Consider the following 144179-nt stretch of genomic DNA (forward strand, 5'->3'; position numbering starts at 1 on the left):
CCTTGGCCACCTCGCGGATGAACCATCCCGTTCTTTCGCGATTCGATCGATTGTGGCGATTGAGGGTGGCGCTTCAAATGAACAGAGGCGTCATTTTTAACGTCGCGGTGAAGGTAACGGCCTCGAGTGGATGTGTTCACGTGTGGGTCACGGGTACCCATTACACACAGACAGACGCGGGCCCCTTCCAAAGGCATCGATTCTTGCGCAATCCCCAAGGGGCCGTCCATAAATGACGTCACGCACCTAGGGCGGGGGGGGGGGGTCAGACATTTGTGACGATGTGTGACGAGGGGGGGGGTTGAGAAATGTGACGTCACGTAAAAATGCAGAGCTTTAAATAAATATAGACAACACGTTCTACTTAATTCAATAGACGTTTTAATAAATGTTTTCTCCTGCAACATCAGAGTGCAGCGCCACATTAAATACGCACTACAATGACAATAGTTTAAAGCGATTTGAAGCATGTTTTATTTCGAGGGGGGGGTTCTGACTTTTTGTGACGCCGTGTGACGAGGGGGGGGTCAAAAATCGTCCAAAATCGTGTCACGTCATTTATGGACGCCCCCCAAGTCGATGCGTCACTGCGATCCCATACACTGTGGTAATCATGAGCCATATAGTCCACATGCAGCCGAGACATGGGGCGCACGCTCCGCTGGAGGCGAATTACTCGGTTAACCGACGGGGCGAGTGACCGCGCCCTGTGAGCGACCTCACTCACCAACCTCCAGCGCCGTCTTCTGCGGGGCCCGCCATCCTAACATTGCGAGGTTCCCAATCGCTTTCTCGAGTCAAAATTGGCATGACAACAAAAAAATAATAATAATGATAATGAGCAGTTACGTTTATCAATCCACCGCTGGATGAAGACATCCCCACGCCGTCTCTGTCGCGGTTTTCCTTTCAGCCATACTTCACCACTCCGGTTGAGGACGGGGAGTCATTCATATGCGACTCGCCAATGACTCGAACTCTGGCGGCCGTGTTCACAGCGCAGCGCCCTCATCCACCATCGCGACAACGCGGCTGCACATTTGTGCCGACGTTGCAGCTTGCCGGTCACTGCGTGGAAGGAGACCGTTCCAATCGGAATCACATCACCCACCCCGGAGGGTGGGGGGGGCGTGGGGGGAGGGGGGTGGTCTCGAGAATGGACGCGTGACCTTGCAGCTCACGTGGGAACGAGACTCAACTTCGTCTCCCCCCCCCACTCTGCTCGCGACCGGGACGCGTCCCTTCTCTCGTCTCTCTCTCTGCAGGCGGAGGAGCGCCGCCTGCCAGCCGAACTTAGCCGGAGTCGCCTCCGTCGCCTTCACCGCCTCCGCGCGGCGCTCCGCACGCGCTCGCCCTGTCCCCTTGCCAACCCTCGTTCACCAGCGGGGTCAACTTTGACGAAGCGAGCATTTGCGTCGACGATTAGCTGCTCACCTGTTCACGCGCCGCGATGGGATGACGTTCACCTCGGCGGAGTTAGGGGCCGTCTCTAAATGACGTCACGCACCTGGTGGGGGGGGGGTCAGACATTTGTGACGATGTGTGACGAGGGGGGGTGTTTGACAAATGTGACGTCACATCAAAATGCACTTTAAAAAAAATATAGAAAACACGTTCTACTTAATTAAATAGACTTTTTTAATAAATGTTTTCTCCTACAACATCAGAGTGCAGCGCCACATTAAATACGCACTACAATGACAATAGTTCAAAGCGATTTGAAGCATGTTATATTTGGGGGAGGGCAGAGCTTTTTGACGTCATATTTGAAGGGGGGTCTGACTTTTTGTGACGCCGTGTGACGAGGGGGGGGGGTCAAAAATCGTCCAAAATTGCGTGACGTCATTTATGGACGGCCCCTAAGGCGCTCAATAAAAAGCTAAGTCGAGACAAGATCACGGGGGGGGTTTGTTTTATGTCACCGTTCTGCTCGGAGCTGACTGGACCCGACCTGCCGGGGCGTCTCCTGCACTCCGCGTCCTCGTGACCACCTCTCGCGGTGGCGTTTATCACGGTTGGTCGCGTACGGTGCGAAAGAAGTTCCCCACGACGCAAGCATTGCTCCGTTGTGCAGACGCCCCCTCATGGGTGCCCGACTACAGCGAGCACCACGTGAGATACAGAGCGCGTCGCGAGGAGCGTGTTAAGTAATCATCGGGCGCGTGCGGTATGTTTACACAATTAAGGTGCGTCTGAATGTATGCACATTTGGTGACTTGGCAAACCCGAGCAGATAGCCTTAACACACACTCACACATATCTAGAAATATATTGAGGTTCTCTTTAGTTTAAATCTGTGTATGCATGAACGACTGCGAAAGCGCAGTCGCTGAACACTTGTCTTGGCAACCACGGACGCAGCTAAATTCACCCTCCCCGGGGGAATTAATTTCTCACTCAATATTTTCCGGGTCGATGCCCGTTCGATTGTGGGTTAGTAGGCACGTAGCTGCAGCCACAGCGAGCATAATACTGGATGTGGCGTGCCGGGTACGAATAGATGTTCAGGGTTTCTGTCTCACCCGGACAGGCTCTGCCGGAATCAATCCCGAAACCGAACGAGGAACGATGCCATCTGCTGTGTGAAAAAAATGTTTTTATCGCTCATCGGATTCCTCCAGAATAAATAAAAAATTCTGATTCACACCTCCCTATGGATATGAAACGTCGAAGATTGTGTTAAATATTGTACTAAATTACGTCTTTACTTGATTATAAATATTTAGAAAGGGATTGGGAGGTGGGAGTGGAATGGGGGTTGAGCCTTCAGCGGCGTAGGAGGAAGAGAAGATCAGAATCACAATATGTATTTATACTGGAGGAATCCGATGAGCTATAAAGTTATTTTCACAGATTTCCAGATTAGCCCCCTCCAGCCTCGCTACTCATGGTCTGTGCCCGGGTCATCGGAGTGCTCGGTGAGGATTGGTGAGGATGGGGGGCGGGGGGCTTTTAGAAAATAATATGAAGGTGGTTGGAGCAGCTTCGAAGCATTAAGCTCGTTTACGAAGCGCGCACGAAGGAGCCCCGAGGGAGGGGGCAGGGGAGGAGAGAGGGGGGGGGGTCACCGCGGTGGAGGTTTGAAAGTCTCGGGGAGCCATGCGGCGCCGTCTCGTGACCCCCTCCCAGTTCACAGTGAGCCCTCCTGGGGTAATTCTGAAGAGAGAGAGACAACAACAACAACCGCCATTCGCCACTAAGTGGCGGTGACGTCACCACGACGCTTGTGCCAGGCCAAGTGCACCTTGAGGCCACGTGAAGTGTCGAACGCCCGCTGGCAGGAGGTCACGGGGCAGACCCAGCAGGTGCCACGGGTCGACTGACCGAGATGACCGAGATGACTGGCTGATGCACCGCATGTGCCCCCTACTGTACCAACTTGCTGTGCTTTAGCCACCCGGCGCTCCGCTCGTTGTTGTGAGCGTCGCTCCTTCCCCCTCCGTTGTTGTTGGAGGGCGACTGCCTCCAACTGCCCAGTAGCGTCCTTCACGAGCCTCCTCCACTGAGGCCGATCTTGACACCGCTGGTACCAGTCATCGGCAAGTCCACTCAGCTCCACGTCCTCCTGTACCACATCACTCCATCTCTTCTCTAGCCCGTGCCGCGCCCGTTTAGCCCCCTCGATCCGGCCGAACAAAAGCTGTTTAGGCATGCGGTGGTTGGGCATGCGGGCTACATGACCCAGCCAACGCAGCCTTGCCTGCCGGAGGAGCTCACCGATGGGACTTTGACCAGATCTTTCAAGGATTTGTGAGCTCCTCACACAATCCAGCCTGGTTAAACCCAGGATGGATCGTAGGCAGGCCAACCTAAATGTTTCCAACCGGCGACAGAGACACACACACACAGAGACACACAGACACAACACAGAGAGAGAGACAAACACATAGAGACACACACACAGAGACACACTCAGAGAGAGACACACACACACAGAGGCACACACACACAGAGAGACACACACACACAAAGAGACACACACACAGAGAGACACACAAAGATTCCCGTGTAGCCTTAACAGACTGTCAGGGCAAGTGCTGTTAGCGAGCACCTATGAAGGCCGGAACGGTACACGAGGGGGTGGGTGGCCAGCACCACGCCCGACCGCCTTTGTCTCCCTAGTGGCAATGTTTACACACTACACCAGGTACTCATTTGAGGCTGATTCGACCTAGGGGAGGCCCGGGACCGGTTCAGATAATCATCACTGGTGTTGGCCGTGAGCGGGAATCGAACCCATGTCGTCGGGTTTATAGCGCAGCGCGCTAACCGCTACACACACACACAGAGATACACACACAGAGAGACCCCCCCCACACACACACTGAGAGACACATACACACACAGAGAGACACACACACACAGAGATGGAGGGAAAAACATTACACAGCTGATGCCGGGAGCGAGTGGAGGAAGCTGCCGCGAAAGAACGGAGACTCGAGTGGTGACCCCGGTTTATGAGGGCGCCACGGTGGCTAGGGAGATGTTTACTACCTCGCCTGGTATACAGGAGTTCGTGGGTTCAATCCCAACCTGACGCCTGCTGTGTATTTGCAGGTTGGAAAGTGCAAATTATTCAATTGGCATCGCACACAAAAACTAAACGATGAACTCACAGAAGCAGCAGCAACAACATCGCCTTCCTACTGCGAAGACTTTGCCAGGACCATCCTGTCAAGGGTCTTGAGACCCAGTGAGGCTTTCCTGGGTACACAGGGATAATAAGAATAATAAGATTATTAGAAATAATAAAATACATTCACAGTGAAGTTGTTACAGATGAATGCACAGTAGATATTTCGTCACACTTGCAGCAAGCAGGCGCAAGCATTTCATGAGAAATATCGTTACATCTCGTCAATGTGTGAGTAATTCCATGTGTAGAATAAGTTTCCAAAATTAGAGTTTGTACAGACACACGGAGACACAAAGACAAAGGCACCCCGTATAGCCTTCAAATACTGTTGGGACAAGTGCTTTCAGCGAGCAAGGCACACGAGGGGGTGGGTAGCCATCACCACGCCCGACCGCCTTTGTCTCCGAAGGGGTGATGTTTAAACATCGCATCAGGTACTCAATTAAGGCTAAGTCGACCTAGGGGAGGCGCAGAACCGGTTCAGATATTCGTCCCTGGCGTTGGCCGTTAGCGGGAATCGAACTCGGGTCTCGAGGTTATGTACGCAACGCGCTAACCACTATACCACCGCTCTCTCCACTATGGACACACAAAGACAAACATCCCCCGTATAGCCTTAACAAACTGTAGGAGCAAGTGCTGTGAGCGCGCATCTATAAAGGCCGGCACGACACACGAGGAGGTGGGTGGGTGGCCAACACCACACGGAAACACACACACGTGCGACACACACACACATAGAGACACGCCGTCCGGTGCTGAACACAGCCGATGAAAGTTTAACAAATAGTTACAGCTGAAGTCAAAATTTAAACGCCACAAGGCTCCTCATCTCCTCCCTGCGGTGGCGTTCAGCTGACTCGAGCGCGCCAGAGCGGGCCGACACGGGAGCGACGCACGTGGCGCTCTTAGATCCGTGCCCCACAAAGCCGCAAAAACACGACCGCAGACTCTACCGCTCGCGCCGCCGCTTCGAACGCTTTTATTTGCACAAAACAAGCAGGGAGAGAGAGAGAGGATGACTTATGGCCACGGCATAGGCCAACAATACGAGACCAAAACAAAACACAGACGGCGGTAAAATTATGACGCGCGCGCAAAGACAAAGTTCACCCGCATAGCCGTGACCAGACTGTTGGGGCAAGCGCTGTTAGCGAGCAGGCCGGAACGGCACATGAGAAGAGGTGGGTGGCCAGCACCACGCCCGGCCGCATTTGTCTCCCCAGTGGCGATTGTTTACACACCGCACCAGGCACTCATGTGAGGCTGAGTCGACCTAGAGGAGGCCCGGGGCAGGTTGAGATCATCTCCACTGGCGTTGGCCGTGAGCCGCGAATCGTTCATCGGGTCGCCGGGATTATAGAGCAGCGCGCTCACCGCTGCACGACCGCTTTTCCCCAAATCACAACAATCGCACGCTCACGCTTGACGCTGCAATGAAGGCCCTCGCATGCAGAAATGTGGCAATGACGGTGGAGGTGACAGCCGAGATGAATTAGCATCAGCCTGGCATTGTTTTGTATTGTATTGAAGTCAGGCAGCTCCATCTCCTCGGCTGTCCCCACGATCTCGAACTCCCTTCTCACAGTCATCCGTGCTGTCGTCAATCTCTTGCCCCTGTGTTTAAGCCTCGTTCTGTACGGAGCCAACCGTGCTAATTGGAGGTGCGGGAAAGGACAACAAACTAAGCACACACAAAAAAACAGTTCTTTCTATGAAATGCACATTTCCACTGTTTCTGCGATGCCATTGCATGTAGAGGTCGTATACATCCACAGTACAGTCACACCGAGACCCTGAAACTCGCTATGCATTCGCTCACGCAGGGAGCTACCGACGAGTAAGTCCACCTTTTACTGTCCGCTATTGATTCCGCTCGTTTACCCACGCAAGCATCACCGAGTCTCAAGACTCCTTTTCGTTAGGGCCCTGCCAAGTGTTGCAGGTGGAGAGAGATGCCTCTGCTCTCCATAATCCCAATTGAGTGGTGTGCAGGTAACTGTATCGGCATTGAAATGTTTGTCCAATAACACCAGTTGCATCATGATTTTTTTTATGTCGCAATGGGATAAATCCGGAGACCCCGGGAGGAAGCCCCATGCGGAACACGGGGCGAACATCCAAACTCTACAAGAAAAGGCGCCCAAGTCTGGAATCGAACCCAGGGAGTGCTTCCTGCAAGGCACGGGTGCTACCACTGCGTCACCGCCCTTTGCGGCCCAATTGCATCTCCACTCGGCGAGCCTCGAGCAGAGCGGGAGCGGTGCGCGTGCCTCTGAATCGTGAAACCAATAATCATATAATTATTGCTGTGCAGTGAAATTATAAAATGCGACTAACGCTGCGCCGGTCAGCGCGCTGCGCTACCAAACCCTGGAACCCGGGAATCCGGGTTCGATTCCGGCTCACGGCCAACACTAGTGACCATTATCTGAACCGGTCCTGTAAAAGGTCACGTCTGAAAATACCCTGGATTGTTGTGACACTGCAACATGCATGGGACACTTAGTGCAAGTGCTGGAGGTGGTTGTGTGGGTGTGCGTGTGTTATGTGGGGAGCGGTGGTGTAGCGCTACGAACCTGGCGACTCGGGTTCGATTCCCGCTTATGGCCAACACCGGTGACGATAATTTGAACCAATCCTCTGGCCTCCCCTAGGTCGACCCAGCCTTAAATGTGTACCTGGCACGGTGTGTAAACATCGTCACTAAGGGTCAAAGGTGGCCGGCCGTGGTGCTGGCCAACAACCCCCTCGTGTGCCGTGCCGGCATTCATAGGTGCTACTCGCTAACAGCACTTGCCCCAACAGTCTGTCAGGGCTATGCAGGGGATCTTTGTCTTTGTATAGCAATGCTGCGTGTACGAGTATACACAAATTGGTGTCTATCGCGAAAGAGAGCGATGGCTGTTTCCATCTCAAAGTGTTTAATCTTTCATTCTAATAAGGATACAAAAAAATTGTGACAAGCACAATGGAAGCTGGTGTCATTTTTTAAAGTACATTTCGGTGTTCTGTGAATCTCCCAAACACGCTGGCCCTTAAGAGGAATTTGCCTTTATTCCTTGTACTGAAATAAACAAACCATTAATTAAACAGCATGCGTATAAATTATTGCCCATTAGTCTACGTCCATTGTTGCATCGTTATGTGCACAGCTCCGATTAGCACCGTTTGCTACGTACGGCGCGAAATAAATTCAACATGCATACACCACACACCTCCGATTAGCACCGTTGGCTACGTACGGCGCGAAAGAAGTTCAACATGCATGCATACACATTAGCGGGCACGAGCCTCTGCACGAACAAGCTGCCCCGTAACTTTTCTTTTGCCGACTTGTTACAGCAGCGCGTGGCCGCGAAAAGAGAGCGGGCTGTCACGGGGTCTCAGCGGTCAAATTCCTGTCAAAACGAGGAGGGCCTTTGCAGCCTCGAGTTGTGAGTTTGTGATCAGCAAACCCCCCTCGGTTAATTGGCAGGAGATGGGGCGAGGGCATCAACTGGGAGTCGGGTGCGCGCTTCGGCGGCCGTCTGGAACGTTCTTCCTTCCGATATTAAGAAGCCACTGGAGCTACGCACTTGTAAATGTAGATTGGAAACTCATTTATTTAGGACCGCGTTTGGTTTTTTGGTTAGTACGGTGCGACGGAAATTCAACGTGCACACATACGTGAGACAATCTTCACTCCAAAAAAACAAACAACTCCGAATGACGAGGTGGAGAATCAGTTGAGCGTCGGTGACCAGAAAATGGAATCTAGCCGGGGGGGGGGGGGTGGGGGGTTCAGGAGACAGATGCCGAGGTTTGTCCACCGGCTTGAGCCCTCGAGGTTTTAACGCGCCGGCCACGGTGAATGCCCCCCCACCCCCTCCTCCTCCCAACCCCGTAACCGTGTAATGCGACATAATCCCCAGCGCATTACGAATTGTGTCACCTTAATGCCACGTTATACCACTTGATGTGTTAATTGCGGGAGTGTTTTTTTTGGCGGGGGACAGGTGGGGGGACGTTATTAAAATAGGCGAATGGAAATTGCAAGATTACCTGCGGGGAGTGCGGGATTGTTGATGATCCGAGTTCTTTCATCACCTACTGGCGACGGCGGGAGGCGAAGGGGTGAGGCGAGGGGGAGAAAGAGGAGCAGGGGGCAGTGGTGGGGAAGCGTTCTTCTCCCCAATGAAGCGTCGCGGTGCGCCTTGCTGTGTCCACGAGGCATCGCAAGCGAGCCGCTCGTCGGGCGTAGTTACTGCCGCGTCGACAGGAACGTGCGCGCTTAAAATCAGCCGTCTTATTCGTTCGACGACTGCGGCCAACACAGAGTGTGTGTGTGTGTGCCACGTGCCTTTCCCGTGGTTATATTGTCCTGTGCAGATGCGGTGCACGTACAAAAAAACTAAAGTTTAAACGTCGCACGGACAGAGATCAGCCCACGTAGCCGTTCGGAATGTTGGCGCAAGTTCTGCCCTCTGCACGTGTCAAGGCTGGTACGGCTCAGCACGCGGTGAAGAGGCCAACACCACGACGCCCAGCTGCCTTTGTATCCCCAGTTATGATGTTCCAATGTCCACACGTATCGCCAGGCACTCGTTTGAGGCCGAGTAAACTTCGGGGTATATCACCGGTCGATGCTGTCAAGAAATTGCACCCAGGTCACAGGGTTCGTAGCGCCCTTCCTTCCGATATTAGAAGCCAGTGGAGAGCAATGCACTTTCAAATCTACGAAATTGAAAACTCATTTCTTTAGAATCGCTTTTTGCGTTTAGTTTGTTGTCTTTCCCCCGCGCCTCCGATTAGCGCGGTTTGCTGTGCACGGTGCGAAAGACGTTCAACATTCATACACACAAATTGCAGGGCGCTTGCGAATACTCCTCGACGAATCTTCCAGCGTCGTCTGCACGTATTCTCCTGCACCCAGACAGCCGACGCGTTTTTCCCATTGCTTCGTTAAAGCTCAACTCTCTCTGACCCACACAGCAGCAGAGGCATTATTTCTGTCTCTTAGCATGCACTCCTGCTGACCCTCGCCACTCTTCCAAAGTGGTTTATGTGGAACACCATGAACCCACTCCGCTAATGCCATCGTGCGTCTTTTGACCTCTGTGTCTCACGAGTCGCCTGTCACCACCACCGCCTGGCAGAGCGAAGCGCTGCGATGCATTCTCACAGGCAAGTCGGTCACTCCATCAAGCGTAAGCCGAATACGCAGATATCAAACTAACAATAGTCGCGTGACATTTCGAGGAAAGGCCGAATTAGATCTCTGGCGTGGGTAACCTCGCACGCACGGCACCCGCTTAAGTTTTAAGAGGGCAGCGGTCATTTGGTCGAGACTTCACGGGACGCTGGCAAATGGAGAAGGCCTCATTCTTACAAGAGAAATCATTGATTACCACTTGACATTCGTGTTTGTGTGCGTGGACACGACCAGTGTGTGTGTGTGTGTGTCACTCGTATGGAGAGAAACTGGCCGCGGATATCACTGTGTATATCACGTGATGCCAGCTCCGTGCTGCTGGGTAACACATCACTGCCATCACCACCATCGCCACCATCACCACCAGTACCATCGGACTATTGGCATCATCAGGGACGCACTGCACGACACGGACGCGCTCAGCGAGCGACACGGCCACCGCGTCCCTGGTGCTGTCGGGCGTGGGGTTCACGCCACGTGGGGTTCACTCCGCGTGAGTTCACTCCGCGTGAGTTCACGCCGCGTGAGTTCACTCCGCGCGCCCCGTGAACGTCTGGCACGGGCGAGACGGCGAGGCCATCCCGCTCTCTCTACCCTTTGTCTCCACCCCCTCCACAGTCTCCACCCCTCCCCCACCACTCTCTCCACCCTCCACGCCCCCACCGTCTCCACCCCCTCCACCACTCTCTCCACCCTCCACCCCCTCCACCGTCTCCACCCCCTCGACCGTCTCCACGACCGCCGCACGTGGCTCTGACCGCACGCGCACGCGAGACGCGCGCGTGCACGCGGGGCCCTTGCCCGGACCACCACCCTCCCCCCCAGTGCATCTCCTTGCCCGGTTCTCCTCCTCCTCCGTTAATCCCTCGCGACCGCCCCCCCCCCGACATGTGCCCTGCTCGTGACGCCCCGCGCACATGGCCGCTTGCGCGTGAACTCACCTCAGCAGCCGCCGCCCTCTTCATCCGTGCCCGTGTGCGATCCATGTGCGCGGCGCTCCAATGTCACTCCCTGCCTGGCCACTTCTTACCGCGGTGGCGAGGTGTTAACCGCCGCGGGTTCGATCTCGATCCTGAGTTTGCATGTTCTCTCTTGCCGTGGTCGCGTGGATTTTCCCCTCCACATTTAGTAACGTGCCTTTCGAGTATGTGGCTGCTGTAGAGTTCAACACGATCAGCAACATCGCGAAGCTGTCATTTATGGCCAGGTCGTTTCTGAAAAAATCCCAGCTACATAGCTCAGAGGGCTTTAGCTGGTAAAATAAAAAATAAAAGTCAAGTTTTTATAGTTTATTCGGTGTGGCACGTGTCAACAGGAGGACTTAGAACGAGCAGGAACGTAGTACACTGCAGAACAAACAGGCTCATGTTGCATTTAGGTCGTCAGCATCAGCAGCAGCAGCCGCCGCCGCGAGCAATCCATTGCTGGATGAAGACTTCCCCCACATGCCCAGCTCCAGCTCCTGTCGGATGGGGAGGGGGCCCTCGTGCTGCTGTGTGTGGGGGGAGAGGGTGGGGGGGGCACCGTAATAACAATTCTATGATAAAATACTGCATTTTAAGAGCCGCAATGCGTGTGGACACAAGACGGTGGTCCTTAATTAAAAAAAGAATAACGTCACGAAACCGTCCTGAACGAGCCGCATGCTGCCGACCCCTGCGCTCGGCAAAGTGAATTTGGGCGGTGGGGGGCGGGAGTCGAAAGGATATTTCATGGTGCAGGACCCGTCCCAGGAGCCACCGAATGCCGGGCCCCTGTACCCCAAGCTGCCACCTCCACTGCCTGAGATGCAACAATCCACCCAGCCACTGCACACAGATGTTGATACTCCGACTGATGCTCCTGCTGTTGTGGAGTGACTCATGCAGCCAGCTATGGCTGCAGGGTCTGGTGGTACATGTTGTTTACGTCGTTTATTGTGAAAATTCGGTCACAGTTCCTATGATCACTGTTTCGTCGCTTTTATGGCTTTATTTTGGTGATTTTCGAAAAGTGTATTGGTTTAGCCATGTTTGTTTGTTGTAGTACAGAGTTAGACTGATGGCCTTGATCTAAGTTGTCTTGTGGTTGTTGTTGTTTGACTTGCATCCCACTGGGATTTTTGCACACAGCGTTGGTGTACGGTGCTTTTTATGCAATATTTTGCTGTCTTGTCTTGGATTTTCTGTTTGCACATAGTCACTTTAAGATGTTTTCTTGTTCATGTTTTTGTTTTTTGTTTGTTGCGGTTGCACCCGATTCAAGAGCCGAATGGCTCACAGGGCTATACCTAATAAATAAACTTTGAACTTTGGTCTCACCGCTCCCTCATTTGGCTGCGCGCTCAGTTCTTTTCTCGCTCTCGGCCTTTGTGACTCTGAGCCAACACGAGTCCTGCCCAAGCCCGCTTCACTTTCCTTCACACGCAATATTGCGTCACAATTAGCACATCATAAATACACAAATAGACACAATAATACATGCGTAAAGACAGCACAGGAAAGGGGTCAGTTTCACGTCAAGACGTTAAATGTAGGTGCACCATTATTTAAACAGGCTAACGATGGGACTGGGTCAGATCGCATTTACTACAGGGTGTTTGAAAATGATGGACCCAATTTCAAAGCAGTATATTTCACGATGGCAACATGCTACAATAACACAAAAAGTTACAAACGGTTTAATGAGTTATCAAGTTTTTCTAACCATTGTATAAATGCTCGATGTGCCCTCCACCTGCTGTACGGACAACATCGAAATGATAGTTGAATTCGTCCCAAACGCCTCTCAAAGTGTCTTCTTCCACTGAAGTCACCGCTGCCGTGATTCTGTTTTTGAGGTCATCCAGAATAGTCGCTAATGGTGGCACAAAAACACGGTCTTTGACGTATCCCCACAAGAAAAAGTCGCAGGGTGAGGTGATGTCTGGGGATCTTGGGGGCCAGGAGTGTAGCGCCAAGTCTTGGGGGGGTCTCGTGCGACCTATCCAACGTTGAGGCAGCGCGTCTTGCGAATGACTGAGGCTAGGGGCTGTTTGTGCGCTGGGAGAGGCATCTAGCGGTAATCATTTTAAACTCTACGCCCCGCCCTCTCTATGCCCCGCCCTCTCTATGCCCCGCCCTCCTCTCTATGCCCCGCCCTCTCTATGCCCCGCCCTCTCTATGCCCCGCCCTCTCTATGCCCCGCCCTCTCTATGCCCCGCCCTTTCAAGTGGTAAGAGTTCCATTCATGGGCGGTTCGTGGTTGCAGAGATATAGCGATTTCAAATTGGGTGAATCTCTTTGAAACACCCTGTGTATATCAAATGTGTCGTTAAAACCCGCCACCACCCGACACAGCCAACTAGTAAGGGCTGTCACGTAAACAGAACGTGGCCAATTCGCCACGTGACAACCCTTACTTGCTGGCTGTGTCGGGTGGTGGCGGGTTTAACGACACATTTATATATTTACACGATCTAACCCAAAAAAAACTCTATTATGGACGATATTAGTCGCGACAACCTACAACGTGTTACACCGATAGGACTGGTGTTTACTGCCCGAGTCTCGTAGCAGAGTGTGGCCGGCTGAAGCGAATGCTTTACTGTGCTCACCGTTGCTCGGCAAGGGTCGTGTGCCGACGGGGCTAAACACGTTCGTTTCTTTTTTTTGCCGGCGAAAAATCTTTGCGCGTGGTTTTTATCACTCATCAGCGAGTCTCCCAAAACAGAGCTAGGAAGATTTCATGTTTAGGCGCACCTTGTGAATAAACTCTGAGTAAAAAACAAATAAGAACACGTATTTTTTTGTAGCCGAAACGTCGTGAGAATTATTTAATGTTTTATTTTTTATTATTTTATTATTTCCCTTCTACGCGACTTTACCGAAAGAACCAAGAAGATGAATCCCTGCAGTCACGAAAGCTTTAAATAGAAATTTAACACGTATTTTTTAAACATTTAAAACAAACTAAGGTTGCGTCCTGTGGTGCCCTAACCGTGGGGCTAACTTCGTGAATGTTGTGACGGCGCGAGTCTATGTGCTTCCTGACCGCTTAAGCGAGTTGGTTTCCACGTGACTAGACGATTTCCCCCCCCTCCCCCCATTATCTTCACTCGCCTAATCCCCTAGCAAGCGTGTACATATTTTTGCACATTTATAATTTTAAGAGCAATTTACGTATTCACTTACCATTAATCGCATTTCACTGTACGAATTCATTGTTACATTTCGTCAAATGTGTTCAATTTAAATGTTTAAAAAAAACACGTTTCATATTGTGTTCTCAAAGTGTGTCTTGGTGTAAATCAGGTTACCCTCACTGCTTTCATGCCTCTGAATGGGTGTATTCATCTTCCTGGTTAAACAAAGGATTGAACAACAACATTAACCCATTTAAAACATTCATGATAGAGAACCATTAGTCCACCCGCTAATGCACCTCAAGTAGCCTACGGGCTCCTTCTGGGAGTCTGAAGGTCACTAGAAGGAAGGCCAATCAGAAAGAGGCATGACTCCACATTCCCCCAGTCCCATACACCTGATAACGCAGCAGCAATTTCTTTAACAAGCCTCCGGATCTGAATTTTTATGAACACCGGAGGAATCAGATGAGCTATAATGCAATTTTTTTCAGAGATGTCCTGTGGGGGCACCGGGTCAGAACGCTACAAACAACAAATAATACAAAAAGACGACGGAAGTGCAAAGTATAAGAAAGGTAAGCAAATCACTAAACAACTAAAACTATTTTTGATGTAAAGCTTTCGTGACTGCAGGGATTCTTTCTTGGTTCTTTCGGTAAAGCCACGTAGAAGGGAAATAATAAAATAATAATAAAAAACGCCACTTTTTTCAAATTTTCTTGCTGTGGATTTCACACCTGATGATGATTGCTTGTGTTACAATCGAAACGTCGTGAGACTTTTATTGTTTTCTATTTTTATTATTTTATTATTTCCCTTCCACGTGACTTTAGTGAAAGAACCAAGAATAACTAAAAGTATATAATCTTTGGTTCTTTAGGCAAAGTCACGGAAGTATAAAATAAAAGAAATCACGACGTTTCGATCGCAACACAAGCGGTCGTCCTTAGGCAATTCCACTGCTGGATGATATTTTTTTCCGCCTGAGGACGACCGCTTGTGTTGCGATCGAAACGTCGTGATTTATTTTGTTTTCTACCCACGTGACTTTACAGAAAGAACCAAAGAGTATAGATTCCTGCAGTCACGAAAGCTTCAAATCAAACTATATATATTTTTACGTACCAATTAAGGCCCACAGACCTATTAGCTTTTTTTTCAACAGCGACCTGGCCACAAATGATAGCTCAATGAAGTGGCTTATCATGTGGACATTTATAGCAGCCACATAATTTAAATAATCTAAACGCCCGACTCTGTTGATGAGACCCATAAGCTCAAGCCAGTATGGAGTTTGCTTTGCTTAAAACAATGCTGCAGAATATGGTATGGAAAGCCAATAGGTTGATGGACTGAAACATATTTGTATTTGTCTAAATGTAAATTTTTTTATGCATATGGAAATAATTTGGCCGGAAAGTCTCATTAGATGGTGTTGTTTTCAATCATCTGCATACACCATCACGCTAACTCCGGTCATCCTTGCAGCGGATTTTTGCTGGCCATCAAACAAAGAGGGTCACCGCATCGCGCGCTTTCAGATGCGCTTCTGCGGCCGTCTGGAACACTCTTCCTTCCGATATTAGGAAGCCACTGGAGCTATGCACTTTTAAATCTAGATTGAAAACCCATTTATTTACAATTGATTTTTGTGTTTAATTTGCTGTACTTCTCTCGCACCTCCGATTAGCACGGTTGGTTACGTACGGCACGAAAGAAGTTCAACATATATCTGGATGTCAGTCTCTTCCAACGGGTGGATAACATCTTGAAACTCCAGTTCCTCACACAACAGAACGCGTTCTCAGCTCCCCGGTTCAAGAATGTCATCAGGTATGCGGAACTCAAAGCGGGATGCGTCGATAACGGGGCCTGAGTCATACCAGTTCAACATTGTTTTGAAGTTGGATATCTTCTTAAAACAAAACTTCCAGAAAGTTGTGGAGATCAGTGTGGAAGTGGTGAGGCTACGCTCATCCGATGCGCTGTCCACTGTGAGCGGCGGCTGTGTTTCGCTTTGATGCAAGTTAAAACACGATTATTACCTCGTTTTTTTATTTGACTAAAATCGGCCCGTGGACAAACGAGGGTCACGTGACATGACACCGCTCCCGTTGTCCTCGGCGTGCACTGTTGATGCACAGATGCTGTGCTAGGAATCGGGAGAGCGTCACTCTCCTTGAATCTTCCCTGTGAGTCCTGCTTACACGTTCGCTTTTAATTATATTTCCCCCACATGCACGAAACAACAACGACAGAATGTTAGGATATGACAACCCCACACTGAGCATTATCGGAGCATAACATCATTAACACAGTAGCAGCAGCAGATTATACACTGGTCAACACACTTTTTCTGGCATAAGGTATTCCAACGGTTTTAAGGTAATTTTGGGGTGCTGATTCCAAATCTGGCATCAGTTTTTGTCTATCACATCAGGTTTTTGAGATATCAAATATTGCATTTTCAATAAAAACTGCAGAAGAAAAATATTAAATAAATGTGGATATCTACATAAAATGATATTATAAACACACTATCCTAAAAATACAGCACCATATTTTAACACTAAAGCAGTCACTGACTCGCAACAACTTGCAATCATAAGTGACACAGTTAATTTCGGGTAAAATCAATGAAAATGGGGTATGCCGATAGCATAAAAATGAGATGTGATAGAGCAAATCTGAGATCAGATTTGGAATCAGCACCCTGAAATTAGTCTAAAACAGCTGCAAAAGTCCAGGCCAGAATTTTTTTTTTTTGTTGACCAGTGTCAGTAATCAGTGATTGTTGTTCTTCGTGAACGTGATCAGCGTCGATCGCGAGGGATCGACAGACGTCGGTCCCCTCGGATCAATGAGTCGAGGCCGGCGCTCGAAGAGCAGCAGGTGTGGAAGCTAACAAGGGAGGACCTCACCATTGGAACCTCATTTGCCAGTAAAAAATATGATAATTGTTTTTTTACCCTTCTATCTGGCAACAAAACTGACACCTTTTTTTACAAGGAGTCATGTTTGCATAGACCACAATACCTGCAGCCATAATGTAAACAAAAAACATAACTCTGATAACATATGCACTGTCCTTGAAGTTGATTGGTCCACACCCGAGACAGCTTTCCTTAGAGCCTAGTTTCACATGGGTTGGACCAGATGACGCCAAAAGGACAGTGCATATGTTATCAGAGTTATGTTTTTTGTTTGCATTATGGCTGCAGGTATTGTGGTCTATGCAAACATGACTCCTTGTAAAAAAAGTGTCAGTTTTGTTGCCAGATAGAAGGGTAAAAAAACAATTATCAAGGGATGACCTTTTTCATTTTGATCGAGACTATTTCTGTCCGCCGCTCCTTTTAAAATTCACAAGTCATTTTTTTCGGCGTCGCACTCAGAGAACGCTCCAGGTGACCGCTCGCAACAAAACTGGTGGCGCAGCCACACGAAGACCCACTCCTCCCGACAAAGCCATCGGATGTCTTCTACTCAACATCTCCTCTTTAAAGCATCTATCCTTTAATCCTCTCACCCTCCCTCCCCGTGCTATTGTCGCGATTAAATCCCAGGTGGGGAAATGTATGTTGACAACAACGTAACAAAAATACTGTGTCGCTCAGCGGCTTGCTCCAGTATGAATAACGATTCTGATTCGTAGAGGTGGGCGGATGAACTTTCATCCAGCAGCGGTTGATCTCAGCAGCTGCTGCTGCTACTGATGATGTCACGAGTGGCCAGGGGCTCGCGTGGTGCTTTCCACGTGGTGCTGCCCTGCATTCCTTACCATCGTTAATCTTCCTTCAAAAAAGAACATGTTCTTAAGCAGAAGATTAGTGCTGGATGTTTGCCAATGTGATTTGTAACTTTCATCCCTTACTCATGTATTGATAGTTCTATTTCAATGTGCAATATTATTGCGTGTTGCCTTGGTGTGGTCTGGGGCTGTTCTTGATGTCATTTGTCTCGATTGCCCAACCTTGGGAATTGGGTGTATTTATACGATTTGAACTTATACACTTTCACCTATTTTTTTTCTTCCTGATTTGATTTCCTTTCCTACACGTTGCACTCCTGAAGCGTCATAGCTCAACGTCTTTCTCCACGACGAATACAGAATTCTGATTCAATAAGGAGGAGCGGCTAGGAAGGAGGCCAACCGGCATTTATTTTTGTTCGAGGTTCGCGTCTCCGTTTCGTAAGAGCTCACGTCACGTGCCGGGTCCACGCTCGCGGCACGAGCCGCCCCCCCGCCCCCCACCCCACCCCGGCGACGCGCCGAGCACGCGGCACATCGAGCGCCGGAGGAGGGGGGAGGGGGCCCGAACTTAGATTTCGCGGCCAGGTAAACCGCTCCAATTACAGGGCTCGCGACAGCGGGATTAGCGCTCGCCCGCACTCCACGGGAAACTCCTGCGGGCGGTCGGGCGAGACGGCGGGGCCCGGCGCGTGGCGCACGTGGCCCACGTGCGCGCCTGACGGCACCGCCGTGCGTGGACACGGCGGGGCCGTACGGCGGATCCAGCACCGGTGGCCATCGCAGATTTTTTTTTTTAAAGCACACGTCCCGACAAATAAGCCGGACAGGCAGCCACTCGGGCAGGCAGGCAGGCAGGCATCCAACCAGCCGGCCCACCAGCCAACCAGTCACCAAATGTAGCACAGTTATTTACTTAACCATCCAGAAATCCAGGCAGCCACTCAGCAAGACAGCCATGCACGCACTTAACCATACACTCAACCAACCATTTAGCAAGCCGGCCACCAAACCATCCACCCAGCCATCAAGATAACCATCTACCCAACCAACCTGTTAGACAGTTATCTATCCATCCATCCACCCAGACACCAAGATAATCATCTACCCAGCCAACCAGTTAGCCAGTTATCTATTCATCCATCCACCCAGGCACCAAGATAACCATCTACCCAGCCAACCAGTTAGCCAGTGATCTATTCATCCATCCACCCAGACACCAAGACAACCCTCTACCCAGCCAACCAGTTAGCCAGTTATCTATTCATCCATCCAACCAGACATCAAGATTACCATCTACCCAGCCAACCAGTTAGCCAGTGATCTATTCATCCATCCACCCAGACACCAAGATTACCATCTACCCAGCCAGCCAGTTAGCCAGTTATCTATTCATCCATCAACCCAGACATCAAGATTACCATCTACCCAGCCAACCAGTTAGCCAGTGGTCTATTCATCCATCCACCCAGACACCAATATTACCATCTACCCAGCCAGCCAGTTAGCCAGTTATCTATTCATCCATCAACCCAGACATCAAGATTACCATCTACCCAGCCAACCAGTTAGCCAGTGGTCTATTCATCCATCCACCCAGACATCAAGATTACCATCTACCCAGCCAGCCATTCCTATATCCGTGCGTCCGCCCCTGCCAGCCACCCATGCCCACAGCCAACGCCCCATCCACCGACCCAGACAAAGGAGTTGGATGCAGGTCGTCCCACACGCATTGCACCTCGCACTCACGTGTGGCTGCCCGTGACTCGAGGAGACGTCACCGCGACACGCGCTCACTCTCGCGCTCCACGTGTCCGCCCATGAGAAACAGCAGCATCTAGGGGACACGTGACTTAAGGGCCACTTGTGGCCTCATATCTGATGGCAGCCAAAAGTATCCAATCACCTGCAGGCTGGATAATTGGCATCTCACACAAAGACGACGATTCCCTGTTTGGCGAACAGACGATTTGCGACAACGCAGTTAGTGAGCACCCATCCTATTAAGGCTGGCACTGCACACCAGTGCTGTGATTTACACACCATGGCACAGATATCATGCAGCAGGCCTGACCAAGAGCACTCCACTGGCTCGAGAGCGAGTGCCAAAGGCACATTTGGTGGTGCAGGTCCCACCGAAGCGCCCGTCCAGTGCAGGACGTGTCAGGCAGAATGTATGTTTAATTTCTTTCGCACCGTACGTAGTCAACCGTGCTAATCGGAGCTTACTGTGTTTCTGCACACACCACAGGCACGAGTTCCGTTGCATGGTAAGCTGTTAATAGGTGCCTGAACCGATGTAGTCGCTTCTCATTTAAGGATGAGTCGACCTAGGGGAGGCCCATAAAAAGTGATTATACCACTTGCTACGTTCGTAACGCATTGCACCACAAACTTCTCCGCCATCCACACACACGCACGCTCACTCCTGTTTACTCACATTGTACCGAGATTGTTTTCAAGCAGTGCAAACTCCCCGCTGTGACATGGTGCAGAAACGTGGTCATAAAAAAAGTTGAACAAAAACACTCACAAGCATGGAGAGCGTTCACGCTTCGTGAATTGCACTGAGCGACAGAAACGGGAACACGTGGAATTGAAGGCACACGCAGGTTTGAGACTCTCAGACACCTCATCATAGAAAGTCGTCAATTTTTGAATGGACACTTTTAACTCTTCTTCAGTGGCAGATATGAGACTCTTCGCTTGAACAGCCTCAAACATGGCTGCTACTTCCTTGATGGCTCTTGATCTGATCTGGAGTTCAGAATGAAAGCGATCAATGCACTTAAGCATCGCCCTCTAATTTTCTTCTTGCAGAGTGAGTCCAGCATCGTTTGCCTGCTCCCCTGCCATCATCTCCTTGAACCTGGCTCTTCTCTCGACTGCAATTCCACATTCGTCCGATTTTAAAAGCGCCTCTTCAACTGCATGCTCCGCTAGGTGACTGCGCTCCTCGTGCAGAAAAAAGTCTTAGCACCTCGAGCTTTGTCACCACCTTGTCCAGAGTTAAGCCCTCAGTCTGCAGGTACTGCTGTGTAAGATTAACCTCCTGGAGTACATCACACCAGAAGTACGGGTAGCACAGAAAGCTGAAATCACAGAGAGCAGGCAAAAGACCTTGTGCTGCTCCTCTTGTGTCCAATTTTTCACGTGGATCACAAAGAGCTTCAATCGCCGCCACAAACTTATCGAACTTTTCTTTAACTGGCGTAAGTGCAGCATGATGAGCACTCCAGCGTGTTGACATTCCAGCATGGTCAATTAACACATCCCATCGCTGGGTGGAAGCAGCAAAGAAAGAAAACATTGTCTCAAGGATTCAAAAAAATGTCACACAATGCATTTTCAGCAAAAGAGTGCTGACCGCACAAGTTAAGCGAATGGTCCACGCACCCATTAAAAATAGCATTCTTGTTTTTTCTCTTAAGAATGGCTTGTACACCTCCATGGATTCTAGCCATGGTGGCAGCATTATCGTAACCTTGAGCACAGGACATCATTATGCCCAGACCGTCACTTTCCAGTTTTTTAAGAATGTCAGAATTAAGGTCAGCAGCTTTTTTCCCCTTTAAAGGGAAAAATCCTAGAAATACCTCTTTCTATTCAACTTTCCTATTGTTGATTTTTTACATATCTGATCACTTCAGACATGTCAGGTGTGCTGTCGAACATGATCCCAAAATACTTCGCAGACTTTATGTCCATGACAAGCTTCTCCTCCGCATGATTTGCAAGGGTACTTATAAACTCATTCTAAGTTTTTGGTGCAAGATAAGAGACTTTAAGTTTACAAGCGCTCCGCTTTAACCTTATTAGGTGCTCTTTCAGCAATGGATCATATCTTGAAAGCATCTCAACCATCTCAAGAAAGTTCCCTTCATTCAATGAAGATTCATCTCCCTTGTGGTCACGGAATGCCAGATTCTGCTTGGCAAGAAACAATGTGATATCAAGCAATCTGTGCAAGATGTCCCTCCACTTTTTCTTCTCCATTTCCATCAAAGCAATAGTTTCGGCGTCAATGGTTTTGCGCAGCCTCAGTCCTGCTGCCAATGTTTGACACTTTTCAAGGCGACGCAGGTGCTCTTCGGATGTCTCATGGCTATGCACTTTCTGGCTCAGTTTGCACCACTTCTGAAACCCAGTCACAAATTTGGATGTCGTATATGCAGCACTCACGGCAAACAGTCGGCAGTAAAAACAGGACACATTCTCGCTGATGAGTGAGTAAACCATCCACGAGCGCAGAATTTTCTCGCCATTTGGCATCACCCTGTAAAACCCCTCTTTTGAAAGGTGTCCGCATGTATCAAGAAACATAGCATTTCCCCCACACTTCATGTTTTAAACTGAAGTTATCAAAGAGTTAAATAATAAAAAATGTTCTACATGTAAGTTTATTATCAATTTTAATAATATAATAACCTGTGATAAATATAGTTGTTAATTGCTTAAATTTAATATTTCTTAGATTATATGAATACTAACAACACAATTTTTTGTAAAATCTTTCTACATTGAATTACAACATTATTTAGTTACAACATTATAAGTAACTGAGCAGAAGCCTTTTTTTCTCCTTTTCCTTTAATTACTATTTCATTCTCAAAAAAGTTATTTATATAGGTTCACAAATACTAATTACCACAATATTGCAACTAAAACACCATAAAATTTGACAAAATCAGCGACTATAAAAACGCCAGCAGCGACGAAAACAACAACAGCGCGTGCTTGTGGCGCGTGCAGACGAAACCACGTGACTCGGAGCGTCACTGTAGTTGGGTAACAATGACGGCTCTGACCGGAGCGCATTCGAAGGTTCAAAAAGTAAATTAGCATAGAGGTTAAGCCTTGTAGGTATATTGATACAGCACATGTAAGCTGGGCTTACGAAAAATGTTTTTGTTGTTATAACTAACTACAGGGGAGGGGCTGGTCACCCCGTGGTGCCCTTATAAAACTCAACGTTTCACCTACTCACGCCGGCTTGTGCCCGCCCTCACAGTCGGGCATATTTGCGGAATACACCACGCCGCCGTTGACCCTGGCCATTGACCGAGCAACCCAACGTTCCTACCAGCTCCCTCCGCAGGAATGTGTTAAAGCCGTGTAATAGTTATCCTTGCTAGGGGGGGGGGGGGGGGGGGGGACACCTGCGCTGAACTCTCTCACCGAAAGATTTTCGGGTCGCCGATCGTAGATTGGAGTCGGTGGCGCGCCTGACTAAAGTAGTAGCCACTGCCAAAGTATGCGCATTGAATTTCGTTCGCACCGTACGTAGCCAACCGTGCTAGTCGGAGGAGAAGGGGCTATACTGGATGTGGTGTCACGGGTGCAAACATTGTCGGTGTCACTAACCCGGACAGAGCCCCAGTTGAAACGAACCCCTGCTGAGAGGGTTCGGTGGGCAGCGCTGAATGAGCGCAAAGGGACCCGCGGCGAAAGAGGGCAGCATTGAGAAGAGGGATTTGAGCTGCCCCAACGGGACCCGGCACCCACCGTGAACAGCGGGCGCCCTCCAGTGGACAGGGATCAGAGTAATACTCGAGTCCGTGTGGTATTCACGCCTTTCAAATCGCGCAGGGCTATGAACCGTCCGGGGGTTCTTTAGATCCGCAAATGCCATCGCAGATAGACAAAAAAAAGCACACTCCGAATTCTTAACCTCATCCATCTTCGGTGCACATCTGGTAATGCGCCAATCGAGAAGAAAAAAATCACGAGTTGATCGAACTGACATTTTTTGAGTGTCAGAGCTGGAATTTAGCCAAAATAAAAAAACAACTATTGTAACAAGGACTGTTTTCTGGGGATTTCTCTTACTTGAAACAGCAATCGTGCTGTGACGGTTCCACCTGAAGACGGAAGCTTGTGTTTGCCTCCGAAACGTCGTGATTTTAATTTAATTTTACTTTTATTAATTAAATTTTTTTACCTACGTGACTTTACCGAAAACACCTAAGAATATGAATCCTTGCAGTAACGAAAGCTTCAAATCTAGAATATTGTAACGGAGTTCTTGTCTGCTGTCACTTTTGAGGACATCGACTCGCCTCGACTCGTGACCCCTGTTCGTCTCCCGGGTGACCACCGCGGCTTGAACTTCACGATCCCCAGCGGGGTGCAGGCTCAGAGAGCCCTGCTCCCGAAGGTGGCAACAGCACAAATAAATCGCATTCCCAGAGCCCACTGACTACGTCGCTTCGCCGTGCCCACGGCGAGGGAGCCGGGCTCTGCGTCATTCCCTGCAAGTGGCCTCTTTGCTCGTTTCCGAAACGCGTGAACGCGAGCAGCCCCTGCGGACGACAGATCGCGCACGTCGCCTCAAGCCAAGTCGGGTTGCCACCGCGGGAGTGTGCCGGGGAGCACGAAGCAGTCACCTCCCCCCCCCCTAATTTCCGTCGGTCTCCCTGGCGAACCCCGGAGATTTACGCACGCGAGACTGCCGTAGCCGGAGCACAGAACCCCGGTGTGACGCACACATCTCACGAAGCGCATGGGCGCCACGGTGGCGAGGAGATGTTGATCACCTCGCCCGGTGTACAGAAGGTCGTGGGTTCGATCCCGATCCTGCTGTATATTTGGAGTTTGCGGTGTCTCCAGCTCTCATCATCACGGTGGCTAGAAGATGTTGACCACCTCGCCCGGTGTACAGGAGGTCGTGGGTTCGATTCCGACCCTGACGCCTGCTGCTGTATATTTGGAGTTTGCGGTGTCTCCAGCTCTCATCATCATCACGGTGGCTAGGAGATGTTGACCACCTCGCCCGGTGTACAGGAGGTCGTGGGTTCGATCCCGACCCTGACGCCTGCTGTATATTTGGAGTTTGCGTTGTCTTCAGCTCTAATCATCACGGTGGCTAGGAGATGTTGACCACCTCGCCCGGTGTACAGGTCATGGGTTCAATCCCGACCCTGACGCCTGCTGTATATTTCTGCTGTATATTTGGAGTTTGCGGTGTCTTCAACTCTCATCATCATCACGGTGGCTAGGAGATAACTACCTTGGCTGGTGTACAGGAGGTCGTGGGTTCGATCCCGACCCTGACGCCTGCTGCTGTATATTAGGAGTTTGCGTGTCTCTCTGCTCGTGGTCGCGTGGATTTTAATCCGGGTCCTCCGGTTGTTTCCCTTCATATTTCGAAACACGCGATTAGAACATTTCGCTGTAATACATTTCCATACTACGATAAGCCACTTCGTTGAGCGATCATGTGTGTCCATGGCGCGTCTGAAAAAAGAGCTACACAGCTCAGTGGAGCCTTACCTGGTCAAATAAAAAAAAATGTGAAAAGACACAAAGATCCCCCACACGGAGAGCAATCACCGGACAGTTTGGGCAAATGCCGTTTTCGAGATGAGGTGGTGTGGCCAGAACAAGGTGAGGTGGTGTGGTCAGAACAAGCTTGAGGTGGTGTGGTCAGAACAAGGTTGACAGCCCCCTTTGTCCCCTTGTGTGCTGGTGTTGATACACCGCACCAGGTACTCATTTAGAGGTTTTATTTTTAATTGGGTGTAATTGTGAACAACAGCCATATCCGACATTAGTACATCTAATCGGCATAACAATTAGTTCACTGTAGCTCAAAGACTCAATCCCTACAAGGCGTGTGGTAAAGTCAGGAGATGTCCCGTGCGTTGTGCGCTCCGCATGTGAAGGCCTGGAGACCGGAATCGGTGATCTCGCCGACAATGTGTTCAGGGAGGCAGTTCCATGTGCGGGCAGCTGAGTGAAGAAGAAGGGAGCTTCTGTCCAGGGAGGAATGTCCTGTGGCAACTGGGGCGTGGCTTGGGAGGGTTGTGCATAATCGGGCGGCACGGCGTCTTTCACATGGGGGTGAAGGTGGAGCCATCTCCTGTGGGAGGACCAAGCCCGGCGATCACGGGCCCAGTGATCGCTGGGAATCGAATTAATATCAGACACAAAAGACAAAGATCTCCCATGTAGCCTTTAACAGGCTGTTGGGGCAAGTTGCTGTTAGCGAGACGGTATGAAGGCCGGAACGGCACACGAGGGGATGAGTGATCAGCACCATGACCCACCGCACACATATATACACACATATGCACACACACATACACACACAAAGATAAAACAAGATAAAACGTTGCGCAATAACACGCACGAGGCGGTATCGTCGTTTGAAACACGGCGAGAATCCAACAGAACGAGACACAAAACACGTGTCCCGAATCGAGCGAATGGTAAATACGGGCTCTCGGAGACAAAATCTGTGATAACAACCAACTAGTGTTGATAGAATAAGATCTATGGGTGGAGATTGTTTGTACATTTAACATAACACCAATAAACCAGCCACCAAGTGCCGTATTTAGGTCATCAGCATTGCTTGCTCCATTCAGAATGATCGCACTCAGCATTGCGTCACCCTGCGCTGGAGAACAGCCCCCAACGGTGGTGAGTGATCGAGCCGATGAGTGAGTGTGCGCGAGGTGATGAGTGAGGGCGCTGGTGAGTGCGAGTCAGCTGGGACGGTGAGCAAGCTGGTGAGTGAGCGACAAAGCTGGCGAGCCTGTGGGTTGATGAGTGAGAATGCTGGTGAGTGCGTGAGTCAACCGGTGTGTAAGCAAGCTGGTAAGTGAGCAAGTTAGTGATTGAGTAAGCTCCAGTCCAGTGTCTCTGGGTCCTGGGCTCGCCACCCCCACACCTATCCGAATACATCTCGTCCCCTCCGGCTCCTCCATTGCACGTTTCAAGCGAGTCACGGCCACCTCCGAAAATGAATTGACGAATGAATCCGGATACAACTCGGCGCAGCTGCAGTGCAATTCCAAGAGCCAGGGCCCCCACAACCTCGGCATTGCCCCGATCGCGCGGAGACAAAAGGGGCTGCCCCGTTGCTTGGGTGTCACGGATCCCAGGTTCTGGGATTTCCTGCGCTCCGCTCTCCCTGGGTCTCTGGGACCCGAGATGGACCCCAGTTTTCAGTGAGGCCCCGGAACTGTGCCAGCCACAATGCGGGAATTGTTCTGCAAAAGGCCGCTTTTTACAAGAGGGTCACGCCGCATTGTGGCTACTTACTTCCACGTAACGTGAGGCACTCATTCAATTAGCCAAACATCCCAACCGAGGAGCCTCCTAAAATAGGCCTGAGACAGTCTCACCTGGGGTACAGTAAACCATTGCCATTGTTATTAATACTATGAGACATCTCCTTTACCAGTGGCAAAAATATAGTAATAGGTTTTTACCCTTTCAACTGGTACAAAAACTGACACCTTTATACACCTTTTGGCGTCATCTGGTCCAACACCAATGGAGACTAGGCTCTAAGAAAAGCTGTCTCGGGTGTGGACCAATCAAGTTCAAGGACAGTGCACATCATTATCATTATCAGAGTTGATTCTTTTTGTTTGCATTTTGACTGCTTGTGTTGTGGTTATTGCAAACATGATGCCTTGTATAAAGGTGTCAGTTTTTGTACCAGTTGAACGGGTAAAAACCTATTACTATTGTTATTAATCACAAACTGGAAGGCAAATCGCAATGATTGTTTTGGTCATTTTGCCAAAATGTGAATATGGCTTGAATGTTTTAATTCAAAGGCAATGTCACCCAGTTTTGGGGTACAGAGCAAAACATTTTTCCTCCTGCCAGACACTTTCAGTTTGTGGTGGACATGACAAGCACGGGACGCCGTGGAAAAGAGGTCAAGTGATGACCCGTGGGGCCAGGAGCAAAACTCGCGTGGCGTCAAGGGGTGACTTGCCCCCCCCCCCACCTGGTGGCCAAAGGTACGAGTTGTACCCTCCTTGACAACCACCACGGGATGTTTTCAACAAGTGTAAAAATTAACACAAACTTCATTAAAAAGCGGCTTAACTTTTTTCTCATTGAAAAATTTTCCATTTACGTTCCAAGTTTCATTTTAATTCATTGAGAGCAGGAACTTAATATTGTTAAGAGTTACCACGGAGGTGTAGGGGCTACATTTTGCGAAGAGCGTTACATGCTCGAGACCGTGAGCGTAACGATGTGATTAGACAAGAGCCGCCGCGATCTGTAATAGTCTGGGGGGGGGGGGACCGTGAGAGGCAAATCAAATATTGGGGCCCCACCTGAGAGATTGCCGCACCCCCCGAGAGCTGATAACAATGTCATTACTGCGCCCCCGTCATTGGCCTTCACCTCGATCCTTCGCTCACGACCCTCTCCATCGCGAACCGGCAGCCGGTGAAACAACGCTCCGGGTCAGAGGCCTGCTTCAGGCGCGAGGGGCTCCCCCAACACCACACAAATCAATTGTTGCGTTGACCTAAACCAGCAAAAGGCGATCCACAAATCATGACAGAGAGTTACAGCACAGATATATATTTATTTTATTTAGAACTGTAAGTATAAAATATCTATCTTGTTCATTTAGTACTGTGTTCGTGTGTACGCGCACGTGTTCGAACACGACGCTCGTACAAGGACATGAAACCCACGCCAAGTGGCACGCGGCGGCGGTGACCGCAGGGCCCTCTCGCCGCCGATGCCCCCACTCAGTGCCCGCACTGCGTGCCGCACGCCAAGGGAGCGCCGGTGGGATTCGTTGACAGTGATCGGGCAAGGAGGCCGGGTCCGCGCGCGCGCGCCTCTCCGTGTCCTCGAACAACCACCGACGACCTCCAGCTCCCCACGAATCGCAACAGCAAGGGGGGGGGGGGGGGCGACCAATCGGACACTCGCTCGCTAACTCAGTCACTCACGCATGCACTCTCCCTCACTCGTACACAACAAAGATCCCCCGCATTGCCTGAACAGACTGTTGGGGCAAGTGCTGCTAGCGAGCACGTATGAAGGCCGGCATGGCACACGAGGGGGTGGGTGGCCAGCACCACGCCCGGCCGCCTTCGTCTCCCCAGTGGCGATGTCTACACACCGCACCAGGTACTCTTTAGAGGCCGAGTCGACCTAGGCGAGGCCCAGGACCGGTTCAGATAATCGTCACTGGGGTCGACCGTGAGCAGGATTCGAACCCAGGTGGCCGCCGGGTTCGTAGCGCAGTGCGCTAACCGCCACGCCACCGCTCCCCCCCTCACACTCGTTCTAAATATACTCACTCTCACACACTCGCTTCCAAGCTGCACAAACTCCAGCCAAAAATCACGGTTGGGGGATAAGCAACTCCCCGGCTTCCGGCACAGCAATGCGGGCACAACAAGAGTGAAAAAGTGGTGGACAACTGCACCCCCCCGCCACCACCGGCCCCCTAACAGTCACTCTCACAGCTGCAAACACCCAGCACCGAGGCTCCGCGCAAAATCCTGGATCCCTCGCGACTCGGGGTCGAGTGACAGGACCCCGCGAGCGGAGCGAGAGGCCGTCACACGACGCTCAACCGCAAACGCGACCTGGCCCAAGGTAGTTTTCGTCATCGCCCAATTTGAAGCCTCTTCAATCCATTCTATGCCGCTCACGTTCAAAGGAGGTATGCTACTCGAAGAAATCCCGGCAAAAGACGCGAATATTAAACGCACACATCACCGGCGTAAATGACAAAAATAAGTACGAGATGTTAGAAAAATATTTCAAAGCCATTTTCTCCTCGACGAAAGATGGGCCCCAATGGACCTCGTTGCTGTCTGCGATGTAAGCTCGCGCCCTCGCCAAACGAAACCGCCGATGTTAAGTGTAATCGATGCCAGTTCACTTCATTTGAAGAACGTGCTTTTTTTGCCTTTTGTTTCCAGGCGTTAGAATTTGCACGACGAACTCGAGGCATGTCGCTGGAAGTATACGCACAGCTGAAAGGCTATGGTGTGAAACACCTGAACCGTGAAGTCGGCTTTCGGAATTGACACCGCGGGGGTAGGGAGGGGGGCAGCACGAAACGTCGCTGCTCCGAAAAAAAAATTGTGCTGAAGCTAAATCCGGTAGTCCCGACGCTATCCCACATCCTCACTCCTTCCCATTCGTGCGTGCAGCGGCGACCGGTATCAACGCGCCCATGAACAACGCACCGATTAACAACGAGCCCATGAACAACGCGCCCATGAACAATGCACCGATTAACGCGTCCACCCCACCTTTCCCTCCTCTTCCCCCAAAATAAAAAAAACCCCCGCGGTGCTAACGTGGCGGCAGCACTGCTTTACAGAGGAGCGGTAACGTTTTCATTGCGGTGTGCGGCGCACAGATATGTGTACGCATTTCAACAACCCAATAAAGCACGGGCTTTGTGGAGGAGCGAAGCCCGCTGGAATGCGCCGCGAAGGAATGCTGTGCGCCAAGACACGAGAGAGACCACCCGGCTCCCTCGTCTGCGCCCGCTCAGTGTAACAAACGCGTACGATGAAAACAGTTGATCTTGGAAATAAATAGGCGGAGAGCATCGTCACAGGAGCTGTGTATCGCGCGACGGCACAAGGCTACGATGTGATGTGCTGAAAAAGGCTTTTTGTTGTTGTTAAGTTTACGTTTTATATATATGTGTATAAAAAAAAAGGTACGGAGTTTTCATGAGCGAAAAAAATAACAATCAGAAAACAGTACTTGCCCGAACATAACGAAACATTTGCATTCGTAAAACAACGTCACGACAGTATACATTGTAAATGTTCATCGACATCGAGAGTAGAAAAGTGTGTGTATACAAATGCCCCGATGGTTCCACCTTAAGATGAATGCACAGCTAGAGATCTTTAATCACAGCATCACGCTTACCGAAGCGCACGAATAAACAACAGTACAGTATCGTGGGAAAAATAAAACCTACCAAGAAATAAAACGATGGACCCTTAAGAAAGCACAATGCTTTTCACCACAGAACAGCAATTGAGAAGAAAAAAAACCCAACAATCTGCACTGTCAGTACATCATCGTCTAACTACGCACAGGACTGGTTCTAAGTCGAAGTGTCGCCAATGAAAACGAGGCCGGCGAGGCATCGTGTGTGGCCCACAAAGTTGTTCGATTAAAATTACATTCAGCTCACCGGGTGCCAGCACGGCGCGCACACACACACGCACACACACGCACACACACGCACACACACACACGCACACACACGAGCGCGCATCACATCGGTACTCGGAGAATTCCTCACTGGCTCGAGTTCACCACGCGGGGGACCAAACGCTGCGTCTGGATGCACGAGCGTAGGCACAGGCACGGGACGCACGCGCAACGCATCATCGAGGGTCATTCAAAAGCCGAAAACCTTGTAAGGAAGGGACAGAGGATTTTGTCATCGTCTCAAGTACCACGATTCTGCACGGAAGCACACCTCAAACTGCTGGCCACAGCGCGCCACCTCGAAACGAGTTCCCCCGTCCGCCAATCGCACTACATTCACGTTTCATTTAGCTAATGCACATCACTCCCGTAACACGCGACTGGTAGACATGGAGCTATGAAGGAGGCCGTGGGGGGGCGGGGGCAGGGAACAGGGTGGATTAGCCTGGCAAAAAGAAAATAATCTGACGCCGAATCCTCCCGACCACTCGAGTAAATTGACGGCACAAGAACGTTTTGAATGACCCTCGCACAGACGCGTGTCTGCGTGTCCTATAAGAGCATCGATGAATGGTGGCGGTAACCAGAGGCACAGCAACACTGCAAGCTCCAACTCCGCTGTTGCTGCTGCTGCTGATGGCCACTGCCGTGTATGGTTCTGGGGGTCGATTTCTCTCAATAAGCAGACAAGATAGTCTTTTATGGCTCGTACACTTGTGTGTTAAATATAAAACAAACAAACCATAACTGGCTCCACTGATATGCTGTTACATGTTCCTGTAGTGCAGGACATATTCATTACATGTGCAAATGTGGCTGTGTAATTTATAAACCTTTTTCACATTCATCTAAATGACAGATATATTATATCAACTCTGCTAACAATCATTTAATATAAAGGTCACCTCGTAAGGACTTTACAATGCATTGACTTACATCACGTTAGAGGACATTACCCACACTGAAGCCTTATCATGAAGCACACCAATCCCAGATATGTGATTCTAACGGTTACAAAGTGCCGACGTACGATCCGAGTAAACGCTCGTGGCCTCTCTCGATATATTTCCATACGATGGAAAAACAAAACATGGTTCAATGGAATGTGTTAGTTTCTATAACAAAAAATTATGCACTCGCGAATAAAGTAAACACAGTGCCAGCGCACGAGCGCACAATGCCAGGCTCTTTCCGGTTGTGGCCATAGGACGTCGGCAAAGTCGCCCGAACGCGATCGATTTGCGGAGCGTATGGCCAACCTCCACACCGATGTCCATTGTCCACCCCGCCGGGGAAGCTGAACGGGCGAGCGCGCGTTCGGCAACCGATCCGCAGATGCTCGGCGCTCTTAACGCGGGCTTCGCCTTTCTGCTTCAAAGTAAAAGGCATCGGGGGCCACTCTCGGGCGGCCGTACCGCACACGGCCCGCCTGCCAAGTGGCATGAAAGCGACGCAACAGAACGGGGAAGGGACCGGCCGGCATGGTAATCGGGGCCACGCGCTGAACAGCGGCGGCGCCGCTGCTCTAGCCGCCGTCGTCGCCGCTATCGTGCGGCACCGAATTCCATCGCCGTGCTCCGACAATTCCACCTGGCTACGTGCTTGGCAGAGTTACAGCAACAGCATGCATCTGGAATTTGCAATCTGCACTGTCCACGTATCAAAAATGTCTCTAAATTGCGGATTAACCAGGTCTCTGCCATATAGGTATTCTACGTAAAATATATTAGTTTACACATTTGATGAAAATATATATTATGAAAAGTAAGACAAAACTGTACATCATTCCGTTGTTCGTGAATCGACACGCCGGGGTAATTCTGGTCAGACCGCGCACCACCCAGGGCTGCGTTTTCATTCCGCACACGTACAGCCCGAGATCTTTCCCCATTCCCATAGGCGACGAATTAACCTTAGCCACACACGTACAGAACCGAAAACTGACACGAACTTCACAAACCGATAAGGGTCGGCCCTCGGGCAATATTGAACGCTGGGTGCTCAGCGCTCTGCGGAGTTTGGCAGCTGTGTTGCGCGTGTTTAGACGGGGGGGGGGGGGGGCTCGCAAGAGACTGGCGCACGTACACTCTCCCGAATATTTCTCTTCCAAAGAAAAAAACACGTCTGCACCAAAAACTCCAGTCTTTTTTTTCCCCTCCTCCCCGTACAATGTTAGCATTTTTCAGGCAGGTCATCCCCAACTGTGAGCAGTGTGTGTAAGAATGAGGAATACGCAAAGAAAACAGCCGCACTAAACTTGTTTGCCAAGTGAATGTGGCTTCAAAAAACCAAAAAGAATGGCCACGGCTAATGTCCAGCAGGTGTCTGGCAGAGTCTATTGACATGTTCACTTAAAAACCTGTAATGGATCTTTTGTGCAAAAGGCCATTTTCAATTTGGCAACAAAATAAGTATGTTTAGTGCTTTGTCATACTCCTGGGCAAGTCACCTGTCTGTTGTCTGTGGGAGCACCGGTGTAAAGTACGTAAAGTGTCATTATTTATGATGCCACTGGTCCCAATGTCTACGGAGTCGCGATGGTGAACCGAGGCTCTCTTACAGGATACACTGGCACGCCTATTTACACTCCAACGCGCCGCCGTCTATGTACTCAAGCAAACACACACAGACGGCAGGGCGAGGGCGTATGGGACACAGGTATTTCTCAAGATTCCAAACTCTTGTGAGCGCAATTCAAATCACAGCAAAAGGACGTAAAACGTTTTTTTTTCCGCACTGCCTGCTATGAAGCTGCCCGCCCCAATGGATGCACCGGTGTGCAGTGAATCCCAGCCAATGGAAATTGTCGTGTCTGTCTCGGCTGAAAATATCACTCCCTGTGAACATTGCCACACTTTCCCGTTCCTAGAGAATTTACAAATCGCCTTGTTTGCAGGTGTGCCATGGACTGCCTAGATTAGTGCATACATTGAAAGTCACGCGTTAATTTCCCGATTTGAAGTCTACTCCCATTGGCAGGGAAGTATTTTGAAAAATAACTGCATCTTGTGGCTATTTCAGATTACTGGTCCCGACTGTCTCATGTGCCGTGTAGCGGTTTCGCCACTCCGCAACGCGGCGATTAATTTGCGTTCAGAGGCACCTCTACACAAAACGGCAAAGTCTTTAAGTGCTGCCAAGGCAAATGTGGAAAAAAAATAAAAGGAGCAAGCGTTTAGGGCAGGGCAACCCTCAAGTGGATGCCACGCACGCGACGCTTACCCGGCAACGAGTGCGATTCGATGGCTCGCCCGCTTCTCTTCGAACAGCAGCACGGTGGACTCCACCGTAAATCCACCACAAGGGCCCAGAAAAACATCGTGAACGAAGGCCAATACTATAAAGGTAACGAAACAACAAAGCGGATCCTCGCTCCCATGACCCCACAGCCCATTGGCAGTGTCGCGGTGACGATACAGCGACACTTGAGACCTGGTCCAAAAAACGGGGGGTGGGGGGGGGGAGGCGAGCGTTTGAACGTTCACGTCGCCTGGGAGTCGACTGGTTGGCTGTCTCCTGCAGGCTCACTTGTGTGATTGGCTGTCACTCACAGGTAGATACAACGATTGGCTGGCTAACGACACGTGTTAAAGCCGGCCACGTCCGATTTGAATGCGCACGAGTACCAAAGCGTCACCTTGCAAATGTGCCGACGGATTTACAACCGGACGAATGACTGACATGACCCCAGCATCATCGATAAGCGATGGATGACGGCTCCCGTTAACAACCCATTTCACGACTCTACGAATCATCGCGATTTCTACGTCGACGCTCTGCGAATATGCATTTACGCGTGCATACACACGTTAGTGCTTTACGTCCGACATTTGGCGTTTATGTTCTTTATATGAAATATAATTTTAGAGTAACGTTAAAAATATATATCATGTAAATTTTCACGTCTATGTACAACATAAATTGCTGGATTTCTTTTAGCGATGGCTTCAGGACGAGGGTGACCTTCGAACGTCTTTCGCTCGGGGAATGCCGAGGCGCGGACGGCCGTCACCGGGGCTGGCGCGCGGGTCCCAGCCGGTCACGGTCACAGCGGTGGTTTTCCAGCTCTGGGCTCGGCGAACTGGCCGGGTTGTCCCACGCACACGCGCACGAGGCCGTGACTACGGGCAGACCACGGTCGAGAGCAGCAACCGCAGAAAGAACGTGGTTAGGGGACCCGTTTCCCATTGAAACGTGCGTCATCGGCAGTGTTCCGTTATCGTAGTCGACCTCGGACAGCCGCTGGCGAGAGCGGCGGGTTAGGAGTCGCGAGCCACCCGGGTTCGGTGCTGCGAGGCGCGGAGACGTCGCGCGACACGCCGTCACCCCTGTGGGGAACTCGTTCAGTCGGCCTCCTCTTCCATAGGCTCCAGGGATCTGGAGAGTAAAACGAGCAACGATGGTGAATTAGTCGTCTTTGCAACTGCTTAAGCACAATTCCTTCCATTAGATTTGCAATTACTCATTGAATAAGCTGATGCATGATTCAGGTCATGATGCAATTATGGGAAAAATAAATTAGGTGAAGGAACAGTGTGCTCAGAAAATCCATCACCGGCGCCATCCCTCCCTTAACCGTCAAGGTCGTGGGGACACCAGCCACGCTTTGGCAATTATCTCTCTCCGCGTCCTGTGACGTTTTTTTACGACCTGCAAGACGTCCATTGCCGATCTCTCTCCCGAGACACTGGTGTTCAATTTCCAGCCGGTTTGTTGGCCGACCTCTTCCTCTTTACATTTTAGCGAAGGAAAAAAAAACATTCCCGTGGCTGTTCCAACGCCACCGACGTAAGAGTCAGCCGTGTCCAGGGGAAGGGTGTGTAGTACGGCGCTGAAGGAGAACAGAATTGGGCGCGCTGCGGGGTGGAGGGGGGGGGGAGTCACGCGTCCCCCTAATCCCAGGAGTGCGCGCCGCGTGTGTCCGTGTGCCGGCGGCGGTCACCTCCGTTCCGGCGTGCCGTTGTCGCTGCGCACGGCGACCGATAGGGAGGCCATGGCGGACACGGTCTCCACCTCCTCGCGCTCCCTGCGCTGAGCTTCGAGCGCCGAGAGGCGCACGGTGCTCACGCCACGCCGCACGCTCGCCCAGTACTTGCCTGCGCAGTGGACGGCACACCGAGGGTCCCCCGTGGGTTACGCGACGCTGACGTCTCAGATACGGCTGGGCTCGGTGATGAGGCTGCAAGTAAGTCTTTTTGCTGTCGAGTCGCTTGCGTGCAACAATCGACTGTTGAGAGGAGTCGTACGCACATGCTGTGCGAGGTCATAGCAGAAGGTAGTGCAGCAAAATCCATTGCTGCACTGCACTTCTGTGCTCCTGCGACTACACTCCACACCTTCACCAACTCACACCGAGCAGCATGGTGAAGGAGAGTACAATAACCCGCATGGCGTGGGGTAGGCCTGCATCCAGCAGTGGATTGACAAAAGGGCCGTACACGAATGGAGCAAACCAACTGCACAAAGAAGACAAAATAATGAGAAACAAAGACAAAACAGAAGAAATCGATCGTTGAACCGAATCATTAACCCTGAATCGTTTTAGTGCGCTTGGCAACGAAAGAAGTTCAACATACGTACACACATAAATCGAAACACCGGGGAGTGAATCATCGCATGTCTCGTATTTATGCACGCTCGGGCGAGAACCGTGATGCCACTAATGCCGTGACGCGAGACTGACTCACCCTGAATGTTGATGACCTTCTCCAGAGTCTCCGCCGCATTTTGATTAGGCCTCTGATCCAAAACATCCTTTGGGAGGGGATCCAGCTGCAATGGGGAAATTCCATTACCATCGTCGCAATGTCTCCCACAACAACAATATTCAATGCGTTACACAAAGCGACGCGTGTGAGAGGTGAGCTCCGTACTGCAGAGCAGCGCCGTGCTGCAATGAGTGGACGTGTAGATTGTGTCTGCGCTGGCCACAGAGGGTGGAACCACCCATTCCACAACTGGGAAATTAAAAGGATCATCCAAATGCGACTGCCGCACACCTCAGAAAACAGTAACGACTAAAACTATCTTTATTTTACCACGTAAGGCCCACTGAGCTATGTAGCTTTTTTTCAGAAGCGACCTGGCCACAAATGACAGCTCAACAAAGTGGCCGATGGTGTGGCAATTTATTGCAGCCAAATACTCGAAAAAACATGTTTCTAAATGTGGAGGGAAAAACCAGAGGACCAGGAGAGAAAACCACAGGGAGGAACATGCAAACTCCAAATATACAGGTGTCAGGGTCGGGATCGAACCCACGACCTCCTGTATACCAAGCGAAGTAGTTAACATCTCACTACTGCGGCGCCCCACGTTGTGAGTTTATCTGCTAGTCTGTGGATCTCTGCATGAGTCTATGGGTCTCTGTGCGAGTCTGTAGGTCTGTGTGTGAACTCGTGTCCACTGCGAGCGACCTCCGAGTGCACGAGTGGTCCACACTCGCTGTCCTCTAAAGCATTCGCTCATTCATCAGCGCGCATAGTCAGCGAAGGACCGATGTTCCAAACCTGTGACCTCTTGCGAGAGCATTCGCATAAACTGCTCTTGCTGCCATACACCGGTGCCTCAAATGATTAGTTTGATCCACGGATCACAGGCGGGGGGGGACCACGGGGGGCAGCGCCATTCCTTTGAGAGGTCGTAGTTCACTTCGAACACAGACCGCCTGAAGTGCGCAATTTGAGTCTCTTGAAGCCATCGTCGGCTGGATTTGCGACTTGGGACTTAGATCTATGCGGTCACTTCTCAATCCGTATCCGTACGAAAGAGGCGTCCCCAGACGTGCGCCTGATACGGTGGAGGTTACCTGGTCGCCCAGCAGGGCGTGCAGGCAAGCCTCGGTGCCGTCGCACAGCGCACCCAACTCGTGGCCCCCTTCCAGGGAGAGCACCACCCGCCCGTTGGCCACGCTCATGAGCTGGCGAACCAGATGCCCAAAGCCTGTTCCATAAACACACACGACAATTCCCCGTGTAGACATACAGACTTCTGTCAGGGGCTTTTAGCGTCTATTCCATATATACACACACCCAGCCACCTTTATCTCCCCAGTGGTGATGTTTACACACTGTACAAAGTGTTTATTTAAGGCCGAGTTGACCTAGCAGAAGCCCACTCACATACCAATACATACACAACACAAAGATCCCCCTGTATAGTCTGAACAGACTGTAGGGGCAAGTGCTGTGAGCGAGCACCTATGAAGGCCACCACAGCACATGAGAGGGTGGGTAGCCAGCACTACGCCCGACCACCTTTGTCTCCCCAGTGGCGATGTTTACACACCGCACCAGGTACTCATTTGAGGCTGAATCGACCTAAGAGAGGCCCAGGAACGGTTCAGATATTCATCACTCATATACATACAAATCTGATCACACTCAACAATCTTACAGGATTAGCGGTTCTAGACGGTTGCCAAAATCGTATGTTGGAGTTGGTTTCTTAGTCTTAGGATTCAAAAGTATTTCAGACATTGATGTGGGTCCACATTGCATACACGAGGCGGCGTACATATTAAAACTATTAATGGGATGCATTGTCAATCCACTGCTGGATAAGGGCCTCTCCTTGCTGTATGGGTCATGGGGGTAAAGGCTTTTGCTGTCTCTCTAAAGAAAATCTTCAGCCCAGGATGTACAGAGTTGGTGCCTCCTTATAGAATCGCATAGCTGCTTCTGATTTGTATTATGTATTCATGTAAAAAGCCTAGGATTAAATAGTATGCCATGTGCCTGGATATTGTCAGATCTCGGAAGCTCAGTAGAGTATTGAGCCCGGATAGTGCTTTGATGGGAAACCGCCATGCATGTAACAGGTGCTATAGGCTGCTGCGGGACTATGTTGTCATCAGGAGAGGGCGGTGCAGCAAAACACATTGAATCAGAATATCTATTGATACTGGAAGAATCTGATGAGCTATAAAGCTGTAGGGGCAGGGGATAGTAGTGCCCAGTACAAGAAAGGTTAACAGATCACCGAAATGCATACAAATAAAACTAAACCATCCCCATCCTACCAGGCAAAGCCCACCGAGGTATTCACTTATTTAAAAAAAAAACGACCGGGCCACAAATGATCGCTCAACAAAGTGGCGTATCATTTGGACATTTATAGCAGCAAAATAATTAAAATTATCTCAATGCATGTTCCTAAATGTGGAGGGGAAAACCAGAGGACTCGGAGAAAAAAATCCACGCAACCACGGGGAGAACGCGCAAATTCCAAATATAGAGGCGTGAGGGTCGGGATCGAACCCACGACCTCCTGCATACCAGGCGAAGAAGATCACGTTACACAACCGTGGTGCCCCTCGTTACATTGTGCTCCGCTCCAGCGTCTACGCTCTCCACCTTCACCAACGTGCCACCGACCAGCGGGGGTCAAACATGTCGAAATAAACCTTCACGACTGCCGCATCGCGTGGGGGAGAGCCCTCATCCAGCAGCGGATCGACGACGAAAGGGGCGGTGCGCACGGAAGATGTGCAATCGTGGAACGTCTTGCTCGCTGCGCGACGTTGACGCCGAGAGCCACGGCTCCCCGCCGAGTGGCGAGGAGGCGCTACTCACAGGAGGCGGTGAGCTTGTAACCACCGAGCTGCGGCGGGTGTCCATCCAGCGCATCGAACCCGGCCGAGACCAGCACCACATCCGGCTCAAACTCCACCGCGATGGGCATCACCACCGTCCTGCACAGGAACCGACACGAACACCGGGGGCTGCTACCGCTTCCCTTAGGCAGGGCCAAACTGTGCCCACGGAGCGCCCTCCTGTCCCCCTAAGGCCTGAGTCAAGAGCGAAAAACAAAGCAGAGCTTTGCATTCTAACGCTCTTGTTTAACGTGGAGTGGTAAGGGAGGTACGACACGCTAAAATCCGTGTCAAGCACAGTTGGGGAGGGGGGCGCGGGGACTGCTTCCACATGCCACATGCTTCTGGGGCGGGGGGAGGTGGTGGAGGGGAGGGGGGCGGAGACTGCGTGGAGGCTGCGCCAGAATTATTTTATCGGAAGGCTTAATGCCAAATATGGCTAGCCGGAAGTCGGCTACCCAGGCTTTTACCGCGTTACGTCTGCATAATACCAATTAGTGTCTCATAATTGACAACAAGTGTGAGAACTAAACCACTGCGTCAGTTTTTCGCAGCTTGCCGCGTAAGCCCTACGATGCAATTTTCGGGTAGTGCGCGGAGTTGTTCGGCATCCTCACGAAGCTCTCGACACGTGCAGTGAAACAGAGGACGGTCGAACCGAACGACATGTGGCGCTAAACACAAAATACTTGGGAGTGTCGTACACAGCTCGACCGAAAAAAAAACCTAAGCAGCAGCAGCAGCAGTAGGAATTGGTTTATGGCCTCGATAGCGCCAGCAGGAGGCAGAAGGGAGAGAGTTGTGCGGCGACGCACCGGAAGGCGGCGAGGTAGTCGGCGTCCCCCATGGGGGGGTCCAGCCCACCGGTCCACGGCACGTTCACTGTGAACCCCTCCCCCGGCCCCACGCCCACCTGCACGCGCACGCGGTGACCACAGCCCACACCCTCGATCAGCGGGGCCCAGTTGGACCGCGGCGAATCCACCAACAGGGTTTCAACCCACGCCGACCAATCGAACGCGTCGTGCAGCGGGCAGTGTGGCGGTCCGCCCTCACCTCGCTGGACGCCCCGCTGCCGGGGAAGAAGTTTCCGTTGTCATAGCGATGGAGGGAAAGATAGAGGACCCTGGGGTCGTTGTAGAACGCCTGCTGTGTGCCGTTACCATGGTGCACATCCTGTGAAGCCAAACACAGCGCACGGCACGGCGGCGGCGGGAGGGGGGAGGCAGGACACAGCTCAGTATGTCCTCGCAACGTGAACCGAACGGACAAATGCTCGGTTACAGTGAGAGGTCCATGGATAGCCAGAACGTGCGTGTGTTTTTGTTTTGTGTGCTTGTGTTAATAAGAAACGGGCTGTCTTAATGCACCAGAATTTCCCTAAAATATTGGCAGAATATAAAATGGCATTCTGCTCCACTGTCTTGTCTAGTCAGACCGATGTCCAATTCGACTGCAGACAATAAAGATCCATTGGCAAGACCATTAAGAGTATGCTTTACAGATCAATGCAGTGACCTCAAAAGCAATTATCAAGGGAGGCTAACGAGAAGACCATGCAAGGTGGCCAGAAGATCTTGCCTTCGAGTGCGGTGATTATACCAGATTCTCAAGCGTAGTGAGTTTTTTATTTCATCCTGGTCACCAGTCACACATAATTGGTTCTGCACCTAATTCGGCAAAATTCGAGTGCTGACAATTGAAAACATCCAACATTTCTCTCAGTGGCAAAGCAGGTGAGAAAGTGCTGCCCACTATTGCAAGGTCCAGAGGTTACTTGAAGGGATCTCAGAGGTAGCTGTGATATCCACTTCCGTGAGCCGTTCTCTAACACGAAGGGTTGCACTTCTGTGCGAGAGCTCCCACATGTTCAACTCATGACGTGAAAGCTGATGGCACAATCGGGATATAAAGTGGGATGGAGAAACATCCATAGGAAACAAAAAAAATCCAGCATGCAGCTAGAAAGTGCGGCCGCAAGGCAAGCTCACCAGATCGACGATGAGGATCCTGCGCACATGCAGCTCCTGCTGGAGCAACTTTGCTGCGATCGCCACCGAATTGAAGACGCAGAAACCCCTAGAGCGCAGGGTGGGGAGCGAGGGAGCGCACACGCTCAGCTCCAGAGACACACGGCCTGCACAAGTGCACCACCCTGCCGACCACACACACCCTCCTCAATCTCACCAGCAAGCACTCACCGACTCGCACGAGCATACAACACAGGAGGTGTCTGTGGTTAGGTGACCAAGAGTGCCAGCTACAGCAGGGACTGTTGTCTTTGTCGATTGCAACTGTCAATTGGGATGACACATTGCAATTGTCTAGGAATGGCATGCGCTGCAAGCACACTCCGCCGATTGCACACGTACAGCCCTTTGTCAATACCCTGACGGGCCTCACAACACCGCGCAGGTCCTGGGGATCACACACTATAACCCGGTGGTCAGTGCGCGTTGGTGAATGCGGGGAGCATAGATGTGGGGGTATAGGAGTATTGTACAACAATGGATTATGCTCCACTGCCCCCTGCTGTCCACCATGTAGCTCCAGAGCCAAAGAACATGTTTTGTGTGAGGTGGTCACCTCTTAAAAGAACAAAAAATTATCAAACCTGCCTAGCTTACTTCATCATGAGATTGGGTGCATTCTGGGTGATTCGGTCATACACACTACACACGTAACTTTCTAAAAACATTGTAACTAGTATTAGCCAAAACATAATGCTGAAAACGTATCTATAAATTACTCAATTGGGATGACATATCGTAGCATCGGACCCTATCGCACATACATGGCAGTCTTGAGTGAGGCTTTTCCCAAGCGAACAGGCATAATACCGATTTTACTAATAACAACAAAAACAATGACCAAACCACGCCACTGGCTCTTAACCATCTGGCATGTGTACTGCAACTCACATCACGGCAGACTCCTCGGCGTGATGGCCGGGCGGGCGGACGATTGCAAAGCCATTCTAGAGGACACAAGAGACACCTGCTGTTACAACACAGTCGTTTGTTGGAACGTTACGCAATGATTATTATTTTTACTATTTCAAGAATGTATTAACCAACAGGTCCAATTGGATTGCACGCAATTGACAGGGGGCATGACAACAAAATTAAATGTTATCCAATCACTTTTGCTTTCTCTCCAGTTGAGCTTTTCTTCTCTTCTGATGCCAAATCATTATGGTGATTTCACCTCCAGGTATAGGAACTCAGGCTTCGAGAACAAAACCACTTAATACTTTGGTACCGTTCCTTAATCCCTCGATTTATAAAAAAAAACTCAACGTTAACGGTGACTTATTTTTCATCCCTTTGTCAACACCGCTGAACGAAGAAGGCCTCTTGCACACTGCGGTCAAATTAGAGGAGTGCCACGGTTGCTTGTCTAGAGGCGCTGGCCGGCACCTTGAGTTGCCCCGACGCGACGTGGAAGGCGAGCGTGGTGACGGAGCCGGCCGCCATGCGTGCTGCGCTGCCCGAATGAGCGTCGCTCCAGTACGTGTCGCTGTCGACCTGCAAGGTACGTCCACGTACGGGTGAGCTGTGTGCCAAGACTTTTGAGAGTCTTCGTGAGCTGTGTGCCAAGACTCTTGACAGTCGTCGTGAGCTGTGTGCCAAGACATTTTCTAGCCCAGATCCACAAAACACTGACGATCTGCAAGGCCCGGGGGAATGTGGTCGACGGAATGATTGCAGTTACTGCGATTTAGAGTAGTTTTAATTAACAAACAAAAATTTTGTTGGTGCAAGATGGCCCGGAAAAAGAGTTTTTAGGGTTTACAGTGAGCCTCAGAATCTATGTCACCAGGTAAGGCCCACTGAGCTATATAGCTCTTTTTCAGAAGCGACCTGGCTATCACAAATGATAGCTTAACAAAGTGGCTTATCATCACGTGGAAATTTATAGCAGCCAAACGCGCATTTCTAAAAGGTTGGGGACCCACTGCTCGAGCCAATGCAGGAGTGAAGGCCTCCCCCTCCCAATGTCAGCCCCACTCTGTGTGGTCCCGCGTTGCCACGATCCATCATCGTGCACTCACACACGTGATCATCCACTTGGGCTTGATCCCTTCTGTTGGCTGTAACTCCAAGTGACCTCAGCGTAGCTGTGCCAACTTTATATAAGGTTTTGATAATTTCTAGATTTATATATTTTATTAAGGCTCTGATTGAATGCACCAGTTTCTACTGAATCAAATGCATGTTCATAGTCGACAAAAGCTAGGCATAGTGAGTGATCCCATAATATAGGCTTTTTGGTTTGGGTCTGCGTAAATATGTGTCGTTAAACCTGCTTAGTTGCGTGGTTTATTGGCCTCTAAATTATACCATCCGTGCTGGGAGCGTTGCCATCTTTCCTACTGCTAAGGGCAGTGGTTACCCACATTAGGTGTGAGCTCTGAAACATCGTTGTGCTTATTTGAGATAATATTTATTTCCTGGGATATACCAGGGGTCCCCAACCTCCGGGCCGCGGACCGGTACCGGTCCGTGGCCTGTTAGGAACCAGGCCGCACAGCAGGAGGTGAGAGCGGTGAGTCCACGCGTGGCCCGCCCCCATTATTTTATTATTTGCCACTTCCGTCCACGCCTCTTTCCCGCACTGCGCACTTGTCTCAGTCATAGTTTTGTTAAGCCCACAAGCTGCTAACCCCTAGTAGCCAAAATTAGTAAAAACCAAACGTCGCTGGAGAGCTTCTTTGAAAAAGGGGAAAGACCCAATGATGAACCCCCCCCACCGTCCGTGGAAAAATTGTCTTCCACGAAACCGGTCACTGGTGCCAAAAAGGTTGGGGACCGCTGGGTTATATGATGTTATTTGGTGAGAGAGATCTGCACAGGATTCCTCCACCATACTAGAATTGTGGATCAATCTCTACTGTGGCGGCTGCCCTCACCTCAGGGCAGCGCTTCGCAAGCATCCCAGGTGTGCCGTGGTATTTTCGGAATTCTACGAAACATCCTCACTGTTCGCAAACGCGAGACAGACGAACGCTCCTCCTTGCCGTTCAGTGACCAATCCACGCCTGCCCACCACCCCCACTTGCCACCCTCCCCTCTCCATTGGCGCAGTACGCCTGCCAGCCGTTGCCCCCCACCCTTGAACGCCCACCCCACTTCACCCCATCCCACCCCACCAACCCCATAACCCCACCCCATCCACCCACCCACCACACCTCAACCCACCCACCCATCACACCCCAACCCACCCACCACACCCCAACTCACCCACCCCACCCAACCCACCCAACCACACCCCACCACCCCACCCACCAACCAAGGCCCACGGTGGTTTTATGGATCGGCGTGCGGCGAAGATCGAGCGAGCTCGGAAGCGTGCCGCGGAGTGAAACAGTTTGAGAAGCGCTGCTCTTGGGGCTACTCTTCGTGAAGTAACAATCAATGGCCTCATCATTGCTCACGATGACATCTTCAATACGTTTTTTTGTGTGTTCCCTAATTTCTCGTCTCATTATTGTCTCATAACGGGTTTATATAAACTTAAAAATATTTGTTTTCTAAATAGAAAATGTATATCTTCAGAACTGCTCTTTGTGTTTAGCTTATTGTCCTTCCCTACGCACCTTCAATCAGCACGGTTGGCTACGTACGATGTGAAAGAAGTTCAACATAATTTTTAGAACTTTCGTGACTGCAGGAATTATTATTTGTTTCTTTCGGTTAAGTCACGTCTAAAGATAAAATAATAAATTAAATTAAATAATAGAATACGACGTTTCGATTGCAACACAAGCAATCATCATCAGGTATAATTTCATTATACCTAATTTCATTATACCTGATGATGATTGCTTGTGTTGCAATCGAAACGTCGTATTCTATTATTTAATTTAATTTATTATTTTATCTTTAGACGTGACTTAACCGAAAGAAACAAATAATAAGTTCAACATACACATGTGCATAGTTCTGTGTATGCTACCTTCTGTTTGTAACCTAGACGTGTAACAAAAAATGAAACGTTTATCTTCGTGAAGACAATTACATAATACTTATCACAAAGCGTGTTGCAAGGGTTAAGTGCATTTTATCCGATGGCATCGACACTCGGGGTGAGAACAGAGCGTGCAGCAGGTGAGCGAGTCCCGCGTGAAGCGCTCCTCCTGCAGTGCACTTCACCACTCACCCCAACGCCCCCGCACCGCAGCAGCATGAGCTGTGTTGGCTGAGCGTCTGTAACACAACGCACACGCGCGCTCCCATCACACGGGGGATCACCGCCACAGCTCTTGCCAAGCGCGACACGTCGGGGCCAAGACGTCACTTTTTCCCCGAATGGCGAGAGCCCTGGGGCATTAAGAACAACGGTGGCAGATCACGTCTCTCGTTTTATATTTAATCAAAGGCTAATGACAAGACGTTCAGACTTAATGTAACCCTAATCCCCATCAGGAATGCCAATAAGTTAGTGGTGAGCATTTGACATTAGATTTAATAACAAAAAACACACCAGAAATTCGGAATCGGGTGGAACGGGAAGGGTGGATTTTGAGCTCTCGAGTCTTGCAGTACAGAGCGTGAACGATGAGGCAAAGTTAATCGTTATCGGCCTCATACCACACACTCTGTCAAGCCGACAGCCCATATTATTTTAGGAAGCTCCATGGACATCCTTTCTTTATAAGTGGCTCGCTTGACTAACGGGGACAGACGTTGGTTGGCCGCTGTATAATTTGACTCCTTTCCACGGGAGAAACGAGAAGAAGAAGCTGTCCCCTGCGCGTGCTCTGGTAGCCGGTGGTGGCGGGGACCGGCGCCCGAGAGCCCCCCCCCCCTCCTCCTCGTTACCGAGCAGCCCCTGCGTGTCCAGTTTCTGGCGGTTCAGGGGGTTGGTGCCGTAACGCAGCACGTGGAGCTCCGAGTGCACCGTCTGGATGTCCTTGAGCGAGGCCTTGCGCCCCGCGATCACCTGCACGCGCACAACGGCCGATGGTGACGGCCGTGGATCCGCACGGGATGGACGTTGGGAGCCTTATTTCTGAGCCCCCGAATAGGACTTTTTAAATGCCTACGGCAGGCCTCACATTTGCGCACACAAACACACATCCAGTCCTTTCTGTCTCTGCTAGGGACCCTTGCAGTGACAGACAGTGACTTGGCATGCTAAAATGAGAAAACAGTGTTGTTCTCAGGTCAAATATATTGCCCTCTAGTATCCGATTCGTGCGGCTAAGAAGCTTGCCAAGACGAATAAATATAGTGCGGGCGGCTTCGTAGTGATAGGGCTAAGGTGGTCACGCGCCGAATAAAATTAAATAACTGGCACATGAAGTCGAGTGCCGAGTCTGGCAAACGCGCCACAGGGTGCCCAACTCTGCAATGGGAACTCAGCCCCACACTCAGTTGTCTCGATGACGTAACTATAGGGCTACAGCCAAGCACAGGGTCATGCCCCACAGAGACACAGACTAAGGGACGCTGCCAGACAGCGCTGTTAACCAGCACCAACCAGCTCCAAGCTCTCCTTCACTCATCATTACCTCTATTTATAACCACAGCGAAACATATTCATGTTCATTACAAGGGGACTCTTGGCACATAGTAGGGATAGCACCATTACAAAGGCACTTAAGCACATAATTTGACCATATAAGTGCCTAGCATGTAACACTTAATCCACATAGTGATTCAATCATGTATTTTTTTTTCATATTGATCTTACCATCTCATTTTGTATCGTTTTTTTTTGGTCGCTTTGCCTGTTTTCCTATGCTATTTCCCATTTAGAGCATTGTCTGTACTTTTACACTGATTGTAACATCAGCATATAAAATGCACACATTTGCACACAATCGATGGTTACATGCACGATTTAATGCATACATCGTCAGTTAATTAACACATCTTACCCGGTGAAGAGATGCACCATCACACACGTAATAAACACCAAATTAACAACGCAGCACGACAATCGCCCGATCATATTAGGACATTTTTTGCCCAAAGCACAAAGCCCATATTCACCCTTTTCCGTTCTGAGACCTCTGCAAGTTGAAAGTTGGGTCCCGTTTACTGCTGAATCACGGCACGCGCAAACGGTTAGCGTTAATTTTATTTAGAGGCCTAGCGCTGCTGTTTTTAAAGACATTCGACTGTACTCACCGCAGAAAACCGTAGCGACACGACCGCACTCTGTGACAGCTGGCGCTAAACTGTGCCACACGCCCTCCCGCATGGCTTTGTGGGAGCTTCGGTACCAAAAAAATTATTTTATTTTTTATTCCGGTTTTGTTTTGATGACGTAGACGTACATCACCGGAATGGGAAAGGGTTAACATGCGGCGAGAGGTGGTTAGCGCGTGGATCGACACGGGGACAAGACAACGCAGTGCCACTGCGGCAGAACGAAACTGTGCCGAGAAAACGGCTCCGCCAATTCGGGGGTCAGGCTTGGACCACGGGGGAAGGGGGGGGTGCGGAGACTACAAGAGCCATCCTGCTGGTGGCGCGGAGGGCGGGGGGTCTCACCTCACACTTGCTGAGCAGCCCCGTCTGCTGCAGGCGCGCCCAGATCGCCATGATGCGCCCCGCGTGCTCGGGGTGGTTGCTGTCGTCGCCGCAGCTGCACTGGTGCCGCACCATCAGGGTGTCGTACACGACGCCTGCACCGCACACGGTGTCACTTGGTGAACGGCACCAAGGGTGATCGATTGAACTGCACTCGTGCGTGTAAGCACGTCAACCGGAACGCATCCCATCTTGTCGTATCACAAAAGCCAAGTGGGTTCGAGCATGAAGAGGAATTGGATGGGCAACCATCACACATAATACTATGCTACAGCAGTGCTACATTGTGGGCAAAGAGGTCGGTGCACCAAAATCCATTGTTGTACGGTCCTATGCTCCCACATCACCAAGCCGCACTGGTGGTTAAATAACCCACATGCTGTATATAGAGGGCCGCATCCAGCAGTGGATTGGCAAAGAGCTGTACATATGCATGATAATCCTGTAAATGCCCAATCCTACGTGCAACATTCATTCAACATTCACCACTAACACTATGAGACATCTCATTTACCAGTGGCAAAATATAGTGATAGGTTTTTACCCTTTCAACTGGTACAACAAACTGACACCTTTATACAAGGGATCATGTTTGCAATAACCACAACACAAGCAGTCAAAATGCAAACAAAAATAAACAACTCTGATAATGATGAGTTGTACACCTTTTGGCGTCATCTGGTCCAACACCAATGGAGACTAGGTTCTAAGAAAAGCTGTCTCGGGTGTGGACCAATCAACGTCAAGGACAGTGCACATCATTATCAGAGTTGTGCACTTTTAACAACGCATCACACGCACAAATATATGCAAAAATAACAAAGATCCCACGCATATCGATTTGGACCCTTTGAAAAAGTTCCATTACAGAGAACATATTCGGGCCGGAACGGAACATGGCAGGGTGGTGTGACCAGAAACAATGCCCCACCACTTTTTTTCTCCCGAGCACTCACGATCACACGTGGCACCGGAAACTCATTTACGGTTGAGTCAACCTAGGGGAGAAGGCCAAGGAAAGTTCTGACATGCCTCAAGCTGAGCGTTTATCGTTACACCACATGCATGCACACAAGTGCATGCACATACGTAACTATATTAGCTATTAACTCATAATATAGGTTTTTGGGTCAGATCGCGTTATTTATAAATGTGTCGTAACCCTCCACCACCCGACACAGCCAAACAGTAAAAAATGTGTCACGTTTTTATCAACAGAAGGTGTATATCGGATTAACTGTTTATGCGGCAGATGCTATATTGGACAGACGGGACGCAACATCAGCGTAAGACTAAAAGAACACCAAAGAAACATTAAATGATCTCAAACACAACTGTCGGCAGTGGTAGAGCATGCTTGTCAACAAGGACACTCAATTGATTTTGATAACGTTGAAGTGTTGTGTAAAACTAATTATTACTGGCCAAGACTAATTAGAGAATCCATTGAAATTGAGAGAAACAGAAATAACTTCAATTGCTCTGACAGCTACAGGCTTAGTGCGGCCTGGAAGAGTATTATTAAATAAATATAATTACAATTCCTTATGGGAAACAAATACCAATGAATAACAATTGAATGATTACCAATCTATATAATTACAATACCCTCCCCCTCTTTGCCTCGAATCACAGCACCAGATTGAATTAAATGATGACGTCACCCTGCTGCTGCTCTATTTAAGACCGGGAGCAACAGGAGAGCGTCACCATTCTTTCCCGATGAAGCTGATTGTAATTACCAGCGAAACGTCGTACTCAAATTTAAAAATGCTGTTGATTCTCTCTTCCACACACCGGTGGGCTAAAGATGTGAATAATTTTGTCCTTTGAAAAACGTAACACATTTTTTACTGTTTGGCCGTGTCGGGTGGTGGAGGGTTACGACACATTTATAAATAACGTGATCTGACCCAAAAACCTATATTATGAATAATATTGGTCGCGAAAGCCTACGTAACTAGCTATTAACTATTTTTTATTTTACCAAGTAAGGTCCACTGAGTTAAATAGCATTTGTTCAGAAGCGACCAGGCCACAAATGATAGCTCAACGAAGTGGCTTATCACGTGGAAATGTATAGCAGCCAAATACTCTAAATGCGTGTTTCTAAAGGTGGAGGGAAAAATCGGAGGACCCGGAGAAAAATCCATGGGAAATAATGGGGACAGAGACATGCAAACTGCAAATATAGACAAGGCGTCAGGGACGGGATCGAACCCACGACTTCCTATACACCGGGCGAGGTCAGAATCGGAATGTTTATTTATACTGGAGGAATCCGATGCGCAATAAAGCTCTTTCTCGCAGATGTCCAGTTTTTAACAAATGCCCAGTAGACATCTCGCCACCATGAATTTGTAGAAAGCGTGTGTGCTGGTTAAGCGGCGTGTGCCACTACGTGCCGGTGGAGAAGGACGGCCGGTTGGGCTCAGGAGGCAGGGGAGAGGGGTAGTGCGCCGGCGAAGAGCGTGCGCGCGTCAGCGGGAGGTGCGCGCCCAGGCCCCACGGCGTCTCCTGCTGCTCCATCAGTGACTGCAAGTGCCGTTGCTAAAAAAAAAAAAGTTAAGCCTCAAATAAAAAAGAATTGAAATCCTGGGCAGCAGAAACTGTAAGAGTATAAACGTCACTTGAACAGTTCATTAATTTATTTTAACATAAACTGCACTTGGCACGTAGAGCATGGCCGTAAGGGTGCTGCTCTGAATCGAGCGCTGGCATATTAATCACCGCCGATAGACTGCCGGCTGATTGTTAGGTCGGGGATGTTAGCAAATTGGAAGTTGGCGCTCGCAGCCCGGAGCGATTCATTATATCATGAACCGCTCCGGGCTGCGAGCGGGGCATGGGCAGTGACGTCGTTACAGGACAACACTGCCTCCCCTTCCTTGTGCCGTTCATCAGTGACACTGCTGCTGCCGCCATCAGCAAAATGGTCGGTCTGGAACAATAACTCTCCCGACAATATGATGGGCCGTGGTGATTCAAGGTCGTTATTAGATTCAAGGACCAATTATTTTTCTCTTACTTTCTGGAGAGTAGTAGTGCCTCTAGTGGCTGTGAGGTGAAACAAACCAATTATATACAATGTATTGCATCAAAAAACATAGATCTTCACACATTAATTCTAGATTTGAAGCTTTCGTGACTGCAATGATTCATATTCTCAGGTTTTTTCGGTAAAGTCACGTAGTTAAAAACATTAAAACTAATGAAAGTAAAATAAAACAAAACAAAATAAAATTCACGACGTTTCGGAGGCAACACAAGTCTCCGTCATCAGGTGGGACCGTCACAGCCGAATTAGCTGCATCAAGTGAAGCAATGATTCAAGATGTAATCCCTTATAAGCAAGTTGAAGGGAGGTGGAGAGGGGGGGGGGGAGAGCTTATCAGGCTGTGGTAGCCAATGAATGGAAACGTATCGGGAGGGAGGAGGAGCGGTGATCAAAGACTGCACGCAGTGCTCAACACAATGAATGGAGAATTACACTTTTTGGACCATCTTATCTGACAGGCACTATTTTAATTTACTTCACCGAGTGTTAACATCCACAGTGTTTAACAGTAATCTCTTCATTGTTCTTTGATCACCGCTCGCCACGTTTCCATTCATTGTGTTGAGCACTACGTGATGTCTTTGATCACCGCTCGCCCTCCGTCCCGGCGCGTCTCCATTCATTGTGTTGAGCACTGCGTGCAGTCTTTGATCGCCGCTCGCCCTCCGTCCCGACACGTCTCCATTCATTGTGTTGAGCACTGCGTGCAGTCTTTGATCACCGCTCCTCCTCCCTCCCGATACGTTTCCATTCATTGGCTACCACAGCCTGATAAGCTCTCCCCCCCCCCCTCTCCACCTCCCTTCAACTTGCTTATAAGGGATTACATCTTGAATCATTGCTTCACTTGATGCAGCTAATTCGGCTGTGACGGTCCCACCTGATGACGGAGACTTGTGTTGCCTCCGAAACGTCGTGAATTTTATTTTGTTTTGTTTTATTTTACTTTCATTAGTTTTAATGTTTTTAACTACGTGACTTTACCGAAAAAAACCTGAGAATATGAATCTTCACACATACCATTCGCTGCATTTATCATTGACTTGTAAATCGGTATTATTCGATATATCGATGCATTGTTCCGCCTATAGCTGCACTAAGTAATTGACTACTCTACCAGAAGCGCTTCCGTGCCCATCTGGAATGCTCTTCATTCCGATATTAAGAAGCCACTGCAACCATGCACTTATCTAGATCTACAAATATTTTCTTGAGAACCCCTTTTGTATTTAGTTTGTTGTCCTTCCCCCACACCTCCGATTTGCACAGTTGGCTACGTACGGTGCGAAAGATGTTTAACATACATTATCGGTGCATTTATTCGATTGATCAGATAACATGAAAATGTTTATAAAATGTCGCACCTCGGTTCCCATATGTAACACTGAACGGATGCTGATGGGCGGCCTCGGTGACATCATTTGTATCGTCATTCGCGTCACGCTCGGCGTGACTTTGCAAAAGCAGGACGTAGTGGCGGCCGCCATTTTTAAACGGGCCCAAATAATTGACCACAGAAAAAGTAGCCAATTATAATCCCATCCAAATTGACCCACTTAAATCGGTTAACTGTCCCATTTCAAACTCCGCAAATACCGAACGCCCCCGCACGCTGCTCCCTGCTGCAGCTCACCTGTCTGGTGTGCAACACCTGCTGCTGCTCCTCCGCCTGCCGCTCTCTCTCGTCCACCCGTTCGCCCAGCTGCCCCTCCTCTTCCCGGGGTTCCTGCTTTATGGCCACCATCTGGGGAGGCGAAGAGGGGCCGGGGCCGCCGCTCACCACCGTCGCCGGCAGGTGCGGGACCCCGGCCACGCCGCCGGGACCGAAGGCAGGCCGCAGCGGGCTCAGCTCGTCCTCCATGTGCGCCAGCCGCGGATGGTCGTAGTTCTAGGAGGCACACGGACACGTGCACATGTACACACACTCATACCGCAATACAAAGACCCTCCCCGTGTAGCCTTAACAGACTTTTCAGGCAAGTGCTGTCAGCAAGCACCTATTCAGGACAGCAAGGCGCTCGAGGGGGTAGTGTGGCCAGCACCACGTCCAGTGCCGGGTGGCTGGCACCACACCCAACCACCTCCATCTCCCCAGTGATGGTGTTAACCCATCACACCAGGTCTTCATTTAAGGCTGAATCGACCAACAGGAGGGCAAGGACCCATTCAGATACCAACTGCCACTAATGTTATTCACAGTTGAGAATTAAACCCAGGTTTCCAGGATTATGGCCGTCTGGCACGTGTCGAAGAGGAGGTTAAAAATACCCTGAAGAACGACACCCTAAAACTCTTTCAAGTGCAGGCCCTTCTACCAGCAGTGGCGTCAGCAAGCAATTGCTGGGCTGCACATTTATCTTGTAATTCTAGATTTGAAGTTTTCGTGACTGCAAGGATCCATACTCTTTGGTTCTTTCGGTAAAGTCACATAGGTGAAAATAAAAATAATAATAAAATTTTAAATAAAAATAACTAAATAAAATCACGACGTTCCAGGCGCAACATAAGCGTCCGTCATCAGGTGGGGACAACCACAGCGAAAAAACAATCGCCGGCGTGATTTAATTGAGTTATTTTCATTTTTATTTAAAATCGTATTATTATTTTAATTTTCACCTACGTGACTTTACCGAAAAAACCAAAGAGTATTATTCTTGTACTTTCCAATGCTGCCCTAAGTGTGAAGCCTCTGACATTCCATGACCCCGCTCGTGCCAACCTGCAGCTGCTGTCGCTGCTGCTGCTGCTGCTGCTGCATCTGCTGCTGCTGCAGCTGCTGCTGTTGAAGATGCTGCTGGCGTCGCAGGAACTGCTGGTGCCTCTGCATGAGAACCATGTGCTGGAGGCCCTGGGGGGCCTGGGGCAGCGGCGCCGAGTGTGTCCGGCTAACAGTGCGGTGGGTGGGAGCCGCGCGCAGGCCGGCCTGGGGGGCGACGGCCACCCCTGGCACCACGCAGCCCACGAGCCCTGCACCACACACGGACACAGCCACACTCAGGTCTCAGCTCCCAAAGACAAAGATCCCCCGTGTTGCCTGAACATACTGTTGGGGCAAGTGCTGTTAGTGAGCACCTACGAATGCCGGCATGGCACACGAGATGGGTGGGCGACCAATGCCACGCCCGTCCGTCTCCCTAGTGGTGATGTTTACACACCGACCAGGTACTCATTTGAGGCTGAGTCGACATAGCGAGGAACAGGACCGGTTAAAAGAATCGTCACGAGTGTTGGCCGTGAGCAGGAATCGAACTTGGGTCGTTGGGTTCGTAGCGCAGCGCTACCACACACTCACCCATCCACTCAATAGCTTAGCTACTCACTTGCTCACTCATTCACTCAGTTATCTATTTACCTGCTCAATCACTCACTCCCTTTTTTTACATTTTCCTGATTTTATTCAAACTGTAAAATGAGTGCCCCTGTTATGAGATGAAGTATCTATTTGTAAGGCCCATCGTGGAGTGAAGATACCGTGTGTTATTGAACGGCCCACTGAAGCAGATATCACAGAACTGCTTCAGAGATCCCTCCAAGTGACCCATTTCATTTAAATACCTATTTGGGGCTGCTATGTTCCAGAGCAATGTTCATCACGTGGCAGTAAAACTGATATTTGTAAACAAAAAAAAGGTCTGAGAAATGGAAATAAACCAAATTAAGTGAAGACCATCAGCTGACTACAGCTGAGAAACTCAATGAAACCACAGGCAACCGAAATCGAGATTCGAACCCAGGATCTCAATGGTGCCGACTCTGCGCTGTTACCCGAGTGAACTGGTCACTTCCGTCTGTCACTCGCTTTTATTCATTAACGTCGAGTTCAATGTAAGCACACAGTTTATATTTTACTTAAATGTAAATCTTCAATAACATTTACAATACCACGCTGTAAATGACTGTAAGTGCAGTTGACTTTATCTCCCACACCTGAACACGAGTTAGGCCAAATGTCAATTTGGTGATTTTTTTATTTTTATTAATTTTAATTTCATTTTTTTACCTACGTGACTTTACCGAAAGAACTAAGAGTATGAATCCTTGCAGTCACAAAAGCTTCAAATCTAGAATAAAATTGGTGATGCCCGCTGGACTGTTCTGCTACGACTGGCAAGATGTTAGCTATCTCGCCTGGTATGCAGGAGGCCATGAGTACGATCCCGACTCTAACGCCTGGATATTTGAAGTTAATTTGTTCTCGACCGTGGTCTTGTGGATACTCCTCCGGGTCCTCTGGTGTTTCCCTCCACATTTAGAAACGGGCATTTAGAGAATTTGGTTATTATATATTGTTGCATGATAAGCCACTTCGTTGAGCTATAATTTGTGGCTAGGTTGCTTCTGAAATAGAGCTATAAAGCTCAGCGTGCCTTACCTTGTAAAATAAAAATGCGCTTTTTTAGTTTTAGTTTAGAGTGCCTCCTCAGAGCTCAATAGGTGACATCGTGTGCCCGGCCGATGAAACGGTGCTCTCTCTCAAGTTGGGTGCACTGTGGAGAGGGCAAACACTCAGCCGCGCCAGCCTCAGCTGCACACGCCGTACGGCACAGCGTGTGCGGCCGAGCGTGCAGGCCAGAGGGCCACTCGTGTGCACGTGGACCCAGGGCGTGAAGCAGCGGCAACGGCAGCTGCAGCGTCAACTGGGTTACAATAAACTACTTTGCCACAGTGGAGGAGAATTAGCGATCTTTCTCACCACGTGGAGATGCGGTTGGCCAGATCGGGTGGAGATTGTCCCCGAGGGATGACGCAAACGTCGCACATTTATTTTTTATGCTCTGCACTCGGATGCCCTGGGGGAGGCCTTTGTCCAGCAGTGGAATGATAATGGCTGATGATGGTGGTGACTCCTACCACTGCATAAGCAATTCAATTTCTGGTTATGTGATTACTCACGTTGTGTAATGTTAGAGGCCTTTTGTGCCACATTTCTCTATAAAAAATATTCTTCTTGGATATCAAGCACAGGAAGGGAGAATTTATCATATTTTCTACGATTCAACGTAAAAAAGAGATTAATACTTTTAAGAGGAAAAGCCAAGTAATAAAACATGTTTAAAAACTAATATATAATTACTGCTTAGAGCACTACTAAGGGATTCTGTTAATTGCCATCAGACCCACATAGGCGTGAAATGTGAACAAATGCATAGAGTCAGTGGCTGGAATGTCATCGGAACCACACGCTAGAGATACGGCAGTCTGTTGCAGATATGAGAGCTGTGCGTGCCCTACTGAGACCACGGCCCGTGGTTTTCCACTGCTCTGTCTCAGTATTTCCAGTAAAGGCCACTGGCCAGTGTGCCCTGTTCCCGGCATTCTCCGTGTGGGCAGCTCTTTAAAAGGAGTTTCCAACGTGGTTTCCCGCTTAATTCAGATAAACACTGTACAGAATATACAATATATATAGATTCTGCTCGACCTGCAGGAGACTTGCTTTGTAAACTGCAGTAGTTTTAAAATAAAAGGTAGTGTATATTGCTCAAACAGTTCGAGTTTATTTTGTTTAACCAGGTGAGAACTCAAGCGACCAGGATGAGTCTCATTTGCGAGTGACCTGGGGCATGATTCTGCCCAGTCGGGGGTGACGATTGCGACGCACAACCCCAAATCGAGCAATTTACAGGCAATTGTTTTTTATTTGGCAAATCTTGACCCTGTCACTGGCAAACGATGGCCTACTCTTACGAATTACATCACGGGACCTTTAACGTCCGCTGTGAAGCAGACGGAAAGTTAGCATCATTGTGGTAAATACACTGCAGTATTAACCAGGGAGGCCGCTGGATTCGAACAGTGAGCCTTTGCCCCGAGCGGCGAATGCGCTTGTTGTTGTGCTGCGTCACCGCGGCCCTCGGATAACCTCGCACGATGACGACATGGGGAGGTGAGGCGCGTGTGTGACGTGTAACGTAATCATCTTGAGCGACAAGGGTAATCCTTCTAGCGGTGGCTTTTATTGCCAAGTTTTGGGTAACCCTTTGGTCAATGTGGTTTGTTCTCTATTAGGGCAAGACCCGAATTGCAAAACAACTTATACTAGTGCAGTGATGTATATTGAGTCACTACGGCGTTTAGCGCCAGCTACTGATACAAGAATGGAGCTGTGCGTGTTAGAGCCTCTCTCTGGCATCAGAGTATGTATGGCATGGAAGGGGGCCCTAGGGGGCATGGTTCTGGTGACTGACAGAGAGAGGTCAGTTAAGGACGTGACAGTCTGGGTGAACCCGAGAGGGCACGTGACCAGGGCAGGGTAGCGAGGGGGGCCAAAAGGTGGCGAGAGGGACACGTGATGTATGGCCCAGAACCTTCTAGAAGGATCCAGAAGGGGGCGTGGCCGAGGGCGGAGCCAGGCCACGCTCAGGGCATAAGAGAGAGTTCCCGAGAGCCAATCAGGGCTGTCTTCTGGAATGTAACCCGCCGTGCTACGTCTCTTCGATCTTCGGTCGTCACGTTTGGCATCGTGGGTGAGGCAGTATGTTACTGACCTGGCCCGGTTATGTAGTTATACCGTTGGGGTCTAGTTACCTGTGGTTGTTGCCACCTATGTCGTTATCCCGTACGTTTATGTAGTCACCCTGTTGGGGTGTTAGAATAAACGTGTAGCCTCCAAAGTCAGGTGTGTGTCTCCGTGTAACCCACTACACGAGAAATCAGTTCTTTCTGGATTATCGTTATCAGTTACCATGACACGACCCATCTACAGATGGGCGGAGATTGCAAATCAATACTTTCAACCTGAGTTGACAAACGTCAAAAATGTTGCGGGGGCTGGACCACGGCTAGTTGGCGGTGATGGCAGGAAATGTGGCAGCATTAATAGCAATGATGATGGGAGCTTTGATGATGGTGATGGTGTGGTGGCATTGATTGTGATGGTGGTGATGTTGGCGTTGATGGTGGTGGTCGCGATCGCGATGGACGTGTTGGTGGCGATTGTGGTGATGCTAGGTGTGATGGCAATGGAAATTTAAAGTCACTAACGTTAAATTACCATTCACTTAACGTCAGTGCGATGAGTTTAACTGACAGTAATATAAGGCTACATAGGACAAGATACCCAAAATGCAAATGTGAGGACCACATGGAAAATTTGAATGAATTAATGCAACATCATACATTGCTATACGGGAAGGATGCTGACAGACAATGAAATCCCAGTGTGCCCACTTGTTTGAGACAGATCACCATAGCACCATCCACTTTTTTCCACCACATAACAAAGATCCCCATGCAGGTTACATACACTGCTGTTGTGCCAAGCGCTGTTCGCAATCATTCCACACACAAAGACAAAGATCCCCCGTATAGCCTTAACAGCTACTTGGGGCAAGTACTGTTAGCTAGCACCAACGAAGGACAGGACAGCACAAAAAGCGGTCGGTGGCCAGAACCACGCCTAGCTGCCATTGTCTTGTAAGGCTAGGACTGGTTCACATAGTCGTCACTGGTGTTGGCCGTGAGCGGGAATCGAACTCGGGCGGCCGGGTTCGTAACACAGCGCGCGAACCGCAACACTACTGCTCCCCACTACACACACACACACGCACACGCGTCTTGCCTTTAGGTGGAGTGGCTGTCGACTGCGTGAAGTAGGGGTACATGAGGTTGTGCTGGCCATCGGGCTCGGGCCCGGCGAGAGGCAGCTGCGTGGGCAGTGGTGTGCTGGCAAGGAACTGGCCGGTGAGGGCGCCGCCCTGGCGCACAGCCAGGATGGCCTGCCTCTCCGCCTCCTGCTGCGAGCTGAGCACCGAAGCACCCTGGACAGGCACAGCGCCCCGCGGTCAACACTCAGCCAAGGCGCGTCGCACCCGAGGGAGCTTCCCTCCGCGATTAACATTTGAAGACATCGGAGGGAAAACGAAATGCAAAACAGCGGCATTGGAGGAAGGTGGAGCGGGCTGAAACATTTCATGCTCATTGGCCATTTTAAATTTGAGTTGATTTAAATGTACAATAAGCACATGTAAGCAACATTACCACCCCTTTGCGTATTCAAGCCGCGGATCGATGTGACAGCCCTATTAATTCATGATCGTGGAACGTTCCGCCAGGCGGAGAACCAAAACCGTGCAACATAGCGAGACGCACAATGTCACCATGTGCACGAGTCGTCGCGCGAGATAAAGGCGGTGAGGTCTACACACCCAAGACACAGATAGAGGCCACGTGAGGCCGTCTGGAGACCACGGAAGAACCCATTTAACTTTGTGTACCGTTCACACGTGAGCTCCGCTGCAAGATGTGTGGCTTGCACTTCCTCACGCGGGGCGTGCATGAATGGTGATGACGCTACGTCACAATTTGCTGGGCGTTAACAATTCTTGGTGTGGGGTGTGACATTTTTGCACGACTTGCTGTCCAGCGTAAAATGTAAGTTGTGAAATTTATTGGAGGAGTGTTTTTGGTGTAGTAATAAAAACATAGCAAAAAATGCACTTGAGACGCGCGTGTTTTATACGCAAAGAGATAAAAACTGCCAATAATTGGGCCTTTAAACAAGACGTAAAGTGCATCCTCCACTCAATCGGGAAGCAATCTCCCTTCTTCCCATCGTCTCAGGAGCTTCTAATGGGTGTACGTCCTCAATCGATACTACACTGTGAGAGATATTTTTAGTGCTATCTAATTAAACCCCGCCATCATTCGTAACACCAGCCATGCAGGCACTCGAAGTGTGCTCGCACCACATGCCGGCGAAGCTCTTTCTCCAGCGGTCCGATTGTCCAGGCGAGCTCACACTCAACCCAGACTTTAATTTACACAGAACGCGCAAGTAAACACAAAGTAGCACAGGTTTAACAATACATGCACTAAAGGTGAACGATCATAAGGCTGCCAATAATTAACGGTAAAATATCTGCCAAAAGGATGCTCCTTTTTATGGATAAGTTGCGTAATGATAAGCTAAGTTGCAATAATATTAAGATAATATCTCGAGTCTAGAGACACTATTTTATAACGAGCACAGTGCTCTGGAGAAGATCTCACCTATGTCTGGCTTAGCTGCTGCACCAATAGCAAAGACAAAGATCCCCCGTATAGCCTGAACAGACTGTTGGGGCAAGTGCTGGTAGCGAGCACCTATGAAGGCCGGCACGGCACACGAGGGGGTGGGTGGCCAGCACCACGCCCGGCCGCCTTTGGAAATAAACACATACACACGCACGGCCGATGCCACTCGTACCTGCGATGCGGACTGCGGGAGGCCCAGAGAGATGTTCGGAAGGGATGGGGATGTGAAGAGGTTGGGGTGACTCACGGACTGCTCCCGGTTTATTGCCAACGCCAATGCGTGCTGCGGGGAAGAACAGCTGGCGTTATACGTTGAGGCCAGTCACAGTTTTCATAGGCACTTCTCTGTTAACCGAACCACAGCACTGCATTTGTTGAAGCGCTTCCTTTAAATCGTATTTCTCAAGGTTGTAAGATGTAATAGGTGGCGAGTGCAAGTTGTTAGGGAGATTATTTTCATAATTGTTTCAATGATGGCTTACTTGGGCACATTCACCGAAAGTTTTTCATGACGCTGTGCATGGCATGGATCAACTTTATTTCTATTAAAGTTACTGAGTAGGTGCTTCAGGGCCCTTATACATCACGTTATTGAACTTACGGTTCTCTTAACTGTAAGTGCAGAGGAGGAAATAATGAGAGTGGGGGAGTAAATCGACTTAAAATTGTGTAAAAAAAACGATGACACTTTTTACTCCAAAACAATATATTTCTGAACATCACGAGCTCTGAAGATGTTTAAAGATGAAGCCATTTTCCGTGTGCTTGGCACGCCCAGCGTGAGTTTGGCAGGCAACTATGCATGGTGGGGGGGGGCAAAAGAGAAGGGGGGCAGAGGAGGGGGCTGGGGGGGGGTACTAGCAGCTAGCGCAGCGCGTACACAAGCCCAGTGCGCCTACTCCTCCTGCACAATGGCAGCATGGCTGCTGTCGGTCCTGTCCAGCCCTGACCGCAGAACCGTGCTGCCCAAGCATGGGGCACAACGCACGCCGAGAATACAGAGGAGGCCGCCGGCGTTGAGCTTCTAGAGGCGTGCTGTGCCTCGTTTTGAGTGATAATAGAAATAATGGAGCGCTTGCTTTCACAGTTATGCACGTAAACAGCACAATAAGTGGAATTGCCAAGCCGACAATGGTCTACAGTTGCTGGGCAAACAAAAGCGAGTAAAAATAGCCTGCTGACAACAATGACTAACCTCTCTTTTGGCAGTCGTTCTGCAAACCCTGTTTAATATTGGACAAACATAAGGTAAATATTCAAAAGGATGCTGGGTGAAATACCCGGAACTTGTCAATGTAAATATTGGATTTATTGCAAAACGGTATTGAAATAACATTCTGTTTGTACCATGGATTGACTGCTTATTCTGATGAGATCAAAACAAACGCATTGCCTTTTTCATTATAACTTAAACATTGTATTTGGCTGAGAATTAGCAAAAAACCATGTGGTCGCAAAGGGTGGTACAAAAAAACGTGGCAGGAGTCCGGTGTCATGCCACAACACTAGAAATGAGGGCTGTATGGAAAATTACGCTGTAGTCACTGACCACGGAAACATTCGTTTTTAAGATGTGCTCTTTTCAACCAGGTACACCAAGTGGGGCCTTCCAATGAATAACACAATCAGTGTGTCAAGAGCTAATTAATTTGGACAGTGAAACGTGATGATTCCGGGTTTCGCCGCGCGGCGAGCATTTTTTCTCTCGAGTTTTTTTCCCCATGCACTACTGTGAGCATCGAGTGGCTCTGTGAAAAGTCGCACGCCAATCCACGATGAATGTCTGCTGCTGCCTAATAAACACGCACAAAGATATAGTGATTCAATGCCTCGTAGCGTGCATGGGAGTAGCCGAGAGGCCGGGGAAAGCAGGCGAACGCCGTCTCACAAACGTAATGGGTAGAAGGCCCACCACCGAACGCTAGCAGCAGCAGCAGCATGAGAACACAATGGGATACGTGCAGTGCGGAGGAGGTGTGTGGGTGTGCAGACCTCTCCGTGGATGTTGGGTACAGATCCTGTAGTGCCGTTCAGCTTCACGATGTTGCTGTAGCTGCTGTTGGGTGAACTCTGCTCAGAGCCCGGGGCGCTGTCGGACGGCAGAGCATCTACACGGGAGGAGAAACGCACGCACTTTGTCGCTATGTCCGTCCCACCCCATGGACGTGGACAGGCCTACACCCAACTGCTGAGCTATCACGCAATATCACTGCACACCATGCACCACGCTATCTGATTTCCTCGGAGTTTACCCCTGTTAATTCGCAACAGCATTTTTATTTACATCTGGAAAGAAGCAGTTTCTTACGACGGTGGCACTGAATTTGGGACCGTTTCTACCGTCTCTGTTGCACTGTCTGCGAAGTTATTTTATAGATAACCGCAGCTTGGTAATTCAAGTGGCTAAGGTGACCACTGTGAGTTCCAGAGCTGGGGCATATTCGCTGGGTGAAAGTCACGCAACACTCTGCACTGGTCCCTGCCTGTCAGAGTAAAGGTGGCGATTAATACGCCCCATGGTGAACAAATCCATCGATAAAGATTCCCCGTATAGGCTTTAACAGACTGCTGGGGGCAAGTGCTGTGAGGGAGCGCCTATGAAGGCCGGCACGGCACACGAGCGGAGTAGAAAAACGAACTCAAGTGCGCTAACCTCTAACACTACCACTCCTCTTCGGTGAGCAACAACGCTGACAAGCGAGTACTGGTGAATGACCTTAGTTCTCAAGATTGACAAACACAGCGCTCACAAATAGACATAAAATAGGGTATTCTTTTACCACCATGGCAAAACACTGTTCTAGCGATTAAACACATGAAATCCTAACCCCATGCAACTGGTTTTTGGAATATTTGCTCTCAACGACCAGAGGCTAAAAAGTTATTTAACATTCTCTACTTATACATTTACTGTAAAAGGAAAACACTGCCAGCCCAGCAGTAAGGGGGGGAGGGGGCAGAGCCGACTGAAGCCTGCAATGAGCTGATTATGATAAGAAGCAACCCTTCCCGGAAATGCAATACAAATAGCAGTATTTTACAACGGGCTGAGCGGAGCCTCATGGTATCTATCGGAGTGTTAATCTTCTATTTTATAGCGCTGTCTTTTGAGCTGGCAGCTTAAGGTACAGGTCATAAATAATCATAAGACCAATTTGTTTGGACAATACACACTGGAAAAGCTAGGCACTTGCCGCTTAATATTCATATGGAGGGTTTAAAACAGCGTCATATGGGGATGGTAATTAATCTACGTCTCAGCACTTCTACACTGTGGGCTAATTAGGGGATGTGATTTTGCACTACAATTACTCTGTATTACTTCTAAGTGTATTGGGCAACAATTATCGAATGCATTAAAACAGAGGAATAATTGTAAATAGATAGTTTCATTTACATGAGCACACTGGCGCAAACGATGGCAGACAGACCACCCTGTATGCACACAGAGACGATTAAAAAAACATTTCACATCTTTTATTTCAATCAGGATTAGTTTGATTGAGTCCATTTCTATTGAGGGGGCATTAAAAAACAATCCCTGACGTGTGTTTGTTTGCTTTAATGAAGCTATTGAATGTTAATGAACGGAGAGATTTCTCTGCTGGCTTAGACATGGAATTCTAAGCTGGTTTTGAGGATTATTGTTCCACGAGGCGCTGCAAAGAGCTGGAAATTGCAAGAACACTTACCCCGGGACAGCTCAAAGTGTCCTGAAGAAGCAACAGTGAATAGCCATACACACATGGGCCGAAAACACTGGTCAACACACTTTTTCTGGCATAAGGTATTCCAACGGTTTTAAGGTAAATTTGGGGTGCTGATTCCAAATCTGGCATCAATTTTTGTCTATCACATCAGGTTTTTGAGATATCAAATATTGCATTTTCAATAAAAACTGCAGAAGAAAAATATTAAATAAATGTGGATATCTACATAAAATTATATTATAAAACACACTATCCTAAAAATACAGTACACCATATTTTAACACTAAAGCAGTCACTGACTCGCAACAACTTGCAATCATAAGTGACAGAATTAATTTCGGGTAAAATCAATGAAAATGGGGTATGCCGATAGCATAAAAATGAGATGTGATAGAGCAAATCAGATTTGGAATCAGCACCCTGAAATTAGTCTAAAACAGCTGCAAAAGTCCAGGCCAGAAATATTTTTTTTTGTTGACCAGTGTAATAAGAGTTCCGCAGACAGACTGACCCAAACTTCACAACCGATGTTCTGAGGAGGAGTCAGCCATCGGTTTTTCTCACACGGACGTAAACACACACACGCGGCCGCCCTTCCGCCTCTGGGTGGTGGTCGCAGGACATGGGAGCGTGACCGGCGGGTGAATGAAAGCCGCGTCTGTGCACTTGTGAGGGTGAGCGGACGTACCCAGCCCTTCTGCAGGCTTCCTCCCCGCGGACGTGTCACACAGAGGCTTGGAGTTCAGTGGGAGCGGGGTGTAGCGCATCTCGATTACGCGCTGTCTCAGCTTGGAGCGCACCTTGAGGATGGGTTCCGAGGCTGGAATCGCGCACCAAAGGCATAAGTCAGCGGGTGAATTGCAAGTCGGGAGGAGAAATTAAAGCAATGACAAGAGAGAAATTAATTGCTTAAAGGAGTTGGCAGTGGCACAATTGTGTGACTGATTCGCCAATTGATTAATATTACACTGAATGGATTCATTATTTAAATACAGCCTTCGAACATTACTTGCTGCTGGCAATGAGGGCAATTTAGACTTGCGCCTGTCAAAGTCAAAATTCAATATAGACCACCGAAGAATTGAAAGTACATTATTGTAATTATAATTGCGCATTAAAATGATTTCAACACCCAAAAAGAACGCCGGCGAAAATAAGAACGACGCATTAACAACAGCGTGACAACCAAAGCAGCGTGATCGGGTTCGCCGTACCTATTCTGCGGAGGGGGTAGTTGCCTCTGCCCTCGGATGTGCTGGGTCCTCCTAGTGCCGTGGGGCCTGATCCATTGCCCTGTGAGATGGTCGTGCCAGACTCACGGGGCTGCCTGCAATGAGACGGTGGCGTCATCAGACGTGGTAGCGCAACCCCCTGGCCACGTGGGCCAGAGGATGACCGTTGATGGAGCACAGCGGTGGGGGGGGGGGTTATATAGACGTGGGTTCGATCCACGTTAGGAGTTCGTCTGTTCGATCCTGACCTGGATGCCTGCTGTATATTTGGAGTTTGCATCTTCTCTTTCCCTGTGGTCGTGTACATTTTTCTCAGGGTCCTCCAGTTTTTCCCGCCACATTTAGAAACACGCGTTTAGAGTATTTGGCAGCTGTAAATTTCCACACGATAAGCCACTTTCGTTGAGCTATGATTTGCGGCCGCTTCTGAAAAAGAGCTATACAGCTCAGTGGGCATTACCTGTTAAAATAAAAATAGTGTTTAGTGTTTAGACAACACAAGGTTAACCTGTCCTGCGGACGTGGAAACGGATGAACGTTTGTAATGTACATTCTCAATGCAGTTCCCAGCAAAGGTGATAACACAAGTAAGAAGTGATTCTTGTCGTACGTGTATGTGCAAGGGATCTTTTGCCAGCCCACTGGTGGATGAGGACCTCTTCCCAATGCCGTGCACGTCACCACGGCGGTCAGTGTGAGTTGGTGAAGGCGGGGAGCAATAGACGTGAGGACATGCGGTACAATTATGCAGTTTTCTGCGTTGCCCTCCACTGCCCACAAAGTAACCCCCGAAGCAGCAAATAACCGCCTATTTAAGAGGTTTTTCGGTTAGATCGCGTAAATCTATAAATGTGTCGTTAAAACCCGCTACCACCCGACACAGCCAACTGTGCTGTTATAGTGCCAATTCGTCACTATAACAGCACACCGGTGTGTTGGAGAGCCAAGCCACAACATTTACAATCCGAGTACTGTGTTGTTGTGTCGGGTGGTGACGGGTTTTAACGACACATTTATAAATTCACACGATCTAACCCAAAAACCTCTGTTATGGATGATATTGGTCGCGAAAGTCTACGTGTTAAACTAACCACCTATTTATGCATGGTGGTTGCCCATACAACCCCCAATCAGACTCAAACCCGCTTAGCTTCTGAGGCCTAATGAGATCGGATGCAATCAAGGTGACTTCATCTCTATGCAATTCTTGTTAAAAAGTAAAAAAACAAGAAGATGTGACTTGCATCAATGCCCAGTGCATTCAAAGTGAATGATAAATACACATTTGGAAATATTTCTAGCATTCACCTGCTCTTGACAAACTGCTGGAGGTGTTTCCTGACGGCAGGACTGGCCACGGCACCTGAAAAGTGAACAGCGTGGTTAGGATGCAGCTTTCTCGCCCACCAATGCCAAATGTGAGTGCGTAACTGGCGGAGGGTCCCACAGCTGTATCTGTGCAAAATAACAACCACTGGAGATGAAATCACCGACATGTTTGTAAGGTGGGACATTCTGTTTCCCCCTCTTATGCTGCAATAATAATCGTAAGGGCACACCAAAAACACTTCACGTTATTTGCTGTTAATGCCAAAACATGTTTTTGCTCAGAGGGAAAACAAAAAACATTGCACTGTGGCACGAGTTTAATAAGCACAGGTGGATGCGAACAAGGTTATGCGTGGGTGTATTTGCAAAGAGACGTACTGTTCTGGTCCTTGTCCTTGCGTTTTATAGCGTTGAGCTCCAGCTGCTGCATTTTCCTCAGCCGATCTCTCTCCTGCTCCTGCATCAACTGCCTCTCCAACAACTCCTGCTGCTGCCGCAGCGCCAGCACCTTAAAGCAAGCAAACTTAGTCACAAACAGCCGCTGTGTGTCAAAGCAGTTGGGTTACGGTGCATCACAAAGGCACTTCACCAAGTCCTCATTGTTTAATTAATGGAGGGTCGTGCCCCTACAATGCACCGAGACACAACACACGCTGGACAGCGAATCGCTCGATTCGTAAAGGTTCATCATCGGAAGAGCAGACGAGCGCCCCGCTGGGCCATGCGGTATATACCTGCAGGCGGTCCTGCAGCTCGGACTGATGCTGCTGGTTCATCTCCTGGTACTTGCGCTGGAACTCGGCGAGCAGCAGCTGCTGCTGCAACTGGTGGTTCCGGCGCAGCATCTCCATGTCCATGCTGAGCTGCTGGTGCAGCGAGGAGCGCAGGTCGGGGCCCCGCTGCTCCAGGGGGGGCCCCCGGAAGACCGCCTCCAGCTCGGGCCGCACGCTCGAGGGCAGGGCGCCTGCGGGGCAAACACGGCCAGCTCGGGGTTCGCACGCCACGCGGCACGCCACCGAGGGCAAGCGACGAGCAGCTAAGCTCGACGACGACGTCGTCAAAGGTTATCAAAACACTGCCGGATGAAAGTCTCCCCCCCCCCCCCCCCCCAAGTCGTCACCACCATTTACACGATCATGGAATTGAACATTCCAACTTGGGCCTGCAAACGACCTGACTTCACAGCGACATCACATCTGAGATATATTCCACTCTCTTGGCTATATCCATGTTGACAATTCTGTCTCTCAGGGTAATACCAAGCGTGCAGCTCTCCATGAATCTTAGTGCACTTTTCAGCTCTTGTCCCATGTTCTTCATGAATTTTCATGTTTTTGTGAACCATGTCAGTGCAGGTACTAAACACTGAGTAAACACGTCTATCTTTAGATACATTGGCACGGTTTCACAAGTTCAGCTTCCAAAATGCATTCCAACCTGCTCTCGATATCAATACAGCTTAATTGTCAACTTACGCAACATACCCTTGATTTCGCTATGTTAACCAGGCGATCAAATAATCGATTCCCTCATTCTTCCAACCAGACCCTTTCTCGACGAGGATGAATTTAATCAACCGACAAGAGCAGAAACGATTTCGTATTCACACGTCGCACGCGTAAATAAACGGAGCGACCAAAAATAAAAATCCAAATATCAATGCAAGCGCCCTTTAGAACAGAAACCTAATTTTATTTATTCGTCAATAAGTGACGGGTACCAGAGGGGTGGCTGGTGTGCGCCGCGTATGTCTAGCATGCTGCTCACGTCGGGCTTTAGTTGGCCTTTAATGAAAAAAAACAAGAGCAAAAGAGCAATAAAAAGCTACGGAACATTTAGTATGCGTCTAAAAATACTCGAAGGCTGTCCACTTGAGTTAGCGGTTACTCTAACACAAAACAGCAAGAGCATTTTGCTCTCGGTAAGATGGAAAAATAGGGAACAACATTTTCCCAATTATGTTACTATTCATTTAGGTATTTTATTGGATTAACAAAAAAAAACAGGCCAGCCTTTTAACCTACGAGCTGAACAAGGCTTGCTTTCTTCAAATCCTCAATCATTAGTAGCTCAGAAACCCGTACAGATCTCCAAGCAATGTGAAACATGTTTTACATGTTAATAGCTGGCGTTTAAAGACTGTGATGGGGGATATTACGTGAAGCAGTGACATTCAACCTCTCTCTAATTTGTAGCAGATGTGTTCACGGAAGGAAACTCCTAACATCTACACACACAGCTTGTGATGCATAGCCATCTCCATCATAAATAAAAAGCAACGAGACATCGGCGCAATAGGTTCATAATGTCACGTCTGCTTGTACTCCTTGTGCTAACGCCACATGAGAATGATTTAATAAACTGATATCACCTGCTAAAACCAGCGTAATGCACTTGATGAAATAGCCTGTATGATTAACGTTATTATTAGTATGCGATTCATTCTGTTCCTCTCGGTCCGTGCTTGCTCACAAATGTACCCGAAGCAGTGCACGAGCTGCGTTTGCCCAGTAGCCTGCCACCCGGAGCAGAGCGAAGGGGTGATGATGACGCATTCACTTCAGCTCTGTGGGGTTTTTTTTCCCCCTTCTGGTTTATAAATCCAAGGTGCCATGGGATTATACTCAACGCAGCTATAGGGATATGCATTCTCGAGGCAACAAGTTGAGGCCAAAAGCAGCAGCCTCTGATTTAACAGATGAAGATACATTTCGACTACGGCATTCATTGTGAAATGTTCCCAGCGTCAATACATGCCTCTAAGCAGAAACAGAGCCCACTGAGCATATTGAGCAAGAGGGTGGATGGGATATTTAAAACAAAAAAATAACAGCCCTTTTGTCAATCCACTGCAGAATGAATGCCTCCCCATGCCAGGGTAGTTTGACGATACTTCACTACACTGGTCAGTACAGGTTGGTGAAGCGGGGGAAGCCCAGGCCTGTTCAGATTTGCTTTCTGTGGTCATCGTGCAATGCGCTAACCACTGTGTCACCACTCAACACCATGGACAGTTATGTGCACAAGCTCAAGCTTATAATATGACGAAGGACTCAAAGAGTATTCCAGACACCCGTCCGCAGGTGTGCACACGAATTAGTATTTGTAAAGCGCAGGTGGAGGGAGGTTGAACATGTGGTTGTCGATTGATCCATGCGAGTCAAAATGAACGTGAGATTAGGGCGCAGTCATTCAGTCGAGCACACGCAAGGCCTGCTTTCCTGTCCAAATGTTGCAGCTGTATATTTTGAGATCCTTCAGAGGTGGCATATGTACACACGTGAGCAAAGGCTAAACCATGTGCCTGCCACCGATTGTACATTTCAAATTATTTCCTATTATGCCACGCCTCCCAACTGTTAAGAATTTGTTTGAAATTGGATGCATTCACTTGGCTGTTGTCCCCACTCCCTGAAACAGAGGGAACTATTTTACCCTACTATGGCAACTACATTAAATACAGTTACGTGGGTATAGTGAAGTATTTATACAAACGCAGTGCTACAACTTTTGGACACACCGCGAAACAGGAACTCTGCATGACTCAACGTTACTCATTTTGTTACACAGGGACTTGTTACGTCACAATTAGACCTGCACTATTCAATAACAATCACAATACAACCTTCTATAACATTGAGAGCTCTATGCCACTGTTTATGCAGGAACGTACCGAAACAATTTCTCTTCCCAGCATCAAACTCATTCTCGTGTTCCTAAGGCTTACACAAAGCTCAAGCAACAACCGCATCCACGAGTTCAGTGTTCTTCACTAATTTTCAGAGGGGGGCCACTTTCGCCGATAAGACATCAGCGTGAGGGCCACCACACTGCAATGAGTTGTTTTCACATTTTTGTATTGTCGGGGGCCGCACGTTAGGGGCTGCACTAAAGACCACCAAGGACCGCCAGCGGCCCGCGGGCCTTGCAATGAAGAACACTGTACTAGTTCAACTTACGGTCGTGAGGCATTTTTGTGCAAGTGTCGCTGCCTGGGCAACCTTAGGTATTGATGTTTATTGCTGCAAATCTCCGGGAATAGCCACGTGGCAACGGATGGAACTCGCACGAGAGGATCGTCCACTCCAGAGATGGAATGATGAATTTAGTTCGTGTGCAGGTGCTGGGTGGATTCTCGCACCACAGAACCATGAGCGATGGCCGTGCATTGGGGAAGCCTTCATCTAGTAGTGAGTTGATCATAACTGATTATTATATTCTTGCGCATGGCAATATATTCAGGCTGTAAATGTCAATGTCATGGTCTGCTAGCCACAAGAGGGCTTCAGGAGAGAGTTCGTGTCGTCTTGCTATTTCTCCATTGAAGGAGCGCAGGCTAGAGCGGTTTGCTATATGGTCCATAGCTTCATAAATGGAAAATTAAAAGACAGGCCACAGTGCGATTGTGGCCAGCATGGCTGATGATGGTGACCCATTTGCTGGCAGATTGTATCCTAATACCGTTGCAACAGAGATCTGACTGTGGGGTAGGATTTAACATCTTTAAAAGCATATTACAGCTTTTGTCAATTGACCCAAGTGTAATTTATTTATGGGAAAAAAATAACACTAATAATCGAGCAAGGAACAGACACTACTGTTATTAGCCTGACATCTCCAAGTAAGAATTGCTTTTATCCATGTACTTTTTTAACCTTCCTCTGGAGCTGTATACATATACGGTTTAAAAAAATTAAACATCTAACACAAGCATTGGAGAAAAATGCACTCAAATAATTATAATTTTAAGAGCACGCAGCTCAAATAAAAGCGGCGAGTCACCATCTGTACACTGCAGAAATTGCATGAGCAGCGCCAATGTTTTTGCGAATGGAAAAGCAACGTGAAGGAAATCTCAAGGCGGGCATTAAAACTTGGGTGAAAATTGTAAAAATGCATAACTTGCCCTTAAGATCAATCATCACAGAGGGCAACTAGTCATTCTGCTTTTTGTATTTAGTTTGTTCCCCCCCCCCACCTCCAATTAGCACGGTTAACTATGTACGGTGCGAAAGAAGTTCAACATACATACATCGGTGTCTACCGGCATACACATGCAAGTATGACTGCCAAATTAATGTGAATGCCTTCATTTAGTGTGCTGCGGTTTCTAGGGTACCTTACACATCAGAATTATCATTTCCATGCACTCACGATCTAAGTATATATTTTTTATCATGTGCAGGCACACATTCGTAATACCAATTAAGATAAATATGGTGTGCTTTTCACCCAGCGTGCAGTTCCAAAGTCAAACAGATATTGTCACGTTTCAAGTTAATCTACCAATCAATTACATTAATTTTAAACACCACCAACACGAGCTTGGAGGCACATGTGTAGATTTGCTTCGTGCTCATTGTTCACCATTGATATTTTATATCAGCCGAGAAAGAATGTCTCTTGGTTATTGGCTGCTCGTTAAGGCACCAGTAGAGCGACTGTTTGCGAGAAACACCTCCTGCAGTAAAAGTCAGAAGAAGATCGGCAAAGGCTGACGATGCACGTGTGTGTGAAGGAGTGAGAAAGAGACTTGAGCATCATCTTCACGATCAGCCGTGATCTATCCACTGGTAGATGAAGGCCTCCCCCCCCCCCTCACACACAAAGCACCACCATCTCCCACAGGCCCATAATGCAAACATCCATTTAGCGGTTGCATGCGAGCTGATTTCATTGCTCCATCTCCGCAATGGACATACCCTCAGACATGTTTCACCCTTTGGCTGCCATTCCATTATTCGTCTCGACCGCCGATGTGTCCGGCTCAAGCCCACTGACTCTGCTTTACAGTGTGACATTTTCAACTCGTTTGTATTCTAGATGCCACGTGCTCCCTGCATGCATCTCCCCATTCTTTCTTGCAGACTTTTCAACCTTTGTTCCGTTTTCGTTGTCAACGTTTCTGATCCACACGGTCATAAGCAGGCAATGTACAATGGTTAAAACGTCCCTCCTGAAGCATAATGGCTACGTTGCTTTTCATTATTAAAAGCTCAATTTTGCAAAAGAAATCCAACGTGCTCTCGTGTCTCTTTGAGAATGTTGATCCTGGTCTTCCAGCTGTGTCCGTCCAATAGATACCTTAAATTGTTTGGTTAACCTTCTGTTTGAGACTATTTCTTTGTTTTATACAGTATTTATCTCAAGCCCGACCTCGCAGCCTTCTTTATTAAGTGATTCTATCATTTCCTGCAGTCCCTTTCCATTGGTTGCTGTAATTGCGTTTTCATCAACAACACCATTTTTGCTTCCAATTTTTTAATAATTCACACAAAATATAAATCGAGCCCAATTGAAACCTGCGAACCTGACAAAGCACGTAGACTTCGTCTGCTAAGCTACTGATTTTCACGGATGTCAAAACACACGTCTGCCTGATGCCGAGTTGCTGTGTGAACTGTACAAGCTGCCCAACGGGATTTATTGCGCCAACATGAAAATGGTCCCAAGTGGCCGATTCGTGGCATGTGCATACGTTTAAAAGAACACACACGCGTTATTTGCTAAAGCCATTCATTACCTGCAACGCGCGCATTACGTATATCTGCCCCCAATGTTTTGGGGTTTTTACATTCATTAATTGCACGTGTTTGCAATGAACGGCACGCGGATAAGTTCAGTATTGTTACATCCAGCGAAAGTATTGTTACTTTCAGCGAAAGTATTGTTACATCCAGCGCACTCAAAACCTGGGGTAATGCACAGTCGTTCACACGGTGTAAACTGTTCAGTCACTTGGATAATTGCAGTGGAAAAGATCTTAAAGTAGACGGCATAAGGGTCATTACATATGAAGCCCAAGGGCCGAGCTCGCATACATACGCTGGCCTTGAGAAGAACAGGCTTTGCGTATTTACAGACATGGAGATGCAGCGGTGTTACGTGGCAGGCGGAAGGAGCCGTTTCGCCGCATTATTCGCGCCAACAATAAAAGTAACGTCTGCATTGTAACGACGAGGTAGCGAGGTAGGTAGATAGGTTATAGGCATCGACGATTTCACGCGATGGAGAGACGTGGCCCGGCCGCATTTAAAAAATGTAAAGTCAGAAAACACGGATTAGGGTGGTCCGAGCGCGCACGTGGCGAATGAGACCCACCGTGATGACCCGAATCTGCCCCGAGAAATGGGCTGGGGACCGGCGCGAGCCGGGCCAACGCTGCCCCCCCACCACCAACGCTGGCCCCCCCCACCAACGCTGCCCCCCCCCCCACCAACGCTGCCCCCCCCCACCAACGCTGCCCCCCCCCCACCACCCCTGCCCCCCCCACCACCCCTGCCCCCCCACCACTCCTGCCCCCCACCACTCCTGCCCCCCCCCACCACCGCCCCCCCCACCACCAGCCCTGCCCCCCCCCACCACCACCGCCGCCCCCCCCACAACCACCGCCGCCCCCCCCCCCCACCACCACCACCGCTGCCCCCCACCCACCACCACCGCTCCCCAGAGTTTGCCGCAGAGTCAAAATAAACCGCGTAACCCCCCCCGTCACCCCCAGCCTGTTACCCCAACACGCTGGGGGGGGGGTGCACAACACCGAGCGAGGGTGAAGTGCGGCGGGCCAATGAGGTGCGAATGTGACTCGGCGGTGCCCCCCACTACACACACAGTGGGGGGCTCGGCTGATGAGAGCTGCGAGCAGCCTGCACTCTGTGCTCGCTACCCCCCCCCCCCACACACACCGTGGGACCGTGGGGGGCTCGGGTGATGAGAGCTGTGAGCAGCCTGCACTGTGCTACCCACCCACTACACACACCGTGGGGGGCTCGGGTGATGAGAGCTGTGAGCAGCCTGCACTGTGCCCCCCCCCCCCACACGGAGCCGAGCGAAGCGACCGTCGCGCTGGGCGCCCCGCGCAGTCGAGGAAGCGCGCGGACGCACGAGGCGACGGGGAGTGGTGGTGGTGTTGTTGTTATTGTCGTTTAATAAAACCCAATGGCTCGTATTAAAATTCATCTGGACGTTGGAAACCCCGTTTTACAACTGTAGACCATTTGCGAAGTTTAAATATAGCACGACGCGGAATGTATTGCTTTTCATATAAATAAATAAAAATTCCACGCACGCAGTACATACCAGCGACGGCGTTTCAAGGCGATTTCCCTTTGTACGCCAAAGTCAACGAGACGCTGATGCTTGGCTTCGCTTTTTCAACGCGGTGTTTTTTCTTCTTCGTCTTTTAATCCTCGCCTCAATCTATCCCCGCTCATCGCCGATCTTTTTTGACGGCGGAAAAAAAAACCCAAAACGGCTCTGGCCTCGCCGCGATAACTAAAAAATAAACCCCCCACTCACGAACACCACCACCCCACGCCTTCTCCTCCAAACATCGCCGCTGCTTTCTTGTTGTTGATTTTACTCGCGGCCCAGGTCCGTAGCGAGCTCGCCCCTCGCAACAAGCCCCGGCGCCGAAGAGAGAGAGGAGAGGAGGAGGAGGAGAGGCCCCCGCCTACACGCCAAAGCTGCCTCCTTACGTCAATGCAAATCGCACAACCCCCGCAGCGCACATTTTCTTGCACACACATCAAAACATTTAAACACTGCCCCCCCCCTCCCTCCTCCTCTATTTATACCGGCGGCGGGTGCCTATAATGTCACGATTTTCTTCCACCCCCCCCCCATCGCCCGCCACCTCGCACTCAAACAATCCTGTGACGCGACTCGACTCAGATCAGCGCAAGTCAACCAAAAGACGCTTCCAGAGGAGGGAGAGAAAAAAAACCCACACTCGGGCAAAAAAAAAACCCACTCGGGCAAAAAAACACATTAATGCCGATTATTCTCCGCCTACCGGTTCACATTCTTATCCCATATTTACACTGCAAAGCCCGTAACCCCAACGTGGATTTAGAATGTTTTAAGCAATGCTGGTGGGGGCATGGCAGTCGTGTAGATCGGTGAGCAGATTACGAAATCTCGTGAATTCTGGTAAATGGCTGCGGGTGACCATTCATGAGCGCTTGCACAATTAGGTTTCTAGCTCTTTTACGAGAGCGGAAATAAAAAAATTAAAAGCATTGGAGTGCACACAAAGCATATTTGCCTTCTTGCCTATGAATGAATGTACGGTGCCCGCCGCATTTGTAAACTTGGGACGTGAATTTGCTTTAATTATGTGTACATTTTCAAGTCTAGTTTTTTTCTATGTTTGCAATTATTGGTTAATTATATATAGCAAAAAAACTCCCAGTAATTTAACAGCATTCCCTCATGCTGAGAAATGTTAATTCTTGATGTATACTTACAAACAAGGCATACAAGTATAAATCATCGACACAAAAAGCTAAGGTTGCCGTAACGTTCATAAGACACATATCCGTCAGAGGGCCAGAGCATGCTGTTTGACAGGCAACCGTTTAGCGGTTCATAACTCACGAATCACCGAGCAGAACGAGAGATCACCAGCTGCAACACCGTCTTGTTGCCTTCACTGCTAATAATACTACTTCTCAATGAGAGTTACTCAAGTGAACGCCCCTGGGTGAGCGTGTTGCAAGCGCCACATCCGGGAAACGGACCGCAAGAGGCTTGTGACAGTCTCACGCTCGGGTGCTGTCATAAAAAATAACAATGCTACACTTCCAACATCTTAAAACATTTATAGATTCAGATTATACAATTGGCCAGCACACAGCCGTATTAACCATGATAAGATTTACGTTTTTTCCCCTTTTAACTTGTTTTTTTATGCTTCGAATGCTTCGTTCTATCATGATTGTGTGCCTGTTAAAGTAAGATTAACTATAAAAATGTGGCTATTCAATAAGTGTATAGCATGTTCTGCAGTAGTATATTTTTTTGAAGAGGGGAAATTACCCAGAAAAAGCTAAACTATGGGCTGGCCCAAAAGCAACTTGGGAAAACTCTGAACCACATTCAATGAGACTCCAGTCATTTCTTTATTATGAAATAAAACTAACCTGGCAGATTATGTTTCAGCTGTAACATGTAACATTTCCTCTTGCACAATTTATGGAATGACTCTGCTCAAAACGGAGCAGAAAACTTGTCAGACAAAGTTTTGCTTCTGCAAATTCCCGCTGCCTAAGATGAATGGCCAAGCAAAAAGCTTTCAATGGATTGCAAGGCAAAGGTAGAAGTCGAGCGGTAGGAACTGAAACGCGATCCAAATTAAATATCACAGGTTGCTGGTGCGGCAACAAAGACAAACAGTGGATGGAGGATGCAAGCGCAAAGGTCAGCGCAAGCGGTAGGTACACTTAGGTGTAAAGATGGATAAACGAGGCCACTGCATTGCCGGCAATTCACCAAGTGCAATTCTTACGAAAGAATGGGAGGTGGTAGTGCACAATGATGCAAAGCCTCTGCGGGTTTCCATGGGCACCTACTAGGGGCCACCGGGGTGCCTGGGGTATGCTCAAGGGACCCCCTTTCGCTCTTCCCCCTGGCGAGTGACCAGAGTTCACGGCAAAAACGGAGCAAAGTGGCTGAGCGAGGTCCATTAAAAACGCCTCTCTTTTTTCGACTGTAATGGCCAGGTGAACGAGCGGACGGCAATAAATTAAACAGTGCCTGCTCCTTCAGGAGAACTTGCGCAATTCAATCGTAAGACTGTTGTAGCATCCCACGTTACATAGTTTCATTGTTACATAATGCCATTGGCAGTCGTAAATGGGTTTGTGACACGTAAAAAGACCTGCACATAAATACGTATGCCTTTGGGAACAGGGAGATGAGTGTACCTCCCAAATGCTCAGTTGCGCAGAAAATCACTTCCATTCATTAACACACTGTTTATGATTCATGCATATAATACGCAGTCTTAATTTGTGTGGTAATGATCCAGATGAAGCGAACAAACTTATGAGATAACGTTATACGAATGAGACGGCAAGAATAAAACAACAAAAATAGATTGTTGAATCTAATCCCACTAAGCTATATTGATTTTTTTTCAAAAGTGACCTGGCCACAAATTATAGCTCAACGAAGTGGCTTATCATGTGGACATTTACAGCAGCCACATACTCTAGAGGCGTGATGTTAATTGCAAATGTGAAAGGAAAAACCGGAGAACCAAATATACAGGCGTCAGGGTCGGAATCGAACCCAAGACCTCCTGTATACCAGGCGAGGTCGTAACATCTTGCCACCGTGGCGCCCTCTTTGGTAAAATTATATTTCTCTAAGTTTAGCTGCACAAAGCCACTGCTTGAAGCAGTCACACTCCCTTACAGACAGCGAAGCGGAGTGCTCAGCGTGCAAACTCTACTGAGCCCAAAACACTAAATCCAGGATTTAAAACATGTCTCAGAACCAAGCATTTACTACTATAATGAGCCAATAATGTATATGTCCCGTGCGTGACGTCACTCCACGTCGGCCAGCCCCCCTCATTAATAATCATGAACAGGTGACATCCTCCACGTGGATCCCCCCCCTCATTAATAATCATGAGCAGGTGACGTCACTCCACATGGGGGGGGGGGGTCACGAAGCGCCTCCTCCCCCCTCCTCAGCGTCAACTTACAACTTACAACCCTCACGTCAAGCAATCTCCGTAACGCTATTGAGACATAGAAGTAAAAAAGACATCATGATGAACAAAGGATTGTAACCTTAACATGAAAAAGTCTGTGTCACCACGGCCTTAAAAATTGCACGCGAATTGAGGCAATGAATATCACGTCGCGGTCTGTGTTTCGCTTGCAAGTTTCAGATTTACTGAAATACACCCGTCCTTGGACGGACAAAAGGCTAGTAAAAAATATAATCAGAAACAATCGTTATATTGCATTTCTCAAAAAAATCCATGCTTTTATTTGAATCGAGATGCGCGTTTTTGCTCTTTCAAAACTCAATGGCAAGAGCCCGTGTTTTCACTCGCTTTGGAGAATTCAGGATTAAAGTTAGCACCGCAGTTATACGTGATAATGGACTTAAAGGTTCAGATTCCAAAGTGCACAGTCCACTCGGATTTGCTTAAAGTCATAGAATTGCCCACAACACTATCAGCTCAGCCTTCTACCCAATAAGTGCCCTGTATTGATGCACTTTTAGAGGCTGTATTTTCCCCCAAGTAGCACTTCTGATTTCATCTTTTTATGTTGCTGTTGTTGTTGCTACACTCATTGAAGCTTCTACACTATGGGGACCTCATTTGCCAGTAAAAATATGATAATTGGTTCTTTACCCTTCTATCTGGCAACAAAACTGACACCTTTTTACAAGGAGTCATGTTTGCATAGACCGCAATACCTGCAGTCATAAATACAAACAAAAGACATAACTCTGATAATGTGCACTGTCCTTGAAGTTGATTGGTCCACACCCGAGACAGCTTTCCTTAGAGCCTAGTCTCACATGGGTTGGACCAGAAGTGCGCCTTTTGGCGTCTTCTGGTCCAACCCATGTGAGACTAGGCTCTAAGGAAAGCTGTCTCGGGTGTGGACCAATCAACTTCAAGGACAGTGCACATTATCAGAGTTATGTCTTTTGTTTGTATTTATGACTGCAGGTATTGCGGTCTATGCAAACATGACTCCTTGTAAAAAGGTGTCAGTTTTGTTGCCAGATAGAAGGGTAAAGAACCAATTATCATTGAAGCTTGTTTTGATGTTGCAATGGGATTGCTTGTATGGAATAGGATATCAAAAATAGAGCACAAATCCCAAAAGAAAATACTGTATTGATCTTCAGAACACCCTTGGTTACTCCAATCCGTAAGCTTTCATGTGGCAACAGACAGCTCCAGGAGGTGATTATATGGCGAAAATGAGGCACGTTTGATGTGGACAAAGTTCTTATAAAAACATAAAAAAATATGGGTTACACAATATGACATGACCTTAGCACACTGCTCCATTATTGAAATACTATTTCGAAAGTGAAGCATCTGAAAAACCCGCATTAAGACTAAAGTAGTTTTATGCGTTTATGGACGCCAGTAAAAACTTAGGTGTGGTGGTTGTACTGGAGGGATACACCAGGAGAAAGGAAAATAAAAATACTTTCAAGATGCACATTGTTTCATCATTAGCTGAGTTGACCAATTTTACAAAGTTTACAGTCCTGAGCTGAGTATTGACATTCTACTCAGAGGACAACCACAACTGACTTCCCCACAAAGTAGAACTAATTTCAACTGCCCCAGAGGTATGACATCTACTGGACATCTGTAAAAAGAGCTTGATAGCTCATCGGATTCCTCCAGTATAAATATTCTCATTATGAAATAAATAAAAACATAACTACATTTTCTCAAGCACTGAGGCAACCTCCAACCAGGAGTTGAAACCAGGATTACGCACATGATTCAAAGCACGTATTGAATCATTTCTAAATGACGGATCAAAGCATCTTTAACCACCTAACAAAATGCAAGATTTGCAAATGCAGGTATTCATACAGCACGCACACACAACTCTATGGTATGAAACTCAGAGCCGTAAGACGTTTTGGAATCTTGATGCAGTTGCGAAATGCAGAGAAAGAATGCAAGGCTTGTGTCCGTCCCCCATGAATAGCTAGCCATCGAACCACATCACATGATTTCATATGCGCTTCTGCGGTCGTCTGGAATGCCCTCCCTTACGATATTAGGAAGCAACTGGAGCTATGCACTTTCAAATCTAGATTGAAAACTAATTTCTTGAGATCTGCTTCGTGTGTTTAGTTTGTTGTCCTTCCACCGCACCCCCGATAAGCACGGTTGGCTACGTAAAATGCGAAATAAGTTCAACATACATATGTAAGAACAATAAGGGAGATAGAGGGACAGTATGGTTCCCCGGGACCATGGTTACTAATTGACGGGCTAATGATGACTGATGGGACAAGCGTTGACAGGGTCACGTGAGGTAAAGTGTAATAAGGGCGGAGATTGACAGGGCCAGGTGCGGTGAGCGAGAGTTCGGGAATAGGGGCGTGGCCGGGTCGTGCGAGGGATAAGAGCCGGTGCGAACTGGACCTGGGGGCTGTTGTTGTGGGGAATCGCCGTTGCCGTCGTTGCCTTGGAACAGGTCGTCTCCGAGTAGTCTTGAGGCTAGGGTTATGTTGTCTCAGAATAGAGTTGTTTAATGACCCAAGTGTATATAGTCACTCGCGGTTACTCGTTAAGTTGTCAGCGGAATTTATTCATAATAAATATACATAAAGAACAAGACCGTGTCTCTGAGAGCTACATTACAGTGGTGTCAGAAGTGGCTATTGTAAAATGCCGAAGAAAGGAAAGAGTAAGAACCCACCTGTAGCATCTTCAGAGACGGAGAAAGAAGACGACCAAGAAGTCCCCCCAGCAGCCCCGGGAGCCGGGAGCCCGGTGACGAAGTCCGAGGGTGCAGAGAAAGCGGCACCTGCGACGGAAGAGTGGCAAGACCTGGTGGCGGAGGCGGATCGGCTATGTTTGACCGTCGCTGAGTTGGTGGCGACGAAGAGAGCGGCGACTTCGAGAGCCGGCGCAGCCGGGGACGAGCCGCAAAGTCGCGCAAGGATGGTGGAGCGGCCGCCTACAGTCGGAGTTCCCGTGCTGGAGACCGCGTGGTCGGGGGCCGCCATTTCGCGGGAAGCGACACGACCGACGGCCGCCATTTTGGAGCATGCGCGGGAGGCTGCGGAGGCGGTGTCAACTCCGGCGGCGAGGCGAGGGGCCGCCGAGCAACCATGAAGGTTGCCCTTGATCAGATAATTTACGGTGGTGGGGGGGGATTGGAGTGCCTTCACCCGTCGGTTTGGAGCAGCGTACCGGTCTGTCAGCTGGATGGAAGAGGAGGCGTTGAGAGCTTTACCTACAGCTCTTGACGATGATGGCCTCACAGTGTTTCTGGGCCATCCCTGAGGAGGAGAGGGCTACGCTTCAAGATGCCTACAAGGAGATGTCTGCAGTATATGACCCGCTGTCGGGCCCGAGTGGTAGTAACAATCGTGGGGGTTGCGTTGCGTACGTTGTTCGGATTGTGGCATTGTTGTTTTTTTGGTTGCCCGCATTGTCCTTCTAAGGGGTATGTTGTTCTTTTTCGGTCCTAGAACATTGGTTATGCGTTGCATTGTGTTAAATGTTTGGTTCGGCCTAAGATAAGTTGGTTTAAAATCGTGTTAGCCGGGGACGGCTATGTTTTTAAGAGAGGGGGGTGGGTGATGTAAGGACAGTACGGGGAAATAGAGGGACAGTATGGTTCCCCGGGACCATGGTTACTAATTGACTGCTAAGGATGATTGATGGGACAAGCGTTGACAGGGCCAAGTGCGGTGAGCGAGAGTTCGGGAATAGGGGCGTGGCCGGGTCGTGCGAGGGATAAGAGCCGGCGCGAACTGGACCTGGGGGCTGTTGTTGTGGGGAATCGCCGTCGCCGTCTTGGAACGGGTCGTTTTCATCGTCTTCGAGTAGTCTTGAGGCTAGGGTTATGTTGTCTCAGAATAGAGTTGTTTAATGACCCAAGTGTTTTTAGTCACTCGCGGTTACTCGTTGTCAGCGGAATATATTCATAATAAATACACATAAAGAACAAGATGGTGTCTCCGAGAGCTACATTACACATACATACAATAATAATCATAACGATGAGCGGCAGGGGTGGTGGTAGCGCGGTGGTAACACGCGTGCATCACAGGCAAGAATGGCCTGAAATAAATTCAACATACGTACTTATACAGCATCACTGTCTGTTCATTCAAACGGGCCCCACGTGGCCGGCTACACTGCGGCTGAAAAGCGGGTGCGAACGTGCCAGGCCGTGCTCGCACGTATGCCCTCTCCCCGGCACAGCCGCTCGCTCCGTCGTCCTTCAGGCCTCATGAGCTTTCCTCCGCACCTGCTCTTACGAGTGCCTCTGGATAGGACCCTGCTACGGAGCAAACTCTCCCTCGCGTGTCAAGCTTTGCATTAATGGACTCTAAGCGGACGGGAAGCGGGGTGGGAGGCTGTCTAGAAAACCGTGGACGTTCTTTATATATTTCCTTAAATTAGAAGATTTTACTTTTTTTTTTACGTTTTACATCTGTAGCTATATGCTTTGTTGGGTGTGTATATTCAGACAGCTCTGCTGCACACGACTGATGCCTGCCAATGTAAAGGGATTCACGTACGAAACACCTATAAGACCGAAATACTTAACGGCACCCAACATGATCACTCGCGATTCTGCGCGAATCGCTGCAGAGGAGTGCAACTGTCAATTCAGCATTGACTGGGGCGGTGCGCTGCCAGACCACGCCGGGGGCCCGGCTGGGAAAACTTGCGGCTTTGCGTCACGCGACTCCTCGGTGACCTGTCCGTGCTGCTCGAGGCTCAATTAGGTTCCGCAATGAGGTCCTGATGTTTTCGTAGGCTCCTCGCAGAAAGGCCTGACGTGAAAGCGTCTCTTTCTTTTCCTGACTTTTTCGTCAAAGGGGGAAGTAAAACACAGCGTATAATAGCATCTGTTGCACGAAATTCTAAATTGTGAGCACATGTCGTCGATGGGAAGCCGTCAGCTCTACCACACTTGGTAATTTCCTGAATAATTAAAATAATCATCGCTTTTCAAAAAAAGTGGCCAATATTGCGAGTACAGCCCATCCAGTGTATTTGGCAAACAGATATGGACACTGTTGTTGCTATTTCACCACTCGCACATATACCCGGTTAAAAACAGAAAACCTCTTTTTAATCCTCCGTTTGGAGACATGGTCACCGACTCCCCCCCCCCCCCGCTGAGTCAACATCCACACTCAGCGATCGCATTAAAGTTCCCACTTGCACATCAGCGACCTCCGTGACCCCCAACTCCCTAAATTTCCCATCGCCTGGATCAGCTGTCCATTTCTGCTCTTCTGCTTCACGTCGCTATTTGTGTAGTATTATAAGTGTGGGTACCAATTTTGTCAAGCCAAGATTGCGCCAGAACCATCACAGCTTGATAACAGCGCCAGAAGCCACAACTGCGCTAAGATCACCATAACCTGCGGTATACAAAGTGCATTTTCAATGAAGGCAAACACGTGTTTTTTGTCGTTTAATTTCATGTTTTGGATGGCGAAGCTCCGGCCTATAATCCAGTCGCACGTTCAACCTGTAATCAGCCCCAAGCCCACCCAGCCCATTCACCACGACTCCACTCTTATCCTGAACTGTCAGGGGCATGTAACAATTACTGCATAATATAAGCAGACATTACGCCCCCTTCACAAATCCGGTCCTCCACGGACGCAATATGTACTACCCTTTGTAGCAGTTATTTTTCTTTTTAAAGAAGATTTACATTTTCTCAGTCTTAAAAAAATTATACAACGTAAAAATACGTTTATTTTTTTCACATTGAGTTAACAAATCTGTGATGGTGGCATAGTTTTGATTATTTATATTGCTACTTATAGTCTCCAAAACGATGCTCATGATAGTTTTGTGTTATAAATGAGTGCACGTGTCATCAAACGGCTGTATAACCATTCACCGTAAACTTCTACACGTACTACCCTTTGCAGCAATTGATTGAACTATATATATATTCGCCGGTAATAAACATGAAATACATAATACACTGTGGCTGAAATTTATACAAACACCCTGCACTAGAGATGATTGGTTACCGAACAGCTTCCGTTGCCAGCAAGCTCAGTCAACACTGCCACGATTTCACTGCTCCGCTTGGCATGGGCTACAACAAGCTGGGGATGAACGATTTGGGGAAAATATTTCATTGCGATATTTCTGACAGATATTGCGATTGCGATTTGATGTGAGATTACATTTTTAAAAGTCAAGCTTCAGTTAAATATTCACTGTGTAATAGATTTAAAACATGTGATGGAGCATTACCACGTGATACCATCTAAATATTAACTGCTCTATATATTCTAATGCGAGGATGAGAACTTAAAATATATTAATTGCTTCCAACATGTACTTATTAAAATGTTGCAATTGAAATAGAACAATGAAACATAGAACAATTGTTAAGTTAAATAAATAAAGTTATAATAATAAATTATGAACTAATTCCAATAAAAAAGTAATAGGACTTTTAAAATCGCAAAAAATCGCAGCCTTTGCAATTTGCTAATCGCATTGTTTCAAATTGCGATTTCGATTTGAAATCGATTAATCGTTCAGCCCTACAACAACCACAGACCAACGTTGCTGCAGCCACATGCAAAAAGACGCCGTGCACGGCGAGGACACATTTAGCGCCGCAAAACGCGTTACAAACAACAATCCCACTGTCGATGGAAATTCGCTCGCCGCGTTTCACAGGTCACGTTTTTTTTCACAAGTTCCACACACATTGATTGGACGTAACGTTTCAAAACCAATCCCTCTGCATTGATGTACAGCACTGTACGCGATATGTGCAAGTGACCTTGCAGCGAGAGAACGGGTATTACGCGTGCGTCAGATTCTTTATTTAAACCAGGTGAGTGCCCACTGCAATAACACGTCGCTTTGCCTCGGTAAGCTGAAGAAAAACAAGAATGCATGGCTCTGGTACAACATAAACGCGGGACAGAAAAAGACTTTGAATACATACTGAGGTTGTGTGCAATTACAATGAAATGAAACAGATTAATATTTTTTTTCCCATACTTACTCGCCGGACAAACGACACTCTGACACGTGTACACAAAGCATCGCATTGTGACAGAATCCACAAAGCCGTTACGCGGCGTATTAAAAAAAAAATCCTTTTTTGTCATTGGTCTGTTGGCCCTTTGGACATTTGTTTTACAGCCGTGTTTGTTTAAACAGGCAAACTGGACCAATTTTGACCTTCGGGGTCTCATCAGCAGCCAAGCCTATTAAGTAAATACTGCTGTGTTGCAAGATGACCACTCGTGAGCATGTAACTGACACGTGCTCACACAACCTTAATATGACCCACTGCACGCTCCAAACGCATACTAATATAATGTACGTGTAAATGTAAATGTAGTATAAAATATAACAAAGATCTTCTCTCTGGCACTGTTGACTGTTGGGCCAAGTGGTGCTAAGGTCCACATGGCACACAAGAAGGCGGTGTGACGAGAAGCCTGCACAGCAGCCTTTGTCTCCCCAGTGCTGATGTTTTTACATTGCACCAGGCAATCATTTAATTTTGTGTTGATCTTGGGTAGGCCCAGGACCGATTCCGCTGCTACTCGCCACTAATGTAAGCCGTGGTTAGGAATTGAACCCATACATATGAAGAAAAAGATCCCCCGTATAGCCTTAACAGACTGTTGGGGCAAGTGATGTTAGCGAGCACCTATAAAGGCCGGCACGGTACACGAGGGTATAGGTGGCCAGCACCACACCCGACCACGTTTGTCTCCCCGGTGGCGATACTTACACACCACGCCAGATACTCATTTGAGGCTGAGACGACCTAGGGGAGGCCCAAGACCAGTTCAGTTCAGATATTCATCACTGGTGTTAGTGGTCGTAAGCGGGAATCGAACTCAGGTCGCCGGTTTTGTAGCGTAGCACGCATACCACTACACTACCGCTCTCCAAATACAGGGTGTTTAAAAAGATGGATCCAATTTCAAAGCAGTATATTTCACGATGGCAACATGTTACAATTACACAAAAAGTTACAAACGGTTTAAGGAGTTATCAAGTTTTTCTAACCATTTTATAACTGCTCGATGTGCCCTCCACCTGCTGTACGGACAACATCGAGATGATAGTTCAATTCGTCCCAAACGCCTCTCAAAGTGTCTTCTTCCACTGAAGTCACCGCTGCCATGATTCTGTTTTTGAGGTCATCCAGATTAGTCACTAATGGTGGCGCAAAAACACGGTCTTTGACGTATCCCCACAAGAAAAAGTCGCAGGGTGTGATGTCTGGGGATCTTGGGGGCCAAGAGTGTAGCGCCGAGTCTATCCAACGTTGAGGCAGTGTGTCTTGCAAATGACTGAGGCTAGGGGCTGTTTGTGTGCTGGGAGAGGCATCTAGCAGTAATCATTTGCAACTTTATGCCCTGCCCTTTCAAGTGGTAAGAGTTTCATTCATGGGCGGTTCGTGGTTGCAGAGATATAGCGATTTCAAATCGGGTCCATCTTTTAAAAATTCCCTGTATATACACACACAGGCCTCATTTTATAGCCTCTTGGAACCAACTCTGATAGACCAAGAGTGACCCAGTTTTGGGCCAGGATCAGCAAGAGCATCTGGTGCATCGGTTCCCATGCTCTATGAGTCGCAAGGCTCCGCAAACCCAGCGCCTACTGCTCGCTCCATTTCCACTTTTCTACTCGTCAATAGTGGCTCTAATATCAAAATGGTTCTTCCACCGAACAAAATTCAACAACTGTTTAGACCATTTAAATTTACCGTCCATTTAACTTTTGCGACTCTTGTGCCACATGCTGTCAAACAGTGACACGGCGTCTCGCACTTTTACACCGAGCCGACGGACGTCGCGATTGGGACTGGCTAAGCTCTACGCAAGCAGCATGCGTTCGAATGAACAAAGCGTTCCTTCTCTGATCCACGTGTGCCGCTCTCTTGCCTCCTGGCGCAATTTCAAGCGGTGCTTCTTTGCACATTTTTCACCAATAGTTCCGCTGTCACAAACGTACATGCGATATCACACCTGTGGTTATAGAAATAATCCCTGGCCGCTGATGAAGCACTTAGGCAAAATGGATACAGTGCCCAGAACATCCATCCCACCCCCCCCACTAGTATTCAACTGTACATTACGCAATGATACAGTGCACGCCGCCCTTTCCCACTGACAAGCAACCATCCAGAACTGTACAAGCCCATGTCCACTAAACACACAGTTCAATGCTGACCATCATCAGCCAGGTGCAGCTGTTTTTTTTTATCCATCCAGGCGCACAAAGGAGTGGGTTTGATAAACAACAAATGTAATCGCCCTCGGCCGGCAGAATTTCGAACATTTCCTAACAGATGCTTAATGCGGCACAGAATATGAATGCTTCGAACGGTGTGACAAAATACATATATTCGCAGCCACTGGTCAGGATAATGTGACACGGGGGCCAAGATGCACAGCCGAGTTAGTCAAATACAGAGAAGGCACAAGATAGCTGCAGGAAAAAAACCACACCGCATGTTTTTGTTGCGCGTTAATTTAATTGTACATCCTTACGTCGAGACATGCGGGTTAAAGCAAACAACAATTTAACCGACTACGAACCGTGGCTCGCGGCGACCTGCTGTACCCGCGTGTAAAGCGCACACGATACGGTCAGCGCAATTTCTGGGGTCTGCGGCCCAAAGACCTAGAACACGCTACCAGCTCATGTTCGGGATCCATCCCTGAGTATGAGCCAGTTCTGCAACAGACTCGAAACAGTGTTGTTTCAGAGAGCCTACTTAACTGTGTCATCTATGTGCATTCAATATGGACTGAACTCATAAGAGTGCGCAATAACAAATGTTCTTATCTATGCGGTAAGAAACCCGCTTTCGACGTGCCACGTGGGAATCGCCGAGCAATGCTCGGCACTGCAGCAAATATAGCTGGGTGCACTGTAATAATACTTGTTTTATTGGGGTGTTAATAGGAACTCCTGCCAAATTTCAAATGTCACAGCATCGTGTCCTCATTGGAGTTGCGGTGTTAGCCTCGTGCACCCATCGCATAGGATACGCGCACACGCGCTGGAAAAGGGCTAATGGCACGGGCGAATGGTTTCAGTAGTTTCGTCAAAAATATATATATATCGGCTGTTTTCAAACACTGCTAATTTGCCCCAATTAATTTACGCCAGGGGAAAAAAAAACAGAACGAAGATGTTCTCCCTTCTAGGAGCTGCTGGCAACGGCACAAGGCTTACACAGACAACTCTTCCTACAATGCTTCCAGGAATCACGAGTTGTATTGAGTCTATGAGCCTCGATAGCACTTGCAATCCCACAGGCATTCCATTTCAAACGACGCACCCACGTATTTCGACTCCATCTTGTGCCATAACTGATATTCTCAAAGATGAAAAACACTGCGCCAAAAGTAAAAATTAACCATTACATTGCTACTGGTAACCCAAAGGGGGCACAATAAAACGTATTGTTCTTGCGAATGTGCAAAGACCAGAGAAAGTGAATACTCTTTCGCATTTTTCTCCCCAGGGTTTCAACAACATACCTTAAATTTCCTGCCCAGTGCCTGAAGTCGGGTTAATGGGGGTGATAGCTGTGTGGACCAACACAGATTATTCCCCCTGCACCACAGGTCCTGTTTTACATACCAACTGAAATGCGACGCACTGTAAAACTGAATAATTGCGGGGCACATCATGGCCAGCACATGAAAAAATTATGGTTATTTCTAAATGCTAATATGCAGCACAGTCCAGCGTATTCAAAAAAATGTTTCTTAATTGCACAATTAGCATTTTACCAACTTCCTTTCCACAGCAAGCCGAGCCGCGAAGCTGCCTACGCTGGTCACTGGTGCGCTGGATTCAATGGGAAGTGATTTGCTCGTGCCATTGATTTACCTAACACTAAATTAGCTGAATGAAAAATCCTCGGCCATCTGACACCAGCAGCCTCTTGGAGTGGGCCACGAAGGCACACGTGGCATTCGACTTACTAAAATAATCCGACGACACACACCACAGAGACCCTCGCTGGCCAATGCCTGATGAAGCAGCGGCCAGCCAAGCTCAGGTTACAGTGAGGGAAAAAAGTATTTGATCCCCTGCTGATTTTGTACGTTTGCCCACTGACAAAGAAATGATCAGTCTATTATTTTAATGGTAGGGTTATTTGAACAGTGAGAGACAGAATAACAACAACAAAATCCAGAAAAACGCACGTCAAAAATGTTATAAATTGATTTGCATTTTAATGAGGGAAATCAGTATTTGACCCCCTCTCAATCAGAAAGATTTCTGGCTCCCAGGTGTGTTTTATACAGGTAACGAGCTGAGATTAGGAGCACACTCTTAAAGGGAGTGCTCCTAATCTCAGCTTGTTGCCTGTATAAAAGACACCTGTTCATAGAATAAATCAATCAATCAGATTCCAAACTCTCCACCATGGCCAAGACCAAAGAGCTCTCCAAGGATGTTAGGGACAATATTGTAGACCTACACAAGGCTGGAATGGGCTACAAGACCATCGCCAAGCAGCTTGGCGATAAGGTGACAACAGTTGGTGCGATTATTCGCAAATGAAAGAAACACAAAATAACTTTCAATCTCCCTCGGCCTGGGGCTCCATGCAAGATCTCACCTCGTGGAGTTGCAATGATCATGAGAACGGTGAGGAATCAGCCCAGAACTACACGGGAGGATCTTGTCAATGATCTCAAGGCAGCTGGGACCATAGTCACCAAGAAAACAGTTGGTAACACACTACGCCGTGAACGACTGAAATCCTGCAGCGCCCGCAAGGTCCCCCTGCTCAAGAAAGCACATATACATGCCCGTCTGAAGTTTGCCAATGAACATCTGAATGATTCAGAGGACAACTGGGTGAAAGTGTTGTGGTCAGATGAGACCAAAATTTAGCTCTTTGACATCAACTCAACTCGCCGTGTTTGGAGGAGGAGGAATGCTGCCTGTGACCCCAAGAACACCATCCCCACCGTCAAACATGGAGGTGGAAACATGCTTTGGGGGTGTTTTTCTGCTAAGGGGACAGGACAACTTCACCGCATCAAAGGGACGATGGACAGGGCCATGTACCGTCAAATCGTGGGTGAGAACCTCCTTCCCTCAGTCAGGGCATTGAAAATGGGTCGTGGATGGGTATTCCAGCATGACAATGACCTAAAACACACGGCCAAGGCAACAAAGAAGTGGCTCAAGAAAAAGCACATTAAGGTCCTGGAGTGGCCTAGCCAGTCTCCAGACTTTAATCTCATAGAAAATCTGTGGAGGGAGCTGAAGGTTCGAGTTTCCAAACGTCAGCCTCGAAACCTTAATGACCTGGAGAAGACCTGCAAAGAGGAGTGGGACAAAATCCCTCCTGAGATGTGTGCAAACCTGGTGGCCAACTACAAGAAACGTCTGACCTCTGTGATTGCCAACAAGGGTTTTGCCACTAAGTACTAAGTCATGTTTTGCAGAGGGGTCAAATACTTATTTCCCTCATTAAAATGCAAATCAATTTATAACATTTTTGACATGCGTTTTTCTGGATTTTTTTGTTGTTATTCTGTCTCTCACTGTTCAAATAAACCTATCATAAAAAATTATAGACTGATCATATCTTTGTCAGTGGGCAAACGCACAAAATCAGCAGGGGATCAAATACTTTTTTCCCTCACTGTATACCTGTGCGCTGCACGTCCTTAATTGTTTTAACATTCTGGTGGCAATAGCCTAGCGTTTAGATAAAGAAATTTAAACACCAAACAATTTATAGAAATTAAGAAACCGTATCTGCCTCTGAGGTCATTTAGGTGCTCCAAAAGTCCACAATTATAACCAGTACACAAAATAATAATGACGTTTGCAAGACTGTGGCCATGAATATTAACAAATGATTGGCCTAACGTTTAAATTGTAACCAGACCTCTCTGTATGTTTCCCTTTGGCTTTGAATACTGTATCAATTGCGCATGCGAATTTGAAGCGATAAGCACGAATGTAGCAGTGTATCTGTAAATTAAGATATGTTAAAATATTTTCTTAAGTACCCCTAAATGTTGTGCTTACAAATAACAATGATTCACTGTGGACTAAACAAAGAACCTCTGTATAGCATCTGACACAAAGCAATTATGTCTTTACATCATGCAGAAGGTGAACAGATGCCATGGAATATTATATTTTCATCTTTAATTCCTATATCTGAAACAAAAGTTGCTTTTTATCAGCCAAACCCTTTAATAAGACTCTCTCTTTAAAACAGATGTTTTGAATATCTGTGTGTTTTATTGGGGTCCAGCAATGAGAGTGTGTGGTGGTGGGTGAAGCAGTGGAAATGATGTGACAACTTGTGACCTGTCGTTGAAGAGATGGAGAAGTTACATTTTGGCCATAAAAATCTCACGTCGTTAAATTCAGGCCACTCGTGAGTTTTACTCTCCGATGATATACGCGCTGATAAAGGTGCCACATTTTCTCTTAATGCAAGCCACATTTCTTTCGCATTGACATAAAAACACTGCATTTTTTCAACTTGTTTACTCCAAGTGAAGCTGAAACAAGCTGCAACCGTGGCATGGCTGTGTGGATTGGAAACGGAACCAGTTGGCTGTGGAAAAACGTTGTGAGAAATGTCAAAAGTTAAACATAACAGATTAGCGATATAAGTAAATATGGGTAGGAGTGCGGAGGGGGGACAACGTTGAAAATGCCAATTTACTAAAAATGTGCACAACTCTTACACAAGCAGCCAGGGCGCCTGGACCTGTGATTTCACCTCAATGGAATGCTCTGGCTCTCGTGAGAACTGCAAGCACAATAAAAGTGAAGCTTTCTCAGAACGCACACAATTTAGACACCCAAGCTAATACCAAGAAAGACGAGACGGTACAACGGTGCCGAGCGGCTGGAGCAGGGGCTCTCACCTGGCTGGCTGTGGGAGTTCATGACGCTCTCCGTGGGACACCGATGTGGGATGGATTTATCCGCGTCTCCAGGCACAATTGTCTTGAGCAATACTGCGCCGAGGCCTGAGGGCTTCTGATGCCTTTGTCGTCATGCCATTGTGACGTCCGTCAATCTATATGGAGACCATCGATGACAACATGTGACAGAAATAAGATAAGTTTTATGCAGAAGATAGGAAATAATAAGCAGTTACAATGTATTTCAAGCACTCATTTCCATGCAAGGGCAATACAGCGTAAATCCCTTTGTTTTAAGACAACACATCAATCTCAATGTACGTGTGGTTTTTACAGGTAGGAACAACACCAGGGATTATTTGTCTATCGTGCATAGCCCCTCCCAAACGCTCCCGGATTGGTTGAAGTGCGTCACGTGATCGCGAGCTTTCTGTCGTGCACGAATGCGCTGTCCAACCAAGTTTCTACCTGCCCACTCCGAAGGAACGTGTTAAATAATTTCGAATATATACGAGCACATCTTGAACAACACACTGCTCCGTGTGAACTGATGAAGGTGGAGAACATAGATGTTGGAATATGGTACAGTAAAACAATGGCTTCCGCGGCACTGCCCTCTGTTGACATATCCCCGTATGGCCGTATCAGTCTATGACACTTGTTAACAGCTCGCCGCGGTGACGAGATATCAACCACCTTGCCTGGTATACAGGAGGTCGTGGGTTGGATCCCGACCCTGACACCTGTATTGTGGCGTTTGCATGCTGTCCCCGTGGTCGTGTGGATGTTTCCCTGGGTCCTACCGGTTTTTTTCCCCTCGACATTTAGAAACATGCGATTAGAGTATTTGGCTTCAATTCATTTGCACATGATAAGCCACTTCATTGGGCTATCATTTGTGGCCAGCTCGCTTCTGAGCTAGATAGCTCAGTGGGGCCTTACCTGGTAAAAATATCTAGTTTTAGGTTCGTGTTTTAATGCATCATGGTCACCCATCCAAGATTCCGAGATCTGATGAAGCTCGGGAACATCCCGGTCGATTTGGTCATACGCTTGTGTGTAAAATACACTTTCAAATCAGAACACGACCGACATATTGTTGCAAACGATCAAAAATGACAGTGTCAATCACGGTGCATAAAATGTCTCCGTTGCAATGCACAGCAGCCCGAGCAGCAGGATCGCATTTAACCCCCTCGGTATTCACAACATCGACATGGACGCAGACTGCAACGCTCAGGCCGCGGGCCAACGTGAGGCAGGAAGAACTGCAGGTGATCCTCGCCCTGCCACACGTGCTCACATTCCTGTGCTGGACGTGATTTCATCGCGCAGGCACACGCATGTCCCACGCCCCGCACTTGGGCGTATTATTGCACACACCACAGACTGCTCCTGGCCAAGCGGGCAGGCAAGTCAAGACCACTACCACCATTAGCACCACACAATAGGGAAAGTATTACATATGCACAGTAGTGCAGGTATTTCATCTTTTCAGCGTAACATGAGACTTAATCCACTTACAACACATTACCTATGGTTCGGGCAAGTTTTCCTATTCCCCCGCCCCCTCCCCCATCCACAGCTTCTGTAAGCTAGCAGTAGAAATGGGTCACACCGCAGTTAATGATTCTACAGGTCACGTGTGGTGTGGTAAAGTGTGGATACCCCCACCTCTTCCAGGATGTCTAGCCAGTGCGGAAGCGTAGGCCAAACATCCTCTAAGAGTGACTACTCTAGAGCTGCCCCTAGTGGACACCTTTCCAAACACAGGGGCATGAGCAGGCAATTGCAGGGCTACATCTATTCTATTCCTTCCACATTTTACTCATGATTAATGGGTAATATAAATAAAAACAAACTTCTTGCCTACATTTGATATGCTTTGAATAACAGTAAGTGTTGTATATATCACTTAGTACAACACTGCCTATGCCAAGACGTTAAACATACACGACATTCGGTTGTGTTCACGGTGTGACTGCTTGCAACCCACAATGTTTATATTTTCAATTGCGGCTTTCCATTTAACCTTTTCACCAATACCACAATGACAACGTAGCTCCACCTGCTCTGGTTACAGAGCACCGTGCGCCCGGTGAAGCACGCACAAGTGTGCCGTGAATTCTAAGTGATGGGGAATTGGAAATGCAGCACGTGCAGAGTGGTGCGGAAGGATGCATATTAAGCTCAATGTCTGTGTGCAGCGCGGATGTCATCAGCTGGCATCAGGTGCCATGGTGGTCTAACACGGTCTTCGGCGATTTCAACACCAGATGGCATAGTTAGGTGACGCCAGGGTGGCGAGATGTTAACTACTTCGCCTGCTATACAGGAGGTTGTGGGTTGGATCTCGACGCTAACACCTGTGGACTTGCATGTTCTCCCCGTGATTGCGTGTATTTTTCTCCGGGTTCTCCGGTTTTTCCCTCCACTTTTCAAAAAATGCGCATTAGACTATTTAGCTGCTATAAATTTCCACATAAGCCACTTTGTTGAACTATCATTTGTGGCCATGTCGCTTCTGAAAAAGAGCTTACCTGGTAGAATAAAAAAAATAGTTCATAGTTTAGTTTATAAATTATCAGGCAGTGTTGGCACTCTGATTGCTCGGTGCAAACTGGTTCAATAGCATTCACAGTCACAGGTCGTTTCGTCGGCCACAAGGCCAGAGTTTAACTTTGATAGTAAATGTGCTCTCACCACCACAAGTGCATGTTGTAAAATGACTCATATGCTTAGGACTTCATAATTATACCGCATATATTATTAAGACTCCACTCCAGCAACCAAGGCCTTTTGGCAAAACCATTAATAACTCTCCAGTCCATGGGAGGTCACTCCCCTTTGCTGTTGCTGGCTGCATGATCTGGAACTTTTATTTATCCTCGAGAAATCCTATGAGCTATGAAGCTCTTTTTCACAGACGTCCAGTCAGGGGCACGCCATAAAGTTCTAAGAGTACAACAAAAACGAAAGGCGTGCTACGGACTCCCTGCCACTGTTAAATTCCAGGCTCAAGACATTCCTATTCTCCTCTACGTATGTGTTTTCAGTTGCACTTTGCTTTAAAAATATATAGATTCCTTCCTTTTGCTCTTCATGATACACGTAAGCCAGTTTCTGTACAGCTGCTTGGTGTCCAGTTGCATTTAGACGTAACGTAAACGATATGGAAATATGTTTTGGCATTCATTTTCTGTGCAGATGTTTTCCTTGCAGATGTTTAAGTAAAAGCAAACCTATACATTTCTTGTGTTGGAATTTCTTTTACTGTACCCTGTTTGTGCACAGGGATTGGAATCTGTTGCTTATAACCAGTCCAAACTAGGCCACTTCCTGAACCCGGTTTTGATGTTAGCCGTCTTGGTAATTAGCTGCAATTAGTTCCATCCTCTCTTTGCCAATGTTTGAAATGTAACTTGTATTGCGCCAGCCCGTGATTATTTGCTGCTCTAGAGTTGCTGAGGACAAAGCGATCTCTGACAATCTTGGGTTCGTCCGTGAGAAGCAAGCCAATATGATTTGTCATTGATCCACTTAGACTTCTCATGTCCATTCTGTAGACTCGTTAAACTTCATGTCAGTGATGTCCGTGAACTCAAATCATAATTCTCCTCTCTCAGTCCTCACTATAGGAGCAAAATGAGTAAGCAAAGTCAGTAAATGAATATCACAACTTTTTAAAGTAATGAAATAAATAACAATGTAGTGGACAGTGGACTGAAATCAGAGGGCAAAATATATAAAACACCAGAAGAGAAGACATCTCTGAAGCCGCAAAATGCACATTGATGAAAATCAGATAGGAGAGGGGATAAAAAAAAATGTCAAACAAAAACTCTGTAAAAACATTCGACAAAAACTTAGGAAAAAAATTTGAGAACATACCACAGACATGATTGAACATGTCATAACAACCAGTGGGAGCATGAAAGCAGTCAAAATAAAGTCGATGATTGGTTAACATCAAATATAAGCGCTAGCTAAGCAAGATGGAACCACAATATATATAATAGAGGCATCATCACTCGGAGGAATTCTAAACAGACGGATATAGCTGGTTTTATAAAATGTGTATACTACCACTCAAGGCATGATATCAACGAGATTCCATTAGAGACAGATAAATATATCAAGTCGCACTTTGCGTGGCTTTTTATAGATTATGTAAAGACAACCAATTGAGCAGAAACTATTTATTCATCCACAAACCGACACTTAATTAACAACTATAAAAAACTACCTATCATAACTATTGAGACTGCATAACAAAGTAACAAAGTACAAATCAGACGAATAGCCAAGTAAAAAGATATTCTCTTTACAATGTTAGAACAGAAGATATTACTGGTAGGAACCTCCTGGTTACACCAGCCCACAGGGGATTATTGTGTCCGTCCGTTGTGCAGGGAGGGGCTGGGTGGGGAGGGGAGGGTGGGGAGGGGCTGGGTGGGGAAGGGCTGGGTGGGGAGGGGCTGGGTGGGGAGGGTGGGGAGGGGCTGGGTGGGGAGGGGCTTGGTGGGGTGGGTAGGGCTGGGTGGGGGGTGGGAGGGGTGGGGCTGGGTGGGGAGGGGCTGGTCACCCCGTGGTGCCCTTATAAAACTCACCGTTTAACCTACTCACGCCGGCTTGTGCCCGCCCTCACAGTCGGGCATATTTGCGGAATACACCACGCCGCTGTTGACCCTGGCCCTTGACCGAACAACCCAACGTTCCTACCAGCTCCCTCCGCAGGAATGTGTTTTGAGAAAAACTGATATAAAAGGCATATATATAAACGGTGAAAGTATTAACCATCCCAAATTTGCATATTGCATAGCCATTAATATAACACTTGAACTCCAGCAAATGAAGAACTTAACGAGATTTTAAAAAACGTCACGTACAACAATTTTGCTGAACAAAAGGAAATAATTGCTGGAACACGCAAAGGAGTAAAACGGTTGGCTACGTACGATACGAAAAAATTTCAACATACACACACACATACAGTGCCTATGGCAGTTATTGAAGACAGACCAGGGTGATGAGCTCATTTGCAGGAGTGAAAATAATTGTGCGACCACAAGGACTGCGAAAGAGACAGTGATGGGGTAGGGGAGGTCTTCACATAGCAGTGGATAGAACATGGCTGACGATGCTGATAATGGTTGATCTTGTTTGCCTCTGGTGTTACCTTGCAGGAAGACCCGAACAAACAGTAACATACAGACTGTGTTCATGTTGAACGTGTCAGTCTAATGGAGCTTAACTGAGTTGTCTGACCATATTCAATCCCATCCCCGTTAATAAAGTTCCACTGTGCTGGTAATGAATTGTTATTGACCTCGGCAGCCCAGCCAGAATCAGTGCACTGGGTTTTTTAAGGTGCTGCTGGAACACAACGGTGTAGGCATTTCACGAGGACGATAACAAAGCATCGATTAATTGAGTTACATTGATTCAGGTGCACGATGCATGGGTTAATGTATTTTATCGCGTTCGCAAGAACAGACGCTTTCATATCTATGCACATTATTTGCAAATGTTACATTTCGGCTAATAGAGTGAAGAAAACTGTAGAAAAGTTACAAAATTTCTACTATTTAATGAAACTGCAGCCCTGAATCAAGACGATTCATCAAATCACCGTATTAGGGCAGCTGTGGAGAGGTTCAATAGTTACACCCCTAGTTTTCGGCGTCTCCGCGCTAAAATCCACCCGGGGCCATGTTTCTGGGCAACTCCTGGTCTCTTTTAAGGATGACGCATATCAAACGCAAACAGACGTAAATCTATTGCACTGCAGCAACTATAAAGGCCACGCTCGGTACTTTTTATTCTCTTTTATACGTCTTTGACCTTGGCAGCAGCCTTGCAGGCAAGAAGCCGAGGTCTCGCCCCTGACACGGCACACGCGAGGGAGCCCCGAAACCGGGGGACACCGTGGCAAGGAAGGGCGTCGCGGTGGCGAGATGTTAACTGCCTCGCCCGCCACACAAGAGGTGGGTTCCACTTCGACCCTGACGCCTGTGTATTTGAAGTTTGCATGTTCTCCCCGTGGTCGCATGGATTTTTCTCCGGTTTACCCCGACACATTTCGAATCAACATCCACGCGTTTAGAGTCTTTAACTGCCGCTGTAAATGTTCTACGTGATGATGACGGTGGAGGGAGAGGAGGGGGGCAACACCGCCTCACTTCCTGAGACCTCCCTTGTCGGGCCCCCAGGCCCTCCTGCCAGGGGGAGGCAATTACGCTCGCTTCCCCCCCCCCAAAGCCACGCCACTCTCGCCGAACTTGAGCTGGTGGTGCTGCTGCTGCTTCACGCTCGTGCTCTCAACTTGTTCAAGTCGAGCGAAGAGGATGATGTCATAGTTTTGTTTTTGTGTTTTTCACAGCGCAACTCGGCTCCATGGTTAACCGGGTATTATTATTTGTTGTTAATTCATCTGCCTTGGCGCACACAACACAGAAATGAATGAAATTGCCGCTTGACTTACGGTGTTTAAGGGGTGGTAGGGTGCGAAGCAGCGAGACAACACATTCTACTGCACGTTAAAAGGTTATGAAATACAAAACAATTTGGATTAACGTAGGATCGAACTGTGACTATCTCATGATGGTGTTCAAAAACAGCGTGAATGTTTATTTTAAAGAGCCAGTCAGTCAGAGAGGGAAACAAACAATCGTTTTGAGCCTACAAATGAACACAGTCGACAGCAAGGTTGGCTGGGGAAAGGGAATTCTGGACTTTGAGGGTAGGAGAGTGAAATAGGTGGCCTTCCACTGAAACTTGTCTGCGAGGCTTTGACAAAAAACCTTAGTTGCCTGAGCAGAGAGTGAGTGGAGAGGAATAGTCATATTCGTGGGAAAAGGTAAGAGGGCATGTCCATGGAGGATCTTGAAGATGGTGATCTTGAAATCTGATCCGGGAATGGACGGTGAGGCAGTGGAGTTATAGGGGTGATGTGTGTCGTCTACTGCAGGTGTGGGTGAGAAGTCTGGCAGCGGCATTTTGGATCGCCTGGAGTTAGCAGACAAAGGGATTGGCGAGGGAGAGAGTTGCAGCAGTCAAGTTTGGATGAAGATGAAGGTATGCATGATGGTCACGGCATCAGCTAGGGTAAGGAAATGGCGGACACAAGAGATGTTGAAAAGATGCAGGTATGAGGTCCTGCAGAGCTGAGATATGTGGCAAGAGGATGAGAACTCAGGACCAGAAATCAAGTTTGCTTTCCTTAACCCACGTGACGACTTCAGAACTATGTGAATAATACATGCATGTATTGACAATTTAAACATGACTCATGTCGATAAAAAAAAAAGCTTTTCCAAAATTGTATTTTGTACAAAACCTGTCATAATTAAGAGATGATTATGAATACATCTATGATGTGTTGAAGTGCTCTACACGCAGATCTAAGATTGCATGTAAACAATTGTCTCATTTATCTGCATTTGACCTTTTAACAATGTAGGAACCCTGGCATTTTTGACCATCACTAGGGCAATGAATATTCATACATGGATGTTTTCCGTGACTCAATATATACCGAAATAAATTCGGTACCTAACCTTAAATGTCAGAGCTAAGCAAGGGACTTAAACATCTTAGGAATTTCAACATTAAACCCTGCCAACTGCCATCAATCTCAACCCAAGCTCACAGGAGATTGTGAAAAGTCAAAATGATTTTTTGACCGGCATATTTTAGGTAAATATATGAAAGGCTTAAACACACTTATGTGGGTCACATTTATTTAATTACATTTTAATAAAATATTTGGCTTGGACAAGCAGCTGTGATGATATATATCAATGCTTAATAAATCAGCAGCTTACGATTTATTATTGGTTGAGAAACAAATCCAATATTAGCATAGGCATATTTCCTTAAAGGGCATGACGTTATCTTAACGTAACTCAGAAATAAATGTCAGAAAACTATTAAGCTTGCAGCCACCACAGACTGAGAATAGAAATACCAGGGGCATATTCTGTATTTACAACAGTCCTTATCGACATCGTAATCATAATAAGCACATGAAGTGTGCTAAAGTTAACGCAATGAAGCATTAACACAAACACAATAATAACAATCAAAGAAATTATACTATTGAGCACTCCAGTAACCATCGCCATTTGATTAATTAACAAAAGGAGAACCCTCAGAGTGCTTGTGCCGATGCTCCTGGTCTGTAGGTCCCCACTGGCAGGGTTCCTGAAATGTTATTTTTGTTTGTCAGAGGATTAGCTTTGACGGCCATCACCAAGTCGCTCAGCGCACGAACCACGAGCGTAAAGGTCAACGCCTCCCAGCGAGCATCCAAGCCCAGAGCTGCCTACAAAAGGTGCAGCGTGCGGCCGATTCGGACTCCTCCTGGCTCGCACAGAAGCACTTCCCGTTTAGTGACAGCGCTCGTGGGCGAACACCTCGACAGCCTGCTCTAATAGCCACCTGGCAAAACAGCTGAAGGCCCAGGTTGCATGCTAATGAACTGAACACGCCATTGTGATGTGCAACGAAAACTGCGTATTCTGGAGTAAATCGTTCGGAGTGAAGCCGATCGCTTATAGTTTTTGGGAGAAAATCGGCAAACACTGTACGTCGTTACGGTGCAAATGTAACAAAAAAATTGTTCTTAATCGGCCACAGGTGGAGGGAAAGTAATGCCCGTTTCTGTCCTCGGCTTCCCTCCTTGCAAACGCCGTGCAGCGCAAACGCCATTAGGGGCATGATCAGCATTAGGCGTAATTGAACGCAGCCTAGCAGCGGGCAACATCGTCATCCCAACAAACATGCAACAGCAGCGCTGTGATTTGTGAAAAGGCACAGTGTAAAGTCTAGATGCCCTGCGAATAAAACGTTTTGCACCTGCGGGCCAAACGTACTTGTGGCAAAAATACAATCCAGTATAATTTAGATGTATATAGCATCTGCATGTGACTGCATGTGACTGCATGTCAAGGCGCTGTACAGAAGCTGCACGCATGTTTCTTTTTTAGATAGAAAGCAGTCAGTCATAGGGTAGAAGGTCTTGAGTTTTCAGTGGAATAGGCGCAAGGAGTGGAGAGCACTGATAGCCAACTCTTGATTGAAATTTAACGACTATCACATGCAACTGCCATCAGCCAGCGAGTGTACAGCCATTTCTTGTTACAATTCTCATAATTTGTGTAACAAATAGACTATTATATTATTGGTTCTTTCGGTAAAGTCACGTAGAAGGGAAACAATAAAGTAATACAAATATTATTTCCCTTCTACGTGACTGCAGTCACGAAAGCTTTAAATAAAAAATATAGACCTTTCTCCAAACAGAATTTTTTTAAGCCAAGACAATGAAAACATGTTCAAGAAATTATAATTTACTTAGAAACTTGTGACTTCGCAAACTCACAAAAAATGTATGGTGCTATGCAGCGTTTTCACTCGGCATTCAAACAACAGTCCCTGTGCGCTCGCAATTGTACTCTGGTGTCATGAAATAAAGTGGGGTCCTTTCATACAGTTCATTTTTTTCCAAAGATGAACCTAAATTAAGAGTGGCTCCCTAGTGCCAACGCAGCTATAGCAGCCACAAGACGAATGCCCCGCCCCGCCAATTCTGTAGATCCGTGACGAGTAAAGTGATTGCCACATCCACGCAACATTGTCAACCAACATTAGCAGCAAACGATATATTAAACCAGCCCTTCAAAACACGTTCCTTCGGAGTGGGCAGGTAGGAACTTGGTTGGACAGCGCATTCGTGCACGACAGAAAGCTCGCAGTCACGTGATGCACTTCAACCAATCCTATGCACGACAGACAAATAATCCCTGGTGGGCAGTGTGGGACTGTTGTTCCTACCTGTATAACACACATTGACCTAATGCGGCTAGTGCTAATTAAATACGTGAGCATTGGACCTACTTTAAATTCAACATAAGGCAATACAAATGTTTGTCAATATAAAAAAATGAGATAGTAACTCACTGAAATGAATTAATATATATTTTTTAAAACAATGCCTTTAAATATGAGCTCTTCGTGCAAGGCAGTTGCACCGATTGAAAAATGAGGTTCACATTTGTAGATTATCAAATAAAAGTAGTGATAGGACAAAATGTATAGCCTCATCGCCTTGAATAGTCAAAATCGTTCCCAACAAACCAACCACGACCATGCCAGCTACCACCATGATGTTCTTCATTGCAATGCACGGGGCTTTCCGTCCGTGCGTTCATGTTTTACATTAAATTCGGGGTGTGCTGAGCATTGCATTAGCTGGTCTGGTGGAAATCAAAACACTGTGCTCTCAACATTGCAATGGTCTGCCGGCACTTTCATAGCCAATGGATATTTGAAAACATGTCTGATTGCTTGCATTAGGCCATCCAAACCGTGTTCTGGAGGCAGTAAAACACACGAATATGCATAATTTTGTGACATCTTGGTACACAGAAGGCTCGTGTCAACGATGCTTTTGCCGCCTTTTACAAACGCAGACTGAATGAATGCTTAACGAAGCAGCACAACAGTCTGCTACACTCGAGAGGGCACTTTGATGAGTGGGCTGTGAAAATGCATCAAGGTACATTAGCGGGGAGCAGGCTACCCAATCAACTGTCTCTCTCAACCGGAGAACAACAACAACAACAAGTGAAAGTGGAGTGGTAATGCATTGCCAAAGATGACTAATCAGCTTAAACATTGCACACACAATGTCTTTTTCATCAAAGTTAATTTATAATTGTAACAAAATTTAGATGGAATCATATAATACTGAAAATCCAATATGCTGTGATAAGGTCTAGTATTCAGTTAAAATACTGTTACACGCATTGCTAAAAATACGTGTTCCATTTCCAATTTATTAATACTGTATTCCTGGTATAAATGAATTACAGTTTTATGCAAAATGTTTGTGCTCGGAAAAACGAACTATAGTAAACAGACGAGCGTGTGTAAGTAACAACTGCTGGGCATTTTAAATTCTAAAATTGCTGATTATGCAATTATTCTGAGAGCAGAGTGCATACAAATTGATTTGGCTTACAGCCACTGCTAATAACTGCAATTATTTAACATGAAAATGATTCTGTGAATATTTATTTTTTTTGTAAGTAGACTAGTTGATAATTTTAAACGTACCCACTTTGCTTATTCGGACAACATTCATACTGAAGCAGTTACTCTACACAGGAGGATTGGAATCCTTGAAGGTACAGGGGTCGAACGACTAATGCACAGGTCTCCTTCCAAAGGGCCCTGGAGGTTTCCCCACACTCCACATCACTCCTCCTGGATTTTGACATTCCTCGATGACACCGGTGCAACGATTGACCGCATCAGAGCATCATCGTCAACAGGCCGATGTCCACATCTCCTTCATCAAGTGGAAATTAAAGACACATCTACAGTGCGATTGTGGCCACGGAACCCAAACTATGGACCACGTAGTAAACCACTACTGTGTAGTCTACACACCTTGAAGGGAGGAGGAATAACAGAATGACACCCCCAACTCTCTCCTGAAGCCCCTCTCGTGTCAAGCAGAGCTGGACATTTGGCATTTAACTCCTGAGCACATTTCCACATGCAAGGATAGAATAGGTGATTCAAAAGAAACAAAAACTAGTGAAGAGCCAAATAAGCACGGTGAGATGCGCGGTTGGAAAAACATTTTGAGCCAAATTTGGGAACAGGAGGAGACTTAGCGATGAAATCAGCTCGTGCGCAGGCGCTCACGAGATTACTGCGTAGCAGAATCATGAGAGACGGTGACGGCTTGGGGAAGCCTTCATCCAGCGGTAGATGGACCATCGCTGGTGATGATAACATGTTGTTTCAGCTATTACTAATGTCTCATAAAACAACGTTAGGTATGAGGAACAGGGAAAAGCTCAGGACAGCACAACAGTGGAGTACATATCAACTCATACTGTTTATGGCAATAACCTCATTGCTAATATTCCACGTGGTATCGCAGATGGTTTATGCCAAGCGATCCGCTGTGTAAAAGTGACAATGGCACAAGCGAGCTGCTCATGTGCAGAGATGAGTACAACCCAAACGATGCGTGCCGTGATCGATCACGATACGCAAGAGAAGTGGGAACGATCCAATCAATGCACATAACCGGAGTGTGTCGCAATGGGTGTGAGCGTTTACCGACGATAAGTAGGAGCTGATGTTTCACGGTTAATAGGTCATTAGCAGAGTCTGGTCGGTGTTCGCACCAAAATGTGTAGTGCGAGAGCAATATTACCGTGAAGGTCACGTCAATGCATTTATCACGGGTTTAACAATACACGCACTAAAGGTGAACGATCATAAGGTTGTTGATAATTAACGGTAAAATATCTGCCGAAAGGGTGCTCCTTTTACGGATATGTTGCCTAATGAGAAGCTAAATTGCATTCATTAATAAGATAATCTCCAGAGTTTAGAGACACTATTTTTAAAAACTAGCACAGTGCTCTGGAGAAGATCTCACCTATGCTTGGCTTAGCTGCTGCATCAATAGCAAAGACAAAGATCCCCCTATAGCCTTAACAAAATGTTGGGTCAAGTGCTGATAGCGAGCACCTACGAAGGCCGACGAGGCACACGATAGGGTGTGGGATGGCCAGCACCTAGCCGGGCCACCCAATCCCACACTCTCATATACATGAACAAAAATAGCACATACACACACACGTACATTAAAACGTAATCCGTGAACAATAAAAAAGGTGGGGCATTGAACTTCAAGAATTCGGTCGTTGGCTAACCTGTTGCTGACCCACCACATGGCCACAAACAAACGAGAAGAAGCTGTCAGCAACCTCAACACCACAACAGCAGCAAACACCGTGAACAGCAGCAGCCAAAACACTACATCGCCACCGCTGCCACCAGCAAACAGCTTCCGGCTGCTGCAAATCCACGACACGGTCCATGCAGCCGTCAGCGGTGACAACCAGAAATCGAGATTATGGGGGGAGGGAAAAGCTGAACCTGGGTTTGATGAAGCAAAAGGGTTAAAGGGTTTAAGGGGGTTTGGGTTAATAGAGCCAGAGAAGCCAGTTGGAGGTGTCAGTAGGGCTGTGATGAGGGTTACAGCTAGAACTACTGCGACAACTAAGGTTAAGATTAGTGTCAGAAGTGGTCCTATGGCTGGAGTTATGGGGTCAAGTAGGGCAAAATGGTAGTTACGGGCAGGGCTATGTGTGTGGTTATGGTAGAGTTCAGGGCTTGGGTTATTGCTGATGCTGTGTTAGGGGTAGAGATAAGAGCAATACTGTTCGTGCTAGTTCTAGGGCTGGTGTCAGGGCAAGTGTCGTTATCGAGGCTAGTGTCAAGGCTAATGATATCAGTGACAATGCTAGCGTCAGGTTTAGTGTTCGCCTTGGTTTTAATGATGGTTTATTGCAAGTGTTACTTTCAGGGTAGTATCAGTGCTAGTGACAGTGCTAGTGACAGTGCTAGTGACAGAGTGACAGTGTTAGTGACAGTGTTAGTGACAGAGTGACAGTGCTAGTGACAGTGACAGAGTGACAGTGTTAGTGACAGAGTGACAGGGCTAGTGACAGTGTTAGTGACAGAGTGACAGGGCTAGTGACAGTGACAGAGTGACAGTGCTAGTGACAGTGTTAGTGACAGTGCTAGTGACAGAGTGACAGTGCTAGTGACAGTGTTAGTGACAGAGTGACAGTGCTAGTGACAGTGACAGAGTGACAGTGTTAGTGACAGTGTTAGTGACAGAGTGACAGTGCTAGTGACAGTGACAGAGTGACAGTGCTAGTGACAGTGTTAGTGACAGAGTGACAGTGCTAGTGACAGTGACAGAGTGACAGTGTTAGTGACAGAGTGACAGGGCTAGTGACAGTGTTAGTGACAGAGTGACAAGGCTAGTGACATTGACAGAGTGACAGTGCTAGTGACAGTGTTAGTGACAGTGCTAGTGACAGAGTGACAGAGTGACAGTGCTAGTGACAGTGTTAGTGACAGTGCTAGTGACAGAGTGACAGAGTGACAGAGTGACAGTGCTAGTGACAGAGTGACAGTGCTAGTGACAGAGTGACAGGGCTAGTGACAGGGCTAGTGACAGTGTGACAGGGATAGTGACAGTGTTAGTGACAGAGTGACAGTGCTAGTGACAGAGTGACAGGGCTAGTGACAGGGCTAGTGACAGTGTTAGTAGTGACAGGGCTAGTGACAGGGATAGTGACAGAGTGACAGTGTTAGTGACAGTGTTAGTAGTGACAGGGCTAGTGACAGAGTGACAGGGATAGTGACAGAGTGACAGTGTTAGTGACAGAGTGACAGTGCTAGTGACAGAGTGACAGTGTTAGTGACAGAGTGACAGTGCTAGTGACAGAGTGACAGTGCTAGTGACAGTGTTAGTAGTGACAGGGATAGTGACAGAGTGACAGTGTTAGTGACAGAGTGACAGTGCTAGTGACAGTGTTAGTAGTGACAGGGCTAGTGACAGAGTGACAGGGATAGTGACAGAGTGACAGTGTTAGTGACAGTGCTAGTGACAGAGTGACAGTGTTAGTGACAGAGTGACAGTGCTAGTGACAGTGCTAGTGACAGAGTGACAGTGCTGGTGACAGAGTGACAGGGCTAGTGACAGAGTGACAGTGTTAGTGACAGTGCTAGTGACAGAGTGACAGTGCTGGTGACAGAGTGACAGGGCTAGTGACAGTGCTAGTAGTGACAGGGCTAGTGACAGAGTGACAGGGATAGTGACAGAGTGACAGTGTTAGTGACAGTGCTAGTGACAGAGTGACAGTGTTAGTGACAGAGTGACAGTGCTAGTGACAGAGTGACAGTGCTAGTGACAGTGTTAGTAGTGACAGGGCTAGTGACAGTGACAGGGATAGTGACAGAGTGACAGTGTTAGAGACAGAGTGACAGTGCTAGTGACAGTGTTAGTAGTGACAGGGCTACTGACAGAGTGACAGGGATAGTGACAGAGTGACAGTGTTAGTGACAGTGCTAGTGACAGAGTGACAGTGCTGGTGACAGAGTGACAGGGCTAGTGACAGTGCTAGTAGTGACAGGGCTAGTGACAGTGACAGGGATAGTGACAGAGTGACAGTGTTAGTGACAGAGTGACAGTGTTAATGACAGAGTGACAGTGCTAGTGACAGAGTGACAGTGCTAGTGACAGTGTTAGTAGTGACAGGGCTAGTGACAGTGACAGGGATAGTGACAGAGTGACAGTGTTAGAGACAGAGTGACAGTGCTAGTGACAGTGTTAGTAGTGACAGGGCTAGTGACAGAGTGACAGGGATAGTGACAGAGTGACAGTGTTAGTGACAGTGCTAGTGACAGAGTGACAGGGCTAGTGACAGTGCTAGTAGTGACAGGGCTAGTGACAGAGTGACAGGGATAGTGACAGAGTGACAGTGTTAGTGACAGTGCTAGTGACAGAGTGACAGTGTTAGTGACAGAGTGACAGTGCTAGTGACAGTGCTAGTAGTGACAGGGCTAGTGACAGAGTGACAGGGATAGTGACAGAGTGACAGTGTTAGTGACAGTGCTAGTGACAGAGTGACAGGGCTAGTGACAGTGTTAGTAGTGACAGGGCTAGTGACAGAGTGACAGGGCTAGTGACAGAGTGACAGGGCTAGTGACAGAGTGACAGTGTTAGTGACAGAGTGACAGTGCTAGTGACAGAGTGACAGGGCTAGTGACAGAGTGACAGGGCTAGTGACAGAGTGACAGTGTTAGTGACAGAGTGACAGGGCTAGTGACAGTGTTAGTAGTGACAGGGCTAGTGACAGAGTGACAGTGCTGGTGACAGAGTGACAGGGCTAGTGACAGAGTGACAGTGCTGGTGACAGAGTGACAGTGTTAGTGACAGAGTGACAGTGCTAGTGACAGAGTGACAGGGCTAGTGACAGTGTTAGTAGTGACAGGGCTAGTGACAGAGTGACAGTGCTGGTGACAGAGTGACAGGGCTAGTGACAGAGTGACAGGGCTAGTGACAGAGTGACAGTGTTAGTGACAGAGTGACAGTGCTAGTGACAGAGTGACAGGGCTAGTGACAGTGTTAGTAGTGACAGGGCTAGTGACAGAGTGACAGTGCTGGTGACAGAGTGACAGTGTTAGTGACAGAGTGACAGGGCTAGTGACAGTGTTAGTAGTGACAGGGCTAGTGACAGAGTGACAGTGCTAGTGACAGAGTGACAGTGCTAGTGACAGAGTGACAGGGTTAGTGACAGTGTTAGTAGTGACAGGGCTAGTGACAGAGTGACAGTGCTGGTGACAGAGTGACAGTGCTGGTGACAGAGTGACAGTGCTACTGACGGTGCTAGTAGTGACAGGGCCAGTATCGCTTCTCGACCCCCCTGCTCGCCGCTCCGATCTCTCTCCTCTCCTCTCTCTCCTCTCCACTCTACACTCTCTACTCCACTCTCTCCTCTCTCTCGTCTACTCTCTACTCTACTCACGTCTGCGGCGCGGGCTCGGCGCTCACTCCTCCTGCTCCGCGGCGTCGGCGGTGGCGGCGTCTTCTCCAGTGGCCCCGGCGTGTCGCTCCGTCTCTCGTCTATCCACGTCTCGTCTCTCCTCGTCTCGGTCTCCCCCGTGCGTCTCCCCCCGCGTCTCTCTCCCCGCGTCTCTCTCCCTGTGTGTCTCTCTCCCCGTGTCACTCTCCTCGTGTCTCTCTCCCCGTATCTCTCTCCCCCCGTGTCTCTCCCCGGGTCTCTCCCCGGGTCTCTCCCTGCGTCTCTCCCCGTGTCTCCCCGTGTCACTCTCCCCGTGTCTCTCTCCCCGTATCTATCTCCCTGTCTGTCTCTCCCCGTGTGTCTCTCCCCCCGTCTCTCTCCGCTCTCCCCCCTGTTCGCCTTCGTGGTCGCCGCGACGCCGAGCTGGAATGTTTGGCGCACGTGACGCGCGCGCGGCCAATAGGCGGGTCCGCGACGGAGTGACGTAGGCGCGAGGGTGGCGCCCCCCCCCCCCCCCCGTTGCTGGGACTCATCAGCGAGGCTGTAGCCACTTGCTTGGGACTCATCAGCGAGGCTGTAGCCACTTGCTGGGACTCATCAGCGAGGCTGTAGCCACTTGCTGGGACTCATCAGCGAGGCTGTAGCCAATTAGTGGGACACATCAGTGGGGCTGTAGCCACTTGCTGGGACTCATCAGTGGGGCTGTAGCCACTTGCTGGGACTCATCAGCGGGGCTGTAGCCACTTGCTGGGACTCATCAGTGGGGCTGTAGCCACTTGCTGGGACTCATCAGTGGGGCTGTAGCCACTTGCTGGGACTCATCAGCGAGGCTGTAGCCAATTAGTGGGACACATCAGTGGGGCTGTAGCCACTTGCTGGGACTCATCAGCGAGGCTGTAGCCAATTAGTGGGACTCATCAGTGGGGCTGTAGCCACTTGCTGGGACTCATCAGCGGGGCTGTAGCCACTTGCTGGGACTCATCAGCGGGGCTGTAGCCACTTGCTGGGACTCATCAGCGAGGCTGTAGCCAATTAGTGGGACTCATCAGTGGGGCTGTAGCCACTTGCTGGGACTCATCAGTGAGACTGTAGCCACTTAGTGAGACTCATCAGCGGGGCTGTAGCCACTTAGTGGGACTCATCAGTGAGGCTGTAGCCACTTGCTGGGACTCATCAGTGAGGCTGTAGCCACTTGCTGGGACTCATCAGCGAGGCTGTAGCCACTTGCTGGGACTCATCAGTGAGGCTGTAGCCACTTGCTGGGACTCATCAGCGGGGCTGTAGCCACTTGCTGGGACTCATCAGTGAGGCTGTAGCCACTTAGTGAGACTCATCAGTGAGGCTGTAGCCACTTGCTGGGACTCATCAGTGAGGCTGTAGCCACTTGCTGGGACTCATCAGTGAGGCTGTAGCCACTTGCTGGGACTCATCAGTGAGGCTGTAGCCACTTGCTGGGACTTATCAGTGAGGCTGTAGCCACTTAGTGAGACTCATCAGCGGGGCTGTAGCCACTTGCTGGGACTCATCAGTGGGGCTGTAGCCACTTGCTGGTACTCATCAGCGAGGCTGTAGCCACTTGCTGGGACTCATCAGTGAGGCTGTAGCCACTTGCTGGGACTCATCAGCGAGGCTGTAGCCACTTGCTGGGACTCATCAGCGAGGCTGTAGCCACTTGCTGGGACTCATCAGTGAGGCTGTAGCCACTTAGTGAGACTCATCAGCGGGGCTGTAGCCACTTAGTGGAACTCATCAGTGAGGCTGTAGCCACTTAGTGGGACTCATCAGTGAGGCTGTAGCCACTTGCTGGGACTCATCAGCGAGGCTGTAGCCACTTGCTGGGACTCATCAGTGAGGTTGTAGCCACTTGCTGGGACTTATCAGTGAGGCTGTAGCCACTTGCTGGGACTCATCAGCGAGGCTGTAGCCACTTAGTGGGACTCATCAGTGAGGCTTTAGCCACTTGCTGGGACTCATCAGCGGGGCTGTAGCCACTTAGTGGGACTCATCAGTGAGGCTGTAGCCACTTGCTGGGACTCATCAGCGGGGCTGTAGCCGCTTGCTGGGAGTGATCAGCGAGGCTGCAGCCGCTACTGCTACTGCCAACTGTGAGCTGCGTGGCTGAACACGCTGCTATTGCTACTGCTGCTGCAATCACCACCAATGGCACAATCACCACCAGTTTACACGCGTAGTCGTTACCACGAGCGTTGCAACTAACATCCACGATTATGAATACCGTATGATTATTTATTACGATTGCGGTAAAAGCCCGGCTTACGTCGGGGATGCGTTCCTGTAAAGGTGCGACGACGAATATCGAAACGAGGTGAGATCAAAGCGGCTTTTACAGGGTTGGTCGTGGTGGGTGGTGGAGGCGACGGCTGAGAGGCGACGGATGACGAGGAAGGGACGGACGACGATGACGCTGACAGCGACGTGAGCGTGGAGGTTGAATCAGGTGGCGGTGTTAATAATGAAGTGACGACGTAATTGCGGAACGACTTAAATCGGGGAAATGATGTGCATATTCTTAGGTTTTTTCGGTAAAGTCACGTAGGTAAAAAAAATAAAATTAAGTTTTCTTGGAATTTCTCTTACTTGATGCAGCAGTCGTGCTGTGACGGTTCCACCTGAAGACGGAAGCTTGTGTTGCCTCCGAAACGTCGTGATTTTTATTTTGTTTTTATTTTACTTTTATTCAAACATTTTTACCTACGTGACTTTATCGAAAAAACCTAAGAATATGAATCATTGCAGTCACGAAAGCTTCAAATCTAGGATTGATGTACACATTCACAGACCCCCCCCCCCCCCCCATTGTTCAGACCTAAATCCCCCTGTATCTTACAGCAAATTGCAATCCAATGATTGAATACGGTATCCCCACGCCGTGTTGTTTGACCATACTTCACAGCGCTGGTCAGTGGAGGTCGAAAATCGCTTAAACCAATGCTGCTGTTGGAAAATACTAGCACTGTATGTGAATGCAATACATCGGAGGGATGTTTTTCTTCTTCTTCTTCTGTAATCACACTTTCTGAACACAGGCCCAGAGGCCCAAAGTGCCAAGACGGCCAGTGACAAACAGCGTCATGAACGATGTAACGAGTCGGTACGGACATCGGGGTGTTGCTGTATGTCTACTTCTTTTACCCTGGAAGGCATCACCGAGTCTCCAGACCCTTCCCCAGGAGGGTCCTGCCAAGTTTCCGGTGGAGGAGAAGGGGAGAGGGGGTGGGCGATGATTGCTGTGTGGATTCCCAATTTAGTAATTTGCGGGTAAGTTTAAAATTTGGTACCATAACGCCCGGGAAACAATGGCCAACTCATTTTGAATAACAGGGGGTCTTTAACGTCCAACTGTAAAGCAGACAGGCGCTTATTTCGCATGGTTAATCAAGCCGCAGTGATAACCAGGACGGCCGCTGGATTCAAACCGGGAACCTCTGACACGAGCGGTGAATGCGCTACCGCTTGGCCATGTCATAGCACAACAATTGCACTGTACTGTAACAATTGCACTGCGCCCAGGAAGAGTCTAATACTATAGCTAAAGCCGTTAATGTGTTTACTAGTTGGGCGCCACGGTAGCGAATTGTTAACTACAGTAGCTCGCTTGCTATACTGGAGGTTGTGGATTTGATCCTAACCCTGACGCCTGCTGTATATTTGGAGTTGGCACATCTCTCTCTCTCCCCGTGGTCACGTGGATTTTTCTCTGGATCTTCCTGTTTTTCTCTCCACATTTAGAAACATGCGTTGAGAGTATTTGGCTGATATAAATTTTCACACGCTAAGCCACGTGGTTGAGCTATCATTTGTGGCCAGGTTGCTTCTGAAAAACAGCGACATAGCTCGGTGAGTCTTACCTGGTGAAATAATAAATAGTTTAGTATTTTTAGTAATTAATGCAAAGCGTCTTCGAATGTTGTTATTGGACTTTTCTGACAGCATGGATAGTGGGGTATAGGCGTAAGACAAATATGTTATGGTGTCACTTTGTCCAGTTTGCAGTTATATGTATGTATGTTGAACTTCTTTCGCACCGTACGTAGCCAACCATCCTTTTAAACGAGAGCTGATGAGATGAGAGAAGCACTTCTTGTCTACAAGTTGACTTGAGATGAAAAAAGCCATGTCAACATTACACCTCCCAAATTATTACTTTCTGCACAGATACCCGCTTCAAGTGCCTCTACTAATTGTATGATCCCATCGCTATCGTGTGTCACACTGCTCTGCAAAGTAAAACAAAGGCACGATCTCCTGAATATGATGATATCGCTGTGGACATGAAAGAATCAAGACCAGTTGTTGGGGGAAAAAACATATTCGACCTCTTTCCTAAATGATTTCACATAAATGAACACATTCCTGCGGAGGGAGCTGGTAGGAACGTTGGGTTGCTCGGTCAATGGCCAGGGTCAACGGCGGCGTGGTGTATTCCGCAAATATGGCCGACTGTGAGGGCGGGCACAAGCCGGCGTGAGTAGGTTAAACGTTGAGTTTTATAAGGGCACCACGGGGTGACCAGCCCCTCCCCACCCAGCCCCACCCCTCCCACCGCCCACCCAGCCCCAACCTCCCCATCCAGCCCCTCCCCACCCAGCCCCTCCCCTCCCATTTTTGGATGCACGACGGACGGACACAATAATCCCCTGTGGGCTGGTGTAACCAGGAGGTTTCTACCAGTAAAATACCTCAATCGTGGAAGGTTGCGTCAACCCTTCTTCTGTACAAAAAGAGTGAAGGCTGAGAGACACATTCGCTGCCGATCGCTTGCATTTAAATTGTTCATGAAGATGACTGGCAACAGAAGAATGTACATTTGAGAGGTCCAACTGATTAAGCAAGCAAGCCGGGTTTAGCAACGGTGTATATCCCATCAATAACAATGGTGACACCTCCAGCATGTGACACCTCCCCGCACCTTCCAATTAGCACGGTTGGCTAAGTACGGTGCGAAAGACGTTCAACATATATGCGTACGCGTATACGACTGCTATCGTTGTCATGGCACACGCATGCACATGTGCACAAACAGACAGCCCTCGCCTGCCCGAGCAGGCTGGAGGAAACGGCAGTGCCAAGTGTCGGTGTGGTTTTGGGCCAGGCGCGCTCACGTTAACATTTGCAAATAAAACAAGACGCTCTGTGTGGTCGCTTACGGCCCCCCTGGGCTGCGCACCCTGACCACCCGCTCAGGAAGACCGGCCGCGTGTTTTCTTTCCATCGCATTTGGCGCACTCAACAACTACTGTATCAGTCCCGTGGCGTGGATTTATCGAGTGCACAGGCGGTGCAACTGCACAGCGGCCAACGACGGGGCTTGGAGGAACGCCAGGACCCGTGCCAAAAACGCGACGCCACTAGTATCAGTTCGATGTAAGACTAAACAAATATTCAGAATAAGTATTACAGCACAAATGTGTTTACTGATGCGGAACAATATGTTCTGCGATGTACCAGTGTCATGACGCTAATGGTTATTATCTGTGGTGCAAAACTTTCTCTAAACGTACCACCCTGTCGAATAACGGGGCCACTGCATTCGCCCAGTGAGCGCCCGCGTAATTGAAAGCCGAAGCCGACCACAGCTTTTCCAAAATGGGATTCGTTTTGCCCGGAGGAATGCACGTAGGTTTGAAAGCAGACAGAATATCCTTTGCTCCCTCATCCTCCATGAAGCCCCACCGAGACTCCGTTATGAATACCGGACTCAATTTTCCAACGCTACTTCTTGGCATTAAAAATTAAGGGCTTGACCATCCATAAAACCCAGCTAAATGAAACCCACCAAGGCACACGCGTGACCACATTAATAATTTAACAAACAAAAAAACAATACTCTGAAACGGGTCCCACCGCGATGTAATATTCAAGGTAAAGTTTTTGTGCAAATAGTGAACACGAAGTAAATATACAAGCAGCCGTAGCAAATTAGTCATGGTAGCTGACTGCTAATACCACAGTCTTCCGAGTTTGCTTGAAAGTGTAACGGGATAGCTGGTCGAATGTATTATCCTATAGCGGTGAGTAAAGAGCACTTATTCCTCGGTGAAGACCAGGCAGTGGTAACACAATTATTATAAGGGGCCCTTGATGAATACAATGGGGGAAAACCCATTTAACACAGTGCACTTTCTGGTGGAACAGTCGATGACGGGGCATCGTGTGAGCTGGTTAGTGATGCTGTAGTGCTTGTGGATCTCGTAATAATAACAACGTCGTTTATTTTACCTACGAAAATCTCACTGAGTCTCAAGACTTTTTCAGAAGGGCACTTGCCTAAGGATGTTTTGGTTCATTTGTATTAATGGTTGTATTGGATGTGGGAGGAAATCAGAGCATCCACAGTTAACAGTAAACACATGCACGCACCTTTGAGTTCTGCAGAGATGAGTATAATAATCCATTGCTCTACCGCCTTCTAATGTCGGCCACGCAGCCAGCCCAAGTCCATGACGTGGTTATTCCCAGGCAGCATAGAAACCCCACGTTCACAATGGAAATGTTAAGGAAAACAGCGATGAAACGTTCCAACTGACTTTATTACTTTCGAAAAAATACCGTCGGGTAACAAAAACTAAAAATGCACAGAATTGTGTGCAGAGCAAAGCCTGGCCCCTGCTATGGGAATGTGGAAATTTGTACCATTGGCTCAGACCCAGCACCGGAGTGAGTGCTACTGTGCCATCGCTCATTTGAGCTGGCGTTTTCATTGTCAGGGGTGCCACCACTGTTCACCTGTAACGAAAACACACTGCCCTCACTGCAGAGCTCGCAACCAACACATTGGACGTGGTTGGTGGTGATGCTCAGCGCTATCAACACAAGATCCGGAATGCGACGACGTAACTGCCGAGGGTGCAGGCGGTGCAACTGCACGTGGACCCACGACGAGAATGGAAAATTGGACCGAGGGCTCGGCCTGATTCCTTGCGTCAATGCCCACGGCAAGAGCGCGCACGCGGCACTGAGCAACGTCGCGTTCGCAAAAGTAAACATCCAAGAAAATCGTCCAATTGTCCGTGCATTTCTCCTGGCAGGAACAGACTTTTCGGGTGAAATGGCACGCGAGCGAATGAACGTGCGGACGCTCCTTGTTTATTTACCGGACACCGCTGAATGATGTGCGCGTGTGTGTGCATAAATGTGTCCGCGCTGCTGGGTGATTTAAGCACCATTCAGCGTCTTCATAACAATGTTGCGGTAATGTTTAAATTATGCATTTGTTCTGTGCTATGCCCAAGTAAGTGCAATTCTTACTATTTATACAGTGCCATAATTGGAATTGAGTGGCCCAAATAGAACACTTGAGCCATTTACGTCCAAGCTCGTGTTCGGGTAGATGGGAAATGTTGACAGAGAGAGAGAAAGAGTTAAGTGCTGCACCCATGACCCAATATTCACAACATACTCAACATCATAATCACCACCATCGTCATGTTGATGGTTTCAACGATTTATATGTTTCTTATTGCTTATCTTTGCACAAAAATGACACGTTAATGAGATAGGTTTATACTGAACATTGTATAGTGATCACTTGTTACATTGTTATTTCATAATTTACAGGCTTTAGTCAATTCACTGCTAGATGCTGGCCCCCATGACATGCCAGTGTTGGTGGTTGTTTGACGATACTCGCTGGGCAGTGCATGCTAGTGAAGAGCAGAGTGGTACAGGACGGGTTCTGATCTAACTCGACACTGATGTTAACCGTGGCCGTGTTCATATACAGTATATACACACAGAGAGCAGTGCACAAACCACAGCACCACTGCTGTCCGCACTAAACGAATAAGGCTGTAATATTAACTCAAGCAAATTTTCAGGAGGCCACGTCGCAACACATGCCCACAAAAAGCCCTTTGGAGCCCCCCGCCTCATAAAGGTCTCATGCAAGTGGATCCAGCTCTGATCGCATCGAAGATGGGGATCGTGACAACCAAAATAAATATAAAGATCCCCCGCATAGCCTTGACATACTGTTGGGGCAAGTGTTAGCGAGCACTTATGTAGGTGGCGATGTTTACACACCGTACCAGGTACGTATTTGAGGCTGAGTGGACCTAGGGGAGGCCCAGGACCGGTTCAGATAATCGTCACTGGGTGTTGGCCATAAGCAGGACTCAAACCCGGGTCGCCAGGTTTGTTGCACAGCGTGCTAACCGCTACACCACCACTCCCCACATAACACACACACACACACAACCACCTCCAGCACTTGCACTCAGTGTCCCTGGCATGTTACAGTGTCACAAAAATCCAGGGTATTTTCAGACGTGACCTTTTACGGAACATAGGTAATGTCGAGCAACAATGGTTTGGCCGTAGCTGCGGGCACGCCGGCCGGTGTGCGCGGTGTGCCAGTTTTCGTTCGCGCCGAGCGGGAGGCAACGCCCGGCACTGCAGAGGTGGCGGTGTCTGCATTTTTTTTGTGGAGGGGCTGTCACGTTGCTATGTCGGTAATTACATCGGGGTGCGGTGCAATGCATAGGGGAGGAGGGGGGGGGGCGCAGATTTCCCAAGGGTTAGGACACGCGGGTGAATCGCAGGGAGTCTCAAAACAGCAGCGGTGAGGTCACAAGCATAGGTGTGGGCATTTGGATTGTTTTTAAAACCAAGAATATTTATTTAGCAGTGGATTGACATCGTCTGAGGGGCCCGTGCGCGTAACGACGTGTTCGTTAAAGGTGAACGCGTAACGTGTTCACGTTTGAATGAACATGTCGATGCCCTGCAGCGCCACAATGCACTCCTCGAGATTTGGCGATGCCCACACCTGAAGCTCTTGGTGGCCTGTGCAGAAGGTTGGGAAAGATCCATAGAGGTTGGACAGGAGACACGACGCCTACGTTTAAACGTGTACGCGTTGTATGAAAATGTAATTAAAACAGTGCACAGTAATGAATGTGATCGTTGTTGACGGCTGGTAACTTATTGTTGGGCAAAGGCCTCCCCCAATGTTCTTGTATTCCTCACTTTCCTGAGTTGCTCTTGACCAGCCATGACCTCTGAACCCCCGGTCTTGTCTCGCATCTCTTCCTCTGCCTTTCTCTGCTTATTTTGCCACAACAAATGAATACATCTTAAATCTTGATTTCAAGCTTTCGTGACTGCAGGGATTCATATTCTTTGGTTCTTTCAGTAAAGTCACGTAGAAAGAATATCAATTTAATTATAGAATACGACGTTTCGATTGCAACACAAGCAATCATCATCAGGTACAAATGAATGATAAAAAACAAACCTAATAAATATTATTGGTTCTTTCGGTAAAGTCACGTAGAAGGGAAGCAATAAAATAATGAAAAATATAAAATAATACAATTTTCACGACGTTTCGACTGAAACACAAGCAATCGTCATCAGGTGTGAAATCCAAAATTTAAACGTAATAAACTTAGAAAAATAATGCAATAAAACACAGAGAGTCGGCTAACATAACAGTCAACACCCTACCTGGTTGTTTACGGTCTTCCAAAGAGTGATACATTTGAGAGAGAGACAAAACACAGACAAGGAGACACATAGACAGACACATAAGCAGAGAGAGACAACACAGAGGCACACAGAGAGAGAGAAACAAACAACGCCACTGTGTCTCTCTATCTGTGTCTCCGTGTTGTCTCTTTCTACGTGACTTTATCGAAAGAACCAAAAATAAATTCCTGCAGTCACGAAAGCTCCAAATCACGTAGATAGGCTCAAAGAAAATAACCAAAAAAATAACAAAACGATCGCAACACAAGCGTTCGTCATCAGGAAGAAAAAGTAAGTTAATTTTTTCTTCCGAATGACGAACGCTTGTGTTGCGATCGAAACGTCGTAGTTTATTTTATATTTTTTTGTTATTTTATTTGAACCTATCTACATGACTTTACCGAATGACCCAAAGAATATGAATACCATCTTTTGGAGGCTAATGAAAGCCTTCTTTTTTTTAATAAACAAAACTCCCCCTCGCCATATATTGTTGTTGTAACCTAACGGTAATGACAATCTTTTTTTTCCTGTAGAATGTTGGATCGATGCCAGCTGGCCGGGACCAGAGGCATGTGACATAGCCATGCTGGCAGCACAGCGGGACTCTGTTGAGCTCTGCAAATGAGGCGAATTAATATACAGCATCGCATTTATCTGTTCAGGAACGGTGTCTACTTCAAACGCGAATGTTTACACAGGAGAACGGTGGAACACAGAGTCAGGTAATTGCAAAGTAAATAGCGTGGCTATTTAAATAAATCAAATTCTTGCCATGAGCTGCAAACATTTTCCGTCCGGACACATTCCATGACTTCACGATTTCCACGGCAGAATTGTTGATATTTTGAGATTATCCGGCATGATCTTTGCTAGTGCAACGTGGTATTGCGTAACCGTAAGCCCACGAGATACGACATCCTACTAATCCCATACATGCACCATTTCCCCCTGTCCTTTCGCACCTACGATTAGCACGGTTGGCTACGTACGGTGCGAAAGAAGTTCAACATGCGTACAGGCATTCGAATGCTAAAAAAAACAGCTGCGAATTACTCAACCGGGATTAGATATGGCAACATGGTTCCCTGCTGTGAACAACCTGGCAGGATGTTCCTGCAAAATATTCTTGAGACTCGGTGACACTTTCCTGGCCTAACAAGCGAAATATTAAAACAAAAATAGCAACAACTCGATAATACAGTGCCCACCGTCACACACTCAACGTAGCTGGCTCGGTCCGCCCACACAGACATCCTGACAACGTGGGCACCGCTTAGTAAATGATCCACACGTTTTCCAGCTCGAGCCCACGCCAGATGACGCGCTTCCCTGTACGTATTTGTTTACACCTGTGGTCACAACGTGTTGTTCATAATAATAATACAAGTGCCAGCATGCCGATTATTTGGAGACAATCGCGAGTGATATCAGCAAGGGTCCTTTCCACTTTGTGTTTATCCGTAGCCAGCAGCATTGCTCTTTGCGATTTTTTTCTTTCTTTCTTCCACTTCAGGCCCTGAACAATTCCTTGACGCGTAATTTCGGTGCCGTCAGTCACATCGGTGGCGTTGCTATCGAGTGTGCAGGCGGTGCAATTGCAACCGAGGCACAGACGTCGGACCACGAAGAGGGGCTGACATTGGACAAGGGGGGGGGGGGTGAATTGCATCAAGAACCACTAATTACACCCTAGCCGGAGGTGTGGGGAGGGGGGAGGACAGATACATATTTTCTAGAGCTCAGCCCCGGGGAGCTGAAGTTGAAATTAATTACCAGCAACATCGACTCTCAAATATGTCCGAGAAGTCTTCATTATGTGACCACGCACGTACACGTGCCCCAATCGATGTGGCGTTGTTTTAATGCGTGGGGTAGAGCAAAGCGTTTCCTGTGTTGTGTGATTGATCCGACACGCGGGCGTGTGTGACGCGCCACTTACTCACCTGCTCGACCAGTAGAGCGAGCAGCAGTAGGAGCAGCAGCAGCATTAATGCGGCCGCGACCCAAAGCCGGGCAATGTCCCACCCGTCTCGATTAGTCACTTGTCCTGGGTTCCGGTGCACGGACGGTCGCAAATGTTGTCTGCAAGAGGAATGAATAGATAACTAAATGGTTGAGTCGCTTGTGTAATGATTGAGCATTTTTGACAGATGGCTTCTTGTGAAACGCATTAGCTGCAGGAAGAGCACAACTTCGCTCACAGCAAAGTCATTTTTATTTCCGAGATCGCTGAGATATTTGCGTCCCAATGTTTTATGGGGCTTTTCGTGTTATAGTATTAGAAGTCGCAAAAAAAATGGAATAACCTCATGTCATGAATAATACATCAACGATGATGTTCACAATCCTTAAAATAAGGCCATCGTCGAATGTACATATCCCATCTCTCTCAAAAAATGATGACCTCCCCTTGTATTTGCCCATGGCACATACAGTGCACGTGGCCAACACCAGTGGCTGCGGTGATGCACACAGTTGTAGTTGTTGGTTTAACAAAACAAAAAGTGACATTATGCAGCGCACAGGCGTTATGCTCAATAGCCCCACCCCCACACGCCCCGGCACGTTCCCCCTCCCCGCCTGCCAGATGTAAAATAAATGAATGACAAGGGGGTGACGTGGTTTGCGGTGCGTACTGTGACGCAGGTCTCGCGGAGTCATCGGCGTGCGCGCCCGTGACGGACAGTCTCCCTGTGCCAATGGAACAACGTGCACGGCTGCCTCCTCACGCCTCCTCCGCTCTCCCAGCTGGGAGCACGACGTAGACTTCATCTTTATATTTAAAAAAAAAAGTTGTTTTTCCTCCCTCGCAAAGAACACTCCAGTGTCCGCAACTCACCGAGTGAAGCAGCTCATCAATTGGCCACGGATTTCAACCATCGGGGTTGTTTTTTTTGTCGCTGCTGTGCAATTCTTAGATTTGCATTGAACCCCACGGCACCGTTGTGCGAGTATATTTTAAAAATGTATATTCACACACTAACAAAACTACTCCATAAAGCATGGCCAAGCGTTACAAAGCAGGACCCTCATGAAAGGTCTTGAAAGTCGGTGAGCATTTTCCTGATTAAATAAAGGACTAATGCAGCGTAATCTGAGCGTTTAATTAGAGCGTTTATGCAAATACAACGCCGAAAACGAAATACGTACATTTTATATTCACAAAAAAACAAGACCACGTGAATGTTTTATATTTAGTAAAGGGGGGCAATCGTGACGACGATTATTTAGATTATTTTGCTGACTATAAATGTCCAAATGATTAACCACCTTATTGAGCTCTCATTTGTGGGCAGGTCGCTTCTGAAAAATAAGTGAACACCTCAGTGGGCTTTTACTGGTAGGATGGGGATGGTTTAGTTTGATTCGTATGTGTTTGGGTGATCTGTTTACCTCTCGTGTACTTTGCACCACTGCAGTATTTGTGTACTGTTTGCTGTTGTGACGTTCTTACCCACCCCTACTGGACTTGTGTGAAAAAGAGCTTTACAGCTCATCGGATTCCTCCAGTGTAAATACATATTCCGATTCTGATAGTTTGCTAGAAGGAGGAGTAGACGATGCAGACACAGCGTGCGAAACCCGAGCGGGGGCCCGTGTTGCCACACGGCTCGCCGTGCCACGCGTCGCGCATTAGGTGGATTGCGGATGTGAGAAGCGAACGGGAAGAATGGAACGACAGAACCAAACGAAGGCTCTGACGTCCGTCGCCGTGATAACGCGGTCATTTGCGCAATTGCCTTCTGCTTTTAGAATATTGCACGGGGCAGTGGTTACTCAGAGCGGTCAAAACCTGCTAAACCAAAACGCGATGGCCCGCTCCTGTGTCCAGATTCCCCTCCCCCAACTCTATCGATCACTTCCTTGCTGAGTAATTATCGCATATGCCCCTGTGTGGTGTCAACATGGTGATGTTCTGCACATCGCCGATGAGCTATTTCAGATACATTCATGCGATTGTCCACAGATTAAACAACGCAAAAGCATGCAGTCCGCATTCCAAAATACAGTATGTATATTAACCTCTGTCAGTGGCATGTTTTGTCACGGGTGGTGCTGGTGCGTGGATGAAACTAGTTTAATCGTTTTAGTTTAATTACGCCCCCCCCGCAGTTGCACCGCCTGCACACTCGACAATTAAGCCACTGGCCTCTACACTGTTGATGCAATACTGTAGTTTAATTGATATGTTTTTGTTTGTAAAAATATGAATACTCGTACCGCTATTAAATTATATTTAAAAAAAGACAAACATTGCCTTTGGGAATTTCAGTTAATGGAGGCAAGGTCCTTATATCTCTCCTGCCTGTCCACCCAGCATGTATAAAATGGGTTCACCATAGTTAGTCGATCGGTAAATCAAGTCAAGGTTATTATGTTTAACCAGTTGAGACCTCAAGAAACCAATCATTGCCTCAATGGCAAGGGTCACCAAATGTACAGGTCACAACATGTGGTGTCGTAGAGTGTGGGTACTTATACCCAAACATGTGGGGAGCGGTGGTGCAGCGGTTAGAGCACTGCGCTATGAACCCGACCACCCGAGTTCGATTCCCGCTCACGGCCACCAACACCAGTAACGATTATTTGAACCGGGGTCCTGGGCCTCCTCTACATCGACTTAGCCTAAAATGACTACCTGGTGCGGTGTGTAAACATCGCCACTGGGGAGACAAAAACGGTCGGGCGTGGTGCTGGACACCCACCCCCATTGTGCACCGTGCTGGCCTAGATAGGTGCTACTTGCTAACAGCACTTGCCCCAACAGTCTGTTCAGGCTATACGGGGTATCTCTGTATTTTGTTATCATGCCCTGTGCCGGATTACTGTATCCTAGTAGAAAAAGTAACAGATGCTACGGGCCCCGCACTGTCAAGGACCCCGCGCTAAATGCTTTCAAGCTATTAATTCCGGTTCAGTGACTCTGCACTTGCTCTATTACTATAGTACTATACTGCCTTCAACTTTTATGAACGACTGCGTGTTTAATGTTAGCGATTTGTCGTATTATCTGGCTGTATAGCAAAAGGAAAAATACAATTACTTTACTATGCAATAAAAAAAATTGCTTTTCATATTTATGTGTTTATTTATTTACGGCCCCTTTATAACGTACGCTACAGGCCCTGCACGAGCTTAATCTCTATAACTCCACCGAGAGGAGAGACCCTTGCGCCTTGGTCGTGGCGTTTCGTAAAAAATGTGCGAACCCCGCGTCTCAAGATACTGGGAGCACTCGCGCGATCCCAGAACCCAATCAAAGGGCATCATTCTGCTCCTCGAACATTGGTGTCACAGCGGGCAGACAGACAGACAGACTGGGGGCTGCAGCGGCGTTTATTTTGCATTCCACGTGCACAAACAGGCCTTTTCTCACGCTTGGCCTCTCTTTATTTTTAGAAGCACATTGTTTGCATGGCTGCCCAGTCTCGACTGGAGATCGGTAAATTGCATTCACTCGCCGGGAGCACGCGGGCTCGCGAACCGTGTCTGTAATGACTAAACAGCACTGTCGCGGTCGATACAATCCCTGAAGTTTAGCGAAGTTTTACGTTCAAACTAAAAATTTATAATTTTTTTCCTAGTTATTTCGTGCGGCGGGGAGTTGATCACAGCGCGTGTATGTTCGTGTCGAGGTCGGTGAGTGAGCCAGTGGAGGGCTTTCAGGGGAGCCTGGTGAATAGACTTACGGAGAGCTACAAAGACAAATATCCCCCGGATAGCCTTAACATACTGTTGGGGCAAGTGCTGTTAGCGAGCACCTGTGAGGGCCGGCACGGCAAACGAGTTCGTGGGTGGCCAGCACCACGCCCGGCCGCATTTGTCTCCCTAGTGGTGACACTTACACACCGCACCAGGTACTCATTTGAGGCTGAGTCGACCTAAGAGAGGCCCAGAACCGGTTCAGATATTCACCACTCATATACATACACATCTGATCACACGTAACAATCTTGCAGAATTCGCGGTTCTAGACCTAGGGGGAGGAACAGGACCGGTTCAGATATTCGTTACCAATGTTGAGACACGCACACGTACACCTACACACACACAACTGGCGAATGTGGAACGCTGCCAGCGAACGACCGAAGCGGGCAGTGGTGTGTCTGCGTGGTCCACGGTTTGAGATTTGTGACCACAATCGCACTCGTGGCCTATTGTTATGAACTGTCCGGCGGTGTAGGAGATGGCCTCGTCAACCGGGTGACGGACAATGGACTGAAAGGCGCTCTTGACCTGGACTATGTGGGGGCTCTGCATGGCGTTTCGCGCGGCGGCGATGATGATGATGATGATGTCGTTGTTGTCTTTGGGAATTCGACGAACGCAAACGGACCTCAACCGCCGTCTAATGCGAAGTACAAAGCAACGCTCCATCAAGCGAAACGTCTCTCGCAAAGAGTCGTTCGTTTTTGAAAAAATATATATAAACAAAACCCACCGTGGCTTTGCTCCGAGTGTGTATTTTCTGTCGGGTTAACGTACAGGGCAGACACGCTCCTCGAATGGGGGGACAGGTTTACGCTCGCGTGCAACATGCCCGCTATTTTCTGCCTTAGTTAATAATGGATTAAGAAAAAAACTCCGTCGTCGTAACCTTTACGTGCGGCTGCTGAAGTGTGCCACCCCCCCCCCCCCCGAATAGATGGGCTGCTATTCACAAAGTGGCCATGCTGGCTTTAAAGCGAGAGGAACGCTTTGAACTCCGGAGGCCACAATAACCCGGCGCCAGCGCACACTTCCCCTGGGTGGCGACAGCGGAACACCCACCAAGCCAGCAGTGGAATGGAGTTGCTCTGTAGACGACTGTTCCCTGACCTTCCCACATCCCTGTCATCCCCAGTTCAGGCTCAAGACCATTATCTGCGTATGTCTGGCCGGCTTCCTCTCAATGCCTCCTAATCAGCACGGTTGGCTACGTACTTCGCGAAAGAAGTTCAACATACACACGTACAATAGCATGTATCTTTACCTATAAATGCCGACTTATTTTCCCTGGCGGTGCACGTCCCGTTCTATTGCACATCCTCCTGTTTACCTGTTCGCTCCGAATCAGCCGAGCAGCAGCAGCCACAGAGAAGGAGGAGAATAAGCAGGAAAACCATTCATTGACGACGAGCGGCGCTCCTACCCCGCATGTTCACGGCAGTCTCCGTGTCTTCTCGTCTGTTGCTCCGTTTCGTTGAATTTTGTTTGTACAGGGTAGCTTCGTTCTTCTATGAAGTGCAGCCTTCCGCATGGAACTGGCCAAACATCCTCATGTGTAGTAATAGGTGTTTACCCTTTCAACTGGTACAAAAACTGACACCTTTATACAAGGCAATCATGTTTGCAATAACCACAACACAAGCCGTCAAAATGCAAACAAAAATAAACAACTCTGATAATGATAATCATATGCACTGTCCTTGAAGTTGATTGGTCCACACCCGAGACAGTTTTTCTTAGAGCCTAGTCTCCATTGGTGTTGGACCAGATGACGCCAAAAGGCGTACGACTCAAAAAACAGTGCACTATCAGAGTATTGAGAGCTCGGGGTAAGCATTTAAAGGAGATGTCTCATAGTAGTAATCCTAATGTGTGTGTTGAACTTCTTTAGCACCGTACGCAGCCAACCGCGCTCATCGGAGGTGCGGGGAAGGACAACAAACTGAACACGAACAACAGTTGTAAAGAAACGCGTTTTCAATCTCAATTTAGAAGTGCATTGCTCCAGCGGCGGTCCCAATGTCGGAAATGCAGCACGGTCCTGAAAAAAATACCTTTGAGCCTCAGCGGCTTTGTGTAATTACGGCACATCGGCTGTTTATTAATCAGTTCGAGGTGTAATCGCAGTGCGTTGTTTCTCGGTGGAGGGAGTTTCTCCTTTCGCCTGGCTGCTCCTTGCCCCTGAAGTGTGACCGCTGTCGGAACAGCCGTGGGCACAGCGTTTGATGCTTCTGACTCCAGGTCTGACGTCATCCTTGTGTTGTTGTCGTTTAGTTCGTGTTGTTGTTGTTTTTGATGTTGTTGTCAGGCAATATCTTCCTACTGCTGGGCAAAGGCCTCCCCCATTTATGGTTTGTTCCCATCCATCCTTTCTTCACTTGCTCCTGATCGGTAGTAGTGTTCGACCCATTTGATTTCGTCTTTTGGGCACTCCGTGGTTACAATTTTGTGTCCATCTCTCATTCTTCTTGGAACTCGGCAAAACAAATATAAAGAGTGCAACGTTCCTGACTGACATAGCTTCCTGTTGGAGATGGACGCATCAACGCGGAGTTTCTGACGGCAGGCCTGAACTTTGTCGAGCACGGAGCGATGGACGCTCGATTCACTCGCGCGCAGCAGAAACACAAATTGCAGGGTAGCGATGACAATCCGCTCGCATCGATCGTGCGCGATGACAGACGGTGCAACCATTTGCTTTGGCTACGTTCTAAATATAAACCTCTGACAAACCTGACCTACAAAAACAAACGAATGCCTTCCTTCATTAAAAAAAAAACCTGACATTTAAAATAAACAAGACATACATATATATGTAACATTTGAAAAAAAATATTCTGCAGAGGCGAGCACTTGACGACAGCGGATCACAGGGTTGTGTGTGTGTGTGCTTTTGCCGCTGTTCAAAAGGAGGAATACCAATAACAGGTGAAGGGAAAAGTGGCATTTTGAATTTTTTTCAGAGTAATGAGGCCCACGCGCGCCCAATTATATTATCTCAGCGACGGAGGACGTTTCACCGGCTGGAGGTCAAAGGTTGATGCAATCAGGCTGCGACGTTTTAACAAACATCATGTTTGCCTTTCGGAGTCAAGCAGCATGCAGTGCGATGCATCGTAAAAGATTAAGCTCGCCTCTTCAGAACTCTTCAGGTTGGATGCGGGCATACGTGGGAAAAGCGTGCAATTTGAAACGCGAAAACAAAAATATAAAACTACTTCCGTTGTTTTATTTTCAAAAAAAGTTAAAGTGATTGTTGTTCATACACAATTTTACTCACCGATCATATCAAATTGCAACGCTTGCCGCAACAACCGTTGTGGTTTAACCAGTGATACTATGCAAGTGATAAACATCAATGTTTGCCGGGCGGCGATGACGCACGCCGCCGATCCAGCTCTGTGTACAAGGCGAGGGCTGATGGATCACAAAAAATGTTGTTAAACTCTCTTCCCGTGGGCGTCAGGGAGGTGGCAATACCCCGGCGTACCAGGAGACGGAATAGCAAGCATGTAAACGCCATCTCGTCCATCTGTACGGGATCGAGTGCTGTGCCCCATCTCATCCGGGTGCTGAAGTTACCAGCCCACGCGTAAACACTCGTTGAGCTAGACAAACAAACCTTAATATGTAGAAAACCGCAGAGCTTTGTGGGGAAATAGGGCCTGGCTCATCACGTGGCTGCTGCTGCCGCCTCCCCGCTCGTCTGAGATTCCTCCTCCTCCTCGCGCCTCTGAGTCGTTTTCTCAATTCAAGCAACGTTCAACGAATATCCATTGCAGATGCTGCGTTGTCAACAGGAGGCTGTGCAGCTGAACCCCATAGTTGTACTCTACTATGCTCCAACGATATTGGTTCTCTCCTTCACCAACCCGCACCGACCAGCGTGGTGAAGTATGGTCAAATAAACTCGCACACGACCTGCGCACCATGGGGAGCCCCAACCCCCACCCCCCGACATCGAGAATAACATTTTTTGTAAAAATTGTGACGTTAGATTATAGTAAACTAGCAGGAAGTAACCGGCTTTATCCCCGGGGGAAAATATATATTTCGAAACTTGTCTTCTCTTAAAGAACATAACATATACATACACAAATACTAAGCTATTGTGAGAGCCTGGCGTTCCGTTTGTTTGTCCATTTGTCCGTCAACCAAATGATAAGAGCCTTTCAGGAGTCCTGAATCAAAAAGTTATAGAAAGTGGGGGGGGGGGGGGTAAATGGTTGATCTAAAATATTTTCAAAATTGTCGACCCCCCCTCCTAAGATCTTTTTACCCCCCCCCACCACCCAATTTTTATTTCGTAGGCATTTCTACCGACACACCCTACATACAATACAGTCAGTAGAATCTAGTGGCTGTAAAGTAGTACCTACTGACTCTAAAAGTAGCATCTCGTGATTCTATAGGCGAAGTGGGAATGTGCTAGTGAGGCTTCATGGTAGTGCTGGGTATACAACAAGTGTCTTCTCAGAACGTATTCACGAATGTTTATGACTCACAGACTTTTTTTATTTTTTGGGGGGGCTGAACGCTAAAAATAGACGATTTCCAGACGGACTTGTTCTCCGGCAAACAAGGCGAGTCGCATTCAATCTCGAAGAAAAATGTGATTTTCACACACGTACATGAATTAGTCGGTGAGTCTGAAGCTCCACGCACGTGGCAGTACAAGTCAACACACGTGGCAGTACAAGTCAACACACGTGGCAGTACAAGTTCACACACTTGTCAGTACAAGTCCACACACGTGGCAGTACAAGTCTACACACGTGTCAGTACAAGTTCACACACTTGGCAGTACAAGTCCACATACGTGGCAGTACAAGTCTTCACACGTGGCAGTACAAGTCCACACACATGGGAGCACAATTCCACACAAGTCACGAGTTCGATACCCTTTCACGGCCAAAAGTGACGATTATCTGAACTAGTCATGGGCCTCTCCTTGGTCGACTCAGTGTCAAAAGAGTAAAAATCGCCACTTGAGAGACGAAGGCGGCTGGGGCGTGGTGCTTGCCACCCATCCCATGATGTGCCCTGCCGGTCTTCATAGGTGCTCGCTAACAACACTTGCCCTAACAGGCTGTAAAGGCTGTACAGGGTATCTTTGTCTTTGTTATCCCCGTCATTGGATGGGTTTTCTCCCGGCACTGCCTATTTCCTCCCACAAGACAAACCACTCAGCTGAACTGGCCACACACCCCAATGCAGGCCTCTCCTGAATATATTTTGAGACGCAGCAACGTTTCCCTAGAAAAATCAATAAAATCATGTCGGTGAGTGTTAGGGGTTATTATAGACTAGAACTGTCAGTGTTCGCGACGTAGGATTTAGGTTTCGAACGACTCGGGCGGGTCTATACAAGTGAATGAGCTCCCTCTGGCTGCTAAACATCTTAGAACATCACACACTGGCAACGATGCGAATGCGACGGACACAGCTTCGTCCATGAGCCCAGCGCCAGATATCTCAATTGTCGGCACCACTGGAAGGTGGCATTGTAATACGTGGCCAACAGCAGTCAAAGATTCTGATTCTGAAACTCCTGCAAAGCCTCTTCATTCCTCCGTCCAATCAGCCGCCCTCACCGCCGCGTGGAAGACTTGTCGAAGGTGCACCAAGTGTCCACTCAGCCGGAGATCACAATCAGAATTTTTATTTGAGACTGCAGGAGGAATCCGATGAGCTATGAAGCTCTTTTTCACAGATGTCCAGCAAGTTACAACAACAACATAATACACAAACCAACTATTGGAGTGCAAAATAGAGAAAAATGTAAGCAAGTCACTCAGTATTAAAACATGACTCCTTGGTTCTTTCGGTAGAGTCACCATCCATTAAATATACGCTGCCAAGCCTGGTGGTGTTCATTCAGACGCTGTCTTTCCGACAGACCTGTTCTTCACCTGAGGACGGCTGCTTGCGTTGTGGCCGAAACGTCGTGAGAATTATTTTATTATGTTTTATTTTTATTATTTTATTATTTCCCTTCTACGTGACTTTACCGAGAGAACCAAGAAGATGAAAAGTCACGTATGTATAAAATACAATAAAAGCATGCTTTTGATGGACGCTTGTGTTGCGCCCGAAACGTCGTGATTTATTTTTCTTTTATACCTGCGTGACTTTTACCGAAAGAACCAAAGAGCATGGATTCCTGCAGTGACGAAAGCTTCAAATCAAGATATTTAAAACATTATTCAATTATATAAGCCCCACTGATCTCCCTGGCCTGGGCTTCTGGTGAAGCTGCGGTGGTTGCTGGGGAGGCGTTGTGACTGGGCATGTCACTCGTTGGCAGGGACGGATGGTCGTGGCTAATAGTGTATATTGTATTACATTGCTCTGTTTGAACTTTTTTTACCATTTCTTGTTTCATTGTATGTAACGGCAGAGATTAGGGATTGATACATTACAACCATAACCACAATCATATTAACATAAATGTATGCATTGTTATATGAAGACAAGTCCAGATATTGTGGCCAAGGTTTAGCAAATGGTTGTTTTTATTTCCATAGCATCGCAATTAAAAAAAAATATTTTTATAGCAATATATTGGGGGGGGGGGGCATTTTGAACATATTTGATTATTGGGGGGGATGTGTCCCCCCCAATATATATATTATAATTACGGCCTTGCATTATATATGCTCTGTTAGGAACCGGGCCGCACAGGAGGTGAGAGCGGTGAGTCCACGCGTTGCCCGCCCCCATTATTTTATTTATCACTTCCGTCCACGCCTCTTTCCCACACCGCGCACTTGTCTCAGTCACAGTGTCGGTAAGCCCACAAGCTCTAACCCCTAGTAGCCAACATGAGTCAAAAAACAAACGTCGCTGGAGTGCTTTTTTGAAAAGGGGGAAAGACCCAATGATGACCCCCCCTCCCCCCCGGTCCGTGGAAAAATTGTCTTCCACGAAACCGGTCCCTGGTGCCAAAAAGGTTGGGGACCGCTGCTCTATAAAATAATGACGCATCCTCACTCGGTCATTAAGAGCAGTGGGGCTTGACTCATCATCGGCCTATTCTATTGTTTCTCTTGTTTGGGCTGTGTTGATGAGGACTGTGGTGGTGGTGGTGGAGCTGATGATTGTGATTTCTATTTGCACGCCACTGCCCACAAGCCTCGCAATTGTTTGCAAGTAACCGACTTGCTGCGCTGAATCTGACGGCGTAAATACACGTGCGCCGGCTGCTATATGTGCACAATACAAATTGCTGACTGGTAGAACTCTTACAATTTCAACTCTGCTTACCAACAACCACCAGCGTAATCGCTCAACAACGTCGTGCTGAGATGTGCGGTCCCACACACGGTCTGCATTCCGCGCTCCTTCAACGGAGGGGGAAGAGCAACACTCCACGAAACTCTTTCCTGGAGCCCTCCCGTCGGAGCTAGAAGACCTCCACATATTGCTGCAACTATTTAAGACCGGAAGCAGGTGGATGGCTTCGATATTCTGGCAAATCGCCCGATGATGCTGGATGTATTTATATAATTACCAGCGACACGTCGTACTCAAATTGTAAATGTTGTGGATTTACTCTCCAACACACCGGTGGGCTGAAGTAGTAACTAATTGGCGTTTTGTTTACGTGACAAATCCCTTACGAATTGACTGTGTCGGGTGGTGCAGAGTTACGATACATTTATACTGACGCGCTCTAACGAAAAACCTTTATGAATAATATTGGTCGCGAAAGCCTACGCGTTAAACTAACTATTTTTATTTTACCAGGTTAGGCCCAATGAGCTACTTAGAAGTGACCTGGCCACACACGATAGCTCAACGAAGTGGCTTTTCATGTGGGAATGTATAGCAGCCAAATACTCGAAACGCGTGTTTCTAAATCTGGAAAGAAAAGCCAGAGGACACGGAGAATAATCCACGCGACCACAAGAGAGAGAGAGAAAGAGAGACGCAAACTCCAAATATACAATCGTCGGGATAGAACCCACGATCTCCTGCATACCAGGCGAGGTAGTTAACATCTCGCCACCGCGGCACCCATGTTTGCAGATGCGACAGCGGCGCTACGCGGCCATGTGGCCCATGGTGGTCCAGCAGAGGGCAGCCTCTGCACGGATCGGTGTGCTTGTTGTTTTTAGACCGTTCCTTGAATCGGGTCTGAATGTGGGCGGCGACGTGATTTTGAAGACGTGGCCGAGGGCGCGTTCCGTGTGTGGGCATGGATGCGGTGGCTGACTCTTGGACTGACCGCCACGGGCTGCAGCTGCATATGCTGCTGCTGTTGTTTTTTTCTTTCTTCCAGGCAACGCCACAGTGTGCGTACACAAAGGCAATGCGATGAATTGGATAATTGAGCAAAGGGATTAGGTTGTATCGTGTTCAGGCAAGTCTGCCGATGGGACACTGCATGTCGCAACGGGTCCAGAGAGTGTCTATATGTACTGAACCAATGCTGCTGAAATTCTGCACACCCAGAATGTAGGCCGTGGGGTCAATTTGTTGCGTAAAAAATACTTTCTATTCCTGGAGAGAATTGATATGTGAAGGATTTTTTGTCTGCTTATATAATGAGTTGTGCTGTTTCTCAGTGTTTCAATCCATTCGTCGATTCTGTGAAAGTCTGGATTATTGATAGCCATCGAATTGGGCGTACAAGAATCCATTTAGAATTTTTTGGACACGTTAAGTAACGAACAATCGCGTTCCTCCAAGACGAAAAAAAACAATCGTTATAGTGGTGCCACCTCTTGCACATCGTTGCCCTGGTGAAGATTGCTTCACACACGTGGGTCACTTGAAGTCCGTTGGTTCTCAAACGTCTTGTGGCTACTGTACCACCCCTTGCTGAATATTGCTTCAACCGAGTGCCCCCTTGCCTGACCCAAACATGGTTCCGAGAAATGCATGTACGAATGAACGATCATCAACATTGTAACCAATTGTTCATTTTGCGAGGTATCCTAGCCAGCCGGTAATGAAAACAATTCAACGGGACCCTCTGCCGTGCTCGCCGGTTACTCTTGGAAACCCGCGTTGTTTTCGAACAACGAGGTTCGAAAGGTATTTTACATCGCTCTAGCTTAGCATAGAGATGACATTTTTTATGTAGTAATTTTATATTGGCAGATTATTCACCAACGACTCTCACGTAATGATATAATTTCGCACGTTCATATATCACCGCACGTACTCCCCCCCCCTCCTCCCACCGCTGGGACATTGCCACGTGGTACCCCCTAGGGATACTGCCTTGCCCCGATTGAGAACCGCTGTTTTAACTCTCGGCATGAACCACCGTTTTCAGTCTTTGGCATCGCACCGCTCTTGCAAGAAAGGGTGTTCCAGGCAACCCCCGCCTGCGATTCTCCATGCGGGGAGAGTGAATTGCGTTTGTTATCGGGCGAGCGAAATCTCTCGGATTACCCGAGCGAGCGGCGAGCGGTCCTCGGTAACGATGAGGGTCTCCCGTTATTGCAAACCCTCAATCAAAGTAAATTGCGTGGTGGCGCACGTGGGTCGCGCAGAGTTGACCAAGTAGGGCCGCGCGGCCCTCTGGGTAAATTGTCCTCGCGTAACCCGATGGGGGCTTTTGCCGCGGGGTCTCGTTTGCTTGCAACGGTCTCCGTGACTGAGAGCGCGAGGTGTGACACCGACTACCGCCACGCTATCCCAGACTCTGGGCAGTTCGAAGGAACGGTTGCGATTCGACCAATTCCTAGTTGTGCGTTATGCCAAAATGTCACATCTGCCACAGGTGGTGCCGCTTGAACCCGTCAAATATGGCACGTGTGATCTAGAAACAAAAAAACATTGATTCCTCAACATGCCATTCAGTTGTCTAAATAAAAAAATTCATAACATCTTCCTTAACATATGATTTTAATTTCTGTGCTTAATATGTTTTGTTTGTTAATAATTGATGTGTATTTTCCAATAAAGAGTTGTATCTGTAATATTACTTCCCTGGTTTAAATGCAACTCCGGATGTTAAGTGCTTTCTTGTTTTGCAATAAGTGCTACACAGTACATATAAAGCCTATTATCATTACATGCATCATGAGCTTTGGATGCAATGAAGGTGCAGTGACTTGTGCACTGCGCTATGCACCACGTGGCCCGAGTTTTATTCCTGGCCACAGCCTAGATCAGTGTATGCATGTATGTTGAATTTCTTTCGCACCGTACATAGCCAACCGTGATAATCGGAGGTGCAGGGGAAGGACAACAAACTAAACACAAAAATAAGTTCTAAAGAAATGAGTTTTCAATCTAGATTTAAAAAGGGTATTGTTCTTGTGGCTTCCTAATATCGGAAGAAAAAAAGTTCCGGACGGCCGCAAAAACGCATTTGAAAGCGAGCGATGCAGTGGTGACCGCCGTCTTTGTTTGGTGGCTTAGCCAAAGCCGCTGCTGCTGTTGCGAGGATGACCACCGGAGTTCGCGTGATGATGGTTTATGCTCCTTGACGGGATCAGCGAGGTATTGCTCTCTTCATGCGGTGAAGTATGGCCAAACAACTCCCCATGAGTGACTGACGTGGCACAGAGAGGCTTTCATCTATCGGCCGATTGACAATTCACCGTGAACTTTGGTCATCCTTATGAATCGCTGCATCTTTATGCAATTACTGAAAGCACGGCGTGCGGTGGTCGTGGCTGGAGATTAGGCAGTGGCTATGACTGTAGACGAGGCAGTGGCTGTAGACGAGGCAATGACTGGAGTCTAGGCATTGGCTATGACTCGACATCAGTCGGCGGTGGTTGCGCTCGAGTCCCCGTTGTCCTGGTGCTCGTGTTCGCCTGCCACTTGGAAGGCGCTTCCCATCTTCGCTCAGTCCCATCGATGCACGCGAACGCGAAGTCACCCGGCACCGTCATCCTCCACGTGACCCTCCGGCTGTCGACGGAATTGAGACGCATCGCTCTCGATAGCGAAACGTTCGATTGGAATGCCGATGGAGGCGCTCTCGACTAAATACGTGTTCACATTTGTGTTGTTTCGACGAGTCGTTGAAACATCATTTCTTACACGGAGACGTGCGTTGATATTTATGTGTTTGCCATTTTGCCGAGCGCGTGCATTAATAATGGGGCTTCCCCCCCCACACACACATCACGATTATTTCTATAAAATGGAAAAATTGAATAATCTGTACAGCGTTACAGTTTCATTAATACCCAGATTTCTCTTCTGTGCTCTTTTGTAATCGGTCAAATTCTTAATTTGCAGATTTAAATTATACATTGTGTCGTGTGTTTTACTTACATTACTTATATATTTTCGCAAGTGAGAGAGGCATGCGCGTGCCCCTTGCGATATCTGAGACGTGAAGAATGTTTTCGTAAATGGACGAGTGTACAATGTAACATAATCAACGGACAAACAACAATCCAAAATTGCACGCACGTGTTTCCCCCCCTTACATTAGCCGCATAACTTTGCTATGACAACAAAACCGGCCAATCGGGCAATCCTCGAGATTCACTGGGGACGTAAGGTCTGCCTGGGAACCCTAGCCACGGGATTTGCGGTTATACAAAGACAAATGTTCCCCGTGTAGCCTTAATATGCTTTAGGGGCAAGTGCTGTGAATAGCGAGCCAGCACGCACACACACACGGCTCTTTTGTAGGGGTACGAGCACTGGGGCAGGTTTGAAAATGTTCTGACAATCAGCCCGTTGTGGGAGATCGACTGTGGTGAGATGTTAACTCCCTCGCCTGGCATACAGGAGGTCGTGGGTTCGATCCCATGTTCTGACAAATCAGCCCGTTGTGGTAGATCGACTGTTGGTGAGATGTTAACTCCCTCGCCTGGCATACAGGAGGTCGTGGGTTCTATCCCATGTTCTGACAATCAGCCCGTTGTGGTAGATCGACTGTTGGTGAGATGTTAACTCCCTCGCCTGGCATACAGGAGGTCGTGGGTTCGATCCCATGTTCTGACAATCAGCCCGTTGTGGGAGATCGACTGTGGTGAAATGTTAACTCCCTCGCCTGGTATACAGGAGGTTGTGGGTTCGATCCCATGTTCTGACAATCAGCCCGTTGTGGGAGATCGACTGTGGTGAAATGTTAACTCCCTCGCCTGGTATACAGGAGGTCGTGGGTTCGATCCCATGTTCTGACAATCAGCCCGTTGTGGGAGATCGACTGTGGTGAGATGTTAACTCCCTCGTCTGGTCGTGGGTTCGATCCCGACCTTTTCGCCTGTATATTTGGAGTTTGCACGTTCTCTCCGTGGTCGCGTGGATTTTTCTACGGATATTTTTATTTTCCCCTCCACATTTAGAAACACGCGATCCTAGTTATTTGGCTGTTAGAAATGTCCACGCACGAAGCCACTGCGTTGAGGTTGAGCCATCATTCGTGGCCAGCTCGCTTCCGAAAAAGAGCCACATTACTCAGTTGGGCCCTACAAAATAACCTGGTTAAATCAAATAAGATAGTAGCGGTCGTAACGTTATCAATAGAGTCCTGAAGATGCCCGTTGCGCCTGAACGGCCCCGACTTGCAGGAGCAATCGGCGAGAGGAGCGCTTGGAGACTCCCGCTCTGCCCGTTCTGCAGCGCACGCGGCGGTCAGCGCTGGGCAGATTGGAGCTGCCCGGCTGGATTCGTCGGCTTGTGGGGTGGGAGAGCAGCAAGCCTGCGCTCGTGCAATGCTGCCCCTTGCCGGCACAAACGCTGCACGGTATTGTGCACCACGCAGTCCTCTACACAATCCTGGCGTTTTGTGTGCTGCGCGGTGCAATAATGCTGCATCCCCAATTGTTCTTTTATTTGGTACCAATGAAACACATGCATTTAATTATCAGTAATAGCAGTGAGCTGAATTGAGTACACGTTTTTTTAGTGTGCAGTTGAGTCCATTGTTAAAGCTGGCCCGAGATAACAACATTCTACTTGCAAACCTGGCTTACAGCTGGCTATATTTCACATTCGCAGTGTCTAAGCTGAGTGCCTCCACGCCGTCTCAACTGCGTGGGCCACCCGCTCACGAGGTGGTGTCTGTGCGCTGCGTTCATGGTGCGCGTTAGTTGCTTGCAGCAGAGGCACTCGCCGCTGCCGAGTGGTGCGCCTGGCCGGGCACCGCGAAGCGTGCACGTTCCCAGCCTCCCGTTGCAGAGAAACTAAAAATACAACCAGAATACATTGACCCAGATGATCGCTGCCTTTTTTTCTTATTCTTCTTCGGCTTTTGCCATGGCAACGCGTGTCAGCATCCCTTAATTCACAGCGCTCTGTCGCCGCGCGTGAGAGTCCCATTGAGAGAACGAATGGATTTGGCCCACATTCTAATCTATTCTTGTTTTACATTCTAATGATTAATTTTGCATACAATCGTTAGTGCAAATTACATCTCGCAATCGTCGTGGATCTACAGACAAGCTATGAAGACTGCCTGCCGGGTTGGTGGAGCCGGCACCGATAATCGTTCTGCAGTTCTCTGTGTATTAAGATGTTTTCAGCCAAATTAATTAGTCTTATTATTATACGTGGGGGGACACCGGCGTTCCCGGTACAAAAGCTACACATGCGGTGGCGGCAACGCTCCCTATCCCCGTGCAGAAGGGACACGATGATATCAGTCCGTTTAACGCGTCGTAGGCTTTCACGACCAATATTATCCATAGTAGAGGTTTGTGGGTTAGATCGCGTCAATAGAAATGTGTCGTTAAACCCGCCACCACCCGACACAGCCAATTAGTTTGTCACGTGAACAAAACACGCCAATTTGTTATTAGTTCAGCACACCGGTGTGTTGGAGAGTAAACCCACGACATTCACAATGACGTTCAGCCAGTAATGACAACTCTCATCATCATCAGGCTGTCGCCTGGCATGTTTTGTTCACGTGACAAACCTTTACTAATTGGCTGTGTCGGACGGTGCCGGGTTTAACGACACATTCATATTGATGCGATCTCACCCCCCCCCCCCAAAAAAAAATCTCGATTACGAGTCCTCACGTTGCCGTGCCGCATCCTGCTGGTCAAGCCAGGGCATTGCACCTCGCCGCCCACGGGAGGTTGGGGTGGGGGGTCTCGCAACGTGTTGCCATTCGTGCGGTGATCCACCGAACCCGTGCCGCTGCCTCCGACAGTGCTGCATTGACGGGGCCGCGTGCGGGGCCGTGCGCAGAGGTCGCAACCGGGTACCCGATACCCGTACCCTACCCGATACCCGGCTACCCGTACCCGTTTGCGACTCTGGTGCGGCCGGGTACGGGTACGGGTAGGCCGTGAGTCACTGGTGAGTAACCGTTTGTCACTAATTTCGGGTAGGGTACAGGTATGGGTAGGGAACGGGTACCCGTACCCGGGCGGGTACGGGTACCCGTTTGCGACCCTGGTGCGGCCGGGTACGGGTACGGGTAAGGAATCAAAACCCGTTTGCGACCTCTGGCCGTGCGGCACCGCGAATCCGCTGTCTCACTCGTCACGAAGCGACGCAGCCACGCGCATCGAGGCAACAAACCACGGGGGGAGGCTCCGCTTTGAGACATCCCTGGCGCAATGTTACGGTTGGCCACGAAACTTGTGTTGTCACTGACTACCTTACTGCTTCATCGGACCTCCCTTGCCAGTATAAACAAAAATATGAGAATACGTTTTACCCTTTTCTGGCAATTAAACAGTTCTGTTCAGATGTTAAAACACCAAACTGAAACCTTTTTGCAAGTAATCGTGTCTGCATTAAACACATACACTTGTGGTGAACATGCAGACAAAAGACGCATGCTCTGGTAGTATATGCATTGTCTTTGAGCCTGATTGGCCCACACTAGAGACAGCTTTTTTTAAAGCCCGATCTCAAACAGTGTCAGACCAGAGGACGCTAAAAGGCGAAAAGCACAAACAAAATGCACTATCAGGACATTGAGAGCTCGGGGTGAGCGGCTACATCATGGGACCTACCTTGCCAGTATCAAAATGTAACAATACGAGCTTTTTTGCCCGTCCAAGGGCGAGTGTATATTGCAGTAAATCTGAAATATTCAATAGAAAAATTGTTCAGCTCATGATTATTAATAAGGGGGAGGGGGGGTTGCCCCATATGGAGTGACGTCACCCGCTAATGGTTATTGTGGAGGGGTGCGGCATGTGGAGTGACGTCACCCGCTCATGGTTATTGTGGAGGGGTGCGGCATGTGGAGTGACGTCACCCGCTCATGGTTATTAATGAGGGAGGGGTGCGGCATGTGGAGTGCGTTCGTGTAAATTTCCACGCGGGCATGAATATTAATGAAGGGGGGGGGGGGGGCTCTTTTGCAGTGACGTCACGCACGGATGTAGCATTGTGCTGCATAGATTTATTATTTACCGTCACTTTCTGTAAAGAAACGTCATACTATATTTGAAGCTCGACCTTTCTCTGCGTTAGTGTAAAAATACACCCACTCATGAATATTAATGAGGGGGGGGGGGGGGTGGGCCTCATGTGGAGTGACGTCACGCGCGGGACGGACAGACATTTTCGGGTGATTATAGTAGAAGACGATGGCTTGTGTTGCTATCGAAACGTCGTGATTTATTAGTTATTTTTTCTATCTACGTGACATTACCGAAAGAACCAAAGAGTATACATTCCAGCGGTCACGAAAGCTTCAAATCAAGATTGAACCACCTTTACGGGGAGGATTTCCACACAACTTAGACATTACTTCAACCGAGAAGATGGATGCAAAATTTTGCAATCTTTGGAAGGACGTTGGTCAACCAGGTATCGTGTTAACTATTGTGTTGGCCGATTCTCTGAGTTGCATTCCATTTCTAAGTTTGCTAAGTTTGCTAGATTTTTACTTTTCTCTTTATCAACTTGTTCCCCTTTGTAAATTTCACCCCACCCTCTCACCCGTTGCGACAGCTCCCTCCTCCCCCTCCTCGGATTAGCTGACACTCACCCCAACCCTCTCTCTCTGTGGTTACATTTACTTCCAAATTCCATCCCTAGTCCCGCCCACTTACCCTTGGGTTATGAGACATGACTTCAACCGAGAAGATGGATGCAACATTTTGCAATCTTTGGAAGGACGTTGATAAACCAGGTATAGTGCTAACTGTTGTGTTGGCCGACTCTCTGAGTTGCATTACATTTCTAAGTTTGCTATCTTTTTTCTTTTCTCTCTATCAACTTTTTCCCCCTGTAAATTTCACCCGTTGCGACAGCTCCCCCCTCCCCCCTCCTCGGATTAGCCGACACTCACCCCTAACCTCTCCCTCTGCGATTACATTTACTTCCAAATTCCATCCCTAGTTCCGCCCACTTACCCTTGGGTTGTACCCACCACAAACGGGGACTTACCGAACATTTGCATTTCATTTTGTGCGTAACATTTGACACATTCAGAGTCTTTTACAAATTCTGACCTGGGCCAGCAATTGACAGACGTGATGGTGTGCATCACACCTCGGCAGACAGAGCTAAGGGGTCTTTAAGAGGGGTCCGTTTGCTACTCGGCATTAAACAACAGAAACGATCAGTCCCTTCCACCGAAGAAAGCAGCTCCTTTATGAAGGGATTTTTTTTACGATTCATAACATGAGCACTCGACTGCCGTGTTGTTCATCACGGTTCGAAGGAAGCTTGAACCGCTCGGGTCGCTTTCAAATACCCGTGAGAGGTTCAGCCGTGGCCTGGCTCAGGCTCCGCTCATTGGAATCTGGAGCGCGGCTGGGGCCATGCTCGGAGCCAGCCGGCTCAAGTAAAAGGGAAGCGTGGCCACGAGCTGTCTCCATCTTGAACCAGCGCCAAACCGGCCCGAAGCGTGGGGGCCTTAGTTTGCGTGAATGTAATCGCACACGGTGGCAACACGAACCTTCAAAACCCCAGACGTATCTCATCCCCAACACAAACGGTCAAGGAACCAGGGCTGTGAGTGGCGTCCGGCGTAAGCACAGAGTGTCGGTGTTTTTTTGACGATGCGTGTTTTTTTTTTGTTCATGACAAACATTTGAACGGACGTTGATCTTTTTTTGCAATGTACCGCAAGGAAAAGAAAAATCCCCGTTCGGAACGGGGCAGTGCATCGTCGTGGTGGGGCCCTGGTCTCTTGTCGCGTTATGACGCGCACCCACGTGGTGCCCTGTGCGTACCCACGTGGTGCCCTGTGCGTACCCACGTGGTGCCCTGTACGTACCCACGTGGTGCCCTGTGCGTACCCACGTGGTGCCCTGTACGTACCCACGTGGTGCCCTGTGCGCACCCACGTGGTGCCTTGTGCGGGTTACCCCCTGTGGCGTGTGGTTTGAGCTCGGCCGTTGGAAGTTGGAACGGCTGCTCGAGTGTGGAGCGGAATCGAAGCGTTAATTATGGATTCTCGCTAAGATACGATATCCCGTGCGCGGACAATCGAACAGTTGCTACTTGCAGCACATGGCGCACGATGTTATTTACCCGCGTGCGTAGCATATGCACGGGACGTTTAAATTCCATTAATCACCTCTCGCTGCACTGCGATACGATAATTAGATTCTGAGCAGAAAATGTTGCGCGTATCGAGGGAGACCGGGCACTCGGTGTTCCATTGTCATAAAATCCCCCGCGATGTGATCCTGATGAAAAAAAAACAATGTTACTCGAGAAGAAAGGTAGAAAAAAATCTATGGTGAATTATAACACGCAAATTAGATCATTTTCTAGAGCGTTATTGACAATCCGTGGATGTTGTTTACACAGCGCCCTGTAATCTAACGCGTGAGGAGGAGGGGGGGTGAAGGAACTGCACGGGCTCAGGATGAAAATGACTCCCCTCGCCAAACCTCCTACGCATTTCACAAGTAGTACTAATCGCATATCTGCATTTCCCATAAATATGCTAAATTTCTTTTGATATGCAAATTATTTTGTCAAGGCGCTCTTCGCCCCTCCATCCCAGCTTAAAAAGTCGCTCCAAGCCTGGGGCTTGTCATTCAGACTCTGTCTTCTCCACCTGAGGACGGCTACTTGCGTTGTGGCCGAAACGTCGTGAGAATGATTTTCTTATGTTTTATTTTTATTATTTTATTATTTACATTCTACGTGACTTTACCGAAAGAACCAAGAAGATGAATCCCTGCAGTCACGAAAGCTTTAAATCGAAATGGAAATTACTCGTTGGCGTTCTCACCTATGCTGTGCGTTTATACAATGATAGAACTCATTTGGATACATACAGGATTTTAATATTTTAGTATAAGCATCTCTGGATGCTGCGCGGCAGCAATTATTTAAAGCAAAAACAATGGGGGAGGAGAAGGAGGAGACATCAAATGTCATCAAAGCTTGCTAGAGGGACCGAGCACAAATGTGGCGGTGAAACAGAAGGAAAGTGCCTTAAAATTGGACGAAATATTACAACACAATCTCTCTTCGGCTAGACGTATGAAATCTTGGGAGGAGTAACCCATATTACCCACGCGGCCACAATCACACACAACCTCCCCTGGCGTATTTTAACTCAAAGTCGCGCTCAACCAAATCGTCCTTACTTGCCTGAATAATGATCTCCTTCTCTCTCTCACACACATACACAATGACAACGACCCCCGTGTAGCCTGTAACAGACTATTTGGTGCAAGTGCTGTTAGCGAGCAGCACCTATGAAGGGCGGCACGGCACACGAGTGTGTGGGTGGCCAGCACCGCGCCCGGCCGCCTTTGTCTCCTCTAGTGGCGATGTTCACGCATCGCACCAGGTACTCATTTGAGGCTGAGTAGACCTAGAGGGGAGGCCCACGACCGGTTCAGATAATCGTCGCTGGTGTTGGCCGTGAACGGGAATCGAACTCGGGGTCGCCAGGTATGACACCGCAGCGCGCTAACCGCTGCGCCACCGCTCTCACACGCCACCAGCAACACTGAGTGAGTCCAGCTCGTGGTGTTTATATTTTATATTTATAGAACGACCATCAAGGGCGATCGTGTCACCCAGCGCCAGTGCCCAAACTCTCACCGGTGTCTCCACAGCCGTCCACCACTCTCCTCGCTCAGCCTGTTCCCTTCACCCCGAGTTGAGCTGTACGTGGGGGGCTCTCACACACACACACGCGCGTTTGACGAATGGCCTGCGACCCCCCCCCCCCCCGGTGCCTCCGGCAATGAATCTCGCAGGAGCGCGTCCCTCCCTACGCACAACTCGGCGATGCCGGCTCCACCTCCGCCTGTGCAGGGGCCTGCTGCCGCTGCTGCCCTAGCGAAGGTGATTTATAGAGGCAGGGCTTCGGGTGGCACAGACGGATGGGGTGCATTGCGCGCTCGCCTCAACGCGACTCGTAATGAAAGCCCCAGGGGAGTGGAAAAATGCTCGGTTGATTTTAAATTGTTGCTGTGGATTTGATTGGAAATACAACTTAACAAGATCGCGTGGCGCCCTGAGTTATGGTTCCACGAGGAGATAACAAAGGAAGGCCTTCGATCGGCACGAGGTGCGAGTTCGTCGGCCGTTGCGAGCAGCTCGCAGATCTGAACGTTGCGAGTTCAAGTCCTTGCTTGGATGGCGGTGAGGTTGACTCGGCTCATCATCCCTCCCGGGTCGATGAAACGAGATACAAATGTGTGGGAAAGTCAGCAGTTGTCCTTTAGAAAGATTCGCCCCTGTCATAGGAATGTGGAATTACGAGCACTAGCTCAGGGTGTAGATGAACACCACGGCAATCCTCGTTTTGGGCAGGACTTTGGTGTGATACTAGGTATCTGGAGTGCTTCACGTCATCCACCGAGGGGCTGATGTAGCGTGGGAGGCCGGCTGTATTGGACGTTAACAATCAGAATAAAAGAGAAACTACTGTCCTCTACATCGCTAAGCAGCTATGGTCCATGTCAAAGCCAAAGTGGGCATCTGCACCAATACTCTATCTGGTCACCCGGGCTCATTAGCCGAGCGAGTAATGACATTATGCGATCCATTATACATAATTCAATATGCCCTTGTGCCTAATTTGCATGCCAATTGATTTATTCCCAAAGTCCACCCCTGCCATTAATTCCCCCGCACGCACACGAGCGTTTATTTTGAGCCGCAGCCCGCGCGCCCTGAACACCGAAAATAGCCGAGGACATTTGAGGCCAACTAACAGCGTCCATGCACATATCCGTACGTCAATTAAAAAAAACACGTGATGTTGGCTGACCCCCCACCCTCCCCCTCAGCACGTGAGTAAAATATTATAAATAAGATGTTTCGTAATTATGATTACGCTTGTGTACCCAGGAAAGTCTCGCTGATTCTTAAGACTCTTTTAAAGGAGGGTTCTGCCATTAATTTCACAGTAGGAGAGCGATGCTACTATGCACGCTCTCAATTGAATAATTTGCAGGACATTCTTCGCCATTGGGGTTGTTTGGCCAATCCCGGTCACGTCGTGTTTGGCTATGGGGAGGACAATGGATAACTTGGAGGAAACGAGGCAGAGCAGTGGAGGAACATACGAACCCCACGCAGAAATGCACCCGAGTCAGGAGTCGAGCCCAGGTTCTTCTTGCTGCGCCCCTCTTGGGAGATTGGCTCCTTCGCCGCTACTGCCCCAACTGTTGAGAACTCCCCCCCCATCTCCCCGCACCGTTTCCGCCCTTCTGTTCAATTCCATACTCGAGACCTCTCTTCTTCTTCTGCTGCGACTCGCCGTGTCCATCACCGTACGACACGTGTTGTATTTGGATAGCGCGTCTCAATGTGACCCCATTTGTACACAACGAGGAGCATATTTTTATTTTCTAAACAGAGAGAGAGATGGTCAGTCGATCATATGCAGGAGATCTACAGCACCGATGGCTGGGAGAAGATAATTCCAGGAGAAGATAGTTCCAGGGCCGAGTACAGGAAATTTAATTTCTCTTTTCCTTACATTGCACGCCCCCGTGTCTACCTTCGCGTAAAACATAAATAAACCACCCTCATCTCCCCCACAATTGCATTTAAATGCACACGTCCTCTGCCTTGCACGGCGTCTTGCGATGCCCGTTATGCAACGAGACACGGGGAAGTGTCTCGTCGCGACTGCAACCAAACTCGCCGTATGGCAACCCGCGAAATCCCCGGCGCAGACGTGCG

The 144179-nt window shown here is 48.3% G+C and overlaps 1 protein-coding gene across 2 annotated transcripts; it reads right to left on the bottom strand.

Moving 5' to 3' along the window:
* Nucleotides 1-28011: 28011 nt before the first annotated feature.
* LOC144729200 (histone deacetylase 4-like) lies at nucleotides 28012-108308 on the bottom strand. 2 transcript variants are annotated; one of them, XM_078609253.1, is made up of 26 exons: nucleotides 107970-108308; nucleotides 91555-91709; nucleotides 66867-67096; nucleotides 66511-66640; nucleotides 66112-66166; nucleotides 64786-64898; nucleotides 64260-64391; nucleotides 61854-61969; nucleotides 60034-60144; nucleotides 58408-58606; nucleotides 53569-53816; nucleotides 52483-52737; nucleotides 50197-50341; nucleotides 47753-47886; nucleotides 46073-46193; nucleotides 45411-45457; nucleotides 42668-42775; nucleotides 42170-42225; nucleotides 41240-41327; nucleotides 40305-40424; nucleotides 40064-40161; nucleotides 39229-39347; nucleotides 37464-37597; nucleotides 36343-36427; nucleotides 35598-35751; nucleotides 28012-35032 (listed from the first exon to the last, which is right to left on the bottom strand). In XM_078609253.1, the coding sequence occupies exons 2-26, from the start codon at nucleotides 91574-91576 to the stop codon at nucleotides 34999-35001; spliced, it is 3054 nt and encodes a 1017-aa protein (XP_078465379.1). In that variant the 5' UTR covers nucleotides 91577-91709; nucleotides 107970-108308; the 3' UTR covers nucleotides 28012-34998. The 2 variants fall into 2 exon arrangements, with proteins under 2 accessions (XP_078465379.1, XP_078465380.1); XM_078609254.1 differs by lacking the exons at nucleotides 91555-91709; nucleotides 107970-108308 and adding an exon at nucleotides 74212-74680.
* Between the last annotated feature and the right edge of the window lie 35871 nt (nucleotides 108309-144179).

Source organism: Lampetra planeri, chromosome 31, assembly GCF_965212315.1.
Source record: "Lampetra planeri chromosome 31, kcLamPlan1.2.h2, whole genome shotgun sequence".
NCBI classification, from domain to species: domain Eukaryota; kingdom Metazoa; phylum Chordata; class Hyperoartia; order Petromyzontiformes; family Petromyzontidae; genus Lampetra; species Lampetra planeri.

Coding starts and splice junctions, on each gene's coding strand:
- LOC144729200 (XM_078609253.1), bottom strand. CDS start 91,576: ATGAACTCCCACAGCCAGCCAG. Junction 67,097..91,554: donor GAACTCCCACAGCCAGCCAG/GTGAGAGCCCCT, acceptor TTTGCCCCGCAG/GCGCCCTGCCCTCGAGCGTG. Junction 40,162..40,304: donor GCAGCGGGGCGTCCAGCGAG/GTGAGGGCGGAC, acceptor GTGCGCGTGCAG/GTGGGCGTGGGGCCGGGGGA.